Below are 144,179 nucleotides of genomic sequence, written 5' to 3' on the forward strand. Positions count from 1 at the left end.
TTTGGTGGTGTTTTATGCTACGGCTGTATTTATGATATAGTTGATGCTCTTATCTGTTATTCTTTCATTCAGAACATTTTGCAGTCTGGTGGCACTGGACTCCGGCATTAGAAGAGATTTTAATTACGGGGGCAACGTTATACCAGAGACTTCTCTAAACACTAATGTACATGTATTTTTCTTGCCATAGAGATGCTTATAACATCTTTTTATGTATCATTGCAATTTTCTTGGTATTTTCGTTTAAACCATGTTGAAATTGTTAATCTTGCAAAATGCTAATTTGGATGGCCGTGTTCTTGAATATAGCTGGACTTTAGAACATTATATTAAACTTTTAATTATAGCATGTTAGAAGTTTGCACCCTTCTATTGCATGCAACATTTTAGGTTTTTAATGTTAAGGGTATTTGATGCAATTTAGCATCGAAGTACATTTTTTATTTTGAACGTCTACTAGCCTGCAGCTTAGCTCGTGCAATTTCTGTGTATTTCTTGTTAGTCCAGTCTGTAGATACATTGTACTTTGCAAATGGTGGGGTAAATGATTTTAAAGTTTTTATTTTTTTATATTGATGTCAACATGAAAGACCCAAGTTATCTAATGTGGCCAACCACTGGAAAACTTTTTGTACCTGAAAAACCTTAAAATTTAAGACTTTTTAATTTTTCAAAGTTTATCAAAAATTATTTGAGCGACTTTTCTACTGTGTGTACATTCCATTTTCCTGTGTGTTCATGGTCTATATGTCTGAGATTGTTCATGACCCGGTCTGCAGTCCGAAGATGCTTGGTGTATATGTATGGATGGCTTTGTACATGAATATTTTAAAGGTTATTCTAAGTATCAAAAACTAGACTTTCATGTTAGGCTTATCGATAACATATTTAATTCGTTGGTCAGGTATATTGTCTTGAGTGGTTTTTGTAGAGTTAATGATTCATAAACTCTGTGAAAGGTAATGGAAACCAAAATATAAAATTTATTTAATATTTAGTTACACTTGTCACTGTTCAAGTATCGAACCAAGGACAGGAACTGATCGAATCAATTTGTAAATTGACTGTAAATTTTTTTGGTGAATTCTGGAATTTTTCCCACATTTCTAGCTAAATGATTACACAATTCCAAGATGGCATCCAAATTTCAAGATGGCGGGCACCTCAGTAATAATAAATTATTACTGCACTCAAGCGGGTTAGAATAAAACTAGCATGATGGTAATATACTCTAAAAGACGAGTACACACATAAGATGTCCTCCAGCAGACGAAAACAAGATGGTGGCAATGTCCTCTAGCAGGTGGTAGCTTCTGATAGCTGTAGCATGTACTGAACATAAAATATCGGATCCATGGTGGTCAAGGTCAAAGTAAAATGTCGAGGTCAATTTCAAGGTCAAAGTTCAATGCCAACAGTCGAGGTCAAAGGTATGGTGAACAGAAAATTATACTAACATGTTGCCAGCACACTAGCAAACGAAGACAAGGTGTCGGACATGACATACAGCTGACGATATATACCTTGTTATTGGTAGTGGTACGTCAGTCTGTAGGTGGCTTCTGTGGAGGAAGGATCTGTCGATTTTTATTATTTGCTCTTACCAGTTTTGAACCAAGGATGGGAATCGATCTAATCAATCAGTATTCTAATAAGTTAATTTTTTTGGTGAATTTTGAACATTTTTCATTAAAATCGGATAATAAATAAAGATTTTCAAGATGGCGTCTTTAATGATAATTGATACAGGTGGTGACATAATTCAGAATGTCGTGTGCGGTGTAAAACATTTATATTTTTATTTAGAATTTTTTAAATATATTAATAAATTACTGGTTTTCTCTCGCCGGGAATCGAACTGAGGACCGAAAACCATTAAGTAACCAAACATTTGTAATATGCAATTTATTAAATATTGTTTGGAATTTTTTCGGAATTACTAGCATTAAAATTACGGATTTTCAAGATGGCGGTCGTAACAAAATATGCAACAGTTACGTCTTAATACAAGATGGCGGTTCTGTCTCGAACAGGCAGTGCTATTATTACTTAAAATTTAAAAAAAATTACAAGTCCGAATATGCATGTTATTTTTATATACCTTAGTCTGGTAAATGTCTCGATGGCCGTGCTGTTAAAGGCGTATTTTTCCCACCTAGAGATCAGAGCTGCGATGGTTCGAATCACAGCGCTTCCAATGTGTTTTTCATAAAAAATTAAATTTAATATGTCGATAAGGACCATAATAGCTATGGTAGGTAATGGAACATCGGCCTTATGTGATTAGACAGCGATGTTGGCGCTCTCTATGAACAAACAGCAGAAACAAAGTCGATGGTATCCAAGATGGCGGCCTCCAGTGGAACAAAAAAATCAAGAGCGACACGTGCTCTCTAGGAACAAACAGCAGAAACAAAGTCGACTGTATCCAAGATGGCAGCCTCCAGCAGAACAGAAAAAAAATCGATATGGCGGCTGTGACGAAAATTTCAATATTAGTGAGTGGGGCACTTGATTTAAAGATGGCGGATCCAAAATGGCCGCCGGGGTCAAGGTCATCCAAGATGGCCGCCGTGACGTAAGAGCAATCGGCCGGCTCCACACCCTGAACCCTGTCCCCGAAGGAACTTTTACATACTACTCATATGATCGAAAAAAATTTGATGCAGTGTGATATGTTCTCGTCTCATTATTTCGATCTCAACAATATACGTTAGGCTCCAAGAGCTACAAAGCTCATACAGCTCCAAAACGCCTAGAGCTCCAATGCTCCAACAGCTCCAAATGCTCCAACAGCTCCAAATGCTCCAAAAGCTTCAATGCTCCAACAGCTCCAAATGTTCCAAAGCTCCAACAGCTCCAAATGCTCCAACAGCTCCAAAAGCTCCAAAGCTTCAACAGCTCTAACATCTCCAAATGCTACAATGTTCCAACAGCTCCAAATGTTCCAAAGCTCCAAAGCTCTAACAGCTCCAAATTCTCCAACTGATCCAACAGCTCCAAATGTTCCAACAGCTACAAAAGCTCCAACAACTCCAAAAGCTTCAACAGCTTCAAATTCTCCAACAGCTCCAACTGCTCCAAATCTTCAATGCTCCAACTGCTTCAAATGTTCCAAAGCTCCAACAGCTCCAAAAGCTCCAAAGCTTCAACAGCTCCAAATTCTCTGATTATTCCTATATATTTTCTATCTACTGATGAGGTAATTATTTACTTAATATAATAAGTATATTTAACTTCCAATTAAAAAGACTGAATTAAATCAGAGTAAATAATAAATTCAACAACTATAATAGCAATAATAATTTTATTAATTAGAAATATAATAATAATTTTAAAAATAATCATTTCAAAAAAATAAATTATAGATCGAGAAAAAATTCACCATCCAAAGCTCCAGTGCTCCAACAGCTCCAAATACTCCAAAGCTTCAACAGCTCCAATGCTCCAAATGCTTCTAAGCTCCAACAGTTCCAACAGCTCCAAATTCTCCAAAGCTTCAACAGCTCCAACAGCTCCAAATGCTCCAACAGCTCCAAAGTTCCATCAGCTACAAATGCTCCAACTGTCTATGGCTCAAACAATCAATGATGTCATAAGTATTTGACTATAAATAGTCTTAGGCCTTGCGCTATTTGACTACAAGACCAAGAGGCTACGAAGCTACGATACTTCAGAACTGCATGTATACATGAGTACTTGACTACGAAGATCCACGTCTACAAGGCTCCAATTGCCGCATCTGTCTTCGACAGAATTTTCTCTTTGGCTCCAACTGCTCCAACATCATTATGTTAATAGAATACAAGGCTACTTGGTTATGAAGCTACAAGTCTACGAGACTCCAAGGCATCATGACTACGCGACTACGAGCCATGAGGTTATGAGACTACGCGACTACGAGTCTACAAGGTTACGTGATTGCGAGGCTACAGGACTACGCGGCATCCAGGACACACAAGGCTACGTGGCTACGAGACTACTTGACTCTAACAGACTACAATAGCTCCGGTCAGCGGTGAGAGTGAAGTTATCTCATGTAAAAGAACTTGTTCCCGATTATTGGCATGAGATATCGTCACGTGTTGTGTTGAGTCATAATTTATTTATTTTATGTGGGATGCAGGATGCTCACTAACGATCGCAAAAGAAGAATGGCTTCGCTAGACACCAAGGACAGGGAAGTTCGTCCTTCGTGATAGTGTTTCTCATCCGTCTTATCACATATTATCGGACTGAGTAATTATTTTTTTTAATTGCGCCTGATAAAAATATTTTAAGTGCTGATTTAGTAGCAGAAATTCTCAATTTGATTGTAACTCTGGATAAAATGGCATGACTCGTTAAGTAAAAAATCCTTCATGCAGAGATCGATTTCTCAACAATAACCAGAAGCACTTCTAGAAAACCATTAGATGTCTAGCCAGGAATAATCGGAAGCACACGGAGAAAACCATCACACGTTTTCCTTAATAACAGAAAATAACTATAAAGAATTAAAAATAATAAAAATAAAATATTAATAAAAAAATGAAAAGAAAAAAAATTACAAAAACCGGTTCTGTCAGCTTGTATGTTCACAAGCATCGAGGGAAATATGGCTAGAATGGTTATCCATTATGCGTTACACAGGATTTTGAAGTGAAGCATTTGTGTGGGAAGAAAAATGTCTTAGCTATTCTACAAACAACTCAGTGGTTATCCAACAATTTTTCGAGAAATGGTATATTGATCCTGGTGGTCCATTTCTTTGCAGAAGGGGTGACATACGCTTACGTAGAAATATAGATAATGGGGGAATGTATTGCCCTGCTGCATTGAAGCAACAGCAGAATGTTATGTTCTATCCTCTTTCCCAGCTTGTGAGGGAGCTAATCTGTTTAACGCCCTTGGGACCAATAATTTTGTAGGGGTTGTGGACAGTATTTATACCTGTTTCATCAACTTTATATATTATTGTAGGCTGAAATTTGTGTTTAGTAATGATTTCGTCTAAATTACTGTAGAAACGTTCAACAGCTTCTTTGTTGAATGCCATCACCCTCTGGCTTACGTAAACTTAAAACAGGATGATGCTGCATAAACTCGTACAGCCAGTCTTTACCAGTTTGTCTATTTTCTTTGCAGAAATTATGCTTGAATACATTTCTGTCAGCAAAGTCGAATGCAAGTCTTCTCAGCTTGGTCGCTGTTATTCCGAAGAATAACTTTGCAAGTAGCAAAACATGATCTTCAATTTATTTTTCTTGTTGTGGGCTGAACACACATTTCGTCCCTAGTTTTGGCGCCTAACACTTATCTGCATTTATTCTGTCTTTCAAGCTGCTAAATGGGATGTTGAAACGAACAGCAGCTTTCCTCATTGACTCTCCAGATGCAACAGCATTCATTGCTGCTTCCATTGTCTCCATAGACCATGAGGCTTTTTTTTTGTTTGCCTTGGTCGCTGCTTTGGCTTCTGAAAAAATAAACATAGCCTAATAAATATTATTGCTTCTTGTTTCTTCAACATTTAGATTACATACCTACATGAAAAAATGAGAAATTATAGGTCTACGCATAATTTTTTTATATTTAGGTAATTGTTGCTCTATGTTTCGTCGACAGCCCAGGTCATAAGAGGTGGTTGGTTATAGGCCTACACACAACTTAAACAACATTTGGGAACATGGGGAGGAATCTGCCCGGGTCTTTGTTTAGAAACTATCCCAGCATTTGCCTGGAGTGAGTTAGGGAAACCATGAAAAACATAAATCAGAATGCCCAAACAAGGTATCAAACCTGGATCCTTCCAATTGCGAGTCTACCATGTTACCATTGCGCCACCTCGCTTGGCTCTTGCATTTGAAGATAACTAATCAGAAGGAAAAATAATATTTAAATTGTTATAAATTTTCCTTTTAAGTTTTAAGGACACAATACCTACTTCAATTCTTTCCCTAAAATTATTTGCAATTAAATTTTGTTTATTTGTTAAAAGTCCTGCCAGTTATTATTCTTATAGAAATCAAAACAATTTAATTTTAAAATTGAATAATCATTTATCTCTATATTTGCTTAAAGTAACAGGGCTACCCATATATGCAATTTAAAATAATGGTTTTGGTTAAAATGTACATGGGGTAATGGCGCTCAGAGTAGGGTAATACCGCACAGTATTGAGTGGCATTACCCCACTCGGTCATTTTCTCTGAAACCGAGGATGAAAATTTCTAGACATAATATATTTGGTTGATCCATACAGATATCTATTGTTTAAAACCTAACATTCAATACAACATTACATTTCATGTAAAATTGTATTAATAATATATAAACAAATAACTAGGGTTCCAGTTATAACAAAATTAGCAAAAACACCATTTCGTCTAATATTATCTCCACACTTCAACATAGAACCATCGTTTACTGAGAACTTAGTTGCCTGTGCTACCGTTAGAGATCAGTCACATTGTGGTGAAGTAGATATACGTCGAAAAGGTAAATAACGCCATGAGCGCGATTACCCTCTGAGCGCCATTACCCTACTTTCCCCTACACAAAAGTATGAGGAAGTCTGTAAAAGTATGTACTGTAGGCAAAAGTGGCCAAAGTTTTCAATAGAGCACAAAAGCGTGTAAAAGTATAAAACGTATTGGATAATATGCGACAGTAATATATAGTATGCAGTAGTCTGAAATAGTATCCGAAAGAATGTAATAACATATCAAAATATGCGAAAGTACCTATACAATACTTAATGGAAGTGTGTTATTGGAAAGTATATAAAAACTATTGTTAAGTATGATAAAGCATGAAAATACACATAAACATATGGGAAAAATGAAAAAGTGTAGGAATGTATGAGGAAGTATTTAAGGATTAAAAAAAATCTAACTATTAATAAATATGCGTAACATATACGAAAGTGGGCGAAAGTGTAAACAGTTACTGAGCAAAAACTAATTGTTGTAAAGTAATTCTGCGATATTAAGTGTGCGAAAGTAAGTGCACTGCGCAGTTATTCACTTTAACTATAAAATTAAACAATAGATACACAATGGATGTTCACAATTATAACAAACGTGGCGACGATAAACTTGCAAAGAACATGCAAAGAGTTTTACAATTTTGCTCTCTGCTTTGTCACAAGGGTGTAACTTCATGGCTTCGATGGAAGCTATTACTTGATGAACATAAAGTTGTTCCAGCTCTAGCCGCTAGATAGTAGCTAACTATACCTTCTTTTTCTTGGATATTACGAAAAAAAAATATGGTTGTTTGTAAAGTCGGTTTACGGACGATAGTTTAACGTGACAACGTCATAACAAAACATTGATGAAATGATTGCATACTTTTATGAATAAAATTGAATCATTTTTACTGAATTATCACTATTTTGTATGGATACAAAGGAGTGAAATGAAAACTACAATTTCATTGATAAATTTACTTTTATTTGCACTCATTAATTCAAATATGTTTATTACTTTAACGAAGATATTATTTTAACTATAACTTTTATACATGTTTGCTATTTAACTTCTTCCAATCTGTGTTCTTCTGTTAAGGATAGGACGATGATAGGAAAAGTAGGAAACGAATGGGAGTGTTTGAAGTTTAATGTGCCGCGAAAAAGTCAAATCGATGGTTGTTCCAATCGATGGAAGAGAGATAGATGCAGCGCAAGCGTACAATGAGCGTAACGGGACACAGTGTAACGGGACAATGTGTGTAACGGGACACTTTTTCATGCGTGCAGCCGGCGTTCAACGATTTATTAGACGTTGTCACGTCAAAAAAATTATAACTACTCTTGTTAAACCAATATGCAAATATTACTATTAAATCTTTAAAGTATGCATCATTTGCCTTCATTATTGGGAAACGACTCATCAAATGATTTATTTAGTAAAACAAACTCCCACCGGGAAATTTCCAAGATAGTAAGTAGGTACTTATAATTTGTTGCACCAAATTTTCGTAATTAAATGGGCTATCCGTGAAATATTTTTGTTCCACAACAGTGGAATCGTATGATTTGAACTTATTTGAAGTATGCAAGACTCTACATCCGTTTACAGATTACTTCGCTGTCCGTTTAGCTTCGTGCTTCAGATTTTATATGTTCGTTTAAAAAAACGCGTGGTTTGAAATACGGCGCGAGTGAAGTAAAAAACTAGATCAGATGTCAACAAAAACAAAGGTAGGCCTACTAGATAGAGTGGATGAAATAATAAGCTAGTTATTATGATGACCGAAATAATGAAAGTACTGCAGAACTGTGTAGTAAATGAAGAAAAGAAGACAATTTCGGGGTTTGTTGATAGTGAATTAAAGTATCACGACTTTTGTGATATTTTGAAAAGACTAGGCCACACATATTCCGTTCGAAGCAGCAGCAGTAGACCCACAGCAGGTAAGGCGTAGCCTTTGAATGCAATATAATGAGTTGCAAAATAATAAATTTAACCTTTACTAGTTTTATAAGGTCAGGTGGTTCAACAGTAAAAAATTTAATCCTGCATTCGGGAAAACATCGGTTTGAATCCAGATGCATACATCCTGAGTTCGGTTTTCCGAATTCACTCCAAGCCTCTGCTGGCATTGTTCCCAAAAAGTAACCAGGCCTGTTTCTTCTCAGATTTCCCTGACTTGAAATGGATTGTATCACCTATAACGTATATAGGTACTTATAACTTTTGATATTTAAACTTCGACTAGGAAACCAGTTTCATAACGCATCATTCATCCGGGACTTTCACAGTGGGCCGTGTAGCGGCCACGGGGACCTCTGCCCGGACTGCAACTAGGTGTGTGTGGAGAACAATAACCACCGGAACTGTAACTTCTTTCAGCCGTGTAAACCCCGCTGTATTTCGTGGTTTATGCGTTTAGTGTCACCACTTAAACTATAAACCGTGTCTCAACTTCAATATCCCGTATCATATCTGCAGTGCCTTGCCTTGTTTGTGTCACGTCAAGGCGAGGGGGTGTTTCCCGTCCGTAATCACGCCACGCCTGTGGGCCATCAGCCAGTGAGGTGAGTTGCCGCGGGCAGACAGGAGTTGGCGCGCCGGGTCTCGGCTAGGTGTCAGGACAGCACCATGCAACGAGTCTTTTCTTGCCTGTAATGAACATAACGACACACCAGACCGCCTTTTACTCCGCTGAGAAGGCGTCCCAAGTGGCCTACAGCTTGGGGGGGCCTCCTGCTGGGAAGGACCCGCTGTCTCGTGCCACGTGGCGAGTGTGTAAACGCCCTTTCCATTGGATGTGGCCGAATCCTTTCCCCAGCGGGCTCCGAGACTCTTGCTCGGGGCACGCAATCAGCTACAGCTTCACTGCGACGGGACCGCTAGGATCTCCGCGTAACCTAGAACAGTCATAACTTAGTATATTTGAAAAATCCACATAAATTATAACTAGTAAGTTAGGTCGATCATAATTTAGAAATATACAACGCCGAAGCACGCAACTTAGAAAATATAGCTTAGAAACACAGCTTATAACGGTCACAACTTAAAATACGTAACTTAGAAAAACATAACGCTGAAAAACTTAACTTCGAAACGTCATAACAAAAACATTTATACCGTACAACTGACATAACTTAGAAACTTCTCTCTTGTGTTTTTTTAAAGATATGTTTCTAAGTTACGCTAGCACTCCGGACCGCTTCACTAAGCAACTATTCTGAGATGTCGCATGACGGCGGTGTTGAGGTCACCTCGTGGTCATTGATGTTGCATCGCTGAGTTCACCTTGGTGTGCTAGCTGGGGCGATAACAACTGAAACGTGTGGAACAGGCTCTGCGGGCCCATGTGGAAGACGGCTACCGCGGTAAACCCGTGCCTGAGTTCGAACCCAGTTCCGAGGGCTGTAATTCAGCCACGCCGACCCCAACAACGCTGAGGTCACCATTTCGGTTTTTTTTAAAATATATTTTTAAAGGTTTTCTTATGCTCACTGGTTCTGTGTATTAGGAGTCCTCGGTGGTCATGATCGCTAAGGCGTCTCCCCCGTGTGGCGATGAGTCGATTCAAGTGGATCGGAGACAGCTATAATCTTAGATGCACCTGTGCATATTCGTACGACGTAAAACCATATGAAATCAAATCTAAATGTTGGGCATCACACGGGTTTTATTATTTATTTTCACTCAGATCAGATTAGCGGAATATTACCCCTATAGTCCGTCATCTTTGCTCCAGCGCCATCGTTTACAAATTCACCGTATTCCAGTAGCGGATCCAGAGGGGGGGCTAAGGGGCTCAAGCCCCCCCCCCCCCCCCAAAAGCATCAGGGTTCACTATTGTTTTAGTGTTTGCCTTGATAAAGCCTAGCCTCAGCTGGGTCAAGCCCCTCCCAAACCAAAATCCTGGATCCCCCACTGCCGTATTCGTAATAGTTTTCTGTCTATGCAGGCATATGACAAGATAGCTTGGGTAGTCACGGAGAAGTTACAGACGTGACATTAAGGCTCGGACTTAATTTTTCCGTCATTACTGTTATTAAAGGGCTCTTTCTGTAATGCCAGCAGCGTACTTTCCTTGTAGGATGTGTTGTTCTGTCGCCAATATTTTCAACACACATTCGCTAACTGTGGTGTAATAGGTGTAAAGGCGCGCAAGAGTTCGCAATTATTATCGTAATTATTATCTGGAAAAAAGTCTTAAATAGCCCGTAATTGATGGTAACGACGAGAAAATAATAAAAAAAAGGGTGTGGCTGTGTCATGGACACGGCCGTGTGTTATACGTGAATACGTGTACGTAACAAGTCATATTTTCTATAAAAAAAAATATAAAATACGCTATTTTATGTATGTTATAATCATGTTTGAACACTAAGAAGTCCTTCGGGTTTCCATGTTTTGTTTATGATAGCAACTATTTTTTTAACGCCATATATATTCACTGTAACTATTTTACACAAATGTTTTGTAAATGAAATCGCTAGATTTTGACGAGAATTGACGTTTGAATCTCAAACGAACGTCGTAGCTTCTCCGAGTCAAATGTTATACTAAATGGAATTCTTGAAATGCAGCAAAATGACCTCAAAATGGCGGCGCTTCCCCTCCACCGCGCGTGATGCGTCACAATCTTCACTTAACGTGACGAATTCTTCGATCATTTAGCTATGCAGTGGTGTAATTAAATTTTGGATGGAGATGATAGATATGTAGCTGCAACACCAAACTGTATCCCCCGATTTTGTTATCATTCGTTTTTTGAATTGCCTCGCACTGCGGAAGCAATTTTAAAGACGTAGTATTCACGTCAAAAAAAAATTGGGTGGGGCTGCGTCGGAACACACGGTCGGTGTGTCAGCTGCACGCCAGTGGTCCTGTGTCACTTCACTTCGACTTATGTTCATAGCCTTCAGTTCGGAGACGTCTCCGACAGATGTGTGGGCGCTGTCTTCACTAGGTATGTCCACTGTTGCAGGCGCCACAGCGGCAGAGGTGCTAGCAGAGTCGGCGTCCTTCACTGAGCGCGCCTGGCAGCTCTGTACGCTCCAGGGACAGTCTCGCTCGCTCGGCGCCTGTGCGTGGCCCGTAGCCTCCTCTTCCCGACGATAACCGTGATTTATGTCATCGGCCGGCTCTTGCACGGGCTGAGGCTGACAAATATATTTTCATAGGCTTACTTTACATTATATTTACATATAATTATTGTCCGAAACACACTATTGTTGGATAAAAATCGATCGATCTAAATAAACTCTGTAATACGAGCGCACTAATCACCACGCTGTCACGTCTGAGACGTGAGCTGCGCTGAGTAGAAAGGAGCGACAGCATATGTTGTGACCAGGGGCGCAACAACTAAATTTCCAAAGGGGGGCAATATACATTTTTATAAAGAATCATCGATCCCCCCCCCCTATTGAAGCGGGGGGTCCGGGGGTCCTCCCCCGGGAAAATTTGTATTTCAAGGTGGAAAATGGTGCTATTTAAGCAGATTTATTATCCAAAAATTGATTACACAGCACTTTCTTTGCCCCCGTTTGCCCCCACTTCAAGGTTTCAGAGGGGGGTGGGGGGCAAAATACCCTTGCCCCCCCCCCCCCCCTCCCTTGTTGTTGCGCTCCTGGTTGTGACCAATCAGTGCGGTACCCCTTCCCTGCAAACCCGTTCGTCCGCCGGCTGATTATTTATATACGTTAAATAATGACACCGCACTTACGTCTCTAAGACTTAGGGAATTACTAAGGTAGGACGATGGAGAACATTTCGTTTCATTACAAAAAATTCTGTTCTGTAACCCGTATGTTTCCGTGCGATTTCAAAAACGTTTCACGTAAAAAATTGGTTGTCTGTAAAGTCGGTTTACGGACGATAGTTTAACGTGACGTCATAACAAAACAGTGATGAAATGATTGCATAGTTTTATGAATAAAATTGAATATTTTTTATTGAATTATCACTATTTTGTAAGGATACAAAGAAGGAGTGAAATGAAATCTACAATTTAATTGATAAATTTACTTTTATTTTCACTCATTAATTCAAATAGCCTATGTTTATTACTTTAACGAAGAGATTCTTTAACTATAACATTTATACATGTTTGCTATTTAACTTCTTCCAATCTGTGTTATTCTGTTAAGGATAGGACGATGATAGGAAAAGTAGGAAACGAATGGGAGTGTTTCAAGTTTAATGTGCCTCGAAAAAGTCAAACCGATGGTTGTTCCAATCGAGTGGAAGAGAGATAGATGCGGCGCAAGAGTACAATGAGCGTAACGGGACACAGCGTAACGGGATAATGTGCGTAACGGGATACTTTTTCGTGCGTTAAGCCGGCGTTCATCGATTTATTAGACGTTGTCACGTCAAAAAATCAAAATGATGTCAGTAAGGATGGACTGCTGGCTTCCTGGCCGTCCGACCGGAACTAGTGGAAGAGAAGTAAAGACAAGTGCCGGAGCGGGAGTCACGTGACCTGCGCCTGGCGGGCCAGTCGCTCTAACCACCTGTCACCGCGAGGTTAATGGGTGCGTTAAACTCAGCTCTGGTCTGCGGGAACAGTGTGATGAGGTGCCAACACGAACCGTGATCTAGCTCGTTAGCAGCCCTGCCGCGCTAACTAGCGGCCAAATGGGTGGCTTCGAACTGCGGTTGTCAGCTTCGCCAATCTCCCTTCGACCTTCCGTTGCCGTCGTCACTTTGCAAATCCACGCTTTTATAGCTCGAGCCATCTCTTAAGCTATAGTGTCAAATCGAGAGAAATGATACTATTCCTGAAGGCTGATTAGAGCGGCAAGTGGAACTGAGGAGTTGGCAACACTAATGACTAATTATATTTTAAAAAAATCAGATGTTAAGTAAATAAACCAATAATTATGGGTGGATCCACTATTTTCTTCACCCAGGGAATACGTTGTGAAAAATTCTCCCCCCCCCCCCCCCAAAAAAAAAAATCCTTTAGCATTGATAAACATACCAGGTATTAGTTTAGCATCCTTGTAAACTGTAAGTAAACACTCACTACAAACTGCGTAATAAAGATTTCCATTTAAAACATGGTTATTGATGATGGGTCAAACCAAATATTAGTGGATATTTCACACGTTTAGTAGTCTACAAAAGAAAGTCCACACAACCTGAGACCCCACTAGTTCGGCGCCTTGTAGGCTAATCATGAGATATTTTTTTAGGCTGTTATTCAGTTTTGCATACATTTATCGGACGAATTATGTTATTCATAAATACGATTATACAATGAAAACAAATGATACTTAACCAATTTTTATTTTATTTTTATATTGCAATCTATAAATTTTCTACGAAGTAGGTGAGAGCTGTTTAGTGGTTTTTAGCTGGTCATCAAATTCTAATTAAAAAAAGAGAGAGATGATTGAAGCAATGAACTCTAAATTTAAATCCACACAAAAATTAATCCATAAAATAAAAATATAAAAATTTGGAAATCAATATATTTCTTAATTATTTTTTTTTTAAGAGCAGTGTACTTGAGAGGCATGCAAGTAATGACCCACATGAAGGCAGCATTGATGGTTAGCTCACTGAGTAGGTCAGCATGCGGGTCTATCCCACGCATCTGGTCGTCAGAACACTCTCACACGCAACAACTGACATTTAAAGTTAAAGTATGTTTGGACTGTCTTCCTAATAACTTGTTATTAGTTAAGCGCATTTGTCAAAACAGTTACGTGAGCATGTTTTCACTGACCGCACGGCTGGACACTGCTCTCTCAAATCTCCCACGGTGCCGGAGGTGGTATCGGTAGCTCGGTAATCGGTTGCTTGTGTGTTTGTGCATGTTTGTTTATTGTTATTTATAAATTTTGTTAAAGTTCTTCCGTTTTACGCGAGTTACGCATTTACTGTGTGCGTTTCCTGCGTTTGGGTGCTGAACGTAAATGCTGTTCAGTTATTACTGGCCATAGCATTCAGAGAAATCAGCAAACGTATTTGTGGCGTGTGTGTGTGTGTTTGCAAAGGTGTAAGATGCCCTTGAACTGTGTAACCTTGGCGCGGCCGTGAACGACCGCCCGGGGGCCGGCGCTGGCCGAGCCAAGTGGAGCGAGGACCACCGCTGAGAAGTGGTTCTTCTTGGGGCAGGTCGTTCTCTTCCTGCGACCGCAAGACTCCCGCCTTCTGCGAACCCCCTCCCCCGCTGTTTCCTTGCGATTAGGGCCTAAAGGTGGGTTTACGATTGAAAATTAAGAATTAAAAATTAAGACTTAGTCGTGTACTTACCATATGACTCTATGTAAACTAGTGGAATGTTTTATGATTGTCGTGTGTGAATTTTGACGGGTCGTGTGCGAAACATATGATGACTTAAGACTTAACAGAAATGGTTAAATTTTATATTTTTCGTTAAGACAAGGGAAGCGACCAATCACAACAAACCGGAACCTTTCAGACGGAAGTTTATGTCTTGGTATTGGACCGAGCGAGGCAGTATTTTTGGTTAGAATTCGTATATTTGTAATTACGAATTAATTTAGACATGAGTGAACATTCTAATGAAACAAAATTTGACATTTCAGTAGAAGATGATGTAATGATAGAAGAAAAATAGATATCCCATTTGTCAATAACCTATTTCAAACCTGCTTATCCATTTCGAACAATGGCCGACCATGTGTTTTGTGCTGTGATTGGTTAGAATTAACGACTTCTATGTCAATCATAAACTGGAAAATGTAGTTTTGACTTAATCGTGTGCTCGATGTTAAGTTATAATTCTTAAGTAAATCAATCGTAAACCCAGCTTAAGGCCCCGCCCACCCGGACACGCACACGGCGTGCAGAGCTTCGGAAGAAACAACGTGATTTGAAAACTGCTCAACATATCAGAGTTCTGTCTGTTTACAAAAAGAGTTTAAAGAATACGTGGAGGGTGGATGAGTAGTTCTATTTCCGTATTCCGTTTTTAAACTGTATTTCTAGAAGAGTGTTTTTTTTTTTTTTTTTCAAAATAATCTTTATGCATGAAACATCCTGTACAGATTCTTCGAAGCACTTGCATTACACCTTCATATTAATTTCTCAGCTATATAATTTTATGGTCACCGCTCAATTCCCATAGTTGCCCCATGCACGACGAGAAGACTGCGCGTCAGTTCACTGCCTTGCGCTTAGAGGCGATACCGCGCTAGAAGCACCAGCGAGCGTCGCACTTAACATCCCGCCTCGCTTAGACAAACACACCCGTCTCGTCACATCGGGACATGATTGGACTCGATGAGGGGCGATGCGATGAGAATGGAGCACTGATGGGATGCGTGGGTGGGAGCACTTCGAGTAAACCCGCTGGCTCACAGCAACGTCCGCCACGTCTTCCACTCGCGAGAAGACCAGCGAGGCCCGGCTGGGCATCGGACCACTTGAACCCTTGGAACAACGATCAGGCGACTAGGGATGATCACTGCTTTTAGTTTTCAGTTTTATGTTCTCTTTTGAGGTCACTGGAGTCTGTTGGATACATACAACACAAGTGGTGGAAACTGTGGGAGGTATCGACCATGCCCCATGGCGAGGAACCTCCCATCATTCACCTGGACAAGTTTCGAGGATCCATGGGGAAATCGGTCGGAGACTGTAACCAAGTGTAACGTTGCGGACAGCTCTAACACTCCGTGGCAGACCTCAGCCTCTACCACAGCCCCAGGGGCGAAGCAGACTTGAGGCTTGGCGCTCGGAACCTCTGCCATGAGTCCAGCGGGCAGCAGACTCCTGCCTTTAAGGCCCTGCCACACCCGCGCCTTCGCGCTTCTCTGATCCATCTGGTTCACGTGACCATACTAGAGGGCAGATCGGTTGATTGCTTTAGATATTTAGCTTTGCTTTACTTGAGAGCGGTTTACAATAGAGAGATCAATGTAAATTTATATTAATGAAATTTCAAAACATTTTAAATTTAACTAAGAGTTGGACCAAACCTGATTTCGTTTTCCGTTTCAAAGCAACACAACGGAAAATCATCAAACAAAATGGTGTCCATTGCTTCTTCTAGATTGCTCGAGGTGAAGCTTTTGTTTTAAAGTCAGTTTAAAGTTTCAAAGGAAAAAAATTGGTTGTCTGTAAAGTCGGTTTACGGACGATAGTTTAACGTGACGTCATAAAACATTGATGAAATGATTGCATACTTTTAAGAATAACATTGAATCATTTTTATTGAATTATCACTATTTTGTATGGATACAAAGAAGGAGTGAAATGAAATCTACAATTTAATTGAAAAGTTTACTTTTATTTGCACTCATTAATTCAAATATGTTTATTACTCTAACGAAGAGATTATTTTAACTGTGTATAATTTTTATACATGTTTGCTATTTAACTTCTTCCAATCTGTGTTTTGCTGTTAAGGATAGGACGATGATAGGAAAAGTAGGAAACGAATGGGAGTGTTTCAAGGATGATGTGAAGGAAAATGGCTTACCCAACACCAAGATGCAGTCAAAAATAATATATTTGTGCCACGGACTCTGCAGCAATGCTAGGAGGAACGGGTTAGCAAAGAACAATAAAAATGTTACATTGAAATGCATGAAAACAGAATTATGCCACGGAGTCGGTCGCAATGCTAGGAGGTTCAGGTTAGCAAAGAGCAATATAAAATGAGCGTATCGGGACACAGCGTAACGGGACAATTTGTGTAACGGAACACTTTTTCGTGCGTGCAGCCGGCGTTCATAGATTTATTAGACGTCACGTCAAAAACTACTGTACAGTTCGAATACATTTCTTCACTAAGCTTTAGGACAATCGCCGAGTACTCGAGGCTAATGCGCGACCACATACACGAGGGGTGATAAAAGTATAGCCTCGCTATGTGCTGATGAATTTGTGCTTTTGGACAATGCTGATTTGTTTGCTCGATAACCTCTCGAGGTTCAACCTATACTTTTTTTTTTCGGCGACCTCGCCTTGTGCTTTGCCCCTTTCCTCCACCCACGGAAACACGTCCGCAATACAGCCACTCGACTGCAACCGCCCTTACCGAGTCGTTCTGTCAGCACTCAGTTTATTACGTGCTCGAGCGTCCACTAATGTGCCTCATGCACTTAAATGATTTTGCAATCACACGTAGAAATTTTTTGGAAAACGGTTGGCAAAATATTTTTCTGTGAATTTAAAAAAATTGAAAAGTGTTGGCTGTACATTACAGTGGAATAATTAAAACCAATGGTTTACCTAAACAAGTAAGCATTAAGGTCTCATAACTCATGATAAACATGAAGTTGAGTGGTCCTTGTAGCATTCAGGAACGTAACTAGATTAGTTTCCACCCGGGGCAAAAACTTATCTTGGCACCCTCCCCCCCCCCCCCCCCTACCCCTTTTTTTTAAACCAACCAAACCAAAACCTTACCCCAACATCCAGATCGCTACCACATGTTAATTCCACTATTCCATATATTTTTTTTTACTAAACTTAGATAGTTAATAAATTGATTTATTTGCAGTCATTTAATTTTTAACACATCGCAAGTTGGATAGTACCTACGCGAAAAATGCCAGTTTTAAGTATTTGACGATATACGCGCATACATTTTTCAATAACAATAATTCAGTTCATCTGCCCTCAAACATTTTTTTTGTGTTCACACATTACGATATACAAGTAAATATCTATAGTATACAGAACTCTGGAAGTTTTGCCCCCCCCCCCCCCCCCCACCAATGATGTGCCCGGGGCTCATTAAGCCTGGTCTGAACTCCTCTAGTTACGTCCCTGGTAGCATGACAGTAAAAAAAATTTGTGGCAAATAGTTACCGAGATAATTCTCTTGTTAAAAGACCGGAATGTGTACCTGAGTACCTGGCCGAGCAGCAGGCAACTGGGCCGACGAGCGGATGTGAGGCAGAGTGGCCCCGCGTGTTTGCCGCGGGACGAGAAATGCGAGCAATTTGCTTCCCAACAACCACTTGCCGGCAGTGTGCGTGCGCGGGGCTCCCGGCGCGGCCTTACAGGAAGGTCGCTAACGGTTAAAATGGCGTAAAAAAATATTCTAATTTACAAACTGGGAAGAAATGCTGAGCTGGTAATGAGGTGTTCAACAACACGATCTCTAGAGTATAAGGCCGGTGTCACACAGTGCGTTTCTGCCAACGGCTAAAACTTCCGCTGCGTTATTTTTTTTGTATACATATTATTTCTACCATTTTTCTTAGCGTGCACAATGAAGGTCTCTCAAGAATAAAGCACTAAGCAAACTTATCAAACTCGAACACGTAAACAATTTCTCCAGAATAAATCCCCGGAGTAATAAATCGCAACCGCTTCGATTCAACGCCGGCCTAAGACCGCCCGACAGAGGACATGCGGCAGTGTGTTCGGGACTAGGACATTGGGACGCAGGACGCTGGTGCGCTGGCCTGCTGCCCCAAGGTGTCACGTGACCCTGTCAGCTAGGGTTCCGAACCGGGGAATCCCGGTACTCTTGTTACAGTACACTAACCGGGAATTTAAAACCAATTCCCAATTCCCGGTTCTTTCGGTACTTTCGGGACTCAACATCTCTCGCTAAGGTTGCTTTCATTTTCCACTCGAACCGAGCACCCCCCCCCCCCTCCACAGTCATCGGTCGGTGTTCTTGAAACTGTCCTTGTCCTTTCAAAACGAGAACTGTGACGTTATGGACACTCTGTGGGCGGTCTTAAACAATTGGCAGAAATTAGAAAAATATTCACTTGTAACTCGCGCAGAAAACCAACTCGACCCAAACAACACCATCCACGATCCAGGTGCCGGGTCAATAGACAATATTAGCATGGATTTCAAAAAACACAATTAAATGTGAACGCAATGTGTTCACTAAACACGACAAGCAAACCATAAGTAGAGGCTGGCTTAATACTGAAATAATTTACATGTTAAATGTAACAGACTTTATATCTGTTTGGAAAGTTTACAAAACATTGACAAAAAAACCTGAGCATTTTCTTAAATATAAAACTTCTTTTTACGCAACTTTATGCCACACATTAAAAATACTATATTTAATTAAATATTTAACAAAAAAATTATCTGCATAAATACCCTTTATTACTACTATAAAAATTATTGGCCATAATAAAGTTCACTTCTGCAGTCCATAACGTTAATACAATTCCTAAAGAAAAAAAAAGTCTCGCATTGATTTGTAGAAAGCAGCTACGCAGATATTTGTCCCGACGAGTGTCTGCAGCACAAACAGTGACGTGCACTACGGCATGGTTAAATGGGAGCGGTTGCTCGCACACCTCGGCGTAACGCCTTTTGCCGCGACTTTGAGCAGAAACTTGTTAAACAAATAACTCATGTCCTCCGGCTCAATTACGCAACATACCTTCGATGGATGCCGTCTATACATAATACGTGAATAGAAGTAATCGCCGACATGACTAATCGAAAAAAGGGCCTGATGCTGTAGGCATTTAATTTTATCACTGACGGTATTCGGCTTAGCTATTTCAAAATCAATTGCCAGTGATTTCAAGACAGCTAGCTATATAAAAAAAGAAGTAATCTCTAAAGCAGGTGAGGACAAAAAAAATAAATCTCGGTCAAAAACACAAGTAGCGATAGCAAAGTTAAAAACACTCGCACTGCACTAGCTGGTAAATGTCGCAATCCATCATTGGGTCTCACTGGACAAAGCTTTTCAGATGTTCTCTTTAGCTTGTTTCCCGTAGCCGAGGTTCCGCGGTGCTGTACAGTGCACTGCCCGCGACGTTGCCGTTCTCACGAGCCGCCAGCTCTCTCTCTCTATCTCTCTCTCTATCTCTCTCTATCTCTCTTTTGTCACACTGTCCGCGCCGGCCGACCACAAGCAGCACTGTCACATATGACGTCACTCGCCTCGACGCGGCAAGCCTCCCAAGCGGCAGGTGTATAAACCAAAAATATAAAATAATGGATTCAAATAAAATTTTATTAAACAAAATTATTACTAAAAACTATATTAAAGAAGGTGTTAATGGGGTATAAACCTGTGTGAAGTTAGCAGCAAAAAAAAAAAGCATCGATAAGGCCGCATTCGGAATGTTGTGTGTGTGTCTGTGGCCGTTGCGTCAATATTCTTTCAATAAGGATTTTTTTCTTTAAAGTATGTTATGTTAAGTTAATAATTCTGTGATTTTGCATGCGTTAAAACGATTATTGGTTTAATTTTTTTCTCATATTTTAAGTTTAATATTAAGGCTGAGTTAGTAGATACATTTTGCAATAAAATATTCTAACATATATGTTTGTATTTTTACTTTTGCTCACTACAGCTTTTTAATCTTTCAAAACTTACTATTACTAGTCAATCACCAACTGCTGGACCATTAATTGAAAAAAAACCTAGTCTCGAGAGTACCGGGAATTCTCTATTCCGTTGAAGACCAGTACCGGAAATCCAGGTTCTGTAAATCGTTTACGGTTCCGAATAGCCTACTGCCGGCGTCGTGTCGCGGCTGCTGATAGGCCTCAGCTGCGAAGTCGGTGGTTGGTTGATTTCGGGGTTCGTCCTTCGACGCGCGAAGACGGTCGCGCGCTATCACCCGGCTGATAACCGGCCTCGACTCGCACGCCGACTGCGAACAGCTGGCGAGGTGCGAGTGCCAGGCACGAACAGTCTGCTCTCGACTTGGCGAACAGCTGGCAAGATGCGAGTGCCAGGCACGAACAGTCTGCTCTCGACTTGGCGAACAGCTGGCAAGATGCGAGTGCCAGGCACGAACAGTCTGCTCTCGACTTGGCGAACAGCTGGCGAGGTGCGAGTGCCAGGCACGAACAGTCTGCTCTCGACTTGGCGAACAGCTGGCGAGGTGCGAGTGCCAGGCACGAACAGTCTGCTCTCGACTTGGCGAACAGCTGGCAAGATGCGAGTGCCAGGCACGAACAGTCTGCTCTCGACTTGGCGAACAGCTGGCGAGGTGCGAGTGCCAGGCACGAACAGTCTGCTCTCGACTTGGCGAACAGCTGGCAAGATGCGAGTGCCAGGCACGAACAGTCTGCTCTCGACTTGGCGAACAGCTGGCGAGGTGCCAGTGCCAGGCACGAACAGTCTGCTCTCGACTTGGCGAACAGCTGGCGAGGTGCCAGTGCCAGGCACGAACAGTCTGCTCTCGACTTGGCGAAACGCTGGCGAGATGCGAGTGCCAGGCACGAACAGTCTGCTCTCGACTTGGCGAACAGCTGGCGAGGTGCGAGTGCCAGGCACGAACAGTCTGCTCTCGACTTGGCGAACAGCTGGCGAGGTGCCAGTGCCAGGCAAGAACAGTCTGCTCTCGACTTGGCGAACAGCTGGCAAGATGCGAGTGCCAGGCACGAACAGTATGCTCTCGACTTGGCGAACAGCTGGCGAGGTGCCAGTGCCAGGCACGAACAGTCTGCTCTCGACTTGGCGAACAGCTGGCGAGGTGCCAGTGCCAGGCACGAACAGTCTGCTCTCGACTTGGCGAAACGCTGGCGAGATGCGAGTGCCAGGCACGAACAGTCTGCTCTCGACTTGGCGAACAGCTGGCGAGGTGCGAGTGCCAGGCACGAACAGTCTGCTCTCGACTTGGCGAACAGCTGGCGAGGTGCGAGTGGCAGGCACGAACAGTCTGCTCTCGACTTGGCGAACAGCTGGCGAGGTGCGAGTGGCAGGCACGAACAGTCTGCTCTCGACTTGGCGAACAGCTGGCGAGGTGCGAGTGGCAGGCACGAACAGTCTGCTCTCGACTTGGCGAACAGCTGGCGAGGTGCGAGTGCCAGGCACGAACAGTCTGCTCTCGACTTGGCGAACAGCTGGCGAGGTGCGAGTGCCAGGCACGAACAGTCTGCTCTCGACTTGGCGAACAGCTGGCGAGGTGCGAGTGCCAGGCACGAACAGTCTGCTCTCGACTTGGCGAACAGCTGGCGAGGTGCGAGTGCCAGGCACGAACAGTCTGCTCTCGACTTGGCGAACAGCTGGCGAGGTGCGAGTGGCAGGCACGAAAAGTTTGCTCTCGACTTGGCGAACAGCTGGCGAGGTGCGAGTGCCAGGCACGAACAGTCTGCTCTCGACTTGGCGAACAGCTGGCGAGGTGCGAGTGCCAGGCACGAACAGTCTGCTCTCGACTTGGCGAACAGCTGGCGAGGTGCGAGTGCCAGGCACGAACAGTCTGCTCTCGACTTGGCGAACAGCTGGCGAGGTGCGAGTGCGAGGCACGAACAGTCTGCTCTCAGCTTGGCGAACAGCTGTCTGATTCGCTGTAATCTCGTCGAAGAGAGAATTTTCTAAACAGTTTTATTTTGGACTGTCAAAAGCAGGGGCGTACGCAAGGAAGGGTGGAAAGGTGGGAGGAAATAACATCCCCCCCGCCCTAAAAATACTTAGAAAATTTTTTAATTCCTATCAACAATTTGAAAGAATTTGAAAGCAAATAACGAGTAATCTGATTCGCCCCCGTCCCCCTTTTTCCAGGAAATGAAATTAGGCACATTCTCCAGGTCAAAAGCCCTTAGTGTTTTGTCTATGTTTTCAACTGCAATAGTGCACTTACAAGGGTGGTTCAGTCACGGTAGAGGCCCTACATTTTCGGGGCCCTGGGCTAGTTACTTTTTTGGAGGCCCTCCCCCAGAAAATTTTAAAGAATGTACTCTTTCAAACATTTTAAACGCAACCTGAAACTTAAAATTCGACAATGGTTGTGAAAACTATCTCATGATATTTTGATAATCTTTCCTGATTAATTATCTTTGGGCCAGTTTTATAAATGCTTAAAATTAAATTTCCGGCATAATCACACCAATGCACGTGGCAGTAAAATCTTTGGAAGGGATAAAAAAAACACGAGAGAGATATTGACCTGCACATAAAGTTACAAGCTTATAAAAATTAAATTTTCCTTTGCCCATTAACGTCTATATTAGGTGGATTTCAAAGGAATACTACCTATTGTAGTCGTTACCATGTTTCGACTTTAGGAAAATGTTCATATAGATTTTCGTTTCATGGCCCATAGACCCCAAAACCATCGTCAACTCAAAAGTTTATATATATATAAATTTTTTGTGAACACGATGATTGTCACCATTTTAAACAAATCACATCCAAACTGATACATAAAATCTAGTAGTGGAAAATCTCGGTCGAGTTCGTTAATGAAAATTATCCGACCAAATGGGGAAGGTTATCTGAAAAACATACGTGCACAACCTATAATCTGGGAAATATCACATCCATTGAAAGTATTATAATCTGTAGTAGTAATGCCAAAATATTTTGTGTGAATAAGTTTTGATACCACCAACCATAACTGCGAAGGGTTGAATAAACAAAGGTTGGAGGACAAAAAAATCATACCTCCCTTCGTAGGCAAAACATAGAATTCGTACAAATTTTGTATTAATATTATAATTTTTATCTAAAACTTTGGCTGAAACATTTTTCGATTAGGGCTATACGAAACCTTGCTGCAAGGAATTGAAAAAAAAAATAGAGGTAAAAAAAACATAACTCCCTTAGTAGGTACACTATCAAATCCGTTCCAATTGTTTGTAAATTTTATCATATTAACCTAAAATTTTTTTCTGAAACAATTTTTGATGAAACGATTTACTACCGTAAAAAGAGGGGTTGAAATAAAAAATTAAAACTTTTTAGTATAAATTTTTCAGAATTTATTAATAACCATAAACCTTTGTCCAAAAAAATGTATAAGACCACGTATTAGTGCAAGAGACGAAACACAGTGTTGGCAGATCCAAAATAATTGCATAACTAGCTTAGTAGGCATATTATGAAATTCGTTAAGACATTCAATGCTGGGTGCATTAAGTTAAATACATTCAAAATATTTTCGCTGCATGGAATATGAGAAAATGTAAATATATTTTTTTAAATTTTAATTTTGGCGAGCATATAGGATGTTATGCAGGCTACGTCAAGTTCCTAAAATGTTCCAGTAGTTTATATATGTTTCCAAAATATTTCCAGAAGAAATGGGTATTTAGAAATCTACCTACGCCTGTAAGTTGTGCCAAAATTGATTTTTTTATCATATTTTATTTTAGTGTTGACTTTTTGTCACTCTGTGTACTATTATGTGTGTGCTATGTATTATTTTATGTAATATTTGTTAAATGCCTGCCTATTAAAAGTGATGACTGTTCATGCACTCAAATAAACATAATAAGTAATAACAAATAATAAAATAACAAATAATAAATATTAAATACAGTGAAATGACGACGGAGAGATGCATGGAGGAAGGAGATGGATTAGGATACCAAAATTTCCCCCAGAAAAAAAGTTTATTCAGCCAGTGTAAGGTTTTTGATCAGAAGGGAAAATGCCCTTCAAGCCTTTGGATTCGTCGTTGCTCGAGTATAAGACTTGCATGTAAACTGCCAATAATTTTTTCACCTGAAATTTACAGAACAACGCTGGTTACAAACTGCCCAGCAATCTTCGTGAAATGTATCGTTATCTTCGTAAATTTGCGGGTACTTTAATCTACTTAATAATCTTAGTGTATAAGCAAAACATTAAAAAAAAACTGGTTTACATCTATAACTAGAACTCTAAAGTCGATGTACGGCGTTGTTTATACCCGGTTGAGGTAAATTCTTGGTTGAAATGTTCTTAAATTGACTGTGGTTGGTAAGAGTGGGGCTATAAATAAGTTTGCCGTCCTCTCTTCCCGACTCTCCGTTTCCGACGACCTCGCTGGCGGCTGAACGACGCTGCAGGCTCCTTGCAGCAGCGCCGCACCTGGGAGGGGAAGCCTTCATTTCACAGACGAGAGAGCCATACCCGAAGTTCCCCGAAGTTCATGCTCGCTTCTTTTTTTTTTTTTCCTCGTACCACAACAGGTGTATTTATTTGGGATGTAGCTTACTCATACGTCATACGCCGTTCTATCTCATTGTATAAACCGGTGTGGCATTAAATTTTGCGGTCGATTAGGATAGGTTAGCTACATTATAAATACTTTAAAACATTGTGGACGGTTGGTTATATTAGGTAAGCATGGCTACATTAAAAATACTGTAAAATCATTTTATGGTTCCTTAACAAATAACTTTTTTAATATGTAGCTATCCAGCGCCAGGAAACCGTTTACATGATTTCACACTATCTTTAATGTAGCTATCCTAACCAAATCAACCGTCGCTCAATGTTTTTAAAGTATTTATAATGTAGCTAACCTAACCTAATTTACCTTTATAGTTATCATGGGTTGTCCAAAATAAACATTCACGGACACACGGCAAACGAAAAAATATGGCGGCGTACAAATAAATACCGTTGCCTTGTTTATGGTCTTTCCTTTTATCAACACCGCCATATTTGTTTACAATAAACAAAAAAAAAAGCCCCGGAGATGCACGATCGGGCGTTTGGCTCTCTCGTCTGTGAAAAGAAGGCTTCCCCACCTGGGAGGCCATACCACGTGGTCGGCCGTGGCCAGTCCGCTTGGAGGGGGGACCTCCGTGCTGGGTGCTTCCCCGTCACGCAGTGTCTCGCGAGCACCGCTGGCGCGCTGTTCGACAACCGCCTCTCCACGTGAGTACCGACAGCAGAGCCGCCCAGCAACTCGCACTAGCTGTCTGTCACGTCGGGAATACCTCTTCGAACAGCTGAGCCATCCCGAGACCCACATGCCTCACAACTGCACGCAGAAAACAGTTAAAAGTATAAGCCGTGAAACATTTTTTGTTGGTACATTTTACAAGGAAAATACTCGGAAACCCAGTCGCCAACGATATCACTTGTAAAACTGCAAGGCAGTGCTTCGTAAAAACTGCGAATTGTACAAAGCTCTGCCTTGCAATTTTTCAAGTTACGTATATCGTTGGCAACTGAGTTTCCAAGGACTATCCTTGTAAAAGTGCAAAATAATTTTTACAGTGTAGTGCACAGAAATGAACTGAACTTATTTCCTACGATTATAGCCTAACCATCTGTGTCACAAATTTTTTTTTTAGTATAAAGTTTTATTTAGATAATTAATAAAGAATACGAATTCAAACGTTAATATATCTAGGAAGATAGGTTACGTATTCACCTGCAGGCGGCTGCAATAGTCGCGTAGTATCCATGATTTGCTTCTAATATTTCGAATTTTTGCACGTGATTTTCAATAAATTCATAATATAACCATAAATAAATGATCATAAAACAATTTTACCACTGAAACAAGTCCTTATTTAATGATTTTTATGAACTTATAGGTAAATATTTGTCAGTTCTAGCATGAACTGAAAGTGTGGTGATAGTTTTGGATTCGCCGTTTGTATCTTGTGTGTAGACTACGTCTTCAAACACTTTATTTTTAACTCAAGATGTTATTTTTGATATACGCCATTGATTGATACACTGTATTGTCGTAAGAAACCTCAATAACGGACAAAATAGGTATAAAAATTACAAAAAAGTATGAACATGCAAACACACAGAAAACAGACGAAATGAGGCGATGTAAAAAAAAAAAAAAGCAGCACAGAAAATTCCGTGGAAGTTTGAAAATTGTAATAATCCATATTTTAACATACTTTAAAACTGTTGGTTAATGACTCGATTCTCAAAAATTACAAGCAATCGCAGCGTAATCCTTCCCTGGTTCCAAACCTTACCACCTATTTCCGCCGCACTGCAGTGGTTTTTGCAACTCGACAATGAACTTCACTCCGGCAAGCACAGTAGTTCTACCGTGCCGATCAGAATACCGTTATGCCATTGCTATGCACGACAATTTGTACTGTGTTGTGATTGTTGCTTATAGAAATACTTTTTCACCGGATGCGTGCAATTTTTAACACACGGCCTTTTTGCAATAAGATCTCGATAATAAAGCTTAAATTTCATCGAATTCTAACTTTTTTTTGACCCACGTTAATCTCAGTGGTTGCAAAATACCTGGATATGTTAACTATGTAATTTTGAAATAGCTTCTCCTAAAAGGGACTTTCTACAGTCATCTATCTGACTGGACTAACAACACACTCTGCGACAGATTATCATGCGTGAACTGTACTTTCCATGCACTGTCATCACCAAATTGTGGGTTCGACAAAAAATGAAAGTGGAGTGAACGTCATACATGAGAAACTTTCATGTGAAATTTGTAATTTGTTCACACGAGAAGATCCTAGCTTAAAAAAAAAAAAAAAAAAAAAAACAGACGCGGAATCAAGAACGCAACAGGACTTGCATCATGTCTCTTTGTTAATACTACTCCATAAAATCTTTGTGTCGCTACTAAAAGTGTCGATGGAAATACCAGCTCAGTGTATTGCGCTTCTAGCTCACGAACACTAAAGACTGCGTAGGTCTGCTCACTAACGTTATCTGGAAGTAACAGCCAGTAGTTATGCTACTCACGCTACTGAAGTTAAATATTTCACGAGCAGCTACCCCGGTCACGTCCGTGACTAATGCGCGGGTGTGCGGCGGACGACACGTGACCTCGACAAGACGAAGTTGGCCCCCAGCGGACGGAAACTCAAGTAGCCCGATATGTAGGTACTCAAGAAGTGTTTAAAATCGACACGATAGATAGCGCTACTGAACCTAGCTAGTTCTTTTGTAAATTCATGGAGAGCGTAAATACTCATAAATAAATGTTGATTGCAATGTTTATGACGGAATTAAATGTATCAATGAAATAATATATAGGAGTAAACACCGTGAGTTATTATTTACCTAATATTATTGTTTGTTAAATGTGTTACAATATAAAAATAATAAATATTTAAAATTATTAAACTTTGCAGGTATGTAACTTCTTTTCTGCATACACAGCATTCTTATCTAGATTTGTTTAAAAAATGTGTAGACACCTTATTTTATTCACATTTAGAAGAAAGTAAGATTCATCTATTTGAAACGTCAGTTGTACAACACTTCACCAAGAAGTAACGAAATTCTGTTTTAAGGGGTGGGGACGGGTTATGGAGGTGTTTTGTAGGAATCTTATGTAGACAGCGACATTCCTTTTGTTTTAAAGTTCGAGTGTGCAAAATTTCATCACGCTCTGAATAATACTTTAAATCTGTTTAAAGAAATGCAAACAAACAAATATACACTCTTCTTTATATGTTCATTTCTTTACATATTCACGTATACTCAATCATTTTGAATAGTATATTTATGATATTTATTTTTGTCAGTAAAAAATAAATGTTAGCCTACTAGACTAAAATAACCAATCCAACGGATTGAGCTGTGTATTTAAAAGTATTATCATACCACTTACTTAAACAAATAACAAGTAATAATGTGATTTTCTTTAACTCTGGCGTTAAAATGTAATAATGGGTAATATAAGAAAATGCCAGAAAGAAAGTTTGAGGCAGGCAGGATTCAATCCAATGAATTCCCCAATTAGCAGCCACGCATGATGCCGCAATGCTAAATACACAATTCTAGAATGTATATATATTATAATCTGAAAATTATAATGTATTTTTATCCTAATCTGAAGGACGTCACATTGTCCGATATCCGAATATCTGTGTTTAAAAAGTAAATGTTATTCGATTATTTTTTTTGTTATTGTTTTCATGAATGTTTATCAAACCGGAACTGGAAACTGAAATATCGTGAGTGTTTTGTTTTTGTTCTATGCTACCAAAGGACACAGATTAGGACCAGGGGGATTCAGACCATCGCATGAGGTCAGAGGGTCACGTGAGCCAATCAGTGTGTCCGTCGGACACAGTTTACGACATTGCAGTTGTAGACGGGTCTTGATAGTTATCTATTGCCTCCGTTCGAGTGCAAATAAACCGTTGACGATCTATTTTTTAAATGCATTCTATCGTCACACACTTTCGATAACGTTACTTCATTTTTAGATTCTTGGATGGTAGTGTAGTCTGTGACAGTATGCGGGCGCAGAAAAAACAACGTTTAGTTTCCACAAATACTGTAATCACGATGTTTGTTATCCAGTCTTACAGACTTGACCAGCTCTGTGACGGAGTGTGTACACCTCGTTCAAGACAGGGCCTCCCTCTTCGGACGAATGCCCGAGCGGACATTCAGACTTTTGACAGATGAATATAGTAACCCAATAGTTTTGCTCAGTTTATTTTTGTTTATAGTGCGAGGCTCGCGCATCGAACACTCCGCCGCCATGTTGATTCACAACTGCTACCAGCATGCAACTTGCAAAACACAGTCTGCTCCCAAAAAAAAGTCAAGTACAGTCGGCACAAATAAAAATTTACCGCACTTAAGAAAATAAATTGCGGAGGTACACACATCAACAAGATGTGAAAAGTAATTAAAAAACAAAACAACAAACACATATTAATGTAGCACCAGACTAGCTCATAATGTATCAATAAATATTTTGTTAATTTTATAAGAACATTCAGCTTTCATAGCCTGATTGTATATCGAATATCGAATCACCTGTAAAAACGTGAAACTTTATTTGAACAAAGGAATAAGCAGTTCGCCGCACTTCGGTCGGTTAAAAGGTGCTTGCTGCGAATTTTAATAAAGATAGATAAAGAGAGATAGAAAGAAGGAAGAATTTGGAAGAGGAAAAAGAAGACATATGAAGAAGGAAACGCTAATTTCCCCGTGCCGTCATCTCATCACCAGACCTTTACATCTGCATTCCGTTACCTTTACTCGTGCGTACTGTGCGTTGCAGAGGAAGCTCAGTGCATTCAACAGGACATGACGTCGAGCGGGACTCAGTGCTCACGTACTGAGTGAGGCTAGGGTGCAGGGTTCGAACCCACGACCCCTCCACGCGAGAGCGACGCCTCAGAGAGCACGGCTACCACAAAGTTTCCGGCGTGCAGGATTATAAAGTGCACAGCTCACCAAAAAAAAATTACTGTTAGCCGTTCTTTTGTTTATGCCATCTTGAGTTATTAAAAAAAAACATTCAGCCATCGCTCGCTGTAGATCGGGGCAGGCGCCAGAAGTGATGACAACTCCGGAGGGCTAAGGGAGCATCCAACTTTCTTGTAAGCCGAGTGGGGTAGGGGGCCGATGGTGGTACACATGCTGGGATGGGTAGCCACAGCCACTGTGTATAGCCGAAGCTCTAACGCCCTTCCTGGTTGCGAATGCGGCGTGATCCGCATCCATGCCCATGGGGGCCCCGGGGCGGTAGGGCTTTCGCTAAGAGCGCCGGGTTATAAAAGAAAAGAAAAAGGGGGGGGGGGGGGGAAACCCCTGATGACTTGTACGTACTTGTAAGAACTCTGTATGGAATCATATGGCACAAAAAGAAATGGGATCTAGTTTTGAGTAATTTTTTTAATTCTATTTTTATGGCCTATATAATTTTCAGCCTCCAACGGAAAGAAATAAGTTACTATTATTTTCCTTCTTGAACCTCAAGAAGTGGTTGTTTGAACGACTAGTCGCTGGTGTATATTGGCGAAGCAGAGGTGTCAAGATTTGACGCAGCAGCCTGTAAGTTCGATGGAATGAGCATTCGATGTGTTAAAAAAAAATGGGTGCGGGTAATTACGTACGCGCGTCAGAAGTTATTCTTACTTGGCGTTGTAAAAAATAATTAAAAGAAACGAAAATAATAAAAAGACTGGAGTGATATTATAAATACGGTTGGTAAAGTATAAATTTAATCAAATTAAAAACTTTAATAAGTACTTTGTATTCAATATGAATATAAACACGAGCATAATATTAAGTATTTAATTGAGTAAAATAATATCGATAAATTTAATTAATGATGAAAATCAATAAATATGTTAAATGTTTGTTCTAATTTATTAGTTTTAGTTATTTATTAAAAAATAATGTAATAATTATTTATAATGAATATAAATTATACATACGGGAACATCAATTAACTTATATAAATACACTTGATAAAGTTTATAAACACAATTTCTATCACTAATGTTCACAATAATTAAATGTTTTGATTCCATGAACCAGTATTCAATACAAATCACTAAAGTATAGGATTAGAAACACACATAATTTTTATTTGTATGTTTTTTTTTCATCCAGTGAAAATTGCGTTGCATAGTGCGCGTGCATCGTAAAAATTCACTCACGTCATTTCATACCGCGCCTAAAGAAGTATATCTTCAAAATCTAGAACACTCAGGCGTACCCACAACGACGTGTTAGATTCGTTAAGTTTCAAAGTGGTCAAAGAAGACGCATCTCAAACAAGCAAAAAAAAACAAAAAAAAATAAAAAGAGCTACTTAAATGTCCATGTCTTGACATGCACTCCTGCATACTTACAATGATAACGTTTGTGAGGTAAGCTATGCAGCCTTGTCTTTACCAGCAAATGCAGCGGCCTGACTCTCAAAAGAAGACAAAGGAGGCATGGCCAATCCTGGGAAGACGTGACTTATACGTACGCGTGAGGATGTGCGGGCGAGGCACCGACTGAAAAGTTCGTTATGCATTATGCTGGTCGCGCTCCTGCCTGCACGAGCTGATTTCAGCGCGAGCCGTGCATTCGCTGACGGCGGTGACGTCACCGCCCTCCCCCCTCTAGCTCCGGGCCCCATCACCACGAGCCAACACCGCCTCTCGGACAACGAGGTCTCGCCCGGGGAACAGCGAGCCCAGAACAAACCTTCTGAACCCACGCCTTTCTCTGACAGTTGAGGCTTGTTCTCTTACGCCACGTTCTTTTTTTAAAATATCCTAGTCGTTAATATTACGAGGGCTATTCTTATAGTAAGCGCCGTTTGGTCATTAAAAACCCAAATAAACACCTGAGAAAAGTTTTTTTATGGACAGCTTTAGTTTACTGCATAATTATTTCCCAGTTTTACACACTCCCCACTCAGTTCCATACACTTTTCGCAACGCTCTACCAGTTTCTTTAATCCCTCTGCGTAGAAGTTCGCCGCCTGGGAATGGAACGGACGCCTCGGCCTTAGGCATCATGGACTTCGAATACGCAATGCGTGTAGCCTGAGTAAAGGCGCTCAGTAAACATCCCTGGAAAACGGTGAGATATTTGTACATGTATTATGGATCAATATTATATACATAATAAAAGTACAAATATCTTCAGTAATTACTGTTACCACTCGGGAAACGGTAATGGACGCGAAACTTAATTCCGATTAAGTGTTGTAGTAGTCCTACTCGCCGCAGCGTGCGCTACTGCCTCGCACACCCACAAGCCCTGCTGACCTCTCGTGACTGTTAGGTCAACTACTTGAATAGCGCCCCAAAATCATACATATTCAATGCTACTGGGAAAACATTTCCTTTTACAAAATATTAAACACAATTGACACATACGTAAAATATCGTAAAAATAGATCATGCCAAAAATGTACTATTTTCGACAATGTTTAACTATTTGTGTACACATAAATCGTGCATCCGACATGATTTCAACTGGCTGCTAATTCCCGATCAGCAAAGGTTTTTCGACAGCAATTGTATAGTCGAAACATACCGATCGTTAGCTTCCGAGAATCGAAAGGTTCCGAGTTGATGAAAGTAACTTAGAATACCATATTGTAGAAAGCTTCCGATAATCGTGGCATCACGATCGGGAATTTTTTTCCGAGAAACTTAGAATAAACCCCTAGCTCTCCTTGCCCGAGGTCACATGACCCCCCTGGTTCGACGCGAGGCGGTGCATGAAGCAGATAATTGATGCATTAATAGCTCAACTAACAATTTTATTGCACCGCAAATAATGTGAACCGATAATTAAGTTATTTTATTGATAACTACTCTCTACACTCTTTATAGTTATGTTTGCATGTGCCCCATGTTTTTCGTTTCCACTCTTACAAGTATTTTAATAGCTATCAAAAGTTGCCAGGATATTCAGGATAATTTAGAAAAAGTTGGAAATCTGTATATGGTTTTACCCTTTATAAGGAATTAGAGAAATTATTTTATATGTTTTAGTCCGTTATAAAAACATGGTACATTAAACAAATATTTTATTATTATTTTCTGCTTTTTAGGGTTATGTGAATGAAATTTTGTAATTGATTTTAAATACTTTGATGACGTTATTACAGACACATGCTATAAATTTCAGATTTATTTCAGTATTTTTTTCTTCTGGTTATTTCTTAATTAGAAAAATGTCATATCTACTTACCAATAATACATCAAACTTAACAATTCTTACTTTAGAAATAAAATTACGAAGCAAGCGAAAATATTTTTTTTATAAAACTTATATTCAAATATGAAAAAAAAATTAGTTGTCTGTAAAGTCGGTTTACGGACGATAGTTTAACGTGACAACGTAATAAACATTGATGAAATGATTGCATACTTTTATGAATAAAATTGAATAATTTTTATTGAATTATCACTATTTTGTATGGATACAAAGAAGGATTGAAATGAAATCTACAATTTAATTGATAAATTTACTTTTATTTTCACTCGTTAATTCTATTATGTTTATTACTTTAACGAAGAGATTATTTTAACTATGTATAACTTTTATACATGTTTGCTATTTAACTTCTATCAATCTGTGTTATTCTGTTAAGGATAGGACGATGATAGGAAAAGTAGGAAACGAATGGGAGTGTTTCAAGGATGATGTAAAGGAAAATGGCTTACCCAGCACCAAGATGCAGTCAAAAATAATATATTTGCGCCATGGACTCTGCAGCAATGCTAGGAGGAACGGGTTAGCAAAGAGCAATGAAAATGTTACATTAAAATGCATGAAAACAGAATTACGCCACGGACTCGGTCGCAATGCTAGGAGGTTCAGGTTAGCAAAGAGCAATATAAAATGACCGTAACGGGACACAGCTAAACGGGACAATGTGCGCAACGGGACACTTTTTCGTGCGTGCAGCCGGCGTTCATCGATTTATTAGACGTCACGTCAAAAACAATCAATGTCAAATCCGTTTGTCAAAATTTTAAATATATGACTCTATTCACGATGCTTGAGGTCTTAATTGCCGCATACGTTCCATTTCCTTCATTGCATTTTTATTGCACGGTGTATTGCCTGTGAGTTTCGAGCAACCACTATTCTCAATCCATCCAATGATCTGACACGGCTTAACGCGACATATGCCTGTCCTTTAGCAAATAGTGCAGGTACGAGGTATACAACAACGTGGTCCACTGTACATCCTTGCATTTTATGAACTGTGCAGGCCCAGCATAATATTAGTGGAAGTTGTGTTCGCTCGATTGTTCCATAGTTTCGAAGTGCTGAGATTTGTATTGATTTTGGCTTGATCAAATGAATTCCATCTTTACCAAAGTCGATACGAACAGATTGAATGTCAGTATCGTGGATCTGATCACGGCGAAATAACGGCCAAACAAATCGAAAAAACAAACAATTCAATACAAAAACGAGTCAGAGCTACATTGTATCGGATAAAAAATTAAATCGTATTGTGAACGTATTCTTCTTCTTCATTTTTTTAATTCTACTGTTTTGTTCTCTTTTTTGTTTCCGTATTTTTAGTTTTCTTCATCTTTATCTCCTCCTTTTAGTTTTTCTTCTTCTTTCACATTTTCATGCATTGTCATCCACTTCTGAGCTATGGTCCAAATTTCAAGTATCTAGCTCATCTGGAAGTTAGTTTAAAATCAATTACAAAATTGTACCCGGATGACAAACAAGAAAGCGAGTTAATAAAAACCTGGTAATAACGCTCGATCTTATTTTCTTTGGAAATCATCGAACTATGCACTATTCAACGGCAACCGAACAACTTAAAAGTCGTTAAATTTCTAAAGAAAATGTTGCCTACGTTGATTTTTTTTTTTGTCCTTCGTTGCTGGTATTATTCACCATAAATGTTTCAGATTATCTATTTTCCAATGCGGATCAACCAAAACACTATGTTTAGAGTGCTTTATCGTTTGTTTCAAAACTTAAAAAATTGAATAGCCGCAAAGTATTTGTGTTGAAAATCATAACTTCAGTTTCAATTGCAAAATAAAATACACACGTGCACACGGCTGCGCAGGTGCACATGTGCTTATTTTATAGCTACCAACATAATTAAACATTGTCAAAAATTATCGCAAGTATAATATTGTGCAATTATACTAAATTGCCACTCCATTAAAACAATAATGCTATACATTTTGAACTAACAATGTTTGTAAAATTTTTTTTTTTATTAAAGTCATTCTGTTTAAGAAACTTCTATGTTCTTTTAATATTTAAAAATTAATTTTTTGATGTTGGCAGTGCTCGACCGCACAGTTTTTTAGTGTGCCTATTCCACCTGCTCACCTGGCCGCCTGCCCGTCGCAGGCAGAGCGGGAGTGCAGAGCGCGCCACGTGCGACTCGTCGCGGCAGACAGTTGTCGGCCTGACAGTCGCTGTCCAGACCACTGCTGCGCTCGGGGGAAACCAACACCAGTTCGTTTAATAACCACTCGAAGGAAGAAAAGAAAAAAATCACACGCGCGTAATTTTCAGGAGCTCTTGAACACAAGGAAGGTCGGAATTGGAATCCCCAATTTATTCCAAAAACGTCATATTATCCGGTTTGAGCTGTGGTCAAATGGATCCGCCACACGTGGCCATGTCGCAAGAAGTTTCTTTTGCAAGACGGACGCAAAGCCAAATTCAAATAAGAACTCCCGCCTTATCATCTCTCGTTTTGAAAATAGCTCCATTTGAGGTCCAAGAATTTCGGGTATCCATTTAGTGGCATGGAATGGGTTCCGTAGTTCCGTGAAACCCGAGCGGCCAAGACCCAAATATACGCCTCTGGTCGCGTTTTTCGTAGTTTCTGATGGATGGTGACACGAATATGTCTAGGATGATGAAGTACACTCAATTATTAAAAAAACACATAATTATAAACAATGAATCATCGCATTTTTTGGCGGTAAAATAGTCTTTGAAGCACCATTTTTGGTTTTGGTAGGATACATTTTTATATGATGAAGTAATTTTTTCTGTGAGTGACGATTTTATTAATGTCAAAACAATATAGAATACTTCAAGTAATTATTAAAAATAAATATCCCTAGTTCTGCAATCATGTGATAATCACCAACCGCGAAAATAATCAATGTTAGACTTGTGCGATGAACGTAAATTCTGAACTGCCAGCAGACTGCTGAACACTGAGTATATTCTGGCCAATGCTATTATTCCCTTTTGCTACTCTTAAATTAATTTTAAAATGTGTTAAAATAAGTTTGTTCCTTCGATAAAAAGTGTTCCTTTTAATAGGAACTTTTAAAGTCCGTTTACTTTTCTGACTGCAGTTGAGATGATATATTTGTCCTCTGGTCACAATTTTCTGACATCCTTGATACCTCGATCGGTGAAAAAAAAAAAAAAACTTGGGAGTGTTTTGTTAAGCCTCGAAGCTTCAGTACTTCAACGCTGAACTTTTTTTTGAAGGTTGCGTTGTGTGTGCTGTGAATGGGTTTTCCACTCTACTGCGGACTAACATTGTTTCAGAATCACAGAGTGCACGACGAAAGAGCCGTGTCTACTAGCACTTTAATCAAACTAATCCACGAATCATGTATGAACTTTAACTTAAGTAAGATGACATTTTGCTGAGATAATAATTATGATTTGTTTATAGGAAATTTTGTGAATTCCAGCTCAGTACCAGAAAATAAACACAAATAACCTGTCTCTAGTTTATTACTATAACACAAGTCAAAGACGACCTAGATGTAAAACTGTATAAGGAAAATGGGATATTACTTGTTTAAAGTCTGGAGAATTAAGGGCCGAACGGTTTTCAAGCCACAAGTCAAGTGCTCTACAGTTCACTGAATCTTTAGAGTTTCAGGTCCTCGAACAAATATTAATATCTGGAATATTTTACATGTATAGTATTTCACGAAGTCAGAGTTCGCTTATAAAATCGTATTTTACGTAAAATAATTCGGGCGTTGATATTATTTATAATTTGGCCTATTGCATACATCAGTTTCCTAGATAAAAAAAAGTTTGCTGTTGCCTGAAAAATGTACATATAATGTAAATGACGGTGTAGCTAAACGTTATTAATTGTGTTTTCATCTTTCTAGAATGAACGTCTCCAATCACACCGTCGACGAGTTGGACTATTTGAAGAAAAACATCGACGATGTCTTCCTGTTGACGAATGGCATCATTGTCAGTTGTAAGTAGCACTAACATGATTCATTAAGTTTGTACCAAACTGATATTGCTGACCACCAAGGAACATTAAATAAAATAACATGTCTAAAATTTACAAATTACAATCTCTAAGATCGTTTTATACAAGTGTATAATTGAAATGTTTCGTAAATAAGTCAGTGGGATTGTAACATCATTTTTATGCAGATGAATCCGAACGAGAAAATGAGACGAAAACATAGATACAATTATTTTCATAAAGTTGTTATTTTGTGCCCCTTTTAAATAAGTATTGAAAAAAAATGTATCTGAGCAACTATTTGGCGAATAATGTTTATTATAGCAAAATTTCCGACACTAGTATGATTTGCAGTATCACTCCCCTTCAGTGGACGCCACTCTATTTTCACATGCAATTATATAAAATTATGTATTAATAAAAAATTTTGTGTAATAAAACCAGGAACAAGAGATAGAAACAAACAACAATTACCATCGTATCGAAACACTCTCCGGTAAGCCGTTTCCGCGGAATGAGCACGTACGTGATAAGACACTACATTTGCATTGCCTGGGAAATAGGCTTCATGAAATACTCCCGTTGCGCTAGTATAGCGGCTCAATAAGGTGGTGTTGTTGTAAATATGTAAGAATGCCATAGTTGCAAGGAACACACACGAAGCAACTATACACTAGCGGATATGCTCGGCGAGCATGCTCGGCGCATGGCCGCTACCACACACTACTCGAGCATGCTCGTCTCTTTCTCTATAAAGACAGTCGGTGTTGTTCTTGCACAATGGCTGCACGCAGCATTGCACTGTTTGGCGGATTATTTTGTTTGGATGAGTAGGTGTATTTGGTTCATCCTGGGACAGGGGTGTGGGGTGGGGGATCCGGGGATCCACGGCGGTCATCTTGGAATACGTCACTTCCAGCGGCCATCTTGTAATACGTCACTTCCGGCGGCCATCTTGGATTACGCCACTTCCGGCGGCCATCTTGTATTTGACCTTGACCTTTGACCCCGACGACCATTTTGTTTTTCTAGAACATTCCGCCATTTTGTTTTCTAGATCATTCCGCCATTTTGAGTTTCGTACACCATCTTGAAAATCTTTATGTATTATCCGATTTTAATGGGAAAAAAATTAAAATTTATAAAAAATTAAATAATCAAAATTTTAAAATAAAATTTAAAAATATATTATTTAATACAATTTTAATTAAATACCTGCGCATCGAACACCCAATTCCTCTATATTACGTATATACCATCTAGCACCCCACTCCTATGTTACAATGATATCGCTATCGAACACCCCACTCACCCCTGTTACAATTTTTCGTTACACCGCATTCTTTAAAATAAATTTATTATCAAAATAAAAAATATATACCATCGTTGTCTGTCGGAGGCAGCCATCTTATTTATTAGAGACCGCCATCTTGATTTCATCTGATGGATGTAATCATCGGGTGTAGGTTTCTAAAGTACATTAGTGTATGTAAGGTCGATTTCCTATCCCGTACCAGCATTATTATGACCCTTATAGACGAAAACCACAAAATCCACAGTCATTTTGCTGTTGTAACCACCATTTTTTCTTAAAGTCTTATCATTTATAGGTTTTAACTAAAATATATGTTATCGATACTATCTTTGTGGATGCGTTAGTTAAAGTAATGATAATTTAAAAAAAAAAATTATTAACCCATCATAGCGGACCAGAAATTTTTCAGAGTTCTAACTCACAAGTAATATTCTCTTCTCTTGTTTGCGTACTCGTATTTAAAAAGCTGCATGGTAGCAGATATTTTTAATGTCTGTGTATAATTACATTCCTAAACAAGTCCGTGTTTGCGTACTCGTGTTTAAAAGCTGCATGGAAGCAGATATTTTAATGTTTGTGAATAATTACATTTCACCATTCTGTAAGATATTTATAAGTATCAGTATCTCGTGGGATATAGGTTCTATATTAAAAATAATAAACAATATGTAGGTCAAATTGTATTTATTAAATTAAGAACATATTTTACACAACAAAAATGGAGCAAAACAGAAACTATACATCAAAAAACTTAAACTTTACAACAAAAATGGAAACTATACAGCAAAAACACAAACTGTACAACAAAATGAAAACTATAAAACAAAAAACAAAAAAACTATACAACAAATGGAAACAACTACCAAACTGCCAAACTATTTAAATCAAAAACTATTTACAGGAAAAAAAATTATTCGTCACCTCATACATATCCGTGGGGGACTGTGTGGATACCATCTTCGCAGATCAGCCGTTTGTCGTCCTCCCACGTTATGGCCAGCTTATTGCTGTACTCAGTATAGAGTATGTGCTGACGGGAGCGAATTGCTCTAACGCCTGCCCTCATTGTGCGGTGGTCTTGCAGGGCATCCAGGTAGTCGTCGAATGTTATGTGTTTTTTGACCACACATCGCTGGATGCCCTTGGCCTTTTTCTCGCTCTTACCACCACACCTGTAAGCGTAGAGTTTGGCCCGTAGGCTTACAAACTCCTCCATCACTTCTCCCCCACATTCATCTTTGAATTTACCGACAACTTTCTTGTTGATGGGGGAGAAGCATGGGTGGTCGGAAGGGTAGCAGCTGGTGTCGAATTTGGCCATCAGTGTAGGGTCAGCTTTGAGGTCTGAGTAAAAGTCTGTTGTCTGGATCTCATACACAAAACTGTCTGTATCCATATACATCAGGTGAATATTGTCATGGTAACGGGGTTTCATGGTATTGTAGTGGAAGTCGTACATGAGAGTCTTTGAAAGATCTAGTACGGCCAGTCCGGCATAGATCGGCTTGTCGAAAATGATGGTCTCGTGATTAAGGTGGACTAGAGACAAATTCGGTTCGTACATTGTACGGTCCTTGAAGGACGGACGACACACCAACTTCTTGAACCTCTTCTCGGAGCACACCAACTCCATTTTGAGCCTCCGCCTTTTATTTTCCATCAGTTTACCAAATGTCGAGTTCACAGCGAGCTTAAAGAACTCCTTCTCGAACTCGTTGGCTGCTGCTTTCCGCTTGTTGGTATTCAGCCGAATATAGGGCTCCAACCATGCCGACTGCTCAAACTGTAGGACTCGGTGTATCTTAGTCACTCTCAGCCCATGAGATACTGCTTGCTGTAGATTTTTGTAGTGGACAATGTAGTGCTCTTTATTTTCAAGAGTTGTCATCAGCTTTGATTGCTTTGAGCCGGGCGGGCACTGATTTACGGGGAGAAATGGCAGGTCTTTATGACTTTCGTGGAGCTCGGGAGGGTACTCCACATCACACTCAATAATGTAGCCTGTAGGAGAATCATCTGGGACAGACACGACATCAATTGATGTGTCTGCCCATTGGAAATGCCGAATTGGAAGCGGCAGAGACATCGCCCACCCGTACAAATTATTTGCATCAATGTACTCCAGGAATGTGGATGGCTTGGATGCATCATATGTCTCAGGTATGTAGGAGTTATTGGCTACGCAATGACGTTTAATGCTTTGCGCTACTCCTCCCCTAATACCAGCCTCCACAAACATATACATGTCGTAATCTGTGAGAAGCTCTAGCTGTACACCTGTGGTTCGAAGCATCGCATCGAAAGCGAATCCAGGACAAGAAATATAGTGAGACGGATCTAAACTATATGTCTCCAAACATATGGAACGGAAATTCTCGAATACGTCCGCCAAAATCAGAACATCCGTCTTTAGGTACAAGTCAGCGTACTCCCCCAAAGTAGCACACTGAAACTTATCCCAGACTTTCACTGCATGAGCGTACTCCATCTCTGAAATCATGGAATCAGTCAGACTATTGTAGAAATCGCCGATAGGTGGAAGACTAGTATCATATAGTCGAGCAAAAGAATCGACAAAATCATACGGGAAGACACCCTTGCGGGTAACCAACTCCAACTCATCAGGCGCGAAAAACTCAGCAGTACTGACAAACTTGTCTGCCGGCAAGAACTCAGCGAGCGAAGCAAGACCCCGACTCATGAAACGGAACGTATCGACAAACTGAATGCTGAACTTATCATGCAACTTCTTGGAAAAAGTTATCAGCTTCTCCTCTGAATTCGGGATTATGAAGATGTCTTTACTGTCGTACCCCAACTTCCTGATAATGAAGTTCTGGTCGTACGCCAGGTTGTGGAAGAACACAATTAACTTCTTTGGTCTGCGCCTGAGAAGGTTGCAGTCATTACATGCAGGTCCCAGATATTCACCGGTAAAGTGATTGTGATCACGAACTTTCATTGCAGTTCTTCCGAACTTTCCTCCACAGTAGCAACACACACCTGCTTGCAGAAAAGCAGTGTTCTGTGCATGTGTGAGCAGAGTCATAGGAACAGATGTAAAAAATATTTTTTGTACATCATGACCAATCTCCACAATGCGAGAAATGAATTTATCTTCTGCGTCACAACCGCGATACAATTCAGGCTCTGATAGAAGTGCTGAAGTGAGGTGTGCTGGAATGACTGTATTATCTGCTTTCACATAAATGCAGTAGCTGTATGCTTTATGCTTTTGGTACTGCAGCGTGTATGCTTCATCAGGATTCGGGTGACACATATGGATTTTCTCCAGAATTGCTTCAAAGTCGCAATAAACCACGATGGGCATCTTATCAGCATGGTGGAAGTTTTTGAACTGCAGAACAGGAGGCTGGCCATTTTCATCAAGCTGAGGCATCTCCATCCGAACAGAAGCATGCTGTTTGCAGAGCTCACGGTGTTTTTCCAAACACTGAAAACCAGTGAGCCCGCTAACCCTATCCCGATCATCATAATGCTTGAAGCATCTTTTGCAAACATGAATAGCATCATGATGTGTAGTTATTTGGGACCGAACAAGGGCAGAAAATTTTTTAATGTAGGTGAAATGGGATGAATTGTCATTGACCAAGAGCAGAAGGTCGAAATGATGTTCTTTTTCTTCAGGAGCGACTCGTGCAGGTACAACATTCAGATTCTCGTCGATGCTGTAGATGTTGATGGAGACTCCAGGGTTCTGTTTTTCGAACAGCGGTATTTGTCTGATTGGAGTAGGAAACTCGATGTTCGTGAAGTTGAATTTCTCTTCCAAGTCATGGTATCGCTGGTTGACACGCTCTGGATGCTCTCCTTCCACGTACTTCACAAGAATAGACCACTTAAAACACATGTGGTCTTCGAAGTTTTGTGGATTTATCACCGCATGTCTTGACTCGATGGTGGTAGGCAGTTCGATGTAGGAGCTGGCACGGAGTGGATCGAGCTTGTTTATGCGAAGTTGAAGTTGCTTAACGGCCGACAAAGTCCATCCGGACCCTTTCCCCATGTAGTCTTCCTCCTCCTTGCAGATCTTAGAGATGGATTCAGTTACTGCTTCCTCCACCTCATGAACTGCGTAGAGGGGCACATTAATGGTTTTGAATGCTCTCTTGTCTTCGCTGACATCCACAGGTTTTTCGTAATCACACTCAAGCACGATGTTGAATTTGAGTGGACCGTTCTCCTCTATCTCCTCTACAAGTTGGCTCATTATTTTTGCCTTGATGGAGTTCAGATACGAGCAGATATCCTTGGCAGTACTTGACGTGTTTTCTGCCACATACGTCTTCAAGTTGCCCTTGAATCCTACTTCAGCGATGATGAAGCCATGGAAATTGGCCAAACCAGCCCCAGTCACCACCTTTGTTCGGCTGGTCGAAGGCTTGGGCGTAACTGCAGGCTTAACTGCTACCATCCTCTGCTTCTTTGTCGGAGGTGGAGCAGGCCCCTTGCATATCTTGATGTGGGCTTTTAACTTATCAGCCCTGGCGAACTCCTTAGCGCAGTTCTCGCAGGAATTCACTATGTGGTTTGGGTTAAGACCGCAAGCCGACTTCTCATGTAGTCTGGCGACATCAGCACGGGCGAAGGCCTTGTAGCAGAAGCTACACCGGGTGCCTGATTTGTGGCGACAGCTCCAGTACATGATGCAAGGTGCTGCTGCATCTTATCGCTGCGTGCGACCATCTTTCCACATAGGTGGCACTGCTGGTGGTTACGATGCTGGTTCTCAGCACACTGACGCTCGTGCCGGTAGCGGTTGTTGCCTGCCGTGAATGTAGCAGAGCAGAAACGGCATTTCTGGACGGTAGACGCCATCACGACAATCGGTAGACTGGTCTCAACGTACGGAACACGCGAAGGAAGCTCGACGTACGGAGAACTATAAAAAAAGAATTAAGAATACAATGTAGCTAGATGTTACATAAAAACAAACATAACCTCAAAACTCTAGCCCTCAAGCTTACTAACCTAAACTGATAGCAATGTTACTAAATAAAAAAAGTTGCAAACATAACCTCAAAACTCTAGACCTCAAGCTACTAACCTAAAGTGTTAGCAATGTTACTAAATAAAAAAGTTACAAACATAATCTCAAAGCTGCTCCTTCATGTACAATCCTAAAAATGGTAGAATTTTTAAAGTACTGATAAAAGTTAAAGCTGAAAAAGTATTCAATGTTAACTAAAAATGATTGATTACATAACCTCAAAACTACTCTAATGCACAACCCAAAAATGCTACAATATTTAAAGTACTGTTAAAAGTTTAAGCTAAACAATTCCTGGCTACCCACACATAAGTGTACAGAGAAAAAACTAGCTAGCTGATAACCTACGAAAAAGCTGAGAAACATTCAATGTTAACGAAACATGTAGCATACCTCAGAAAATAATGAAGTGGAGTTGTAGAACACGAAGTAGCGTTGGTGGTAGAAATCGTGGTAGCAGCGAAACACACACGAACTAGCTCTCTCAAACTCCAAGAACACAATGAAGCTCCGACAGCTAATCCCGGCCTTTTATAGCCGCGGACCTGCTTGTTCTTGGAAAAAAACAATTAGGAACATAGTATTTTTACCGAACCTACCAATAGGAATGTAGTATGTGGAGGGGAAGTACCATTGTCTTCGGAAAAACCCAGCATGACTCATGCGCAGGTCGTAGCAGGTATGTGAGGGGTGGGAGGTAGAAATGTAGGTAATAACTTAACATAGGAAACCACTCTCGGGTAAAACCACTAATAGCCTAGGTGATTAGAGATTAGGTCGCGAGGCACTGCATACATCGTGACTCATCACTCAGGAATGTCGTCTCGCAGTGCCGAGGGGACCCGAACAATAGACTTGACCATGCATGTCACAACAGATCCATTAGTCGCCCGACTTTGTGGCGCCATGAGGCGCTCAGGTAGCAGTCATGGCCTACGGCAATAGACTCGTTAAAGTGTCATTACGAAGCACTCAAGCTGCGTTCGAGGAACATACAGCTAAATATTCATTATAGATATGTAAGGAAATAAATAAAAATAAATAGGGTAAGTTTAATACATTTATTAAAAGTAAGAACACATTACAAAACTATAACATTAAAAATTTATTCTACATTAGTTATGACCAACATTCGTTTAAAATTTTTTAGCATTTCATTGCGAACAATCAGTTGAACATCCATAGTATGACACATTTTGCTGATGTTCCAGGAACCACCCCGTTTCACAACCATTTAAGGAGACTTTCCTTAAGCTCTCTTTTCATTGGTCAAATAAAACATCTCCCTCTCTTCCCCTCATACAATGATGCTGCTTCACCATCATGCTAAAATTCTACAAGACCAAAAAAATTTGCTTCCCTTAAACCTTACGGTAGAAATTTCATCCTAGGATGCTGTTACTGCATCTAGAAATTAAAAATTATATTATCTCATACAGGTTTTATTTACATGTTAGACTTAACCATCCTACCACACACATGCACACACATGCACACACTTACACACACATGCATACGCATGCATGCACTGAGATGAAATACATACTCGCCCACATAATGTACTTATTTTTACAAAGGCAACATATTAAAACACATAATATTTAAATTTTGTGTAGATTGTATGGTACCAGAAACCATACTGCAAAACGAGCGGACAACACTAGAGTCTTTACTAGGATTGGGCTGATGGATTACCTCTGGAACGCCCTTGTTGCCTTCAACGACTCAGAATTAATACTTTTATCCATCAAAAAACAACGACAGTTTAACTAAGCAAACATACACCCCACACCCCTCAAAAAATTGTTATTACACAAGGCATTATTTACATGCCAGGAGACCGCACATACGAAGTGCGCAGCTTCAGGTTAGAAATATTGATTAAAATAACCGCTAAAGATGCTAATTTGTTTATGAAAAAATTGCACATGACATACAGACACTTGGTTATTTACACACACACACATACATACATACATACATACACCCTGCATGACTTCAGAAGGAAACAATATTTTGAAAACCACTCAAGACTTACATCTGTTTATGAAAAGGAGCTAAAAATTAATATTTTTTCAAAGTTAATTTTAGAGATGAAACCTCATGTGCAAGTCCTTGCATGCGAGAACATTTTATTACACAATTATCTTCATTTTTTCCAAACCATAGGTCTGATGTCTGGATACCACACAAATATCATACTTAACATATGAACTACGAGATGACTGCATGCCAGTCCAAGCCCCCTACGCTTAGAGACGAAACTGCACTAGAAGCGTTAGCAAGCATTGCAATTATCTCTTTTCACTAATGCAGTTTCACCTCTGACTAGGTGGACCTCCTGAAACAGCAAACATAGGACAGTGAAACACATTAAAATAATGCATTTCAAAATAATTGAATCATATAAAACACTGCATATTTCTCGAAAAATCACCACGCAACTGACAGCCCTTTCAATCACAATTCTGCGAATGCTATCACAGAATGTTAGATTTAGAAAGAAAGGATCATTCATTCCTTAATTATGGAACACAGTAATACATCACATGAAGAGAAACAAAAAAGGCACACACTTCGTTCTTAGACTCGTGCCGCCTCCTTGACAGAGAGAAAAGATTTTACACATAAAATAGTATATATTTCTTTTCCAGCGATGAAGCTGTACTAATATAACCTTGTCAAGCTTAGATGATCTAGGGAGAGACAAAGTAAATAAATATATTAACAAAAAAAGTCGGCTAAAAATCATTTACAAACAAAATACTTAATGTTCCTTCGATTACATATTTTTCTCAATTTAATAAATGAGAGAACACAAACATTTGCTTAAATCACTATTCATCAATTTTAAACTCTCGTGTACATTAGGAAAAAATTTATATTATCATTCATTATTAGCTGTAATGTAAAAAATTCAAAACAGTTTCTTTGTGGGATGTAGAATGCTCACTCACGATCGAAAAAAGGAGGGGTCTTCGCTGTAACTCAAGGGGAGTGGGAAACCATCTTGAAAGTTGACGTTTCTCATATATTTGGATATATTAGTAATCAAGCAAGTAATAACATTTGGTGGTATAATCTCCGTCTGATTAAAGTTTATTTGCTAACATGAATTCACAAATTAAACGAATCTGTGAGTACATTTGCATATATTTTATAGAAAAAAATGCACAGATTGTTTTATCATGAATAACCAGGAGCACACTAAAAAAAACCAACGAAATTCTCGCCAATAATAACCAACAGCACACGAAAAACAGAAAAAAAAAAAAAAACGATTTGTCAGTAATAACATGCAGCATGCGGAGAAAATCACCAAAATATTGTCAAGAATAAAACATCAGTACATGTAGAATACCAATAAGTTCTTGACATGAAAAAGGCTGAAGTGCACGGAGAAAATCATCAAATTGTTGTCAGGTAAAAAAAAGCAGAAGCACATAAAAAAACCAACAAAATTCTAACACAGTAAAGTTGAAGCACATGTAGAAATCTATCGAAATTTCACATGAAAAAATAGAAGCACTCAGAAAAAACCACCAGGGAGAAGACGTCGTTTAAAAACATCATAAATCATCAACTTTTTAAAAAAAAGTTCAAATTTTTTCATGCTAGAACTCTCATGTTAAGCAAAAACAGAGTTCTAGCACAAGTCAGCTTGTGAACTCTTTGCTTAAGCAAAAACAGAGTTCTAGCACAAGTCAGCTTGTGAACTCTTTGCTTAAGCAACATGAGAGTTCTAGCACAAGTCAGCTTGTGCTAGAACTCTGTTTTTGCTTAACATGAGAGTTCTAGCATGAAAAAATTTGAACTTTTTTTTAAAAAGTTGATAATTTATGATGTTTTTAAACGACGTCTTCTCCCTGGTAGTTTTTTCTGAGTGCTCCTATTTTTTCACGTGAAATTTCGATAGATTTCTACATGTGCTTCAACTTTACTGTGTTAGAATTTTGTTGGTTTTTTTATGTGCTTCTGCTTTTTTTTACCTGACAACAATTTGATGATTTTCTCCGTGCACTTCAGCCTTTGTTGTCAAGAACTTATTGGTATTCTACATGTACTGATGTTTTATTCTTGACAATATTTTGGTGATTTTCTCCGCATGCTGCATGTTATTACTGACAAATCGTTTTTTTTTTTTTCTGTTTTTCGTGTGCTGTTGGTTATTATTGGCGAGAATTTCGTTGGCTTTTTTTAGTGTGCTCCTGGTTATTCATGATAAAACAATCTGTGCATTTTTTTTCTATAAAATATATGCAAATGTACTCACAGATTCGTTTAATTTGTGAATTCATGTTAGCAAATAAACTTTAATCAGACGGAGATTATACCACCAAATGTTATTACTTGCTTGATTACTAATATATCCAAATATATGAGAAACGTCAACTTTCAAGATGGTTTCCCACTCCCCTTGAGTTACAGCGAAGACCCCTCCTTTTTTCGATCGTGAGTGAGCATTCTACATCCCACAAAGAAACTGTTTTGAATTTTTTACATTACAGCTAATAATGAATGATAATATAAATTTTTTCCTAATGTACACGAGAGTTTAAAATTGATAAATAGTGATTTAAGCAAATGTTTGTGTTCTCTCATTTATTAAATTGAGAAAAATATGTAATCGAAGGAACATTAAGTATTTTGTTTGTAAATGATTTTTAGCCGACTTTTTTTGTTAATATATTTATTTACTTTGTCTCTCCCTAGATCATCTAAGCTTGACAAGGTTATATTAGTACAGCTTCATCGCTGGAAAAGAAATATATACTATTTTATGTGTAAAATCTTTTCTCTCTGTCAAGGAGGCGGCACGAGTCTAAGAACGAAGTGTGTGCCTTTTTTGTTTCTCTTCATGTGATGTATTACTGTGTTCCATAATTAAGGAATGAATGATCCTTTCTTTCTAAATCTAACATTCTGTGATAGCATTCGCAGAATTGTGATTGAAAGGGCTGTCAGTTGCGTGGTGATTTTTCGAGAAATATGCAGTGTTTTATATGATTCAATTATTTTGAAATGCATTATTTTAATGTGTTTCACTGTTCTATGTTTGCTGTTTCAGGAGGTCCACCTAGTCAGAGGTGAAACTGCATTAGTGAAAAGAGATGATTGCAATGCTTGCTAACGCTTCTAGTGCAGTTTCGTCTCTAAGCGTAGGGGGCTTGGACTGGCATGCAGTCATCTCGTAGTTCATATGTTAAGTATGATATTTGTGTGGTATCCAGACATCAGACCTATGGTTTGGAAAAAATGAAGATAATTGTGTAATAAAATGTTCTCGCATGCAAGGACTTGCACATGAGGTTTCATCTCTAAAATTAACTTTGAAAAAATATTAATTTTTAGCTCCTTTTCATAAACAGATGTAAGTCTTGAGTGGTTTTCAAAATATTGTTTCCTTCTGAAGTCATGCAGGGTGTATGTATGTATGTATGTATGTGTGTGTGTGTAAATAACCAAGTGTCTGTATGTCATGTGCAATTTTTTCATAAACAAATTAGCATCTTTAGCGGTTATTTTAATCAATATTTCTAACCTGAAGCTGCGCACTTCGTATGTGCGGTCTCCTGGCATGTAAATAATGCCTTGTGTAATAACAATTTTTTGAGGGGTGTGGGGTGTATGTTTGCTTAGTTAAACTGTCGTTGTTTTTTGATGGATAAAAGTATTAATTCTGAGTCGTTGAAGGCAACAAGGGCGTTCCAGAGGTAATCCATCAGCCCAATCCTAGTAAAGACTCTAGTGTTGTCCGCTCGTTTTGCAGTATGGTTTCTGGTACCATACAATCTACACAAAATTTAAATATTATGTGTTTTAATATGTTGCCTTTGTAAAAATAAGTACATTATGTGGGCGAGTATGTATTTCATCTCAGTGCATGCATGCGTATGCATGTGTGTAAGTGTGTGCATGTGTGTGCATGTGTGTGGTAGGATGGTTAAGTCTAACATGTAAATAAAACCTGTATGAGATAATATAATTTTTAATTTCTAGATGCAGTAACAGCATCCTAGGATGAAATTTCTACCGTAAGGTTTAAGGGAAGCAAATTTTTTTGGTCTTGTAGAATTTTAGCATGATGGTGAAGCAGCATCATTGTATGAGGGGAAGAGAGGGAGATGTTTTATTTGACCAATGAAAAGAGAGCTTAAGGAAAGTCTCCTTAAATGGTTGTGAAACGGGGTGGTTCCTGGAACATCAGCAAAATGTGTCATACTATGGATGTTCAACTGATTGTTCGCAATGAAATGCTAAAAAATTTTAAACGAATGTTGGTCATAACTAATGTAGAATAAATTTTTAATGTTATAGTTTTGTAATGTGTTCTTACTTTTAATAAATGTATTAAACTTACCCTATTTATTTTTATTTATTTCCTTACATATCTATAATGAATATTTAGCTGTATGTTCCTCGAACGCAGCTTGAGTGCTTCGTAATGACACTTTAACGAGTCTATTGCCGTAGGCCATGACTGCTACCTGAGCGCCTCATGGCGCCACAAAGTCGGGCGACTAATGGATCTGTTGTGACATGCATGGTCAAGTCTATTGTTCGGGTCCCCTCGGCACTGCGAGACGACATTCCTGAGTGATGAGTCACGATGCATGCAGTGCCTCGCGACCTAATCTCTAATCACCTAGGCTATTAGTGGTTTTACCCGAGAGTGGTTTCCTATGTTAAGTTATTACCTACATTTCTACCTCCCACCCCTCACATACCTGCTACGACCTGCGCATGAGTCATGCTGGGTTTTTCCGAAGACAATGGTACTTCCCCTCCACATACTACATTCCTATTGGTAGGTTCGGTAAAAATACTATGTTCCTAATTGTTTTTTTCCAAGAACAAGCAGGTCCGCGGCTATAAAAGGCCGGGATTAGCTGTCGGAGCTTCATTGTGTTCTTGGAGTTTGAGAGAGCTAGTTCGTGTGTGTTTCGCTGCTACCACGATTTCTACCACCAACGCTACTTCGTGTTCTACAACTCCACTTCATTATTTTCTGAGGTATGCTACATGTTTCGTTAACATTGAATGTTTCTCAGCTTTTTCGTAGGTTATCAGCTAGCTAGTTTTTTCTCTGTACACTTATGTGTGGGTAGCCAGGAATTGTTTAGCTTAAACTTTTAACAGTACTTTAAATATTGTAGCATTTTTGGGTTGTGCATTAGAGTAGTTTTGAGGTTATGTAATCAATCATTTTTAGTTAACATTGAATACTTTTTCAGCTTTAACTTTTATCAGTACTTTAAAAATTCTACCATTTTTAGGATTGTACATGAAGGAGCAGCTTTGAGATTATGTTTGTAACTTTTTTATTTAGTAACATTGCTAACACTTTAGGTTAGTAGCTTGAGGTCTAGAGTTTTGAGGTTATGTTTGCAACTTTTTTTATTTAGTAACATTGCTATCAGTTTAGGTTAGTAAGCTTGAGGGCTAGAGTTTTGAGGTTATGTTTGTTTTTATGTAACATCTAGCTACATTGTATTCTTAATTCTTTTTTTATAGTTCTCCGTACGTCGAGCTTCCTTCGCGTGTTCCGTACGTTGAGACCAGTCTACCGATTGTCGTGATGGCGTCTACCGTCCAGAAATGCCGTTTCTGCTCTGCTACATTCACGGCAGGCAACAACCGCTACCGGCACGAGCGTCAGTGTGCTGAGAACCAGCATCGTAACCACCAGCAGTGCCACCTATGTGGAAAGATGGTCGCACGCAGCGATAAGATGCAGCAGCACCTTGCATCATGTACTGGAGCTGTCGCCACAAATCAGGCACCCGGTGTAGCTTCTGCTACAAGGCCTTCGCCCGTGCTGATGTCGCCAGACTACATGAGAAGTCGGCTTGCGGTCTTAACCCAAACCACATAGTGAATTCCTGCGAGAACTGCGCTAAGGAGTTCGCCAGGGCTGATAAGTTAAAAGCCCACATCAAGATATGCAAGGGGCCTGCTCCACCTCCGACAAAGAAGCAGAGGATGGTAGCAGTTAAGCCTGCAGTTACGCCCAAGCCTTCGACCAGCCGAACAAAGGTGGTGACTGGGGCTGGTTTGGCCAATTTCCATGGCTTCATCATCGCTGAAGTAGGATTCAAGGGCAACTTGAAGACGTATGTGGCAGAAAACACGTCAAGTACTGCCAAGGATATCTGCTCGTATCTGAACTCCATCAAGGCAAAAATAATGAGCCAACTTGTAGAGGAGATAGAGGAGAATGGTCCACTCAAATTCAACATCGTGCTTGAGTGTGATTACGAAAAACCTGTGGATGTCAGCGAAGACAAGAGAGCATTCAAAACCATTAATGTGCCCCTCTACGCAGTTCATGAGGTGGAGGAAGCAGTAACTGAATCCATCTCTAAGATCTGCAAGGAGGAGGAAGACTACATGGGGAAAGGGTCCGGATGGACTTTGTCGGCCATTAAGCGACTTCAACTTCGCATAAACAAGCTCGATCCACTCCGTGCCAGCTCCTACATCGAACTGCCTACCACCATCGAGTCAAGACATGCGGTGATAAATCCACAAAACTTCGAAGACCACATGTGTTTTAAGTGGTCTATTCTTGTGAAGTACGTGGAAGGAGAGCATCCAGAGCGTGTCAACCAGCGATACCATGACTTGGAAGAGAAATTCAACTTCACGAACATCGAGTTTCCTACTCCAATCAGACAAATACCGCTGTTCGAAAAACAGAACCCTGGAGTCTCCATCAACATCTACAGCATCGACGAGAATCTGAATGTTGTACCTGCACGAGTCGCTCCTGAAGAAAAAGAACATCATTTCGACCTTCTGCTCTTGGTCAATGACAATTCATCCCATTTCACCTACATTAAAAAATTTTCTGCCCTTGTTCGGTCCCAAATAACTACACATCATGATGCTATTCATGTTTGCAAAAGATGCTTCAAGCATTATGATGATCGGGATAGGGTTAGCGGGCTCACTGGTTTTCAGTGTTTGGAAAAACACCGTGAGCTCTGCAAACAGCATGCTTCTGTTCGGATGGAGATGCCTCAGCTTGATGAAAATGGCCAGCCTCCTGTTCTGCAGTTCAAAAACTTCCACCATGCTGATAAGATGCCCATCGTGGTTTATTGCGACTTTGAAGCAATTCTGGAGAAAATCCATATGTGTCACCCGAATCCTGATGAAGCATACACGCTGCAGTACCAAAAGCATAAAGCATACAGCTACTGCATTTTTGTGAAAGCAGATAATACAGTCATTCCAGCACACCTCACTTCAGCACTTCCATCAGAGCCTGAATTGTATCGCGGTTGTGACGCAGAAGATAAATTCATTTCTCGCATTGTGGAGATTGGTCATGATGTACAAAAAATATTTTTTACATCTGTTCCTATGACTCTGCTCACACATGCACAGAACACTGCTTTTCTGCAAGCAGGTGTGTGTTGCTACTGTGGAGGAAAGTTCGGAAGAACTGCAATGAAAGTTCGTGATCACAATCACTTTACCGGTGAATATCTGGGACCTGCATGTAATGACTGCAACCTTCTCAGGCGCAGACCAAAGAAGTTAATTGTGTTCTTCCACAACCTGGCGTACGACCAGAACTTCATTATCAGGAAGTTGGGGTACGACAGTAAAGACATCTTCATAATCCCGAATTCAGAGGAGAAGCTGATAACTTTTTCCAAGAAGTTGCATGATAAGTTCAGCATTCAGTTTGTCGATACGTTCCGTTTCATGAGTCGGGGTCTTGCTTCGCTCGCTGAGTTCTTGCCGGCAGACAAGTTTGTCAGTACTGCTGAGTTTTTCGCGCCTGATGAGTTGGAGTTGGTTACCCGCAAGGGTGTCTTCCCGTATGATTTTGTCGATTCTTTTGCTCGACTAGATGATACTAGTCTTCCACCTATCGGCGATTTCTACAATAGTCTGACTGATTCCATGATTTCAGAGATGGAGTACGCTCATGCAGTGAAAGTCTGGGATAAGTTTCAGTGTGCTACTTTGGGGGAGTACGCTGACTTGTACCTAAAGACGGATGTTCTGATTTTGGCGGACGTATTCGAGAATTTCCGTTCCATATGTTTGGAGACATATAGTTTAGATCCGTCTCACTATATTTCTTGTCCTGGATTCGCTTTCGATGCGATGCTTCGAACCACAGGTGTACAGCTAGAGCTTCTCACAGATAACGACATGTATATGTTTGTGGAGGCTGGTATTAGGGGAGGAGTAGCGCAAAGCATTAAACGTCATTGCGTAGCCAATAACTCCTACATACCTGAGACATATGATGCATCCAAGCCATCCACATTCCTGGAGTACATTGATGCAAATAATTTGTACGGGTGGGCGATGTCTCTGCCGCTTCCAATTCGGCATTTCCAATGGGCAGACACATCAATTGATGTCGTGTCTGTCCCAGATGATTCTCCTACAGGCTACATTATTGAGTGTGATGTGGAGTACCCTCCCGAGCTCCACGAAAGTCATAAAGACCTGCCATTTCTCCCCGTAAATCAGTGCCCGCCCGGCTCAAAGCAATCAAAGCTGATGACAACTCTTGAAAATAAAGAGCACTACATTGTCCACTACAAAAATCTACAGCAAGCAGTATCTCATGGGCTGAGAGTGACTAAGATACACCGAGTCCTACAGTTTGAGCAGTCGGCATGGTTGGAGCCCTATATTCGGCTGAATACCAACAAGCGGAAAGCAGCAGCCAACGAGTTCGAGAAGGAGTTCTTTAAGCTCGCTGTGAACTCGACATTTGGTAAACTGATGGAAAATAAAAGGCGGAGGCTCAAAATGGAGTTGGTGTGCTCCGAGAAGAGGTTCAAGAAGTTGGTGTGTCGTCCGTCCTTCAAGGACCGTACAATGTACGAACCGAATTTGTCTCTAGTCCACCTTAATCACGAGACCATCATTTTCGACAAGCCGATCTATGCCGGACTGGCCGTACTAGATCTTTCAAAGACTCTCATGTACGACTTCCACTACAATACCATGAAACCCCGTTACCATGACAATATTCACCTGATGTATATGGATACAGACAGTTTTGTGTATGAGATCCAGACAACAGACTTTTACTCAGACCTCAAAGCTGACCCTACACTGATGGCCAAATTCGACACCAGCTGCTACCCTTCCGACCACCCATGCTTCTCCCCCATCAACAAGAAAGTTGTCGGTAAATTCAAAGATGAATGTGGGGGAGAAGTGATGGAGGAGTTTGTAAGCCTACGGGCCAAACTCTACGCTTACAGGTGTGGTGGTAAGAGCGAGAAAAAGGCCAAGGGCATCCAGCGATGTGTGGTCAAAAAACACATAACATTCGACGACTACCTGGATGCCCTGCAAGACCACCGCACAATGAGGGCAGGCGTTAGAGCAATTCGCTCCCGTCAGCACATACTCTATACTGAGTACAGCAATAAGCTGGCCATAACGTGGGAGGACGACAAACGGCTGATCTGCGAAGATGGTATCCACACAGTCCCCCACGGATATGTATGAGGTGACGAATAATTTTTTTTCCTGTAAATAGTTTTTGATTTAAATAGTTTGGCAGTTTGGTAGTTGTTTCCATTTGTTGTATAGTTTTTTTGTTTTTTGTTTTATAGTTTTCATTTTGTTGTACAGTTTGTGTTTTTGCTGTATAGTTTCCATTTTTGTTGTAAAGTTTAAGTTTTTTGATGTATAGTTTCTGTTTTGCTCCATTTTTGTTGTGTAAAATATGTTCTTAATTTAATAAATACAATTTGACCTACATATTGTTTATTATTTTTAATATAGAACCTATATCCCACGAGGTACTGATACTTATAAATATCTTACAGAATGGTGAAATGTAATTATTCACAAACATTAAAATATCTGCTTCCATGCAGCTTTTAAACACGAGTACGCAAACACGGACTTGTTTAGGAATGTAATTATACACAGACATTAAAAATATCTGCTACCATGCAGCTTTTTAAATACGAGTACGCAAACAAGAGAAGAGAATATTACTTGTGAGTTAGAACTCTGAAAAATTTCTGGTCCGCTATGATGGGTTAATAATTTTTTTTTTTAAATTATCATTACTTTAACTAACGCATCCACAAAGATAGTATCGATAACATATATTTTAGTTAAAACCTATAAATGATAAGACTTTAAGAAAAAATGGTGGTTACAACAGCAAAATGACTGTGGATTTTGTGGTTTTCGTCTATAAGGGTCATAATAATGCTGGTACGGGATAGGAAATCGACCTTACATACACTAATGTACTTTAGAAACCTACACCCGATGATTACATCCATCAGATGAAATCAAGATGGCGGTCTCCAATAAATAAGATGGCTGCCTCCGACAGACAACGATGGTATATATTTTTTATTTTGATAATAAATTTATTTTAAAGAATGCGGTGTAACGAAAAATTGTAACAGGGGTGAGTGGGGTGTTCGATAGCGATATCATTGTAACATAGGAGTGGGGTGCTAGATGGTATATACGTAATATAGAGGAATTGGGTGTTCGATGCGCAGGTATTTAATTAAAATTGTATTAAATAATATATTTTTAAATTTTATTTTAAAATTTTGATTATTTAATTTTTTATAAATTTTAATTTTTTTCCCATTAAAATCGGATAATACATAAAGATTTTCAAGATGGTGTACGAAACTCAAAATGGCGGAATGATCTAGAAAAAAAAATGGCGGAATGTTCTAGAAAAACAAAATGGTCGTCGGGGTCAAAGGTCAAGGTCAAATACAAGATAGCCGCCGTAAGTGGCGTAATCCAAGATGGCCGCCGGAAGTGACGTATTACAAGATGGCCGCTGGAAGTGACGTATTCCAAGATGACCGCCGCGGATCCCCGGATCCCCCACCCCACACCCCTGTCCCAGGATGAACCAAATACACCTACTTGGATGTTTTAATTTTTCGCAGTTCACGACGAAATTGTGCACGTAAATTGTCAATTTTTTTTTCTTAACAAAGTCGACGTCGGCTTCTGGAAACATTTCTCTCGTACCGGTATAATCGAATGCACGAACACATTTCTCAAAGAGATTACCTGATCATTCGAAGATGTCCGGTATTCGCCACGGTATCCGGGTTCAGCACGACGGCGCACCTGCACATTTCAGAGTGCGTCTGATTGGTCAAGGAGTTCCTGCAACGTCTCCTGCGATGCCGCCCCCTCCCTCCATAACCACCCACAGGTCGCCTCTCGACGCTGTCTCCTGTGAGCCTCGCCGGCCGACTCTCGAGACATCAGCCTGCGTCGCGGCGGCGCTACGTCAGACCTGACAACAGTTATTGCAAATGGCGTTGTGATTAGTATTTTTTTTCTAAAAAAAAGTTTGATAACATAACTACTTTTGCCTACACATTACCATTGAATATATATAATGTAAGTTATATATATTCAATGACATTACTTTTCTGACGCCTTGATAACGCCACCGCCATGTCGTTCGAGTGTAATGCGTGTTAACCTACTTGTCAGGCGATTTAAATTTGGAATTTTTGTCACTGAACGTACGCATTCCGCGAAAACAATGCTTGCCCGTTACGACAAGACGATTTTTATTTTGTCAATTCAGATGTTCTTGTTGTTAGTATTCCACTTAAAATCGACGATTACAGCCCCGTGATATAGAATTACATGCGAAAATAGGGTGGCCACCCCTTTTTTTTTTGACGTGACAACGTCTAATAAATCGTTGAACGCCGGCTGCACGCACGAAAAAGTGTCCCGTTATGCACATTGTCCCATTACGCTGTGTTCCGTTACGCTCATTGTACGCTTGCGCCGCATCTATCTCTCTTCCACTCGATTGGAACAACCATCGATTTGACTTTTTCGATACACATTAAACTTGAAACACTCCCTTTCGTTTCTTACTTTTCCTATCATCGTCCTATCCTTAACAGAAGAACACAGATTGGAAGAAGTTAAAGAGCAAACATGTATAAATGTTATAGTTAAAGAATCTCTTCGTTAAAGTAATAAACATATTTGAATTAATAAGTGCAAATAAAAGTAAATTTATCAATGAAATTGTAGATTTAATTTCACTCCTTCTTTGTATCCATACAAAATAGTGATAATTCAATAAAAATGATTCAATTTTATTCATAAAAGTATGCAATCATTTCATCAATGTTTTGTTACGACGCTGTCCCGTTAAACTATCGTCCGTAAACCGACTTTACAGACGACCAATTTTTTTTTATAGAAAGGGAGTTATATAGTCAACCTCGCGACGGACAACTTGTTGCAGTGTCGAGGGAACGAAAACACTCCGAGAAAACCTGAGGGTAAACTGGTAATTCATTAAATAAAAAGAGAGTCCTTGCCAACAATTACCAGCATTGCACACGAAACACCTGTTTTATACAGACGTATTTGCATTTCAATGAAATTTTATCCACCAAGCTGATGAATCCCAACGAATATTGCAATAAGAGTGAACTGTTTCCAGGCACTAGAAACTGCTGTAGCGAAGTTGAGGGTTAGGAAACATATCACTGCTCTGAACCACGTTATTGCCTCCGCACGACGGCTGCCAGGGATTCCCCTTTGCGGTTTTCCTGTCACGTGAGAACCCCGAGTTCAAGGCCGCCGACAATCTGCCGGGTCGTGAGCACCGCAGGCCTCAGGAGAAAACACACGTCATTACTGCGCTGGAAAGTGTGTCAAGATTCCGATACGTTAGTTGATCATATGTCTTCGCAAATATATACTTAGCTACGATAATCCAGGAACAGATTATTAAAAAAAAAAGTATACACTGTAAAAAATGGAAAAAATTACATTTGTAAAGGTTTTGTATTGTAGTGTAACTTAAAAAAATAATAATAATCTAGCACAGTTCGTTGATGCAAGCTTTTGGACATACGCCATTCCTAAGCACATGTATCTATGTAGAAGAAAACTACAAAAAACACAAAAGACAAAAACACAAATTAAGCAAATAATTGCTGTTGTCAACAGGACATCAAGTCATGCACTCCCATTGCACAAATCATTCAAAGATAATAGTTCGTGTAACATTGCACAAATATTTCTAGAAACAGTCTTTTGTAAAAATTCACGAAAGTACTTTTTTGTTTCAATAACTAACGTGTTGAATTACATACGTGTTTAGCAACAAGTGTGTTGATTAATCATAGTCATAGTTTCGGCCAGTAAAGTTTTCGTTATATATAGACACTTACGTCATTGTAGATGTGCATAATACTTATCATATTAAATTTACAGCATTCCGTGAACTACAAAATAATTACAACATGTTTTACAATCAATACTGAGATAAACTCATTTAATATACATTAGGTTACGGAAGCGGTATTCCCATTTTTTCATAATGTATTGTTGCGTTCGGTGGTTGAAACGTTGGGAGGCTAATTCAGTCAGATTATGAGTAGAGACCCGTGAATTTCGCGGATTCATTTCGTGTTATGCTAAAATTCAAATAATTATACCTTAGTGCTGCTTCTGTCATTGGTTCTCTGTTAATCTGGAGGACTGAAGGCCAATTAGAGACCCTCACTCATAGAAGTGTCGAATCACAGGCCACCCAGTCGAGACGACTCACAAGTCAACAGCCAATGAACAGTTGGCATTTGCCCAAGTGTGTAGAGGATATTGTAGTCTATCCTGGAGGTCATTGAATCCGCGAAATTCACGGGTCTCTAATTATAAGTAGTGTTAACTTGATCATTGAAAGGTGATAAAATCAAAAATCTCTAAAGTACACAGCTAAAAACTACAAAAACAAATTTGGAAGTAGTACAAATTTACATGTTCATTGTTAGTGTAAATTTAGTTGAGACTTGAAAACTTGCGTTTGAAGACAGTCTCAAATGAATACCACTATACATTTGAATAACATTTCCATTGGAGCGTGTTTTTTAGACGCGTCTTGAAATACCTGAAGATAATAACAAAATAACAAAAATACTTATTACCCAATCATATGAAACGAACCCGCACAGGAAGTAAAAAAATGGCAGGAGCGTATGAAAAAAAAAAAAACACACAGGCGTGTGTTTACCTGCTCATTGGTACTACAAAATAAAGCGAATTCCGCAGGTTAACAGGTCTTACTTTAAATAAGTTATTGTTGACGCGTGATTCTCAACCAGATATGTAGTACTGATACACGTAACAATAATAAATTTTATATCCTCTTTTTTTACATATTGATTACAATTCACTAAATCAAACAGGAAAATTTACCCCTCACAAAAGCAAGATTGCAAGTAATTGCATCTAGTCATTTTAATATGCGTGCGGTATGTTGACCGATGTAAACATTTTAAAAATTGTAACAATTGACAAATCATTAAATAAAAACAACTTAAGAAATTTTACATAAGTTTTCATAAAGTTTAAAGTTAAGAAGAGCAATTAATTCAAATCCAAGATAAAGTATAACATTGTTTCAGAAAAAAAAACTGTAGTAAAAAAGACAAAAATTAATATTTATATGAAAAGTACAAGCAGGCCTACGTAATTTACTACAGTATATATAAAACCTTATTTAAATATTACGGAAGTCTCTTCATCAGTTAAATATTCAGCCAATGATGGACTTTTTTTTTTTATTAATTTGGATATAATTTTTAATCGTCAGTCAATTTGTCGGCGGGAAGCTGTGATTGAGTGCGTGTGGTGTTGTCCGCAGTGATGCAGTGTGGCTTCGCGTGTCTGGAGGCTGGCTCCGTCAGGTCCAAGAATGCCACCAACATCATCATGAAGAACGTCTTCGACATGCGTGAGTCCTCCCGCCGATACAACACCGGCATATTCTCTACTACTGCGCCCGAAGTCGTCATTGGCTTAATCTTACCAACTGCACGCAGAAATGCCAGATTCAGCCCATGTTCAACAAAACCACGCTGTTTTTTTTTACCAACCGCCAAGTCTGGGCCACGTAACTTGAATCAGATTTTAACGGTTCCAAAAAAAATGGTACCGCTGGTACCCATTCCCAAAATGTCACATGCATGTCTAAGAACACTGGCCACCACGTGAAGTTGTTTACAAACAATGTTGGCAAAGCAACAGTGGCATGCAGACCATTGGCACTACTTTAAACAAATATCAGTTTTGAGACAATTAACATGACACATACTATACAACTGTACACCTGTTTTATTTTTATTTTTGAAAATTTAAAATACAGGTGTACATAAAAGAATGTTCCAGTTTAAATGGTATATTATAACAGTTTAATTTAGACTAATTACAACAAATCATACATTATATTGAAAGTAAACTAACCTAGTATTTTTTTGTTACAGATATTTAATATGCACCTTTAGTTACGCGGCACACATCCAACCTAAAGTCCAATTCTTCCCACACTTTGGTTAACAAGTTCGGAATAATGGAAGCAATAGCCTCTTCAATTCTGTGTTTCAACTCTGGGGCAAATGATTAGTTAGCAGCGGAACGAAGACACGATCTTATATAAAGCTCCAAAAAATCGCATGGCGTTATGTCAGGTGAACGTGAAGGCCAGCGAAAAATAGCTCCGTCGTCTCGACCATTACGACCAATCCAGCGTCAGGGACGTCGACGTTCAACCACTCTCGTACAATGCAATTACTTTAGGAATGGGCTCCATCCTGTTGCCAAATAAAGTTTACAGGTTCACATTCTACTATTTGGGGAAAGAGGCATTCTTTCAACTTAGGGCCTGCCTCTGTCTTTTATTTTGTAATTTTTGTACTCATATTCTGTTTATTTTAGTAACACTAGTTTTATTTAACTAAATCTCTAGTTTAGTTTATTTGTTAATGATTTAATTTTAATTACTTGAGGTGAATTTTGTTCGTAAGATATCAAGTTGGCAACTGTTGGAATAAGCTGGTAGCTCAGAGAAACAGACGCCTATTTTAGCTTAAGTTTATAATGAACTTTTTATCTAACTTTTAAATGGTGGTGTTATTTATATTTAATTTTTTACGGGGTGGAGCATAGACACTTTAAGCATTTATTCTTATTTAATTTTGTACATGGCTCCCACATTCGATTACGGGCCCTGGACCCAGGATCGAAGACGCAGGCTTCCCCCCCCCCCCCCCCCCCCTCTTTTTTTTTCAATTTTACAGTCACGTGCTACATTATAATTTCATGGTTATTTCTTACCTACACTTGTTTTAGAATGTTATTTAACCTAAAAATACAGGGTATAATTATGGTTACTATTTCATAAGTCTAAACTAAGCTTTTTTTAAAAATATATTTTACCTTAAAATAACCACAGCGAGTATTATGTATGTTTACCTTCACAGACTGAGTTAAAAATAAACGTGGCTGGGCCCAGGGGTCCACCCAGCCCCCCCCTTGTGGGGGCCATGTGTTTTGTATCTGTGTGTGCGTGTATAAAACTCTCGAATGCGCGAGTACTGGCGCGCGCAACAGTGGAACGAGGCGCGGCCAGTGCGCGCGCGGGCAGACACCAGACAACTCTAGCCGAGACGGGCGATTGAGGCAGGTCGCGACAGCGGGTTCCCGAAGCTGTGTGTGCGACGCGGCGCCGCGAGCGGGAACTTCAAAATAAACCCCGAACGCGTCCACGAGGATGCGTGTGACGCCGGTAGCGTTTCCGTGTTGGAAACGTGAAGTGCATTTTCGACCGTAGAAACACCACGTTAGGCTGCTGCTGAACCGGACTGTGGAACACGTCCTTCAGCAACTTGGGGCGTGAGTTGTCTAGGCAGACACGAGTACTGTTCCAAACTGGACTTTGTAACTACAAGTATGTGTCTTCTTGTTCTACGAGTTGCAAGCCATGCGAATCCATGCAAGACCGTGCGCGTGTTCCAAAAAGAAACACACGGCTCTCACCCTTTGCGGAAGCAACAGTAACTGTGAAATTTATGACGGTTTTTGCACACAAAATACATACGTCACGCACGAGTCGCGATGGACTTTTAAGTTGATTATGCCGGCATTACTTTTAAATAAACATTTTGTAAGACTTTTTCTTGTAACAAAAATTTTAATAATTAATTATTTTTAGCTCCGCAAAAATACGTTGTATCTACGAACTTTAAAAAAAAATTTTTTTGTTGAATTTTTCAAGGTACTTTTAAGTGTCTAAATAATCTCTACGTATTAGAGTTATGGCAATTTTTTTGTTATAATTGCCAGAATATTTTTAGTTTGCCTATTTGCAGAAAGGTAAACAAATAATTTTATAATTGTATTATTTATTTGCGTCTTGCGCGTGCGAATTTAAATGTTACTTGGTAATTATTTTGGTAAATAGGTACAGTGTAAAGTAATATTAACTTGTTGCCATTGGATGGTTTATTTTTGCTTCATTTGTTTGTATCGTATATTTTCTATTAATAGTTTTGCTACCTTTTTAATGAGTTTAAAATTTTTTTGCCACCATCACGCATCGTAAACGTCTTGCTTTCTCTTGTCTTATTGACCAGTCATCTGCTTGTGTGTTTGCTGTGGGCCCAGACCATGTCGCGGTCGGGGTCGCGGTAAGTGGTCGGGCGGTGTTCTCAGAGATATCTAAAGTTAAATGTTAAATGTTAAATGTTAAATGAAACCGCCGAGAGACGCAGTCCCAACCCGGGGATGGGGACGGAAGTTGTTCGCTGAAAGATACAGCACTTACTTTCAGGTGGCGCTCCAAGCGAGAAAACAACAAAGCAGTATTCGCGCATGCGCTTATCTGAAACTAGGTTACTCTTTAATTGTGACCTCGAACCAACAATCTACAGTGATTACAGTTGGTTCTATTAAAATGCATAACTGGGACAATCTGTATAAAGTGGTGTTTACACGCAGAACGTATTTAAATGCACTTATAATGAACTAACTGCAGTTCCCGGCGTTGCCCGGGCTGAGCACAGGGTGAAGGGGATATTTTTCGAAATCAGATGTAGTTAGTAATTGTCTTCTTAATTTGAATGTCAAGTGTGCAAAATAATTTATATCACTTTCAGATCCCGACAGACGTTGTTCTGCCAGTGTATAGTTATTTACCTGTATATATCGAAAAATTGGTGGTCTGTATGTAATCAAGACTCTATAAAGCACTATAGAAAAAAGCTGAAAAATAAGAGATTACTAATATTGAAAAGATTCCATTATATAGCTAATGCTCGGCATACATTGCAATGCCTCATTCAGTTTTGTTTTGTAATATGTTTTAAGTAGTTACACCAACGACCTAGGTCGTTGAGTTACACATATACATCTCACTAAATATATATTTATCTCTATCTACATCTATATATATCTATGTATCTCTCTTTCTCTATTTATCTCTTTATATCTGCATATATACATATATACCTCCCACTATCTCTATCTCTTCTATATAAATCTCTATATAGCTCTATACATCTATATATTTCTTTATATGACCCATTTCATTCTCTATACCTCGCTCCATCTCAATTATCTCTCTGTCTCTCTCTATCTCACTATATATATATATATATATATATATATATATATATATAATATAAAAATGAATCGCAAAATGTGTTGGTAAGCGCATAAATCAACAACGCCTGGACCAATTTGGCCAATTTTTTTTTAAATGTTCGTTGAAGTTCAAAGATGGTTTTTACGACGAGAAAAATTCGAATAATTGGTCGGAAAAACCCTAAAACCAGCCCTTTTCTTTTTCCCATACAAACGTTTTCTAACTAAAGCGAGCACTCATTGATGTTTAAACAATGTAGGTATGTTCCAAACGTCAAAGAGTCAATTTGCACTTTATTACCTCTGTACAACGTTCAATCATATCTATCAAAACAGTGTGCGTTGGAGCACAGATAAATAAAAAAAAAAAACCGAAATCGAATAGTTCAATTTGGTCGGCTTCGCGATATTATTTCATTTGTTTTACTTTAAATTGCATCAGTTTTCAAGTCATTACATCAGTCAAACAAAACCAGCTTTACCAAAATTATTTCATAAGTTTAAGTTTTTCTTATTTCTTTTCCCTATTTTAAATACGGCTTGAAGGATTTGACTCCAAGTCATATCAAATTAAAAAAAAGTTGAAACAACAACAAACTGTCAATGTCAGTGTTTTTTTCCCTTGGATTTTAGGTTACCTACCCTAATGAGTTTGCTTTTGTCAACTTATACACGAAACAAATTCTTACCTATATAGTGTTTTGTGCAGTGTTTATTTACGTATGATCGCTAATTATTGCATGTGACAAAATAATCTATAATATAGATATGCCTCCTATTAGACGAATCAATTTAAGTAGAAGAACCCGAAATGCTACAAACCAAGCTAATTACCGATCTAATCATGCACTACAATGAAAATAAAAATTATTATGTTTCACATGATTAACAATAAAGAGATTACTTATTTTTTATCTTTATATTTATATGTTTTATTTAATTATATTTCTTATTCACAACACCCTATCACCAGGGTGACAGTTCTGTTCAGGAGAATTTTTCGCCCCGACTATAAAATATGTAGGAACAAAAAAATGTCACATTACAAATCATTTTGACAGGACTTTATTGCAATTTAATCAGGCAGTACGAAGTCTGCCGGGTCAGCTAGTATATATATATATATATATATATATATATATATATATATATATATATATATATATATATATATCACTCTAGCTCTGTCTCTCTTTTATATTTAAATAAATTGTGTCATGCGTGCGCACTTATACAACAAAAACAGACGAAGTGCCGCTATATAATATGAAATAAACACATTTTTTGAAACTATTCGTGCCCCAACTATTGCACAAACAAACGAAAATTAAAGACATGACAAACGCATCAAACGCTGGCGCGTTTAAAATTCAAGGCAACAAACTATATATATTGACGAAGTTAAGAACAAAACTGTTATTAGCGCCTTTATTTTGCTAGCTGCTGCGAGCTCCACTAAGCGGGCTGGTCTCACCAAGGAGAAAAATATGAATTTGCCAGACCTTACTATGTGTATGATTGTGTGGCAGACATAGAGAATGACACTCACTCACAATTTGTATGTCTATGACCTATGATTTTTTCTGTTATAAAATGAAATTATCACTTTTTCACTCCCTTAGGGATGGAATTTAATATTAATATGTGGTCTATGTGTTAATCCAGGTTATGAGCTCGCTGTAGGCCAAATTAAATCCAGATCCGTTCAGCCGTTCTGGCGTGATTGAGTAACATCCATTCATCCATCCATCCATCCATCCAAACTTTCACATTTATAATATTAATGGGATGTTAAACACTTATGTCAAGGACGCACCAACAGTCGTCTGCCAGGACCGATATATCTATGTTGGCGAATAAGTCGTTCAATGATGGACTAAACAAATTATTGCGCATCTTACGCGCGTGGTCTATATCAGTGTTTGGTCTATAATCCCTCTGATTTGCACTAACGCCAAGTCAGACCTTTGTCATACTAACCTCTGAAAATAAAACAACCTTGCACTTAAACGCATTTAAATGTAACTTTAGCTGAGACTGGTACATATGTTGGCTGACAGACCAGAAGTTGATATACCAACATATTTCAGAGAACTCGCTACTCTTAAGCGAGTTCTCATTAAAAAGTAGACAAGCGAGGACGTGTTTCAGTTCCGCTGGTACAGGGCCGCCTAGTCGATCACAGATACTAGTTCCTGAGTTATGTGAGGCCTTATATAAGTACTTTGTAGGTACAAATGTAGCGTGATCAAGACCGGCTGAGAGTCGCAAAGTCGTCTAAGTGGAATTCCTTAGAGAATACGGGAGGGGGAGGATGTTTTATAACTTGCCTCACCTTTTTTTCCAGCTCTGAAGGCGAGTTAAATTATATGTTTTATTAAATAATATAACTGTGTTTAACATTTTAAAATTAATTACTCGAATTACCAGGATACTAAACACACACCAATACCTATGGTAACGGATGCATGAATATAGACGTCACACATAAGCTGCATTCATACAGGCTCATTAGATATACAAATGGATGGGAAAATGGCTGCATATGCACCTTGGAGCTCATTGACTGTGGGAAAAACATACAGTATGTGTAATTTAACTTGACTCAAATGTGCGAGAGTTCTCAAAATCAGTACCAGTGGTACACACGTAAGTCTACCGCTGTTGTTCTGCCAACCACTTCACGTAGTCGTCAAAGTTCTTAAATAAACATCATGTGATGTTTTGTAAGTGACCTGAAAATAGTCGTCGTTAGTACTACTTTCGAGAACTGTGAAACCTGAGACAGGTAATAGGACACAGATTGTACTCATAGCAAACTTTATGCTCACCGCAACAAAATTCCATGGTGGTCTACCGCATTTATTTACAATGGCAGATCACAAAATGCCCTAAATGGTTGTGACAGGAAAACTGGGTACATCGTGGCCGCTGTTCCATTGTCCACGTGCTCACGACAGCCGTTTCGGCCCCCGGTCCAGCGAGCAGCGTAAGTGACGAGCTGCAAGAGTGGCCAAGGTCGCGTTACGAGCACGCGAGGCACTGCTCGCGGCCACCACAGCCCGCGAACAAAACTGCCCGGAGAAATTCACGCTGGCTTTACTACCAGAGACTATACTACAATATCGTACTTGCATGACATAAACTTTTATCACGCGATGATATGGTTGGTTCTCGATTAATATTTAAACTTACCAAGCAGAGAATGCAGTTGTACGAGGAATAAATCGTCCTAGAAAGTTAAAACGATTGAGAAGTCCCGTCCGAACATTGAAAAGGTACGCCACGAAATGATAGTTCTGGCTATAGTCGAGCTAGGGACTCATAAATTTCTTAGGTTACCTAAAGATGACGAACCAAGCTCAGCTTCCTTTAGGGAGTGTCAAATTAAGTGTACCTAATTATGAAAGCAACAAAAACAAGGAAGCATTTTGAACTTAAGTCAGTTTACAATGAGTTTTCTTTCCATCCACGTCTTTAATTGTTTGACTATTTGTCTCAATGATTAGGACTATTGGCTGATGAACAAAAAAGTCTAGTTTTGATTTCCGTTTGGATCTGGGAATTTTATTCTCTTGTGGGAAATTTCCCACCTGGTTCAGGACTGAGTGATTTGGTATTTTATGGCAGGAATGGCTAAGAATGTTCTGAGATCTGATTTGGCCACCCATTCTGCTCTTGATTCCGTTGTCCACGGTGTGCCTTCTTGGAGTTTGTCTACACATTGCATCAGTGATGATTAGATTAGAAGGAATTATCGATTGAATTTATCCCAGTGAGTGGACAGGAGTGTCATTATAAAATCCACCAGCCCATGGAGAAATCCATCATGTTTCTCACGTGGCAAGAATCAGGGTTCAACCCCGCTAGGAAGCAAGTTATCTGATCACTCAAGCACCATGGCTGTGTGGTGTGACATCCCTTCACCCCATACTGCAAATAATAGGTGAAATCACCTCAGATGTGACTTCTACCACTGTGGTGTTACTACCAAACTCAGAAAATGAGCAAAAAAGAATCTGCGAGTTGAGAGACTTCTCCACCTTGTCTGCCGGCAGTGATCAGCGCAGTGGCGTACTGGCTGGTGGGCTACGCCATCGCGTACGGGGACGGCAACGCCGTGCTGGGACTCACGCACTGGGCGGGAGCCGGGCTGCGGCCGCACATGATGGCGCACTGGTTCTTCCAGTTCGTGTTCGCGGCCACCGCCGCCACCATCATGTCGGGAGCCGTGGCCGAGCGCTGCAACTACGTCGCCTACATCGCCTACAGCGCCGTCGTGTCCGGTCAGTGGGCACACCGTCCTCAGCTACATGAGTCCAGTATCTGTCCCGAGAAACATACACTCATCCGAGGTCTTTGATGGTCGCAATGCTGGTGCTTACAATGTTCTTTGTGAGACATGGAAGGAATAGTAGTTCTCCTCTGAATGTTATGACTCCCGTTAAAATATTTCAAAATATTGTTATTTAATGGTTACTTTAATTGACCAAGTAAATAGTAATCTTCCATTAAAGCGGGAGCTATCTTAGATGTCATGCCAAGTGCAGCAGCACGCCTGGTAACTCCCGCACAGAGACTGACCGCAGGTGACTACCCAGTGCCCTGCGCCACACTTGTGACAAGCACGGCGGTGCTGTGACTGCTGGGACGGGCGTGTGCAGGGCTCGTGTACCCGATGGTGTCCCACTGGGTGTGGTCGCCCCAGGGCTGGCTGCTGCAGCTCGGCTACAAGGACTTCGCCGGCAGCGGGGCGGTGCACCTGCTGGGAGGGACCTGCTCGCTGGTGGCCGCCGTGTTCCTGGGGCCCCGCATCGGCCGCTTCGACGGCAAGCTGGGTCCGGAGCTGTTCCTCGGACACTCCACGCCGGTAATATCACTGGGCACTGGCTTGCAAATGCTAGCTAAAAAAATACATGTTTTTTTCTTGATATTTTGTCAGTAGATATTGCAAAGCTATCAGTACCATAGTTACCTATTTCAGTCTTTCTTCCCCATGTCATTCACTCCCGATGATCCTTGCTGGACAATCCAGATCACTGATGCTTCGGCCTCGTGATATATAATGGGTTTCAATTTTACAGTGGTTTCGAGCCCAGAATTATCTTGGAGGTACCGTCGTCCTAATTATATATGCACAACCTTGTAGTATTACCCTTTCTACTTAAGTACACATACTTTATTTCAAGTGTTTTGCATCATGAAACGACTGGATGCTAAGCTGAATAGCTAATACTTTAAGATTTGTAGTACAGCTTCTTTGCTTATTGGTGATCTGCTGTGCTAACGCTTCGGGCCAGACGCAGCAGATACACAACACGGATGTCAACAATAGCATGTACAGTACCTAAATTATCAAAACATCTTTAAAATGAAATAAAATCACGTTTTGTTTCTCCTTCTTTCACTTAATTTCTCATTAATAGTAGATACAATTTTTCTTACTTAAACAATTGTATTTCTTCGTCATATTTTATTTGTGTATAAAATATGGAAATATTTTATACACAGCACAATTAAATGTGTCCACCCTTTGCTTCTTACGCGTCTTGCCACGAGCTTTTTGGACCCTGAGACGACCTGTCTCCTCTCCATAAATTTTCTTTCTTTTTAAAATATGCTTCAATATGGTTAACTCTATTAAAATGTCGTAAAATAATTTGTTCAAGCCAGATAATCGCAATTTTATAAGATAGCACTAGAGAGCCGTCACGAATGCGGACTTTACTTCCATGCTATCGATTTTTTGTCACAGACACTTCATAACCAGTGTGGATTACATTTATAAGACAATATCCTGATAACTGACTATTGTCGACCTTGTGCTGTGACATGCAGCATTTGAGATGTAAAAAGGCGAGTAGTTAGTGAAGTTAGGAAACAAAGATGTGGTAAATGACATTTAAGATACAGTTTCAATGCGGAAGCATCTTTAATTATATTTCCTCATTCCCGACACAGATGCAGCATATGCACTGCTCAGTCAACATCGATTCTAGCAATTTAAGCAAAATATATACACGCAGGTTCCATCGAGGTCAAGATATCTCTTGGAACTGAGTCTCTCTGTGAACAAGCGAAGACAATAAAACAATAGTTGTACAAGGAGGAAGCCTAGGAGTGCGGGTAGTGATGGTCGCGCCCTGGCGCAGCTGGTGGGCGTGGGCGGCCTACTGCTGTTCAGCGGCTTCCTGGCCTTCAACGGTGGCTCGCTGGGCTCCATGGCGGGCCGCGGGGACGGCGGCGTCATCTCCACGGTGGTCGCCAACACGGTGATGGGCGGCAGCGGCGGCGGGCTGCTGGTGCTGGCCGGCAGCAGGCTGGGGCTGTTCGGCGACCCCGCCTGGAGCTTCGCCATCACGCTCAACGCCGCGCTCGCCGGCATGGTGAGCCTGACAGTCCTCCACAGCAGCGCTCGCCGGCATGGTGAGCCTGACAGTCCTTCATAGTCGCGCTCGCCGGCATGGTGAGCCCGACAGTCCTTCACAGTCGCGCTCGCCGGCATGGTGAGCCTGACAGTCCTTCATAGTCGCGCTCGCCGGCATGGTGAGCCTGACAGTTCTCCACCGCCGCGCTCGCCGGCATGGTGAGCCTGACAGTCCTTCACAGCCGCGCTCGCCGGCATGGTGAGCCTGACAGTCCTTCATAGTCGCGCTCGCCGGCATGGTGAGCCTGACAGTTCTCCACCGCCGCGCTCGCCGGCATGGTGAGCCTGACAGTTCTCCACAGCCGCGCTCGCCGGCATGGTGAGCCTGAAAGTCCTTCATAGTCGCGCTCGCCGGCATGGTGAGCCTGACAGTCCTTCATAGTCGCGCTCGCCGGCATGGTGAGCCTGACAGTCCTTCATAGTCGCGCTCGCCGGCATGGTGAGCCTGACAGTTCTCCACCGCCGCGCTCGCCGGCATGGTGAGCCTGACAGTCCTTCATAGTCGCGCTCGCCGGCATGGTGAGCCTGACAGTCCTCCACAGCCGCGCTCGCCGGCATGGTGAGCCTGACAGTCCTTCACAGTCGCGCTCGCCGGCATGGTGAGCCTGACAGTCCTTCATAGTCGCGCTCGCCGGCATGGTGAGCCTGACAGTCCTTCACCGCCGCGCTCGCCGGCATGGTGAGCCTGACAGTCCTTCATAGTCGCGCTCGCCGGCATGGTGAGCCTGACAGTCCTTCACCGCCGCGCTCGCCGGCATGGTGAGCCTGACAGTCCTTCATAGTCGCGCTCGCCGGCATGGTGAGCCTGACAGTCCTTCACAGCCGCGCTCGCCGGCATGGTGAGCCTGACAGTCCTCCACAGCCGCGCTCGCCGGCATGGTGAGCCTGACAGTCCTTCATAGTCGCGCTCACCGGCATGGTGAGCCTGACAGTCCTTCATAGTCGCGCTCGCCGGCATGGTGAGCCTGATAGTCCTCCACAGCCGCGCTCGCCGGCATGGTGAGCCTGACAGTCCTTCACCGCCGCGCTCGCCGGCATGGTGAGCCTGACAGTCCTTCACCGCCGCGCTCGCCGGCATGGTGAGCCTGACAGTCCTTCACAGCCGCGCTCGCCGGCATGGTGAGCCTGACAGTCCTCCACAGCCGCGCTCGCCGGCATGGTGAGCCTGACAGTCCTTCACCGCCGCGCTCGCCGGCATGGTGAGCCTGACAGTCCTTCACCGCCGCGCTCGCCGGCATGGTGAGCCTGACAGTCCTTCATAGTCGCGCTCGCCGGCATGATGAGCCTGACAGTCCTTCACCGCCGCGCTCGCCGGCATGGTGAGCCTGACAGTCCTTCATAGTCGCGCTCGCCGGCATGGTGAGCCTGACAGTCCTTCATAGTCGCGCTCGCTGGCATGGTGAGCCTGACAGTCCTTCATAGTCGCGCTCGCCGGCATGGTGAGCCTGACAGTCCTTCACAGCCGCGCTCGCCGGCATGGTGAGCCTGACAGTCCTCCACAGCCGCGCTCGCCGGCATGGTGAGCCTGACAGTCCTTCATAGTCGCGCTCGCCGGCATGGTGAGCCTGACAGTCCTTCATAGTCGCGCTCGCCGGCATGGTGAGCCTGACAGTCCTCCACAGCCGCGCTCGCCGGCATGGTGAGCCTGACAGTCCTTCACAGCCGCGCTCGCCGGCATGGTGAGCCTGACAGTCCTTCATAGTCGCGCTCGCCGGCATGATGAGCCTGACAGTCCTTCACAGCCGCGCTCGCCGGCATGGTGAGCCTGACAGTCCTCCACAGCCGCGCTCGCCGGCATGGTGAGCCTGACAGTCCTTCATAGTCGCGCTCACCGGCATGGTGAGCCTGACAGTCGTTCATAGTCGCGCTCGCCGGCATGGTGAGCCTGACAGTCCTTCATAGTCGCGCTCGCCGGCATGGTGAGCCTGACAGTCCTTCATAGTCGCGCTCGCCGGCATGGTGAGCCTGACAGTCCTTCACAGCCGCGCTCGCCGGCATGGTGAGCCTGACAGTCCTTCACAGCCGCGCTCGCCGGCATGATGAGCCTGACAGTCCTTCACAGCCGCGCTCGCCGGCATGATGAGCCTGACAGTCCTTCACAGCCGCGCTCGCCGGCATGGTGAGCCTGACAGTCCTTCACAGCCGCGCTCGCCGGCATGATGAGCCTGACAGTCCTTCACAGCCGCGCTCGCCGGCATGGTGAGCCTGACAGTCCTTCACAGCCGCGCTCGCCGGCATGATGAGCCTGACAGTCCTTCACAGCCGCGCTCGCCGGCATGGTGAGCCTGACAGTCCTCCACAGCCGCGCTCGCCGGCATGGTGAGCCTGACAGTCCTCCACAGCCGCGCTCGCCGGCATGGTGAGCCTGACAGTCCTTCATAGTCGCGCTCACCGGCATGGTGAGCCTGACAGTCCTTCATAGTCGCGCTCGCCGGCATGGTGAGCCTGACAGTCCTTCATAGTCGCGCTCGCCGGCATGGTGAGCCTGACAGTCCTTCACCGCCGCGCTCGCCGGCATGGTGAGCCTGACAGTCCTTCATAGTCGTGCTCGCCCGCATGGTGAGCTGACAGTCCTCCACAGCCGCGCTCGCCGGCATGGTGAGCCTGACAGTCCTTCATAGTCGCGCTCGCCGGCATGGTGAGCCTGACAGTCCTTCATAGTCGCGCTCGTCGGCATGGTGAGCCTGACAGTCCACAGTCGCGCTCGCCGGCATGGTGAGCCTGACAGTCCTTCATAGTCGCGCTCGCCCGCATGGTGAGCTAACAGTCCTCCACAGCCGCACTCGCCGGCATGGTGAGCCTGACAGTCCTTCACCGCCGCGCTCGCCGGCATGGTGAGCCTGACAGTCCTTCATAGTCGCGCTCGCCGGCATGGTGAGCCTGACAGTCCTTCATAGTCGCGCTCGCCGGCATGGTGAGCCTGACCGTCCTTCATAGTCGCGCTCGCCGGCATGGTGAGCCTGACGGTCCTTCACAGTCGCGCTCGCCCGCATGGTGAGCCTGACAGTCCTTCACAGTCGCGCTCGCCGGCATGGTGAGCCTGACATTCCTTCACCGCCGCGCTCGCCGGCATGGTGAGCCTGACAGTCCTTCATAGTCGCGCTCGCCGGCATGGTGAGCCTGACAGTCCTTCACCGCCGCGCTCGCCGGCATGGTGAGCCTGACAGTCTTTCATAGTCGCGCTCGCCGGCATGGTGAGCCTGACAGTCCTTCACCGCCGCGCTCGCCGGCATGGTGAGCCTGACAGTCCTTCACAGTCGCGCTCGCCAGCATTTTGAGCCTGACAGTCCTTCACCGGCCTTCTTGAAATTAATTAATTTTAAAAAAAGAACATTTTAGTTTTAATTCCATAAGCGATTTTATGACTACCAAATATTCTCGTGTACCAGTAGGGTGACTGGAAGGAAGATAGGTTAGTTCACTACACAACATCTTCAACTAAAAAATGTGTGCGTATAGTCCACGCGTGACAGAAGTGAAACTTCTTACTTGTACGGTCTCGATAGAGAAAAATTATTTGAATTGTTTTATTAAACAAGAGATAATAACTGAGTATAATAAAGTACTATTATGATCGCAAATGAAAAATTGCCATTTTCCACATCCTGTACTCTCGCATCCATTCACTGGAACTTTTTGGCGCCTCTTTTGAAGGTTTATTCCCACGTTGCATTTAATAATACATCTTATCTGCTTCTGCCCTTTTATTATTTTCAGGCATGATGTTAAATCACGAATAAAATGAAATAACATAAAACACTCCATTCGAACATAAATTACACTTATAAAGTTTATTTCACAAGTCTATACGTCCTTTTGACATTCACAATGTTCACATACTAAAAATAAATAACACTTATAAAGCTAAGTCTATATGTTATTTTTTACATTTCCAATCACACAATTCACGTAAAAAAAATTGGTTGTCTGTAAAGTCGGTTTACGGACGATAGTTTAACGTGACAACGTCATAACAAAACATTGATGAAATTATTGCATACTTTTATGAATAAAATTGAATCATTTTTATTGAATTATCGCTATTTTGTATGGATAAAAAGGAGTGAAATGAAATCTACAATTTAATTGATAAATTTACTTTTAATTGCACTCATTAATTCAAATATGTTTATTACTTTAACGAACAGATTATTTTAACTATAACTTTTATACATGTTTGCTATTTAACTTCTTCCAATCTGTGTTATTCTGTTAAGGATAGGACGATGATAGGAAAAGTAGGAAACGAATGGAAGTGTTTCAAGTTTAATGTGCCTCGAAAAAGTCAAATCGATGGTTGTTCCAATCGAGTGGAAGATAGATAGATGCGGCGCAAGCGTACAATGAGCGTAACGAGACAATGTGCGTAACGGGACAATGAGTCATCCTTTTATTGCGTGCAGCAGGCGTTCATGGATTTATTAGTCGTTGTCACGTAAAAATGAATGATACGTATAATGTTAATTGTACCAATCAATAACTCTTTTCGAAACGAATAAAATAATTGTAAATACTTTAAATTAAATAAAAGGGATATGGCAGCTTCAATCGTTAGCCGTGACGAAAACTGAGGTGTAGACAAACACAAGCAGCGTTACGAGAATTCCGTAGCATCACTGCTGAGTCATTTCTACCTCTCACCTGCCGTCTCCCTTTCCGGCCGTTACAACTAACTTATAGCATGTTACGCTACGTACATATTCCACCCCCGTCCCCTCCTTTACCATCATCCAATTCGACCGCTAGCGCATGTGTTGGAGTTTCGTCGCCGCTGACGCACTCTCCTCCTTTAACTGTCCCCACCACCACTTACCTAACTATTCCCCTCGTGCGATCGGAATTTTCGTAACGCTCGCAAGTTGTAGCCTCCTCAGCAAAGAAGTTTCACTTGAAAACCCACGCACGTCCACGGCTCAACTGCGTCCGGATCACGACACGCTCTTCTGTGCAGGTGTCTGTCTGCGGCGCACCTGACGAACTGCTGTTGTGGTCCAGCTTCGTCACTGGGGCGATCGCTGGCCTGGTGTACATAGCACTGCACTACGTGGTTCTGAAGCTCAGGAGTGAGTATCTACTTGAAATAGGACTCAAATGTGTGCCTAGTACTTGCACGCATAGGGGGCTGTCACTAGACAGGGCCTACGATGCGCTTATTGTGCCTACACTAATGATTCCGTCCGTACCAACACCAGAGTGTCGTTCACATTCAGAGCTGAATTATAAATAACTTTTAATTAGGTATGTAACTTGTGCAGAAACTGTGATTTTACATTATTAATGTAATTATTTTGACTCGTACAACATATCGATGTTAAGAAAACCCCTTAATTTTTTTTAAAAATAAATTTGTGATTAAAAAAATGTTACCATACACTTAATTTTATTTATTGAAAGAAATACAGAAATGTTTTTCTTCGTCATTTCATTGCTTGTATTCTTAAACATTTTTTATTGAGTTTGTATTTCATTGGTTTATTAAATTGTTGTTAAAGCTTATGTTTTAGAGTGACATGATGTCTGTTCTTTATCTTCACCCTTTTTTTTATTATTTTCTTGTTTTAACTGTATTTCGTAATATTCTAATCACGTTACTGAAGTCTGAATATGTTTTATCGACGATTACGCGAAAGTTTCTGACACAGTTCCATCAATGTAATACAATAGTTGGCGCGAGTAGTATCATATATATGTGTGAGTGTGTATATATACATATATATACATATATACATAAATATACTGGCAAACGACCCGGTTCTGCATGGATACCAGCTACTAATGTGGCGTCATTTAGATTTAGTAAGTAAGTACTTATAAGTATCACGATATTTTAAGTGTACTGTGTAAGTCAGCGTAAGCAATATGAGCGCCCTAAAAAGCGTCTTTTTCCACTTGATTAGAAAGCATCGAGAAATCTCTTATATCTTTAAAACGTATTTTACACATGAGTTTCCCGGTAGAGGTTTAAATTCAGTTTGTGTCCGAGATACATTATTTCAGTAATCAATAATCGACAGTAACATTTATTATGGGAACTTCAATTTTTTTCCCCAAGATTCAATCAAGTTTTTGAAGTGTTTATGTATGTGTAATCTACACAAATTCAGAGTTAGCTGGAGGTATGGAATGTCACAAGTTTCATTGATGTATGGTCCTGAGCACGGCTAGCGAATATTACGTGTTGTCATCTCTGCTGACGGGAGGATGCGAGTGGTTTGACCTGTGACGTGTTGCAGTCGACGACCCTCTGGATGCCGTGGCAGTGCACCTGGGGGGAGGGTTTTGGGGTCTGATGGCTGCGTCCATCTTCTCCCGCAGTGGACTGGTGTACGGGGCCACGACCAGATCAGCCATGGTGAGGAGACCCATCAGCAGGGGCGTGCATTTTTCGCGCAAAGATCTGAACACTTATTAGACTGCAACAAGGTATACCCGCACCTGTGGTTTCTTCCTTTTGCTGATTGGCGACGGTCTGCGAGAGAAGTCGTTGCCTTATTTGACCGAGCCACTCTGGACGCTCACTTCCGCACTGGATTATCGTGATTGGTTGTGTTACAAAATATGTGTACCTGAAAGAAACTCACCCAATCACGAAACACAGACGATGCTACAGTGTTTTAACTGTCAGCTAGTCTCGAAATCTTTTCGAGAAATCTGCATGCCTCTACCCACCAGTCTCGAGTATGATCCTTGTCAATTTTTGACAGCTACATGTCTATTAAACTCTCCCATTAACTTATTATATTGTAATATTACTGGTGTATTATCGATGAGAAAAGCAAAAGTGTTCGAAACACGGTTGCAAAACATTATATATTTTAAAAATAGTAATTTATTCATGCAAAATTACAGTTTTTTTTGGACGAGGTTCGCATCTTTGAAGGAATTTTAAACATTTTTGATTCTTAGTGAAAGAAACAGCAATAAATAAATATTCAATTACTTTGTTGTAGGTATATTTGCGCCTATTGGGCATCTTTCAACTGGGACAGTTTTCACCCAGGCTTGCCTGGATTAAAGACAACATCTTTAGTTTCCCCATAATTTACCATGCTCCCGTGTCTCCTTTCTTACAACACTCTGTTCACCCATCCGTCTTTTGGTCTTATTCGAGCACTTCTTCCTTCGGTTTCAATACGATCATAGTCCTCTTTGATAGCCAACCAATATGATTTCAATCCTCCCTTGTTTTACGTACGCCAATCATAATCTCTCGTTTTTAATATTGTTTCAATTTTATTTTGCCTATCCGATCATGAGCATATGCAGAATTTCCTTTCGTTGGGGTAGGGGGGGTGGTGGTTGGGTAAAGATTTATGAAATATAACCACTTTTTCCGCTGTTTGCTTACAAATTCTTTACATTTTTGGTGGGAATAATGGATATATTTAAGGATTTAGGGGGTGGGGTGGGAGCACATAACCCCCTTGTTCCCACCTCCTTGCGTACAACCCCACAACCTATTACTAAGAAAGCCCATCTTGCATGCCTTCGCCTTTGCATACAATGTTAACGGCCTCTGGCCGCTGTGCTCAATGTTTTGCAGCAAGGACGTAGCCAGGGCCAGGTCCGTATGGTCCGGACCCCTCCCTTCTACAATTTAAAAACTAACAAGCGAAGACATATTAAGACAAATACAGCAAACTTAGCTACATAAGGTAACAGAGGTATTACTTCAAAAGGATTGTTGTTACCAACAGCGGGCTAATATTGATGTATTTCCTCCCCATTATAGCCGGACCTGCATTAGGAATTGTATTTTTAAATAGTCTATATATAATGCTGGTTTGCACATGTGTTAATTTATCACTTTATATGTGTAATCATGTAATATATAACATTAATATATGATATGTTTAAAAGAACTCATCAAACAATTGACATAATAACAAATTATTTAAACAATTAAAAACTAAATATGATATAATCAGATTTCTTTTCTAAAGCAAAATAATTACTCAAATGTTTATGTGTAAACGTTTAAGTTCTAAAAGTGTTACATTCCCTGAGGTTTATATTTAAAGATTCAAATTTATAGAAAAATAACTCATACAAAATATGACGGTTATTCCGGACCGCCTACTTCACTGTCTCCTGGCTACGGCTGTGTCTGCAGCTGCTGGTGTACAGACTCGTGGGCGCCGCGGCCATCTTCCTGTGGTCCGGCGCTGCCTGCTGCGTCATGTTCTGGATCCTCAGCGCCTTCGACGTGCTGCGCGTCAGCGAGGACCACGAGTTGCAAGGTATCCTCCAGCCGCCGCAGTCTTAGCTTACAGCAAGGATCCTTCAGCTACAGCAGTCTTAGCAAGCAGCAATGTATCCTACTGCCACAGCAATCTTAGCGAGATGCAAGGTATCCTCCAGCCACCGCAGTCTTAGCTAGCAGCGAGTATCCTCCAGCCGCCGCAGTCTTAGCGAGCAGCGATTATCCTTCAGCTACCGCAGTATTAGCGAGATGCAAGGTATCCTCCAGCCACCGCAGTCTTAGCTAGCAGCAAGTATCCTTCAGCTACCGCAGTCTTAGCGAGATGCAAGGTATCCTCCAGCCACCGCAGTCTTAGCTAGCAGCGAGTATCCTCCAGCCGCCGCAGTCTTAGCGAGCAGCGATTATCCTTCAGCTACCGCAGTATTAGCGAGATGCAAGGTATCCTCCAGCCACCGCAGTCTTAGCTAGCAGCAAGTATCCTTCAGCTACCGCAGTCTTAGCGAGATGCAAGGTATCCTCCAGCCACCGCAGTCTTAGCTAGCAGCAAGTATCCTTCAGCTACCGCAGTCTTAGCGAGATGCAAGGTATCCTCCAGCCACCGCAGTCTTAGCTAGCAGCAAGTATCCTTCAGCTACCGCAGTCTTAGCGAGATGCAAGGTATCCTCCAGCCACCGCGGTCTTAGCTAGCAGCAAGTATCCTTCAGCTACCGCAGTATTAGCGAGATGCAAGGTATCCTCCAGCCACCGCAGTCTTAGCTAGCAGCAAGTATCCTTCAGCTACCGCAGTCTTAGCGAGCAGCGATTATCCTTCAGCTACCGCAGTATTAGCGAGATGCAAGGTATCCTCCAGCCACCGCAGTCTTAGCTAGCAGCAAGTATCCTTCAGCTACCGCAGTCTTAGCGAGATGCAAGGTATCCTCCAGCCACCGCAGTCTTAGCTAGCAGCAAGTATCCTTCAGCTACCGCAGTCTTAGCGAGATGCAAGGTATCCTCCAGCCACCGCAGTCTTAGCTAGCAGCAAGTATCCTTCAGCTACCGCAGTCTTAGCGAGATGCAAGGTATCCTCCAGCCACCGCGGTCTTAGCTAGCAGCAAGTATCCTTCAGCTACCGCAGTATTAGCGAGATGCAAGGTATCCTCCAGCCACCGCAGTCTTAGCTAGCAGCAAGTATCCTTCAGCTACCGCAGTCTTAGCGAGATGCAAGGTATCCTCCAGCCACCGCGGTCTTAGCTAGCCGCAAGGTACCTGCTGTATCTCCTCTTAGCGCAAGGCTATCTGAATTGGCGCGCAGTCTTCTTGCCGTGCATAGGGCAACTATGACATTTGAGCTGTGACTGTAACATTAGAAGGCTTAGAAATGTAGATAAATGTGTAATGCATGCAGGTACCTTAAAGTGCTTTCAAGTATCTGTACTGGTAGTTTTATGCCTAAACATTTATCTGAAAACACGCCTTTTAGCCATTTTAACTATGTATTCTAAAAATACAGTTAAAAAACTTAATCTGGAAACAAAACTACGTATCGGATCTCAGCGAATTCTGAAATGCTTATCGTCTTGAGTAGTTTTCAAAATACGTTTTTTTTCCTGAAGCTCTGCACACTGCGTGTGTCCGAGTAGGCGGGGCCCTTACTGAGTTACAGCTGTTACATGTGTACTTGCACACATGGTACACTGTGTTTGTGAGGTAGCAAGGATATGGACTGAAAGGGCGCAAATGCGTGGTGTGGCAGGTCTGGACGTGGCCATGCACGGAGAGGTCGCCTACCCGCCGACGTCCTGGGAGCCGGACTTCAGGGTCGCGCAGCCAGCGGCTGCGACAGTCGCGGCGCCCGACAAGACGCGGGAGCGCGCAGCGGACAACACGCGCCAGGGTGAGTGCTGCCACTGACTCGGCAGCGTCGTAGGGTTCAGAGCCGGGGAAACCCGGGCCCGAAACTACCGGGAATTACCGGGAATTTTGATGCAGTAAAAGAACCGGGAAATTAAATTCGATTCCCAGGTCTTTCGGGACTTTCGGGACTCGACATCGGGAACATAATTTTTGTTTTTGCGCTCCACCGTCGCCACTTGGTGTTCGAACTGCTCTCTCTCTCTCTCTCTCTCTCTCTCTCTCTCTCTCTCTCTCTCTCTCTCTCTCTCTCTCTCTCTCTCTCTCTCTCTCTCTCTCTCTCTCTCTCCCTCTCCCCCTCTGTGTGTGTGTACGTGTGTCACAAGTAAAATGATTTAATTGAAATAATTTACGGTAACACCCTTATTTCCCATATTTTTTTGTGACGAAGAAGAAAACTGTGATACTTAAAGGGTAATTTTTAATGTACACATGCACTCCTTCCCTTTTAACAAATAGCTAAACCTGCTCCTGAATCCAGAGCAAAATAAATGATTCAAGGAAAGGAATGAAGGAGAAAGGGAGCAAGAGAGCGCTGTGCAAATACTTTAACCAAAAAACCCTGACACAAAATAATATTACAAAAATAGGTTAAAAATTTGAATAAAAAAAATTGAAAAGTGTTGCTCTCCACACCAGCTTCGCGTCCTCTGCTCTATGGCATGAAACTCTCCACTACGTAGATTGTCTTGACTTTCTTACCATGCTTCACAGCCTTAAAGGGCAGTCATCTGTTAATGAGAACAAAAGAGGCATAACGAGCCTACCAGAGGATTTTGTAATTAAACACATCTTTAACATGTCCATAATTTATACACTAAGCATATATTAGGTAGGTATAGGTAAGTAAATAATATCAGTTTTTCTAATATCATGTTTCTGGTCCATTGTGTACCTACTATTATTAATTTTACTAAATGGTAGATTATTTACATTTAATTAGAAGGTATGCAAAAATGTGTATCGAAGTGTGTGTGATTGCATGTGGTGTTGTGTCTGAACTGCATGCCTGGACAAAGAGCACGGAAAAGCGCTGTGTAATGTAAAAGTGCTGCACCTCCCGTGTTGCAGAGAAGTTCACAAGCCGAAGCAGTAAGTCGTTGCCGCCAGTCGCTGAGTACCACAACGCCGCTTTCGTCATCATGGAACACTGCTGACACACGTCACGTCTCGAGCGCCCACAACTGTGCTTCTGTGAAGCAACAACTGGGACGAGTGTGCAGCGGAGAGCGACAACGCCAAATAGACTTCCATTTTTGCTTCTTTCCAATTAACCAGTGTTATCAACGCACGGATACCCATTACAAGAAAAAAATACGGGTCCCCTATAATTTGTTTGGGGTCTCTTTACACTATGCTATAAGCATGGTAATCTTCGGGATCGTCAAATAACTTTTAAAACTAAAATTCACGATCGTAATGTTTTCCAATATGACTCAAGCACATCCTAGTAGGACACTCAATCTAGCTGAAAGAATGGAAAATCTATGGGGGGGAAAAGGTGCCTTGATTTCAGAGTGTTTTTTTAAAAACTTGTAATATTTATTCCACGTGTGGCTGGTCTCGTGAATACTACATCATATTAAACGAATTCATGTTCCTGCCGTAACTGTCCCGCTACCCCGCGGTCACTGCTGGGGCGATGTCAGTTCACGCGAAGATGCAGGATCATCTTCAGAAGAACGCATGTCGTGTGGTTTTCAGAGTTCAAGTCTATCGTGAAGGTGAAAAGGGAGTTTCGTCATTTCATCGGAAAACAGCACCCAACGTAAAGAAGAATCACTCATAGCCGAACAAAAGTCATTTTTCCAGACGTCTTGGAAACTACACAATCCACGATCAGCAGTTCGTAGTGCTCTGAAAGTAGTTGCGTCTTTATGCTTGCAGATTCTACAGGATGTGAAACCAGGGGACAAAATGGTTGCCTGGATGATGACCGAGAACTTTATGATAAAGCAGCTTTTAGCGTAACTGGTAGGTACAGTAAATAGACATAATGTTCTGATTTAGGTATCCAAGCAACACACATGAGACAGCATTTGTATAGATGGACAATCCTCGTAAAATTTTACTAATTTAATATGGGAGTCGTTTTAAATATAAATGAATAGAATTACATCACATGCAAACAACTCTTTTTATTTAAATATCTAATTTTTTTGTTTTTGTTTTTATGTTTGTATGTATAAACAGCAATAACAAAAACGTTGGAAAAGATTTTCGGCCGTTACCAGTACATTAATTAAATACTTTAAAACAACTTGTATTTAACTGCTTAAATAGGAGAAATGCATTTCCAATTCTGAAAGTCTCCACGCCACAAAAGACAGCAGCTAGAAACTGGATGTTCCATTTACAGCCCAAACACGTAGTCGACATGTATCACAGCAATGATATGCACTAACAAGTTCTGTTTACTTTGATGTAAAGGTGTGGACAGTTAATAACACGTGCTGCTCAACTTCTATATTAAAAATGCAATCTTCAGATTTCAAGTGCTACATTTTGTGAACTGTGGTACGGGAAGTAAAACTTTTTTTACTATCAAGTTATTTTTTATGAGAAAATATTTCCTTACGAATTTACACAATTTTTTCCCCACTTGTAGTGTTTGATGGCACATGGTTTGTTCAGCATTCATATTTATGTGCTAAGTTACATCTCCAATTGTTTTAGTTTGATTATTAGTTCATTGGCGTGAATTGTAATGTCTCTGCCGCCATCTTGAATGAACTTAACCCCGGCCGCCATTTTGGATAATCTTAACACCTACCATTTGGAATTCAGTCTTTTTTTTTTTTCCGTAAAAATTTCTGCCAAATTGGATTTTGGAACTTTACGCCATGTTTGATTCCACCATTTATTGATTATGATGTCACATCTTCCATATTTAAAATACAAAATATTTGTGAAAAATCTAAAATTTCATAAAAAATATTTAATCACGATTATAATAAAAAACACATTTATGTCATATACCTGGGACATATATGACATACCAAAGAGATCAATCGGTTAAAAATATCAACAGGCCCTTCCTCTATGGGGACTAGCAGCATACTGACCCCCACGACTATTAGGTACCAAGGCATATATTATTTACACATTATGATATAATGGCAGCTATATTGGATATGCCATCTTTTGTGTGTCTGCTAGTGTGTGCACCCACCACCTTGGTTTATTTTTTACACTCTAGAGTGTAGTACCTACTATCAATCACCATTCAACTATTGTCATGGCCACCATTTTGTTTTCTACAAATTTCAGCCACCTTGTATTTTAGATTTTGGATTACATTTAGAATTCCACCAATTATCACTTTGTCCAAACTGAAAGCTGCACTTCTCACAACTTGGCATTTTCTGTAAAGTGTTATTTGCAATTTGCAGAAATACTAAATTGTGAAAAGTGGCGCTTTCAGTTTGGACAAAGTGATGATTAAAAAAACAAACTTAAAGGTCTGCGAAGGAACAATTTTTTTGTCTGCTGAGAAAAAATTAGTGCTTGGGTGGAATGTAAGTGGATTTGGTGAAAATTATCGCATCGCCTACATTTAAAGTTAATGAGATTCTGCCATCAAAGAAATGGAAACAAGATCTCATTCAACAGGAAGAAAATGTTGATGAGTTTCATAAGATGAGACATAAAGGAATTGACCTTCCTACAGAATTCACTGATGTATTTTTTTCCTACACAAGTTGAAGGATTGAGTGTATTACTGGATAACATGACAACAGCTTTATAGAAAATGAGATTAATAAAAAAGATTTTGAAGCTAGCAAGGCAGAAGACTGTGATGAAGCTCAGAGGTAGGAGGTATATCGCCATTTACAAACTGAGTTTGAAAAAAAAAATAGCAAGGTTGCTGTCTACATACTTCTAAAAACAATCCCCATTATCCTTTCCCACTCCATAAAGCAGAATGTTGGTACTTCTTGATTACATGTTGCACACACAAAGTTCAAAATAAGAAGAAAATTAATACTAACAGTGGGTTTCTGAAAAAACTACCCCTACCTCCCTGTCTCATGAGATAAAAAAAAAAAATCCCTTTACCACATCTTAAAACCGAATTTAATAGTTCTTCATGAAATTTTGCATACTTGATTTTCAAAATAAGTGAAAAATTAAGCCTAAACTAATTTCTGGAAAGGGGATGGGGGGGCGGAAGGAGAAAGAGCACGTGAGCTTGGTCCACGTGATAGAAGTGAAACTACTATGGCAATTCAAACCTCAACTCATAAGTACATATATAGTAAGGGGTAAAACAGGAGAGAGAACAGGAGAGAGAAAAGGAGAGAGAAAGAAACAATTTTATAAATGAATATTACTTACTGTTGAAATACACCATACAGAAAAACTGTGCATGTTACTGTTTTCCCAAACAATTTTCCATTTGAAACATGCTAAATGTCTGAACAAAATATGAAATTCATAACAAGTATCTATGCGGGAACTGCAGGGACTGTCTCAACAGCGCGCTCTACACTGCTGGTTGAACAAGGAGGAACGTGAGCGTGCTGTAGCAACTATAAAATTCAAGACATTCACAGCTTACTGTATAGTATACCTATATCTATTCCCTGAAACAAGCACATGCGTGTGCACACACACTGTCTTTTTCTTTCGTTCATCTATCTCTTTCGGTTCTTTTTTTTTAGGCGGGGGATGAATCATTGCACCAAGAGGAGAACTAAATTGAGCTCAACGTATATAGTATAGTGCGCGCTCTCTCTCTCTCTGATCAAGTACTTATTCTTGTGATTTTCGCGTCAGAAACGTTGCATTAAAATTTGGCCTTGAAATTTTATTAACATCATGCCCAATAAGTTTCACTTCAAAAACAACTCCCTTTCCAAACTCTTAATCCTTTTGTGCCAGAGAGCATAAAGGCCATCATTATCAATGGGAATGTTGCAGGTGAAGACATATTAATTTCTTGCAATAATACCCAGTGATGCAAATACACCCTTCAATTTCAAGTGATTGCAGCTTACCTTCGTTACGAGTATCAACAAGGCACAAGGGCAATCACTCTTTGTGGAAATTATTAACCTGGAAAAACCATGTTTTTCACATGGCCAATTATACGTAACTGGCTCAAAAGTTGACACTTAAAATTGTTTGTGCTATGGACTGATAGATAAAATAAAATAAAAATTAAAATTAAAAAAAAAGTGTGTACCATCAAGCTTTGTAAAAAATAGGTTCGAAATATACAGACAAGAATATTTGGGTGTTGGTTTTCTATGTAAGTAAAATACACAGTTTTATTGACCAAAATAAGAGGAAAATCACCATCAACCTAAGATTTTGGAAAATGAGTCCCTAACACCCCAAATGAAGCCTCTTTACTATGTGTAAAGCCGGTGTTATGGCAAGTTACTTAAACTATTGCTAATACAAAAACAGATAAATAGCAAGTGACTATGATAATGTGTCTATATTTAAGGTATGTAAAAGCAGCCAAATTAAAATTGCATTTACAATTGCTCCGCCATTAAAACTTTCAAAAAATCAGTCTCTCTCTTTACATATGCAAACTCCCTAGTAAATCCAGACAAAAATATATATGAGGAAAAGTAGATCCTATCTTCATATGCATAAATGATTGAAACCTAATCAAGTTTTATTTCCCCTTGTTATTTTATAAATTACTAGCTTAGCACCCACAGCTTCAGTTAAGTAAATTTAAGTGCTGTGTTAATATTGCAATGTTGTAGGAAGATAATGTAACAAACACCAAAATTTCTAATTACAGCAATATATTCAATGGAATATCATTTTTATGTGGGTTTCAGTCAATACAAAATCATTCAGGGATGGAATTTAGAAAATGGTAATTATATAAGCCTGCTCATTTGTAATGTATACTACACGTGCCCAAATCTTGTTTCTCATTAAATTGTATTTGGAGTTACATTTAATGTTAATAAAATCCCACTCACTTCTTTTCAACTTCATTAAAAATAAATTTTGTAAAATGGCAAACCTTACACAATTATCATTAATTTTGATTAGGTATGTTAACTAACACATTTGTTGTTTCATTACATTTGGCTACAATAATACACTTAATAAAATCAAACTCTTTTTCTCAGCTTATTAAGAATAAAAATATTAAAAATTTGTGAACATGCTCACTTTTATAGTTTAAATGAATATTTCAGAAATCAAATTTCTCATCTTGCACATAATGAATTTATGCAGTTATGCAGAACTTATGTATGAACTTATGCAGTTCTCAACACCTGGACAAAATCATCAAGAATATGTAGGTACTTCCCGGAAATTTGTCAGCACTTAGTTAAGTCCAGAAAAAATTACAGATCTCTTCTCAAATAGGTAAGCTGACAATTTGATCAAACCACTAGGCAGGAGCATGCAGCATTAAATTGAGATTTACAACCAGTAGCAAAAGAATGCAAAGAGAGACTCCCCATAAGTCAACGTTAAGCAGTGCTTAACTCAAGAGTGAAGATGCAGTTAATAACACAAACTATATTATTTATAGCTCTACTTGGGGAACACTTTGACAGGTGTGAACTTTCTACAAAGCATTTATTATTCATAAAAATGCAATTTTTTGAAGTAATAACAACGCAAATAAACACATAAAAAAATTTAATCTGTAAAAGAGATAAAAACATTAAGACCTCTGAATGTGATTGAAAAATTCATTCATGACTGACATAATGTTTTTCAATAATTAATTCATACCTAATATACAAATGGAAAGACTCTGACATATGGAATCAACATCACTAAATGTTCCGATACATGAAATTCATAAATACATTCTATACACAAAATCTGTTGAATACAACTAATATAAATTATAAAAAGAATTAAATTCTACAGAAATATTTTCAAATGCAACATGAAGTAAAATGCAATAATACAAACAATAATAACTGTTTTAGTTTGAAATACCACAGGAGTGAAAACATTATGAATAAACAATTTACATTTCCTAAAATCAATATTTATAATCATTATGACTGAGAGAACTTGAAGAAAAACTAAATTATTTGTAAGAATCAACAATGCATTATTGACATTAATGTATAAATAATTACAGCACAGATTCAAAATTCATAATTCAAAAAGCAGTACACACCACTATTTCTAACTAAGCATACAAAATGCTATTCAACAAAGTGTGCCACAAATTGGAGGCAAGCATGGAAAGGAACATCAATGAACACATACACATACTGCAGACTACCCTACAAACACAGCTAAACACAAGCTGAAGAAAAAATGTAATAAAAACTACCAATCCACTTACGATATATCAAACTAACTTACACGTATCTGTCCAAGTTAAGTGAATAAATAATTAAATGTTTTGCAAGGATTAGGTCAAGACTTCGGTGAATCATCACTTGGACAGAAAAAGTAACAAAACCAGTGGCAAATCATAACATGGGGGAGGGGGTGTAGGAGATCGGGAGCAACTTCCTCCTAGTTGCCAATTGTACTTAATAAAATTAAATATTCTAAGAAAAACAATAGTTTTTTTATATGTGAGCCCCCTTACCTAGATCTGCCACTGTATACAACCACTTTATAAAATATTTTTTTTCTTGGTTTTTGAACACTTCTGAACACTGGTTTTCAATGATGTATTAAATAACATACATAAATGTCTGTAAAAACCCCAATTTATATTACTGCAAGACTAACATTTTTTAGAAAAAGCTTTACAAATATTTTAATTACACATTTTTATGCATGTAAACTCTAAAGTACATTTTTACAATAACTTACTTATTGCTCTACCATGATAAAAGCTGCCTAACTAATGTTACAACTTGATATGTTAAATTATTTTGCCATTTCATTTAAACAGCCTTAGAAATCATTTTTACTAGTGCAAGTGTAGAATATTTTATGCAGATGGTAAAAAAGTAATATTTCTGTTATCAGTCAAGTATGTGGTCCAGATAAGGTCAGAAATTAATCAGCACCAAAGAAATGCTCCAAAAAACAGAAACTAAAATAAAAGAGTAGACAAAGCCAATTGGAAGAAAGTGAGGAAGACCAACATGTAAATAACAGCATAGTAATAAAATTACTGGAAGAAAGTGGTTTGGAAGACGAAAAACAAACTGGGCTATGTAATACTATGTCTTACAGCATATACACAAATGTATGCCACAAATGTAATGACATGAGGAGACTAATGAATGCAGCTAAGCTCTCTCACAAAAATTATCATGATATAACATAAAATAGGAACAAACCACAAATGAACGTACAGACATCCAAATGAAATTATGACTGTAACTCTGCCACATACACACAACACACCTGTGCTATTCTTTTAAAAAACTTATTTTCTAAGCAGCCCCAGCAGTTCAATGTCCATCAGGGTATATGGAAGACTTTTGATACAAATAAAAATGCTGTATTTGCTTTTAAGATGAAAACAAAAAAATTAAAAAGATCAGGGAGTGCAAATTTTGGTCATGCGCCACAGCAATTGTTAAAAATTCGTGAAATAAGTTTTTTTTTAATTTGGCTACAGTCTAGATTGTAAAGGAACTTGAGTGTTCCTCATTATTGGATTACTTGTAATTCTATACCCAGTGAAGAACTAAAATGCTATGAGAAAACACACAAAAATTATCCGAGAATCAAGCGCAGCTTGAAGAGAAATTCAAGTATGCAACAGCCAACAAACAAATGACATTGACTTAACTATACACACTCGGGATAGGCATGTCGATTCTGGTGCTTCGATTCCACCGATTCTACCTGGAATCATAACCGTAGATTCTCAAGCTGTAAATAAATTTAAGGTTAAATCACAACGCAATCACCTATGCTCATATATAACACTGTACCTACTAACCAAAGTTAGATTTCTATGCTTGCGGTGAAAACATTGTTAACTCATTTCAATATAACAGCTTTATTTCGTAGATACAACATTAATGTAACTTTGCTCTCCACTTGTTGAAATACTATATTTCACTGCCAACATTGAACAGCAATCATTATACCATGTTGAAGTAAATAATTTAACACAGGCTGGCCAACCATGTTTTTTTTTAAATCTTTTGTTTACTAAAGTTAATTTCACGTTATATTTTTGATAATTTTATCTATATATTTTTCGCTTGGAAGAAATTAGTTAAAAATTGGATTTACACATATATAAAGTCATTAAATTGAATGCTATTTATTTTTGATCACAAGTTGCTTTTCATGTGTTAACCAATTTTTTAACAAAATGCACTATTTTCAGTTTGTGTTAATGTTTTATTTGCCATTACCACAATAGCTTGCGTTGTTATTAAATCTATTGTGCATTTGAATCACGATAAACACAAAATATCTCATCAGTTAAGTGTTTTAATTTCAATGTAAACTTTCACGTTTGTAAATCAATTGAAATAAAACAAATAGGACAAAAAAGATCATGGCAGGAGAGAGGAATTTCACAAGAACACAAAATCACGGATTTTGAGCAGTTTTAATTATGTATTTCGCAATACTTGCAAGATTTTAAAATGTAAATTTTCAGAAAACGTATGTATATTTAGACTTCTTAAGTGTTAATCTTCTTCTTGAATTTCAATAATCCAGAATTGAGGGAAATTGTGGAATTGGAATCAAAGAAATGTAGAATCGATCCAACCCTAATACACACATTTGTGAAGTCTAACCTGGCTTTAGAAAATAATGCAGATTTTGGTCCCAGAAAGCTCATGTTTTGAATCAAGTACATGTTTTAAAACTCCAGCAGATGTGCAATGGTTTCTGTCTAAAAGATTTTTCACTCAGTCACTTACCTCTACTGCAAGAGAACATTACAACAGTCATGAGATCAGTCTGACTACTTAAATATTATTTAAAACATACTTAATAAATTAAGAAACAATGAATTTCTATCAGATCTAAATAGATGACACCTTTGTTATTTGTGTTCGTTGTTTGTCGCTTGGTAAAAGCTCTTCAGTTCCTATGAAAATATTACCATAGTTAGTTGTAAAATAGTTGAAAATAGCACCTGTTGAATTACTAACAATTCCAAACAGAATACAGTACATACATATAAGTATATCTACAACATTGAGAAATCTCTGATGATTTGTTCATTTTCTGTTAATTCACTGTGTGTTTAGATTACTACAAATAATCTATTTGACTATCAATTGTATTAAACATTTTAATGCAGAAAAAATGCTGTGCGCTTTTGCAAGATCAATAATGCCAGTTGTTGAGAAGTTGAGCTCCACTGATTAATGAATGCATAAATATTTATTTACATTAAAATTTTAGTTTTTTAGGCTATACTTATGCAGATACACTTATGTAAACTCATTTTAAATTACAAAACAAATTAATAGCTATAAAAATTTGTTAAAAAAATAACCATGTACTATAAATGACAAAAATTGTTCTCTACAAATGTAAGCATAAACTAGTAAATATTATAACTTTAAACTTTGTATATCACAATTTAACACAACAAAATGTGAAATGTATGTTGTAAAGAACTAGCAATGATATCCCTGTATTCATTTATCTATTTACTACAATTTTTTTTTTGTTTTCGGTTTTAATTTTGCAGACGTTTATGTCATATTTTAAACAGTAGGATGCTTCAGAAGCTTTTAATTAACATCAGTAATTTGATATCAGGAGGAAAGAATTTTAAGCAAGCAAAAAATAAATGAATCAGTTCGGTTTAGTGTGTCACTTGTGAGCTATCCACCGCTTAATATCCGACTCCAGTGCATGCTCGCATTTATGAAGAAAATAATAACTTACAAAACTATTACTATGATGTTTAGTTTGAAAATGTTTTCAATTCCTTCCTTCTCTACACATTTCACACTTTTGTCGGCCATATATATGTAAAAACAAAAAGTTTGGCCAAAAGTATTTTTCAATGTGTACCTTCATAAATATAACCTCCTCAGGCATGAAAATAATTAATTACTTTGTAAAAAGCAAAAAGTTAAGATTAAGCATACTTCTGTAACATCCAAAAATATAGATCTACTTGCCTTAAACATTTCAATAAAATTTGGTCATATTTGAGCAGTTGTGATTTGATGTGTTTCGATATGCATCAATATTTAAGTTTTAAATGTTTTGCACCCTTAAAATGACCTTAGAGACAGAATTTCAATATGCTGCTTCCAACTACAAAACTAAAATGTATTTCTGAAATTCTCAATTAAAATTTTTAGGCTATATTGCAACAGAGAAAGTATGAACATGGAGAGCACTAACAGCAGAAATTGTGTATAGGAAAGAAAGAGTAAATGCCTATTAAACTATAAATTGCAATCTAAGGATCAGATGTAATAATTAAGCAAAGAGCTTTATCACCTCTGTGTGATCTACATTCAGAAGCTAGCAGTAACACACTACTTTATTTGCCAGTGTGAAAAGCCAGTTTCGTTACCCTACATATTTAAGGCTTAAATAGCTTGTACTTCTGCAGACCATACACCACACTTCTAAGCTTGAAGTGGCTCACTAAAATAAAATAAAATATTGCTCTTTCCTGCAGAGTGCCAATAAATAAGCACAAGTGAACAATCTCAAGTTTCCTAATGTGTACTGGTACAGACATATAAATACTAATTTTGTTATTTATGCATTCTGACTATGCATGTATAATAAACAAACAGTTCAAGAAATTACAAACTACAATGATATAAAATTAAAACTGTGAAATTAACCAAAAACTAAAATAAATAAATTTATACATTTAATATAAAATAATACTATGTACCCAATCTGAAACTTCTATTAAAAAATCAACAGCTATAAACAAGTTGATTAAAAATGTTTTAATTTCATATATGAATATTTAAAAATAAACTCTTAAAAATTAGGATGAACAAAAATTCAAAGCTCAAACAAGATTATAAAATTATTTATATGTATTATACCTCTAAACACATGCAACTATATGTTTGATAATAGCCAGTCTTTACTCATTTGCTGTGACATTTAAAAATGCCCACACATAATTTGAAGCTAAGGTAAAAACAGATAAATTTCAGTACAAAATGGGACTAGCATTACCTTAAGCCTGAACATATAAAATGCTACATACAACACATTCATACACCCAGCAAATGTAAAATGCTTTCCTAAAAACACATTTCTTCTGCATGCTTAATTTCTTCAATGTCTGTTATATTTTACACAAATTAAAAAAAAAAAACCGCACACAGCACTTAAAAGCAACTAACCTGCTCACTAAAAAAAATTATTAAAAATTAAAAAACTACTAAAGAAAGGGTTTAAAAATTGAAAGAAAAAAAAACTACCTATATCCTAGAATACTATTAAAATATAGGCCTATATTTATGCACATTAAAGCTTACCACAATACACATAACTACACATAGAGTAATATTTCGAAAGAATAATTTCATTAAACAGCAAAAGTGACTTAAATGTGCACAGTAACATGAACAAAAACTGTCTTACCAGCTACCGATGACCTCAACACTGAACAAGAAAGAACATGTACCAGCATTAGTTCTCAATTCATCAAAAACACAAAAAGGTTTTGTAATATGTATATGTATGAAAATATCAACCATTGCCTTCCAAAAATGTTATTTCATATTTTTCTTTGTACAATTTTGTTTTATCTTACTCTAGAAGTGTGCCTGAACTACGCCTTCCTTGAATAGGAAGTCCTACACGCCTCTGTAGTACCTTCTACAAACACTCCGTGGGATTCGTGTGCCAGCCACCTCGCTCAGCCGTGCTCCAGCGGCCGTGTCAGCTCGCGCATCTCCACGGCCTCTGGCTCCCCCGTCGGGGACTGCAGGTAGCCGTTGCCACCGCCCCCGGCCGTCTGCGCCGTCTTCCTGGTTCTCTGGATGATCTCACCGATGTCGGGGCACAAGCTGCGCAGCGCTCCGATTATTCCGAAGGTATTCTTCACCACGAACACGGAGGCATCCTTGTGGTAGTAGTACCAGATGTAGATACGCAGCACCAGGAACGGCACATCAAGGAACAGAAGGTGGCAAATATCGTATACCACCTGAAAGGAAGAGGAAAAGATATCTCACACAAACAAATTCTCAAAATAGTGCTGCATGAAATAAAAGAAAAAATGCAGTTTTACATTTTTTTAATCAAACAAAAGTAAATTTAACAGTTTCACAAGAGAACCTAGGGGATTGAGCAGTCAAATTATCACAGTTCATCAGAGCAAATTTGATTCAAATCTTGTAAGTGGAAAATACTAGGCTATTTATTCAATCATTTAGTCCAGTTTTAAACTTTGTGCACAGTTATAGGTGTTTGAAAGTATGGTAAGAGTTGAGACTTTATTATTATAAATATGTGAGAGGACTGAATGACCAACATCTGAAAGAAAACATTTCTAAGGATACCTTGAGTGGCACCGCGGTGCGCTCCGCCACTTCGTCCGAGAGGCTGAGGCGGTACAGCGCCAGCGCCGGGAACAGGAACGTGAACGAGCAGAGGAACAGCACCGCGTTCTCCAGCTCGAACGTGAGCACCATGAGCGTCTCGTTGACCAACAGCAGCTGCAGCAGGTCCACGGAGTCGAGGATCTCGATGCCGGTCTTGGTGCAGGTGGAGGTGACGTAGGCGTGCTGGAGCGTGTGGCGCTTGGCGGGGCTGTGCCCCTCCGCCAGCAGCAGGAAGATCACGCCGGAGGCCGCGATGGCTATCTGGAGCAGCTTCGGGCCGAACAGCTCCGTGGTCTTCAGGTCGTCCGGGATGTCCGACTTGAAGATCACTATGACCTTGGCCACCATGAGACCCGAGTAGAGCAGCCAGGACACGTAGCTGAGCGGCAGGATCCCCAGCTTGGACGAGGGGTAGTACGTGCACATGATCTTGGGGGTGAGACTGAAGCTGCTTCCTCGGTCATTGCTCTCCAGGTAGGAGATGTACTGGTAAGAGATGGTGAGGGCCGCCGCAAAGATGAACAGCGCCGTGAAGTCCCCGATGAACCAGAAGTACCCCGACACGTTGGTCTTGTAGTAGGAGATGATGTAGAAGTTGAGGATGCTGCCCTGGATGATGAGGACGACCGCTAGGCTGGTCGCGTCCAGAACGTGAAGCACCATCCGCCGGGAGACGGCGCAGTGGGGTTCCAAGTCAGACGACATTGCAGCGTCTGACAGCTGCCAAGGGTTTACTGGCTACGTACCTCTTCTGCCCTCATTTTCTATAGAAAAGCACAAACACACACATTTCAAGCAAATGGAAAAAAGACACTTGCTGGCATGCTGCAAATATTGAACTGTCATGCAAATGCGGAAGATGTACTCGCAGCTGCCCAAACAGCACAACGATACACACTCAAACAATAATACTGATGGTACGGCAACACTCACCCATATGCTGCAAGAAAACGCTTTTACTTCCTGTTGCAGTTATTTCAATGAAAAATATTTACACTAACGTAAACCTGTTCTATAAAAATTGTTTTTACAGAAATCACAGAAATTTTTTTTACATTGTTAATTACAGTTAGTATTTTCTATAACACTCAACATTCCCTTCAGGCAAGTGCAAACAAAATTCACACTACGTACTTAGCGTTTAAATGCTGAAGGTAGATTATTAATAACACAGGTGTTATTGGTAAAAGAATGGAAACAATAACTGGTTATGTTTGTGTGAGTTATAGAGGAAGGAGGGGCAGTAACTAAAAACACTACAACATTAACCTTGTGGTTTTTTTTTATGTCTTTACAGTGTTTTGTCAGTTCTCAGTGTTGTTTTGAGTCTGGCAGGTGGCAACATGTCACATATGCAGTACACACCTAGTTCAGCACACACTAATTCCAGATAAGAATCCATCAAGTCTTCTACCAGAAGACAATTATGTTTCCAAGCAGCTCTATTATCTTTATTTTTACAGGGACAGTCTGTTCCCAAGAGAAGGTAAATACTGCCTAAAATATTATATTAAATAATATTTCATCCAGATTTCATATGATACAGCAAGTCCAACATGGTAATGTATTAAAATATCATATTTAATCATTCAAGTGGAAAAATTTGGGAGTAATTAGGATGCATTTTTTGATAACCTTTTAATGAAAAAGTATGATATGTACAGATTTTTTTAGTTTATTAGATTTCTAATCCTACAATTAAAAACAGCACATATACCTATATTGGGATTTGAACCAAGAATCACTGGCACTGCAATAGTTAGCACTTTAACCAAATGTGTCATAGAGATTGGCTGATATGTACAGAACACTAAATTTCACAATTACTAAGGTATCACACAATGTTATTTGAATACACTTTTGTTAGTTGCAACTTTTGACAACACTGTCTACAAGTAGCATTGGTTTGATCATGCTCAATAGCAATCAGAATCACACAAGTAATTTTCAAAGTAAAAAACATAAATGTAATTCACTCTTACAGTTGCAAGGTAGTTTTTGTTCTGCTGTTTACTAGTGTGCCATACACAGCGTGAACTGCCAGTAAACATGACCTTTGCAAAGGTCAACACCAGCTATGTGCAGTGTTGCATGGTGTGGTTGGATGTACAAGAAGCTACAAAAACACTCTGCCTCAACAAACATATGACAAAACAAAAGAAACAATAAAAACCAAAAAAGTTAAGCCAGGTGTACATACCCACAATAGCATCACTTTGTAATACATTCCTAATAATTTGATGTCTTAGTTCTTACGTTAAGCTTTCTGAATCTGGAACTAGATTAAAATAATTTTTTTCTCACAAATTTCAAAGGAGAATCTATTTGTTTACTATGTTATTTTTTATTTAACCCTTTCCTGCCTGGCGGGACTTGTGAGTCCCACAATGTTTGAAGCCCCATAGAAATAGTTGTGTGCATGTTTGAAACCACATGCTGCCTGTCGGGACCTCTGGGTCCCCTGTACAGCTCCGCTCTGCCAGTTGTCGAAGAAGTTCAATTGACAGCCGAGAGGTTGCAGCACTAATACGGCAGCGCTGCACCAGTCTGGAGCGCCTTTTTTTTCGTTCCTTGAGCTGGACACATGATAAATGCCTGTCAGGACTTAAAAGTCCCATTATTAAAAAATATATTAAATATAAATTTAAAAAAATTTGGAAAAAATTATGGTCTCCTTTCATGCCTACTTAAATATAAAAATTAAATAAAATTTACAAAATTCAATTTTTTTACATTTCTAGGCAGGAAAGGGTTAAAAAAGAAAAAGAGTAATTTTTTTTATCCAAGGGAGTAACGTGTGTGTGTGTGTGTTTTGATTTTGTTTTACATTGCCAAAGGTTGTTATTTTCAGGAACGGTAGTTTTTTTAAAAATGCTGTGTTTGGAGGTCTAGGTGGTCGTAACTAAAGTCAAAGGTTTATTAGGTTAAGTCAGACATTTCAGATAGGTACTTTTGATGTCTGGGCAGCTGCATGCTAATATCAAGCGCCACATTAAGGGTGACAATCGATGTCTCTGGGGCTTTGCACGTCCGTAACTGCCTATAGATGTGTTGCATGGCCACCACTGTATGTTGATCACACGGACCTAGCATCGGAAGAATTTCTCTCACTGCACGACATGGCCCTTGAGGAGACGAGACTCGAACTACCCCCAAACAGCTACCCCAATCCTCCTGACCTGGCCCGCTCTGAGCGTCAGGCACACTAACTGAAAGAACCTACCCAATGAGGTCTCAAAGGTCCCACATGCCTGGTACTAGTACCTGTAGACACGTGGTAAAACACTTAAAGCTTTTTTTGATTAACACGTTTTATTAGTCAGAATAAACTGCACAGCGCTCATACATTTGATAGTTAACCATTGAAACACATTATGGCAAGAATTAGGAGTCCCGCTAATCCAAACTAATTGGGACTGAGACCTGTTCGGATTACCATGTTAGTTAAATTTGATTAGTCAAATAATTGTCATAATGCAACAATGTGTAGTAATAAACATCTATGTAAGTATTAAGTTTTCACGTAACACAACTTATAACACTTTTAAAAGTATGACATCACTAAACATGTTGATAATTTGGTTAACACACAAAAAGTAATTTTTAAAATACAAAACATTTATAGTATTTATTTTTCACCCTAAACTCTTTTGGATTAGCCAAATTTTCGGATAAGTGAGGTTTGGATTAGTCGGACTACACAGTATTGTACCTAGTCAGTCACCCTCGTGGCTGACATAGTTCTTCTTCGCGGTGATGAAAAAGTCCCTTATAAGAGTTAAAAAATAATTATTTAAGCAGTTTGCCTTCCGAGACAGGCCCCAAGGATATAATTAAAGCAACTGAAATTAATTACACGTCGAAAACAGAATTATCTATCAATGACAACAAGCAAGTCCTAGGGGTGCAAGCACATCGTGCCTTGGGCGATAGTAGCCTCGACTCGGCAGGACATCAGAAAATGCCCACTGCCACTGTTATACTGGGTTCGTGACGCATTTATTTAAAAAACTAGCTGTGCCCCCTACTTTGTACGTGCACAATTTATTTTTGACACAACGTTCTTTGTACACAATGTTTGAGGTAGTATGATTGGGAACATAAACAAAGAGCTTGTTTGCTTCACTAACACGGGAAAGAGCCACTTAGAGCTGGCCGTGCGAAAACCAACTGACACTAAGGTCCAAGCCCGCAACATGCAGCATCTGGCCTTGTGCTTAGTTTAGGGTATGGCATAACACAAGGTCACCGGAATTGTACATGATTAAGGTGAAATGGGAAATCGTTAGGAATAAGCGAGATTCAGGGTATAAAATCTTGCTCGCCTGCAGAACTTCCCGTCGAAATTTCCGCCTCTATGATGTTACTTTGGAGAGAACGTAATAAGTAGCCACTCAAAATAACAAGTAGGCACCCAAATCCCAAAGCAAACTCAATAAATTACTGTAGTTTATCTGCTGCAGTATATCCTAGCCAAGTAAATTCAATGTTTGTATAAGCATAAATAAGATTGTGGTGCTTGATTCTGACTTCTGAAAATACTTTTGTCACTGAGGTAATTATCCAAAAACCATCTGAAGGGTGCAGGGGAAAAACCAACAGGGTCCATAAAACTAAATTGTGCAGGAGAGAGAAAAGAAAGTTTGAAACGTTATAAGTGATATAATGTAGTGTCCATGTTTGTATCAATTATTTAAAAAATTAGTTTAGACCTCGTTGTGTTCCCCTTGAAAATACAGTAATATTCTGTTTTTATTTTATTGCACAATTAATTATTTACTGAAACAGTGACTGGACTCTGTTGGTTATTCCCCTGGATTTTGTAATAGGCTCAATATATTTCTGGAAATATTGTTTATTATTGAATGTTTTATTAGACTATTAAGTCTGAAAACAACAAGAAACAATCTACAGAGTATATACCTTCGTTAAATTATTTGAGGTCAATGGTTTCTTTTTATGTTCAACTAACATTAAAACAATATAAGATATAAAATTCTGATAGCAAAAAAAAAAGATGATTTTCTATTTAATTGTGTGACAGTATCTTTCCACAGATATCTTTATAATATTGAAATTATCAGCACACATCTAGATATCACTTTCCTCATCAGGGATGTCATTATCATGGCTGTGCTGATGAATAGCAAGAAGTTGTCTGTAGTATTCCTTGGATCCCTCATCTTCACAGAACTTTGACAGGATTTCCAGGTCTCGACACTTCTCATTGGGCAGAGGAATAGGTGCAAGGTAGAGCTGGGCAGGTTCTTGAAGATTTGGCAGTGTGGATTTTTTCTGCCGCTTCTTCAATTGATCCTTTACAAGTGCAGAGAAGAACACTCCATTGTACATTTCTCTGTGATCTACGGTTTTTGGATCTGATTGAACGAATCTTAGCTGTTTTACTGGCCTTATAGCAAAAGGAAGCTTCTTCTTGTACAATTTTGAAGAAAGAAATCCACCCCAGGCTTTGAACATTGTTTGGCCACATGATACAACAACAAACGGATTCGGCTTGGCTCTGGCCCCTTCGATAACTTCTCTCCAGGCATTAGGAGTTTCAGCCTTTGCATGCTTAAGGATTAATCCCATATTTTTATCAGGTTCCATGAAAGAATGGCCACGCACCGGGTATGTAACAGTAACCATCTCAAAACGCCTTAATTCTGTAGTTACATAGTGCAGGAACTGAATGATATTATGATTTTTGTTTTGTCCTGCACATGAGTCGGCGAAGATATGAAGCTTTTGAATGCCAGTGTCCAGATAGGTGTAGAAAAAATGATACAGCATTGAGCAAACATCATCTGACCCCTTTTTTGCCACTGTCTGGTGATAGGTATACATTATTGAGGAGCCACTTGATAAAACATGTACATTGAAGATGTAAAACGCAAGCTGTCTTCTAAAGTACACCTCACTTGAGGTTATGTTTGGCGTAGGAAGATTTGCCCCGAAATCAATAGCAATGGCCTCAACAGTTGGAGACTGCATAGCTTCCTTTTTGGCACTTCTTTTCTTTTTGTATAACCAGTCAGCTTTCTTGAGGTGAAGTGTTCTCTCATCTTCTAGCCTCCTATGATCCTCCTGCAACTTCACTAGATCCTCATTACTTGTAGCACTGGCAATTTTTCTAGCGGTATCGGTGAGTTTGGCTTTATGTTCATCACACCAACAGCATGTTTCGGTTCGAGGATAGCCGAAAGCAATGTTGAACTCAGACACGAAAATTTTTCGGAATGTTTCATAAGAGATGTCAATATTGAGATGTTTAGTCAAAAATAGCCCAAGAAGTTTTTTGACATTCAATTCCTCTGGAAGATACACTTTTTGAGAGTCTTTCAAGCTGTAGTGTGCTTTACGTCCCTTTAAACTACCAAAAAACTGCATCACAGCTTCACGGGTCTGTTCAGTGAGCTTATGAGGGCGATTAGCGTGTTTGCCTCGTCCATCAATAGGTGACGTGCCTGTTGTTCTCAAAGATGTTTTGATTGTGTGTAACCGGGAGGGTTTAATTCCAAACAGTGACTGGAACCCTTTAAAGAATACTGGTACTTATACTGTACAGCCACTCCTTACCACACGAACTTTGTAGCTATAGGAACTATCATTTAACCTAGCATCTTCTACATTCTTCCTTGGTCTTCGCCGTGCCACAGGATGTGTTGAAATAAGGCCTGAGAGATAACTGTTCTGTGCATTAGTACCACCTTCATGTCCAATGTTGTTGAATGTTCTTATTAATTCATTTCGTTCAGCCAAAGAAATATTCTGAAAACATTCAAACCGTTTACACTGACAGTCAACTCCAGTTTCAAATGTCGTTGCCCGCAGCTGCTTGGTAACATCTTTGAGGCGACCAAATTTCATGCGTTTTTTCGTTGTTGTTTCATCACGTGCATGTACATTTTCATCACTCACTTCACTTTCAAGTAATTGAAATTCGTCGTCAATCATTGTTTGCACACAAGTTACTACAGAAATTGAAGAATTATTTCATTCACCATGAAACATTGATTGTAAGAATCTTTTATAACTGGTATAACACAATACAATCTGCATCAATAAACACAAACACACAAACAACATAAAACAATAAAAACCGTCTGGGCCAAAGATAATATAACACACAGCAGTGCAATACCCTACAAGAATCACATAAGTCAGAACTAGGACTGTGTTGGTTATTCCCCTGTTTCAGATGGACTCTGTTGGTTTTTCCCCTGCACTATAAAAATAAAAGCTGCAATACCTTTGGACTGCATCGTTTTTTCCATTTTATCAACTTGCAATGTTACAATAAAGCATGACAGCACTGAATTACAATCATAACCTCAATTTTAACTTTTTTGGACTCTGTTGGATTTTCCCCTGCACCCTTCATCTGTGAGGACCTTTTAAAAGGCAACTAAAAAAGCGCTATTTTTTGATTTTTCTATGAACTGTACTAAGCTGAGTAGACACCTAAATTTTTTAATTAAGATATCTTTTTTTCCATGAACTGATTTTTTGAAATAAAGCCTATATGTTGCCCTAAGCTACGCTGAAGTTACCTGTGAAAACCCCATGAAAATTCATCTAGTAGTTTTAGAGATTAACATGTTTAAACACAGAAACAGACAAAAAGAAAAGTTTTTAAAAATAGCCTTATTGTATTCTGTTACACTCCATCACCCTCAATCAGTTTTTTGCAAATATTTTCAATGTACAGACACAACAGTTCTACAGTTTTATTATAGTATAGAATATAAGACATAATAAAACCATTCACATAACTGAAACATATAAAGTTAAAAAAAAAAAAAAAAAACCTTTAAAATGACAGTACTCAAATATATAAAGTTTAAACACAGTATTGCCGTACCGGAGTACGTTCAGGAATGTTTGAGTCTGCCTGGAGACGATAGGATCAGCGAAGTTATTTAAATAGTGGTCGATGAATGTGGCTATAAATGCAGAACCCTTGGGAAATAAAACTAAAGCAAGTTATTGTTTAAGGGAACGTCACACTGCATCTAAATGCATTCTCTCGCACCCTCTTCTGGGTTGGTGGCACGCTATTTACAGGGTTTGTCTGTACAGTAATGAGACTGGCCGCTCCATGGAGCTCCTGTCGCCCGGTGGGAGGATTTGTGGTGGGGGTCTAAACTAAGCAAAGGACCTGGAGGCAGTCGCGTCCGAGCTCTGACGCAGAGTGGATTACGCATGGCACACAAGCTGTATTTGAGTTTTTGTCACAGCAGAAAACATCCAATTTGAGCGTTTGCTGGAGCAGCGCTACGCGATTAAATTTGCTTTCGCCTGGGCAAAACCGCTTCTTAGACACTTGCCCTGGTTAAGGAGGCTTACAAAGATGTCGCCCTGTCAAGGCCTCAGGTTTTCCGGTGGTTCAGTGAGTTCAAGAATGGACGGGAGACAGTTAAAGACATCGAGCGATATGGACACCCTTCAACGAGTGGTTTGAACGAAAATGTGGCCAAGGTAAAAAATATCTTGGACTCCAATCGTCGTTTGAGCAGAAGATTAATCACCGAAGACCTAAACATGTGCAAAACAATAGTTAACAAAATTATTTCTGAAAATTTGAACATGCGGAAGGTTTATGCGAAATTGGTGCCAACAATGTTGACTCATGAACAAAAAAGAGTTGTTTCCCGTGAGATGTTGGAGAAGTTAGAAAGTGAACCGCACGGTAAATATGTATTGTACGGATTAGCGCCAAAAAAAATCGTAAAAATATGAAATAACTTTCATTATATGCTCTTTTACGTCCTCTTTTCAAAACCGCCTGCGGAGATTAAAAATTCCAATTACTTTTGGAGATATCGCCGTTCTTATTTTGCAATACAAGCCCTATGTAATCATTCAACAGACGCCATTTTATATTTTGCCGTGTGTGCGTGAATGCCTACATAACAGAAATTTTCCATTAGGTAAGGTTAGTTACATGATAAATACTTCAAAATAAACGGAAATTAAAAATAATATCAATTAATTTTACTTGTATAGTTTTAAGTATTTATAATGTAACTGACCTGACCTAACAAAACGGGACAAAGGTAGATTAGGTCAGGTCAGCTACAGTATAAATACTTTGAAACTGAATGGACATTAAAAATAATAAAAATTAATTTTAATGGTTGTTTAGTTTTAAAGTATTTATAATGTAGCTGACCTGACCTAACAAACCGGGAAAAAGGATGAACAGTAGGAACTCACGTAATTTTCTTTTTACGTGATGTAGTCGTTCAACTACGTCGTGAAAAAAAAAAAAAAAAAACATAATAATACTTGTAAACAAGCAACAATGGTGAACGCGGGAAGCCTACGCATCAGTGCACAACATGAAAATTAAAAAATTCCATATCTCCTAAAGTATTTGGAATTTATGATCTCCGCCGGGTTTAATGAAAGAGGAAGTTAAAGAGCACAGAATAAAGGTATTTTCGGATTTTTAAAATTTTTTTTTAAAAAAATCGCCAAAAAATGAATATTAAAAAATTCGATATCTCCAAAAGTAATTGGAATTTTTTATCTCCGCAGGCGGTTCTGAAAAGAGGACGTAAGATAGCATATAATGAAAGTTATTTCATATTTGTACGATTTTTTTTGGCGCTAATCCGTACAATACATATTTACCAACCGCACTTTCTAGACAATGTAATAACATACAATAAATCATGTGTTTTCCAGTACAACCCTGAAACCATACGCCAAAGTTTGGAGTGGCACACCTCGAACTACCCGCGCCCCAAGAAAGCGAGAATGTTGAATATTGCTGTGTCATGTATCCCACACTGTCACAGCATATTTCATAATCGGGCACACCATGGTGTACACCTTCGGGTAAATATGTATTGTACGGATTAGCGCCAAAAAAAATCGTACAAATATGAAATAACTTTCATTATATTGTTACGATTTACCGCGGGGGTTCGTAAAGGATAGCCCAATTAATAGATTTTATTTCACCACACAGTTTTATTTATTTCCACTACTTATCATTTACAATTAATCTTCTAAGATGGCAAATAATTTACTACACTTAAATAAATGTCAATTCCCCAGTCACTCGTTTCACACACCTCGCTGGGCCGCACTTCCGGCGCAACTCTCGCCGCAGCACCCCTCGTGGGTCTCCGCCGCGGGACTCCGTCGCCGCACTCCGCCGCCGCCGTCACACCCTTCGCCGAGATCCCACACGACGACTCGCTCGCAACTTCACTCGGGACTCCGCCACGCCCGCGACTCTATCGCCCGGAACCTCCCGACTCCACTGAACTCACTCACTCCCTGCCCTGGAACCTTCGTCCAGGGACTTCGCCACTCTACCGCACCCGCGGCACTATCGCCCGGAAACTCCGCCGCGGGAGAACTCCCGACTCCACTCACTCACTCAGACTCTCTGCCCTGGAACCTTCGTCCAGGGACTTCGCCACTCTGCCGCACCCGCGGCACTATCGCCCGGAAACTCCGCCGCGGGAGAACTCCCCACTGAACTCTCTGCCCTGGAACCTTCGTCCAAGGACTTCGCCACTCTGCCGCACCCGCGGCACTATCGCCCGGAAACTCCGCCGCGGGAGAACTCCCCACTGAACTGCTTACTGAACTCCACTCGAAGGTCGGCCCAACCTCCTTATATAACCCTTGGGTTCCCGTCCAGAACAATCGGGCATGTCTCCGAGATATCGCACAACCTTCGTCGTCGAAATGCCCAGAAACGCGTCGTGAGTCCTCGAAGGACGCGGCGGCTGCTCAAAGAACGCCGATAAACTCAACAAGCATCGGGTTCCCACAAAACACACCGATAAACATGTCTGAGTCCCTCCATTCCGCAGTGCGGCCTCCCTTAAGTAACTCGATCTGAGGCAGGTGCGCGCCGCGACAGTCAGGATGTCGCGTGATAGTATGACACGAGATACCAGGGAGAGGATGCGGGTGGAAGGGGGCGCAGACAGGCCGAACGAGCGCGGCGACGCCAAGCACTGCAGCCAAGCGCGATCGTAACAATATGCTATCTTACGTCCTCTTTTCAGAACCGCCTGCGGAGATAAAAAATTCCAATTACTTTTGGAGATATCGAATTTTTTAATATTCATTTTTTGGCTATTTTTTTAAAAACAATTTTTAAAATTCCGAAAATACCTTTATTCTGTGCTCTTTAACTTCCTCTTTTCATTAAACCCGGCGGAGATCAGAAATTCCAAATACTTTAGGAGATATGGAATTTTTTAATTTTCATTCTGTGCACTGATGCCGCGTGAGCGGGAAGCCTACGATTCACACATCCTTCTGGACATACCCGAATACTCACGTTGGCAAGCCTTCTTTTCTTAAAATTAGCAAGAAGTAATTAAAAATACTTTAAAACATTGTGGATGGTTGGTTATATTAGGTAAGTATAGCTACATTAAAAAAAACTGTAAAATCATTTTAGGGTTGCTTAGCAAATAACTTTTTAATATGTAGCTATCCAGCGCTAGGAAACCGTTTACATGATTTTACAGTATTTTTAATGTAGCTATCCTAACCAAATCAACCATCCACAATGTTTTGAAGTATTTATAATGTAGCTAACAAAACCTAATTGACCATTAGTTTTCATGAGTTGCATATTTATTTACAATAAACAAAAAAAAAAAACAACCGAAGATGCACGATCGGGCGTTTGCCTCTCGTCTGTTGAAAGAAGGCTTGCCAACGTGAGTATTCGGGTATGTCCAGAAGGATGAGTGAATCGTAGGCTTCCCGCGTTCACCATTGTTGCTTGTTTACAAGTATGATTTTTTTTTTTTCGCGACGTAGTTGAACGACTACATCACGTAAAAAGAAAATTACGTGAGTTCCTACTGTTCATCCTTTTTCCCGGTTTGTTAGGTCAGGTCAGCTACATTATAAATACTTTAAAACTAAAAAACTATTAAAATTAATTTTTATTATTTTTAATGTCCGTTCAGTTTCAAAGTATTTACACTGTAGCTGACCTGACCTAATCTACCTTTGTCCCGTTTTGTTAGGTCAGGTCAGTTGCATTATAAATACTTAAAACTATACAAGTAAAATTAATTGATATTATTTTTAATTTCCGTTTATTTTGAAGTATTTATCATGTAACTAACCTTACATAATGGAAAAATTCTGGTATTTAGGCATTCACGTTTCACGCACACACGGCAAAATATAAAATGGCGTCTGTTGAATGATTACATAGGGCTTGTATTGCAAAATAAGAACGGAGATATCTCCAAAAGTAATTGGAATTTTTAATCTCCGCAGGCGGTTTTGAAAAGAGGACGTAAAAGAGCATTTAATGAAAGTTATTTCATATTTGTACGATTTTTTTTGGCGCTAATCCGTACAATACATATTTACCCACCTTCGCCTTCAGTAAACTGCTTCCTCCCAACTGCTTCCTTTAACCACAAACATAAAGCCTGCCTGCACTTCTTCACAACTTCCTGCACTGCTTACCCCCCCCCCCCCTCCCCTCCTAAAAAAAAATATTCCTATAACTATTCCTAGGTATTTCTAGCTGTTGGTCTCCCCTATTCTCCCTTCAGTGGTAGACCCTCTAATTCACTGGTTACTTTTCTTGTAAATTTGACTACCGACTACCTTTGTCTTGCCCATATTATCCTAATATAATTTTTTCCAATCCACTTTTTTATTTTCTAAATTCTCTTGTTAACTCCCACCTCTGCATTTCTATTCAAAAAACAGTCGCATGGTTCCATTAATCAATTTTTGTATATTGTTTACCTGTTTACCATGATGGTAAAGAGCAATAAACCCAATACACTGCCCTGTGACACCTCTGATGTGACTCCGCCCTGTATAAACAACCTTGTTCTGTGGACAAGTGGCTTTGTCGGCTAATTAAAATAACTTACGTTAAAAACCTTCCACCTTCTCGTCAAACAGGTGACAAACACAAATACACTTCGTTGACGTCGGTGTTTACTATTTGACTGTTTTTACTGTCCTTCTTTAGTGTTCAGTATTGGCAACGATAATGAGAAATTGGTATATCTTCTTTGTTTCCTTTTAGGGAATTTTACTTTCTGCTATACTAAACAAATATGTTTATGAATGTGTGAACAAATTTTAAATGTGTTAAAAAATTATTTTCACTCAAATTAGCCCTTTTATTCAAGTAAAAGACGAAAAAATAACTATTAAGGAGATAAAAAACACTTATTTAAATTTCTTTTAAATGGATCATATTATAGTGTTACTGAATATATGAATATGGAATAATTATGTTAAATTGTTGTGTATCTATCCATTGTAATATAAAAGTAGATGTATGTATAATGTAATATTTGTACCTTTTTTTAAAATATTTATATATATGTGTATAATTTTTTTTACACAGATGTGACGAGTTATATAGCATGTATTTTTGCTCTTTTATAAAAATAAAAATAAAATGATAAAATTAAAACTTTTAAAAAAAATATGTTTCTTTCTTCAATGGCAATTTAACTTGAGGATATTTTATTTTTTTAGTTTTGTCAAACTGCGTAAGCTGTCCAGCTGTTTGTTGTTTATAAAAATATAGCCCTTGGCTTGCTGCACATTAATGAATCAGAATAATGTCTTTGGAAACTATTCCGAAAGATCTAAGAGGATTAAGAGCTTGTTTGGTTTGTTCTTTAATCAAAGTAAGTAAATTTGTAATGTATATAATTAATTTTTTTAGCCTTCTCAATTTTCTAAGCTAAAATAATAAATGTATACGAATTAATCTTTTTATGTGTTGCAAATATTGCGTTTTTGTGTCCTAAAAGCGGGTATTTGGATTCCGTCTGTGTTACAGCTCACTCTGTAGTTGAGTTTTGATAATTCGTGATATTTTGAAGTATGTATTTTCTTAGGTAAAAGTTCGTATCACACATCGAATTTGGTCACTTGAACTGTATTAGGTCCTGAATCCATAACACTATTGATGACGTCACCAAGTTGGCATATCTTACGTCATTACCACCCCATCATTCTTAGTGTACAGGTGTGAGAAAATGGAGGTTTTGGACAGGGAACAATATAAGCACTATTTTTAACGTTTTTGAATAGTATGCTTATTTAGTATCATTAACTGGACTATAACTCCCCCCCCCCCCCCCCCCATAACACTAGTCTGTATTGCAATACCAATATTTTGACATTGAACCAAGTGCCTACCTAGCTCCATACAGGCCGTTATGACGAGGCAACGCCCCTCCTGCCAGTTATGCGTGTGTGGTGCAGTGTAGCTAAGGCAGGGAAGGGGGGGGGGGGTAGGGTCCAGCGAGGCGCTGTGGTACCAACAAGTACGACAGTACTTCCCGGCGACGAGACAATTTATGTATCGCAGAAGAGACTGAATTTGTATATATTTTTACTTTTATTTGAAGGGTCTTTATGTTTTGATTGTGCACTAGGCGACTTAGTTCCCGTCCCGCCTGCGACATGTCACAAGCTCTGTGGGAGACGGTGAGGGGAGGGGGAGACGCGACAGGAGGGGTAGCGCCGTGCACGGATAGGAGTCAGTCGTGAGCGAGTCACGGGCACGGCTGGTCACGAGAGTGGAGGGGGCGCGGTTTCCCAGTGCTGGTAAGCATAGTCACTCAGCGTCGCTGGTCAGGACGAGGGTAGGCTTTTTGCTAGACGCGCTGAACCACGTAGCATTGCCAGTGGAGTCTAAGCCGACGAGACATTCCGTGAGGCCGCCACTCAGGCGGGCGCAGGACGCAACTGAGAGACTTGACGAGTAATTCTGTGACAGTTTAGCCACGACGACAGCTTGGATTGCAATCAGCCTCGCATGTGTAACGCGGCAACCTATCGAGTGCGAGGTACCAACTTTCCGTGCTCTTAGCCACTAGTCAGGTTTAACTGCACCATCCTGGAGTTGTATCATAGAGACATTGTCTCTGAGCGTGCGAGTGTATATAGTGTGTTAAAATCTAGGCTGTCGTAAATAATTTTGTGTATATATATGTTGTGAGAACCGCGAGTAGGCCTCGCGGCGCGGGCGCCCCTACAGACAGAGTCACGAGTCAGACACGAGAGACACATCTCGCAACCCACAGTGACTTGGAGTATATCCTGAACGTCGTGTGGCCAGTAGACCTCGTGTCAGTGCCCGACCGAGGGACTTTTCAGACCACAGGACAGAGCACAGTCGGGTCACTGGACCATAAGGACAATCGTCATTATAAGTGTCAGAGCCAGTATCTCATTGACTTGCAGTGCGGCACAGATCGGCGTGGCACAGCTCACGGAGCGACGGCATGAGGCACATCGGGATTAGGGAAGGCGTAGGCCCGGTCGACGTCAGTTTAAGACCAAATATCACAGACTACAAAACCATAAAAAATGATCGCTGGAAAGAACAGCAGAGTAATTTTTTTTATTACTATTTTAATTTTATTTCATCGTGCACTACCATAGGATCACCATGACTTGTGACTTAATTTCACAAACATACTGTATATACCTACATATAGTTTGAGTGCACAGAAAAAGATACCATTTAATGTATTTAAAACCTTTTTGTGTTTTAGAATAAAGTACTTTAAAGCTTGGTTTTTTTTTTTTTCCCACAGACATTTGAGCAGTTTGAGTATGATGGTTGCGACAATTGTGATGAATTCCTTCGTATGAAAAATAATAAGGATAATGTATACGACTGTACAAGTTCTAACTTTGACGGGTAAGTCGACATACTGGTTTATTGTTTTGTTACTTAAGGTGACAATTTTATTTTTATACCTTTACCAACATTTTTACTTAAATACTCATAAACTGACAAAAATGACTCATACATTTGATTGGTTCAATGCACAGAATGTTTGAAAATGCTTTCATGAAGTATATACAGCAACCCAAAAATGATTTAATTTAGCAGAAAGTATATATGTTTTGTATCCAGCAGGTGATTACAAACTAACTCTGCCAAAACATTAAGTTGGAGTCTTAGTGAAATACAAATGAATGAGCAAAAGTGTGCCTACTTGGTTGTGTTGCATGCAACTCCTGGTTGTCTAAAAACAAATGATTCACCACACAAGGCTAAGTATGTACACCCGTCCCTCGAAGTAACACCCTAATTTGTTCCAGAAAAACTGTGTGCTAATCATATATATATATATATATATATATATATATATATATATATATCCAATAAGAGTATATGCTAGTGAAAGTAATTTGTTTTCCAATAAGGTAAGTGTGCTTGCTGATTACCATTTTAATCTGAACACTACTCCCGCTAAAATTAATTTAAAGTACTAATGTATGCCTAGATACATTTGATGTACATTTAATAAATGTTGAACAACATTTTGAGATTAAAAACCGAAAATTTAATTTAAATAATTCACATAACTTACTGCATTGTTTACATAATATGGCTTGGTCATAACATTCCTAAGTAGGTTCTAACAACATTTCTGAGTTATGAAATAATTATATTATTAATTTAGGAGATATATTTCAGTCTTAATAAAACTTAAAAAAAGCACAAGCTTAACATTTTCTATTATTAGAAAGATTATTTAACCTGTCAATGTAATTCCCAACTCAGTTGTTTACTCAATGCCACAAATGCATTCTAGGTAAACTAGCCTTGAAAGCTTCTGGCTTTTCTCTCCAGAGATGCTGCTGAGTGCTGACATAATGGCTGAACACTCGGGCGTAAATAAATACGCAATGAAGGAAGGGAATAGTTATAAAAGGAAAGAGCATAATTATGTTTGTTGCATTGTGTTTAATGCTACACAAGTGCTGTTGCCATTGTGCGTGCACAGAAAACAAAATTCATGTAAAAGAGAAAAAAAAGCACTACTACGAATCTCTGACAGTGCTACTTAAAATCATGCCATAATTTATTGGCGTTGTTACTTCAAAACCTTGCAAATGGAACAGCGTTACTTCGAGGGGCTGTTGTAATATTCCAGCTAATCTAAACATTTTGGTTTCTGCCACCGACAGATATTCCTGTAAACATAAGTACAAATTTCATCTTAAATACGCCCTATCTCACACTTGTTCCAACTGACATCATGTAAGGAAGGACAGAGACATTTTTATATTATAACACCTTGACTGAAATTAAGCACTTAGCAAGAATTCCAAGTTGTTCAGATTAGCTGTTCTGCACTGCACTTCACTTATTTGTTTAACTACCTTATCACTTAGCCTCGCTGGCCCAAGTGTGCATGTAGCTAGGCAGGCATCTGAACATAGTCAGGCTGGTAAAATACTTATTCCAGGGTGTTCACATGTTGGAAAGTCAGGGCAGTTAGAATTGGTCAGAGAAAGTTAGGGAGTTTACCTGAAATCCTGGAAAAGTCATGAAATTTCCCCAGTGATAGTAATTAGAGGGGGAAATGTCATGCTCCAATCTGCCATCACACAAGACTATGAGAGCAATTATTTTTTTTTTACAGATGGTGTTTCATTGCCTAGTCATTCACACTGTAAAATGGCATGTGCATTGTTCTCTTTGAAATAAATGAAGCTTAGAGAGAATTAAGCCAACTGTAGGGATGTTGGAGACTGGGCTTTCTTTATTTAGTTTAGAAAATTCCAAAAATTTCTTAAACTTTTTTTTTAAAAATAGTAGGGGGAATTTGAAGTTTCTGTCAGGGAAAATTCAGGCAAATTTTATTAAAGGTTTGTTTGAATACTCTTTTGTATCTAGGTAATAATGAAATAGGGTGCAAACAAAGGCCTGGAGTGAGTGAGTGAGTGAGTGAGTGAGTGAGTGAGTGAGTGAGTGAGTGAGTGAGTGAGTGAGGAAGGATGCTAGCTAGCCAGCCAGCCAGCTGCGTGCTGTGACACCTCGGCAGGTCATGTGATACTTGACATATCAAGAACTGAATGTATTTTTGTTCATGTGCTCAGAATGAGATAATTGAGTAAGTCTTACGGGAAAATACTTTTGGTAGCTCAACCATTGTGGCAGTTTTCGGTGGTTGGTAAGTTTTATGGCTAGAGTTTATCTGTATGAAAGTTGAAAATTAAAATTTTTACTAAGCATGAGTATGTGTGTGTGTGCGTATATGTATGTATATGTCTGTATATATATTTGTGTGTGTATACATATATATATACTTTATTATTATTTTTTTTTTTCAGAATGATAGCAGCAATGAGTCCAGAAGACAGTTGGGTGTGCAAGTGGCAAAGAATAAGTAAGTTTAGTGATACGTTTTTGTTTGTATTGTAGAATTGTCATTACTTCACTGCCGTATTCAGCCTGTTAAGTATTTGTAGCTCATGTGTGTATCTAGATGTTTGAATGGAATGTATTTCTTAACTATTTATATGTACATAAATTCTTATTGGCAGTGATGGTTTGTAATGTTTTACGAGTGTTTACAATACCAGTAACAATTACTTTATGATTGATTTTCACTTTAATATCATTAGATTTCATAAAAATTAAATGCTTGCTGATAATCTGCTTGTAGTGAAAGAGAAGTGATCATTACATATAAGTAATTGTTAATTTTTTTCTTTGCATGATTGTTTAAATAATAAACAGCAATTAGAATGACTTTGATAATAATTTGAACTATGTATGCAAATATTTTGCGTAGTACTTTGCATAGTTATCTTTGGTGTGTCATAGAACATATAAGTTTGCTGTATTGAGGTTTCTGATGAAGGAAACAACTAATTTCTCAGTGGAAAATGTGTTGTTTTTATTTATTTCATCTTTGTTTCGGTAAACTACACCAGCTACATAGATAATTAAATCTATTTTAATAAAATTTATTAAACCTGACTATGTTGTGAAAACAAAAAAAAAGAAGAAAATAATGCCTTATGACTATGTCAGACAACATGACAAATGAATTTAATGATAAGGAACAAGTGTTTGCCTAGGTATATATTTGCAAAATTATTTCAAACTTCAAGGCAAGGAGGCGGAAAAATTTCTGTCATAAAAAAATTCATATTGTAGTTGATGTAGCACTGAAAATGTAATTCTTTGTTTATGTATGTACAAATAATAAAAGTAATTATGTAGAATTACAAATTTTCAAATTAATTCAAAGTAACATATCAGTTTTGAGATGAATACTTTTATACATTTAGACATGCAAACAATTTTTAATCCTACATTATTAGTTTAGGTATCTAATTTGCTAATAAAATGGGAAATATATAATTCGTCACCTGATTGGCAAAAGGGCGAATGTTACATATTTTACGATTTTTAGTTTTATGTTGGTAAAATTCTTTAAAATTCAATACACATCTTGGCAAAGGGACTACCTACATAAAAAGTAAACTGGTGTTTTTATTCCAATGTCTCTTTTATTGCCTTTATTGTATTTGTTAATATTTTAACAGTTTTTTGTTCCTCCTGTAAAATTACGATTTTGTAACATTCGTCCTTTTGCCAATCAGGTGAGGTATCATTTGTAGTGTAATTTAAAAATCACAAATATTTTGGTTTTATTAATCCTATTTAGTAAATTTGGGTGCATTCGACAGTTTGTGCACTTAATTGGCCTTGTACATTTTATCAGGAAAACAATTGACAAGTAAACCATAAAATTGCTTACATGATTTTACCAATTTACATTTCTGATGTTTCTTTAATACGACATGCTGAACAGTTTTGTGCTTTTTCACAGACAGGTTCACAAAAGGAGTTTACGCCATCTCGGTGTCTGGCAGACTACCTCAGCTGGTTGTACGTGAGATGAAAAGCCGGGGTCTTGTGTACAGACCTCGAGACACAAGCCAGCGATGAGTTGCTTCAAATGTTTGGGTTTAACCCACTTCAACTTCCTTTGGAATGTTTAAAATCCAATTGGGAATTACATATTTAAGCATTGAAGTATTGTGAAGCTTGTTAATCGGTTCTGAGCAAGTGCAGATACTGATTTAATAAATTTTTTTATCTACATAAAAAGAAGAGGTAATAAAGGTTTTCATTTAAGAACTTTATTTTATTCCGAATATAATATTATATATCCTTTTTATAAATGATTTAATATTGTGTAAACATTCCAATAATATCCATGTTTGTAAACTCCTATGTATGGTAATTTAATGACGCTGTCTGAGTAAGGGGAATGAATTATGTGATGCTTTTCTTCCAAGTAAGGTGTTTTTTTTTGGCATTACGACTCTTTAGTCATACAGCTTGTACTTTTTTGTGTGCTGTTTTGGAAATGGTGAACGCCTTTCCTCATGAGAACACACTTCAGTCCCTCTCCCTTCCCTCCTCCAGCACACAGTGTGCATAAGGATGTGAGGCACGTGGGATGCTATGTCTATGTTTTAAAAACCTCTGGAGGTACACACCAGTGAAAAATTTTTCATCCCTGAATTCTTGTTTAGTTCAATAGTTTAACGCTTGTTAGGTTTAATGTGCCCGTTGAAAAATTATGAATTAAACAAACACTTTAATTTAATGTACACAAAATATGTATCAGAAATTCAATTTATATTGATATTGTGTGAATGATAATTATTTATGATGTATGTATGTGTGTGTGTGTGTGTGTGTGTGTGTGTGTGTGTGTATGTATGTATATATATATATATATATATATATATATATATATATATATATATATATATATATTTAAAATTATTAAAAAAAAACATTTTGCCAAAAAAATTGTTTTTAATGAAAAACCTCTTGAAAAATTATCTTTTGCATGTTAATTGTCTCCAATCATTCGATAATCTTCCTTGCTGTGTATTCGATTCAATATACACCAGAATGGTAACTATATTGGCAGTGCGATTTGTATGAAGGTGCTCAGTTGAATAGAGTTCGCAACAACATTAGCGTGCTTAATTCAAATGTGCCTTAACATCTATTCACGAACAATTTAATCCTATCATTAGCACTGGAAAATTGACAGAACTGTAGTTAGTAAATTCATATTTACAAATGGAGGCCAACAACTAGAATTATATTAAACAGATATATGCTTCCAAAATGTGGCAAACTAAGCCACGTGTTGCTACTTTATCACTGAAAAATGATGAAACTATATGCCTCATGAAAATATGACGCTATGCCCTCATGCATATTATCTTTGCGCCATGGACTTTGCAGCAATACGAGGGGAAACTAGTTAGCAAAGAGCAATGAAATGTTACACTGTAAGTGCATGAAAACAGAATTCATACAGCGTTCCAAAGTCAGTGAGTCAATGATGAGCATATTTATATTTTAACATGGTTATTAATACATCAAAACTAATTAGCCAAAGATTTTCTGCCTTAGAGTAAAACTGCTAGCTGTTAGTTGCCTGGCGTACAGTCGTAGATGGGAGTGGCGAGAGAATTCTGAACCTATCACCAAAGTAATGCTAAGGTATGTATTTTTGCAGTGTAAATGAGGACCACAAGAATCCACAAAATTTCCTGGTCTCTATGGCTGTTGGAATGCACGTGTATTTGTTGGGTTGCCTAGCATTCACAATTCTTCCTTGGGTATCTTATGTCTCATCCTTGTTGATGTGTGGCATTGTGTTGGAAAAAAAAGGGCAGATCCAGAATGATGGTCAGGAGTCAGCAAAATTAAATTTTCTAACACAATTTTAGTACATTTAGAATTGAAAAATTTAGTACATTTTATTTGTGGTTTAAAAAGTTCTAATATCTATGGCACTGCAGTAAAATATTACTTTAGTAAGTTTGGTAAATTATAATAAGGAATAAGGAAAAAATCTGAAGATTATTGAGGGTTCGGAGGGAATGAGGTATGCTGCTATGCCCCCCCCCCCCCCTCTTCCCCCTGCTCCTGTATCTGCCAGTGGTCCAGGCAGTTAGTTAAATAAAGTTTAATGGCTGAAGGGTGTAAGCTATTGGAGATTTTTTAAGAGAATAGATGCTGTGTATACAGAAATGCACATGTTGATTAGATTTAGTTGTTCATGGATGTCCTGCAAGGGTATGGCCATGCACATTGTCATGATAGATAGTCTGAGGACATTAACGGGTCGATTAATGATGACATGCCTGACTTAACAGGTGAATAACATAGTTATTGGTACTGTACACAACATTGTTTCCTATAACGTGCAGTACCAGGTGTCTGCCAGAGGGTGCCCAACATGTTGACTGGACATCACAAGGAAACATCAAATGAAATAGAAATTTAGGTCTACATTTTATTGGTTCAACCTGTTAGCTCAGTGATTTCTAGGTAAGACCCAAACGTTCTATGTTAAATTGCTCGGTAGGGTCCGAGATTTGTCACTTGCGAAAAATTTCTTTCCATGGTCCAGATCTGGATGTTTTATTGTCTCTTCAATTCCATACTGTAGAATGCAATAGTGAACCACTGTAAAATCATCTTGTCTAGTCCTCCCCATTCTGGCCATTAGCCTTCTCCCTGTGCTATTGGTTGGAGATGAAACCAGCCAATGAAACCTTCATCATATTCTCTTGAAATAAATATTTAATCAAACAAAATACCTACATTTATATCAGGAAATGTGTAAGTTTTTTGAGATATTGTAAAGTAATTTAACAGAAATATACAGTAAATAAATTACATTTAGGTATATTCCACTCCATTGGATGTGAGGGGCAATGGGAACCCCCTTATTTGCTTGAGTTGCCGAGACTGAAAATTAATTCACTTTATTTTGGTAGCCACATATTTTGTGGTGTGGCATACCAAAAATACTGCATCTCATACTTATTTATATAGGACTTTTTTGTAATAAAGCAGTATTAAGTGTTTTTTTTTTTGCAGTTTGAATTTCTTTTACTAAGCAATTAGTCGTCAAGTAGATGAATCATCATTATAAAGCTAACCCTTTGGATTTTTTTTTTGCTAGTAGTTATGGACCCACCCAACAGATAGCGTTACATGTCATATTTTCTTTGAAAGATTTGTGCAATGGGAGTTAATGACTTGATGTAAGCTTTTGGACATACTCCATTGCTAACAACATGTATGTCTGTAGAAGGAAAATACAAAAAAACACAAAATAAGCAAAAAATTGCTGTTGTCAGGATATGAACACCACACAATACTCCACAACGGGAATATGGTCAACAAACATAGAAAAACAAAGAAAAATGGACTAACAGAACGAAAAAAAAACCACAAATGATGACAGCACAAAAATACCGAACCCAAAAAAATTCAGCACAACAGTTGGAAAGAGACAAAAACACAGTAAAACGAAAAAAAACCTACAAATGATGACAGCACATTAAAAATGAACCCCAAAAAATTTAGCACAACATTCAAAACTAGACAAAAACACGACAAAACGAAAAAACTAAAAGACGAAACAAACACAACAGTTTTCTAAAACAGAAACAAGCGACGTTTCGGGAACTGCTATCTGCTCCCGTCCTCAGGCAGAGACGCACATGGTACGAAAACATAGGTGCTTGCTTATTTTGTATTTTTTTTTTTTTTTCAAGTTTTCTTCTACAGACATTTGTGTGGTTAGCAATGGCGTATGTCCAAAAGCTTACATTAAGTCGTTACATGCCGTGCAAAACATGGTTTCAGTTTCACACTTTCCTCCCTCATTGTTGTAAGGTGTGTTGTGGAGGTGGGGGGAAGAAGGCTGGGTTTATGTTTCGGAAGTAATGTTTTTCATAAGTTTATCTAGTTTTATCTAGTGTGAGTTACGATCAAATAAAAAAAAAAGGTGGTGGGATGTTTTTGAGTCCTTCAAGCACTCCGCTTCTCACTCCTCGCAGCTGTCTCGGAGGGGCGCTCGCTATTCATAGACCGTGCTCCCAGAATCATCAGCGCTTCTAAGTGGAGCATGTCGGAAAGGAAAAGCCCTCGAAGGCGGCTCGTAAACTTAACAGCGCCTGGGATGGCTCTTCGCCCCATGAAGAACGTAGATGTCACTTGTTCCGTGGCCCCTATTTACGGGGCGGAAACTGGGCCAGTGAGTTGGATGAAACCCGAGCACGATACTCCTCGACTAGGGTTTCCCTTTACAGCTTTGCCACAGTAAACTGTAAACAAGCTCTCTCGCAACATGAGAGGCCCTCGATTCCCTCGGACCCGCCCGGATCATACAGCTTTTACGTGGAGGCGCCTTTGTTGAAAAGTGTTGCAATTAGAAAAGATACACAGGCTGTTTCAAAATTGTTATTATTACATACGTTAGGCGATCAGGGGCGTAGCCAGGGGGGGGGGGGGGGGGAGTTAGGGGTTGACCCCCCCCCCCCCTTAGCACCAAATCTTTAATTAATTTCTTATTCATCACTCAAACAAATTTCATATTAAAATTAATAAAAATTTTACCATTATAAATATTTAAATTTAATAACCGAAAGCTGCTAAAATAGCACTATTTTACACCTTAAAATCCAAATTTTCCCGGTGGAGGACCCCCGGTCCCCCCGCTTTAATACGGGAGGGGGGGGGGGCATGCTTCTTAACACCCCCCATACACAAATCCTGGCTACGCCACTGCATAGAACTTAACAAGACGAGCACTAGTCACCGTACAATGTATGCAGGGGAACCAAATGGTGAAGCAAACGTCATTGGTACAGTGGTCGACATGCATCACATGCACGGGCTTGCTGACGGCAATGCAAGGGAAGCAGAAGGTGTTTCGAAAAACGCGTGTGAAGCTTGCATCACTGTTGGCGGCCTCAATTTTGAGCTGTCGTGGTGCGGGATTTAAGTGGTTGGAAAGAAAAAAATAATAATAATTTTCCTTCAATTCCTTGTGTCCTATCATTCAACACCTGCCGTCTTGCTTCTCACAATTTCGTTACCTGTCACGCACCGCCCTCTACCGCTTCACCGGTTGATTCCCGAGCATACTTTGTACTAGTTTTGTTTTATCACTTCCTAACGTGCATATCACATATTTTGAAACACTTTGTATTACCCACAGGTGTAGCTGTATGTAATAACATTGACGCTTTGTACGAGAAGCCATTTTCTTGCGTGGATGCACTCTTATGGATCAGCCTGCGTCATAATGATTTTAAAGTATCGTATTGCGAAATTTCGTCGCCATTTTTTACTGTCCGTCTGAGGGAGGGGGGGGGGGGGAAGAAACCGGCCGTAACTACGGACCACGCATTCCCTCCCTCGCTCGTAAAACCACGAAGTTCGGCCGCACATTCGGCGAGCAGGAACGACTTGGACGAAAGCGAGGGCGGAATCGTCTCCTTGGCGTATCGCCGCTTAAATGTTCCGGCCCCTCCCGTCCCGATGGCTCCGTTTAACAGCCTCCGGACAGCGCGACGCGACTGTAAAAAAAAAAAAGTTGAATGACCCAGCGGCGCGGGGACATCTCCCTTCGCCGCGAAGTCGACGACACCGCAGAAACAGGAGAGAGGTTGATTTTTTTTTGCCCGTGAACTCATCCCGTCCCTTGGACCGAGTCCCTGCCGCTGGTATGGCAAGCCGACGGGTGTGTTGATGCGATACGTTCAGATCCCCGAGGATTGGCGCGAGCCGTGTTTACTGCTGGGCGTGTTCCGAGGAGAGGTTTTACACCCGCGCTCTCGTGACATTAAAGCCGCGTACGAGAGGGGGAGCTGGCAGTAGGATTTATCGTCGCCGCGGTGTCTGGTTCCGGGTTTGCCGACCTGAGCCAGTGGCGGCCCTAGCCCTGCCGGGGCCCGGGAAGGCGGAAGGAACAGCCCTCGGAGAAAGGACGTTCGCGGGTCTCTCTACCCTGGAAAATTTGAAATATTAAAACTCTTCGAGAAACAACTTTCTTAAGGCAACCTGGAACTTAAATTTCGATTATGGATATGCTAATCTGGCTTAGGAATTTTAAAATATTCTTTCCTGATATATATTATATCTCTGCTGAAATTGCGCCATTAAACAAGACAAATAATGTTTGAAAGTATTTTCTAATGCGAAATCATGGAAACCCAATTGAAATCGACGAGCACTTAAAATTTTCATGCTAGTTACGATTTAATTTTTCCTTTTCCCATTAATTTTCATTATTTTTAACGGAAAACTAGACAAACAAGGAAAATTAAAATAAATAAAAAAAGGATCGCCTGGGGCCCCGGGCAGTTGCCTCTGACCCGAGGCAGTGGCCGAGCCCCACCCGGGGTCGCGAGCTGTGTACTCGCAAGCGGGAAATAACTCGGTGGACGTGGCCGTCAGCTGGAGGGCTTCCTCGGTCTGCTCCTGCTTCTTCATTCTCTCGCCGCTTAAAAAATATTTTTCGTTTGACATATAATCGGATAGCTACAAACACTACACTGAACGATGTTTCTTAATGATATTTGTCCTTTTTTTTTCCCCGCATATTGTTTATATTCCTGGTGAAGCGTGGATGTGAAATAGGTTTGTATGCATGCAAAGCAGCCCCACGACTAGCCTACTGTTATGAAAGATGAAAGTCTAGGGCGTTATTGGGCAAAGAAAAATTTCAATTTGGACACGCTTCAAATTTATGAGCACCGAGCTTGCAGATGCTTCGGAGCTCCTTTAAAATCTGAAGACAGTCTGTGCGCATAACCATGGTATGTAAATTCCTGCGTTTCCTAATATCTTTATACAAACCGACCCGATTTGTGTCATCAATTAGCAGCTGAAGTCTTTTTAAGTCGCGTGAACAATAATGTCCACACCAGCGAGTGCATTGGCGGCGTAAAAGAAGGAGACTGGGCCGTCGGAACTAAGCATAGCTCTTGAAGTAATTTTGTTCAGGCTTTGTCACATCGTCAAACTTTGGCTTCCAACACCTTCAAATACAGTTGGACAAAAATATTTTAAGGAATCATGTCGACTCCGGAAACGACACTAGCGCAGTCATGTTTATTTGACAATTTGGATGGCTTTATTTCCTATCAATGTGTTGTACACAAATTTTGTATGAAATAAGTTGGATGCAATCTTGCCCAGCAAAGACTGAATGGCTTGCTTTTTCCCGTGTTGAATTTTTGAAATTGTGTGAAAAACACAAAGGGCATTTAAAAAGGTCATTAAAGTAACATACCTAAAGTAATGTTAATATGTGTTTCGTAGGTAAAGTAATTTATCTTTATGGATCAGATTATGTGTTTAATACTTTTAGATGTGGCAGAACATTAATTTTATCGTACGTGTCAAATGTCATTTAAATTTACAGATGTTTCAAAAGTTAAGAAACGTACAAATATCATAGGATAAGAATTTTCATCCAGCATTGTCATGCATTATTTTAATTTTAAAGCATGATACAAATTTTAAACGCCTGTAATAGCAAAGTCCAATAATATACGTTGACAGAGTGGCACTATTTAAAAGAGTTTAGGATATCAAAAAAAAAATTTTGTGAGAAATTGGTAAGTATATTTCGTCTCATATTATACGGCCAACCTTTTTTTTTCCTTCGGATATATTTAAAGGGCCCGCCTGGTCAGGGGTGTGTTAGTGTTGGTGAGGCGGGACGATAAGCGCGACGCTCGCTGGTGTTTCTCGCGCGGCATCGCCTCTTGGCGCTAGGCTGTGGACTGGTGCGCACTCTTGTGAAATTTGAGCGGTGACCGTAACATTATATGGCGGAGAAATGAGGAGAATGGTGTAATGCAAGTCCCTTAAGTGCTTTCAAGAATCTGTACCGGTCTTTTTATGCAACAACAAAAAAAAAATACTCTGAAAAGACGCCTTTTAGAAATTTCAACTCTTCTAAAAATTTCGTTTTAAAAACTTAATCTGGAAACAAAACTACTTATCGGCCCTCGGCGAATTCTTAAATGCTTTTCGTAAACGGACCTTTACTCGCATGTCTCGAGCAGTTTTGAAATCGCGTGGTTTTTCCTGAAGCTCTGCGCACCGTGTGTGCGCGGTGGGGGAAGGAAAGGGCGGACCCCTTAACAGACGGAAATTTGACTTGTGTTGTAGGCGCGATGGTACTGCAGCCGCACGCCTGCTCCTCTACCTCTGCTTCGCCCACTTCGATCCGTCAATTGTTTTTCTTTTTCCCTTCTCTTTCCCCGGAAGAAGCTTCGCGACAGCGCAGCAACGTGCCGAGGATTGCTTCCGCTTGTATAGCCTCGTTGTCTCTCGTCGGGGAGGGTGTAGAGTGCACACGTCACGAGTCTCACAGCGAAGGCCGTGGAGAAAAACTGAAAATAAATTTCATCTTTCCAGTCTTTGGAAGAAAAAAAAAAAAATTCTGTCCAAAATTAATTCTGAACAAGCAAATGCTAAAATTTTTAACTAGTACAGACATGAGGACAGTAAATATGTGTCCAAGAAATATAAGCGTATTTAGGTGTTAAACACTGTAATAAACAAACACGAAAAGAACAATCATTGTTTGCTATTTTTTTAAATTATTTTTATTTTATTTTTTCGTTGTTAGTATCTTGACGAGTGTCAAGCAATCAGTAGCAGTGCTTGCTGTGGTGGAAAAAAAAATGCCATGCTTATTGGGTGAGACAGTCGATGGTTCGATGTCACCCCATCACGACTCTAGCATTTATTTATAAAGACATAGTCGAAGCCTGTTATAATCGTGTATGCCCTGTTGTCTTGCGTGCATCATCTTGTGACGTAAAAATCCCACCAGCGCCTAAACTGGGAGAGGTGGGTTGGGCCGGGGGGAGGGGGGGGGGGGTCAGGGAGAGACTCCTTACCCCTGAAAATCTCTTCCCCTCCCCTAGCATTCCGTGGCAATTAACCTTGGCTGCAATTTTTTGTACACACACACACACACACACACACACACACACACATATATATATATATATATATATATATATATATATATATATATATATATATCTTAATATAAATATAAATCTCGTGTCACAATGTTTGTCCTCAATGGACTCCTAAACCACTTAACCGATTTCGATGAAAATTGGCATTTATGTGTAATTGTTTCCAACTTGAGAGATAGGGTAGTTTTTATTTCGATTAATGGTCTTAATAATTTATAATTAATAATAAACTGATTATCAATGTTGATTGGTGTTTAAGCCCGGGAAACAGTGGGTACTTCGTCTCCATGACAACGTTGCGTACTTGAGAGTCGGGAAACCATCGGTGCTATTCGTTTTTTCTTCGGTACATTACAAAGCATTGTATTAAGTTTTTGTCAAAATTAATTAATTTTCATTTTATTTCATTTATTATAACTGTAAATAGGAGATTTGGTCTCATTTTTTTCCCATTAATACAACCGTGCGAAGCCGGGTCGGGCAGCTAGTATATATTTATGAACAATCATTTGCAGTTAATATTACTAACTTAGGGAACTCTTTTGTGTTTGTAATAATAGATACAGATATGATTTTAATTTGTTCTCTCCCGATATTTGCGTGTTTAGTTAGCATTTCCTCCTGCTTGTACCCCTTCAGAGTTAAGCTGACTACATCCCTGAACCTTGCTATCATATTTATATGATTATTAGTGTGAAATATTTGGTATTGGGCTATTGTAATTCAGGATTTCGGGGGTGGGGGTGGGGGTGGGGGGTTGAAAGTGGACGTTCAGCAGCGCGCAGTGCGAGCGGCTCTCCCAGGGCCGCGGCAAGGGGAGAGGTCCTGGGGTCCTGACCCCTCCTTTCCGGAATTCAAAAGAAAGAAAAAAAACATGCGAAAACATAATTAGAGTATAACAGAGATTTAGCGACAAAATGTGGAAACATTGCACTCCTTCAGTGGACAACAAGAGTGCCTTTTTCCCATGCGAGCATCACAGTCCTCATACACAGAAACGGCAGTACACACCGTGTTTCCAAGTACAGTCTATATTTCATGCCAGTTTGAACACGTGTAAGTACGTATATTCATACAAACTTGACATGTGTGTTTCGTGTATTTATTAACATTTATAGATATGCATTTATGACTTGTCTTAACGAAAACAAAGGGTTGAAACAATTGAATATAAAGGGGGAGCTTGTCTGTAATGTCGGTTTACGGACGATCATAAGAAAACATTCACGAAAAATTGCATACTTTTTAATTTTCCAATATTATTTACAGTTTTTGCAAATTCAATTTAAATAATTTGTTTGAATATAATCACGAACAATTAGTTACAGAAATAAACTGAAATCAAATCAACGTCAATAAATTGTTAATTTGAAATGACGAGATTGGACGAATAAATCAAATTTTTTAAATTGCTGCTTTTAAAAAGCCCGCCTTAACCTGTTTGATATTATAGAAGATTTTCTCGCACGGTGGTTGGCCGGTGCTTGCACGCTCGGCTCAGGCGGAACGTGACAATGAGTCATGCTTTTTCGTGCGTGCAGCCGGCGTTCATCGATTTATAAGACGTTATCGCGTCAATAAACACAATGTCCAGTTTTCTTTTCGCAAGCAAAATAATTACTTCAATATTCTGTGTGCAAAATTTAGTGAACTAAAATTCTAATTATAATAATAATTAAATATGAAACATTCCTATTTAAAGAATACTTCCTGTTAAGAAAATGATGTGTGGGTGTACAGGACCCCCTCAGTCATACGATACTGGCCACGACCCTGGCTCTCAGCAAACAACTGTCGCGTGCTCTTGGAGGCGCGCGCCACGCGCTTGTTTGTGTAGCACCTGGCGTCTTCGCCCCCCGGGCGTACCGAGGCCGGAGGTGTTGAAGCCCTCCTTACACCATCCAACTTGGTCGGACGGCAGACCGCGTTGGGCTGGGGTCTGATAGCGTCTAGCAGTGGCCCGTGACGCATCTCGGCGCTAAGTGATTTGTGTTTGCTCCAGTAGCGTAGCCAGGATTTGTGAATTGGGGGGGGGGGGGGGGGGGGAGGGGGTTAAGAAGCATGGCCTCCCCTTATTAAAGCGGGGGGTGGGGAGGGGGTCCTCCCACGGAAAAATTTGGATTTTAAGGTGTAAAATAGTACTATTTGAGAAGTTTCGGTACTTAACTTTAAATATTGTAATGGTAAAAATATTATTATTTTTTTAATAAAAAAATTGTTTGAGCGATGAAGTAATAAAATTAATTAAATATATTTTAATCATTCCAAGTGCCTTGTCCACGTCCACTCAAAATCATAAATCTTGCTCGAAGCTCGACAGTACAAAAAAAAAAAAAAAAGGAATTAACATGGTTGGGTTTCGGCAGAACTGGCCTATTCCTGGAAACAATTAGCTTTAGCTTGAAGAATTACTCAGTTACCACCTGCTTATAATTACCGCGCTGGTTAAATACAATAGGTGTAAGATATTTGAAAACTTGGGACCCGTCACGGCGTCACAACCTTATAGCTTCTGCTCGTGACATGGGTAGGGGAAGGGAAGGAGAATCGGTAGGGTTCTCTTACTCTTCCCCTCCAGTGCAGTGACCGGTGATAGCAGTAAGACACCCAGGCTTTTAGCTAACCTGCTTTCAGATAAGAAAAAAAATAATGGCTAAGGGGAGGGGGGGTTAGAACCCCTAACCCCCCCCCCCCCCCCCGGCTACGTCCATGGTTTGCACTTATTTAGTTGTTTTGTGAAAACTGCACTGTGTACTAAAAACCGCGATTGAACGAATAAACGCCGCAAGATAATAGTGAGTAAATAAAATAAATCGAAGAAAATGATGGAATAAAAACTCCGTCTTCATCTAATGACAATGTTTCAGTGGCCAAACGTTTCCTACCGTCCATTATTTCAGTTCACTTCACAAATCATTAGCAATTATTAAAATAATTGACCACACACATATTAAAACAGACATAATGATGAGCTGAACGTGTCGCTAGAAAGGTTGGTACGATCGATACTGGTTCGAAAGTGTGTAGGGACGTAATACATCTGACTTTTGTCCTCCAAATATCTCACGTGCCGGCTCGGGAGCTTGAACGGCGGACAAGGTTTTTTATTATTTTTTTATTTTCAAAAATGTATTTTATTGCGGAAAGAGATTACATATGGCGGCGAAGACAAGAAGTACATAAATATTAACAAACAATAAAGTTTTTACACACACTAGTTGCAAAGGGATACCATAGCATACGTGACAAACAATGCATGACATAGTAAACATGGGGAGACAAGGTTCGATAGTGCATGGAGAACCGCTGTCTGAACATTTGTGCGGCTCGACTTGAAGGCAGGCTGGTACGGCCTGGTTCGTCGGACCGAGTTGGATCGTGTAAGGAGGGCTTCAGCCACGCGACTCGCGGTAGCGCTTGGTCACATTTTATGGGTGGGGAGGGGCGGGGAGCGAACAACACGTCTACTCCCCGCAGTGGCGGGAGGAGGAGTGGGGATCGTTACCCCTTCCCCCCTACCGCATTAATAAAAAAAATGGGCGTGTGTACTCATGTACGCGCGTTAGAACTTATACTTGGTGTGTTAGAAAAATTTCTTTAATTTTGCATGCATATAATTTATAGAAATAAAATAATAAAAGGGCTGGAGTGATATAAACACGGTTGGAAAAGTATAAATTCAATAAAATCAAAAGTTTTAAAATTAATAATCAGTATTTATAATTAATATCAGCATATGTATAAAATTAAATTTTTAATTTAGTAAAATAATATATTTAAAATATAATTGCAAATGAAAATAAATAAATGTAGGTACTTAATGTTTATTCTAATTTATTTTTAATTATTTATTAAACATAATTTATATTGTATATAAATTATACATACGGGAGAATAACCTCACTTACACAAATACACTTGCAAAAGTTCATAAACAGAATTTATATCCATAATTTTTTACAATAAAAATGCTTTTAATATTCAACATTAATCACTAAATTATATGATTTGAAAGCACATATAAATTTTATTTGTATGTAGCCTTTTTTTCATCCTGTCAATTTTTGTTACATGCTGCGCGCGCATCGTAAAAACTCACTCTCAACAATTTTTTTATAAAGCGCCTAAATAACTTCTTCGATTCAAAATGTTAACCTACATTTTCATTTAATCTACTACTAATTAATTTGGCCATATTATTGTACGAATATTATATATTAATTGTACTCATTCAAAACTATAGTAATAATCAGGCATATGATTTATACATGTATATAAAAAATATGTTATCCGCTCACAGCCCCCGCCCTTTTTTTTCTACTCTACCACTATAACCCAGAACAGGAACAAAACGTTCTTGGTGAATAGCCGCCATGGTTATCGTGTTTCTCTGAGCCCTCTTTACGATTATTTAACTATGATGATGTGTGTCTTTGGTAGCGAGATCGTTAGAGACAAAGCCACACGCAACACAATTTAGGGTTGGTGAGGAAGGAACCGGCCGTGACTTACAGTAAAGAGCCATGAGTAGTATACGAATGTATGTTCTGGCACTGGCTTCTGGCTGTGGTGCCTGTGGTGCCGACCGCCATCTTGGATTGTGACGTCACGGCGGCCATCTTGGATGACCTTGACCTTGACCTTTGACCTTGACCTTGACCCCGGCGGCCATTTTGGATCCGCCATCTTGGATCCGCCATTTTGGATGACGTCATTTTGTTTTCTCGAACTTTCCGCCATTTTGTTTTCTGCCATTTTGAATTATGACGTCACCGTTGCAATTTTCGTTACGTCCGCCATCTTTAACTTTTTTATTTATTAACCGATTTTAATGAAATTTTTTTTAAAATTTATAAAAAAATTAAATTAATAAAATTTTAATATATTTTTTTTAAAAATTGGACTTTTTAGACACGGAGTTCGGAGTCCTCGGTTCGAACCCGACGAGGTCAAAAAATAAAATAAAAATGGCGACAGGCTCCTTCCTCAATGGTGGCTGCTGGCAGACTGACTTACCCCCACCACTTTTTTTCATAGCACATATATCTTCAACCCCCCCCCCCCTCCGCCCAATTTTTTTTTTATCGTAAAAAAACCACCAACCACCACTACTACTGTTGCTGTTCTCCCACCCCGCAACCATATTGAATTTGTAACTTCCCCCCCCCCTCCCACCCGAATATGTTTTAAACGCTATAAATACCACCTTCAGTGGCCAGGGAACCCTTCAGTTTGACGCAGCTCACCGACCAGTACCGGCCCTGGGAGGAGAGTGTCACGAGTTTGTACCTTTCGAGTCGAAAAAAAAAATCATGTGCAAGTCTCCGGAAATGCTGAAAGCCACGGATCGGTTCGGGGAGACGCCAGTTTTGCAGATTAATCCTCAAGATGCAATCAACGAGATCGTGGTAGGATACGACGGCTTCGAAATGGACAGTGTTCGACATAGCGTGGCAGCAATCAACGCCGAGGTAAATGCATTGTTCCCGGACCCGACAGATGTACTTGTTTGCAACTTTATATCCGCAACAATAATTTCATTATGCGAGGAAAGAAGAGCGATGTACTAGCATATAAAAAATTATACATCTCTGCTACTGCGGAAGGTGGACCGCCTGAACCGACTACGGTCGTCCATCGAGTGCTGCAGACGACAGGTACGTCGCTGGTCGCGAGACGAGCCATGGGGTCGATCCCCCGAACGTGACCCCTCACTAGTAGAGTCTGCGCGTCAAGTGTTTGGAGAGGCGGCCTCTCACCAGTTCGTGAACCATGGACCATCACGTGTGGCGACATCGTCCCACACATCCATTGCTGGTGCTGCCCGAGAGCCTGATACATCTCGTGACGGATCTCCATCTTTGTCATCTCCCACACCGTCGAGACCATTAACGCCACTATCATCAATCGCATCACGCCGAATGTCAAGTTCTGCATTGTCTACACCGCCGTCATCGCTACCTCAGCATCATCCCGTGTCGAAGTGTACGGATAGCCATCGCTCCATACCAGAGTCCACAGAAGAACAGTGATCTGCGTGACGACAAGTATAGCGTGAAATATTTACAGTGTTCAAGTTTTGTCACTCCTGTTGCGTCAGTTATTGGTCCGTAGCTATATCAAAACTTTTTATTTGAATCAAGTGTGAACCAACTAACCATAATCATCATTAGTGATTTAAAACTACGTGTTATATTTTTTATCGCCCATAAAAATTTATATGTGGTGTGAGAGATTATAAAGAAAATATGTAATCAGAACTATATGTAATTAACTACACTTCAACATTGTAATGTGTCCTCTGTAATCATCAGATACCGGTCTGGGAATTGTTGGAAATAAAATAAATCCAATTTATGTCTGTATGTTATATTAATCCCCCATCACTATACTAAATTAAAGTTTAAAAAAAAATTAAATATCCTTAGTTCACATTAAATACTATTAGTTATAAAAAAAGTAGCAGGGAAAAATTTACAACTTAAAAGTTATTTACATTTATAAAAAAAAAAAGCTCATACTTGAAATATCAATAATGTGTTGCATTTATAAAAAAGTTGATATTTAAAATAATAAGGCGTTACATGTATAAAAAAGTTCATATTTAAAATAATAAAGAGTTACACGTATAAAAAAAAAATTGATATTTAAAATAATTAGGTGTACATTTATAAAAAAGGGATATATATAAAACAAATTTTTTCTACATTTATAAAAACATCTACATGAATACAGTTCAGCAGTGCTAGGAGAGGAAACGAATGTATACCACGCATACGGCGGGTGATGACCACAAAGCACGTGCGTGTGCGTCTTAGGCGGAAGGAGTAGAAATTCGTAAGAGCATTTCCGCTCACCGACGGAAGCGATAGCCCCGCCTGCCCCTCCAGGACCGCATGGAGGGGGAAGCTACTATCATTTCTCCGTTGGACGCGCCAAGAAACACTGCGCGGAGGACACCGCTCTGACCATGCACACAATTTACAGCAATTAAAAAATTTTACTATGTACATGAAACGAACGATCGACACACACATTCAACCATAACAAAAACCACAGGGAAAAAACACGCAATACACACAGGAAACGGAATGTACACACAGGAAAACGGAACGTACACACAGTACACACAGGAAACGGGACGTACACACAGGAAAACGAAATGTACACACAGGAAAACGAAATGTACAAACAGGAAAACGAAATGTACAAACAGGAAAACGAAACGTACACACAGGAAAACGAAATGTACACACAGGAAAACGAAATGTACACACAGGAAAACGAAATGTACAAACAGGAAAACGAAATGTACAAACAGGAAAACGAAATGTACAAACAGGAAAACGAAATGTACAAACAGGAAAACGAAATGTACAAACAGGAAAACGAAATGTACAAACAGGAAAACGAAATGCACAAACAGGAAAACGAAATGTACAAACAGGAAAACGATATGTACAAACAGGAAAACGAAATGTACAAACAGGAAAACGAAATGTACAAACAGGAAAACGAAATGTACACACAGGAAAACGAAATGTACACACAGGAAAACGAAATGTACAAACAGGAAAACGAAATGTACACACAGGAAAACGAAATGTACACACAGGAAAACGAAATGTACAAACAGGAAAACGAAAGTACACACAGGAAATCGGAACGTACACACAGTACACACAGGAAACGGAACGACCACACATACAGTAGCGGAAACACAGACTTATTTGGAAATCAGGATACAAGAAATAAAACATACTTTTTTAAATTATAAATAAATCATTTTATTTTTCATTAGTACACACATGACAGTTAATCAAATGATTAATGTATGGAGCCAGCGTTCCGAAGTTCTTTAAGTATGATCGATACTTCCACGATATGCGAGTAGTTTCCTCTACGAACAGATGCCACCATCAGTCTTAGCCGGTCAACCAATATGTTTGGATCTTTCCATGATGTGGAATCAATCTCTTCTGCCACCATCATCCTTGCACGTTTATTATAAATATTCTGATCTCTGCTGTCCTCCGTTTTAACACCAACTTCAGGGTTACTTTCATCATCGAGCCAGTGATCATCACAAGCTTGATCAGATTTATTTATTATATCACGACGTTTCTATCGCTTCGGTCTCAGGACACCACCACATTCTTCGGTCTTGTCAGCTTTAGGTTCTGCATCACAGTCCTCGATCACGTCGCCAGCTTCAGAGTCACTGTAGCAATCACCGTAGAAGGCATCGTCTTCACCCAGATTACCGTATAAGAACTCGTTATCGTCGATGTCGAAGTGTCTGCATCGCCTTCATGCTTCCTTTTTAGGAGTCCATTATTTTTACAAAGTATGGAGTATCTGCTAAATATAGGCTTGAGTGTATTTTCACATTTCAAGGCGTTGATACTTCCAATAGTTTCAGTCTTCCCGAAACCATCAGCATCCTTCAATATTTGTTTCTCGTCACGATCGGCGTGCTACGGCTTACATCATTTCTATATTAATAATATTATATGTCTTAAAATCTCCACGTCCGTGTCACTATCACAGATGTAAATCATCATCATAGCTGTCATCAATATTACCATGAGCTGCATCAATATCACTCATTTTATGATATCGTTTCCACATTTCAGTTGTCAGTGATTTACCCGCAATCTATGATCTTGTGAGCTCCATTCTCATTTTCTGTAAAAGCTAGTGTGTACAGTTATATTATTTAATCCGTCAACCCATCATCCCAAACCCAATTAAATTATTTAATTATATAGAACAAAAATCATCAAAGTTCCTTTCATTTAATCATAGGAACCGCTTCATCCTTTCCACCTATAGTAGATATAGTTTCTTGAGCCCAAGAGTCTTTCATTATATATACCATGCAGTGTTCTTCAAGAGATGTAGTATACCACCATTTCTACATACAAATCCATCCTATCATTAATTTGTTTACACATTATAAAAACCTTCACGCTATTTTTACATGTCTTATTAAATTATTACTTCGACTAAAATAATTACCACACATAGTAATTTCTACAAAGGACACTTTGTCCAAGGCATTTTAACCAGCATCTGTCTGAAAACAACCATGTCCCATCTATATCACAAAGTAAACGAGGGTTAGTGGAGATAGGTCAAACAAGTGCTAGTCACTCATAGGGTAAGAACCATGTGTTCGATACCTATCTCAGTCATTGAAGCATCTATGTATTTTTCTTACCTCATGTAGAAAATATGTTCCAATGCATACGAATTTAAACTTATTCACGTGCGACTAGTCAAAAGTACATAAATTCAAGCACGTCAACCGCAAAAAAAAAATTCTCAAGGATAGAGGCAGAGACTTCTCGATCGAGACACGCCTACCATCACCTGCAAATGAACATTGACCCCTCGCGCGGGAGTTGCAAGCTTGCAGAATGCTGCGTCACTCATATGTTTTGTTCAAGACATGCATACATCACACCACTAGCCTTCCAACTCAGTACACGTAAAACTCCAGTGAAATCATAATCCAGCATACGTAAAGTACTAGCCGGAACCACTTCAAAGTATACATCACCGAACCAGAGCAGAAAATCAGCCTACGAATGTATATCTTGCTACCTACAAAAATAAATGTGTAGCACATATACGAGAGAAGTCGAACTCCACATACCATACTCAATACTCTGATAATTATAAGCGTCAAAATATTTATAATCAAGACCTTAGCCAGTATACAATTTTTTTTCCATGTTGTAAAAATTCATGTTAGTAATCAGCAACGAAGGAGTGAGTAACCTGGACGAAGAACCGCTTACCAAGTATCCAGAATCTTACAGATACAGCCCATCCAGTGCACCAGCTTACACCGAAGTATGGTCAATTGATTAACACTCATTAATTTTTTAATATCACCACAATAGTATACACCAATATATGACAGGTTACAATTTAAGACCATAAATTTCCCACAAGTCTGTTAGTTTTATTTCGGGAAGTAATAAATTATTTCCCAAAAATAATAAATCAAGTTCCTAGTCAGATTTGCTCTAATGTTGCGGCATTACCTGCACCAGCACTTTACCAAAACATCTCCCATAAAAAAAAAAATCTTAAGAATGCAGATGACATACTCAGACAAAAATAATTTTAGCAAAAAAACTGTCTTCATCATTATTGGTAAAACAAAATAATACACACAAACAAGACAAAACGGACATTACAAACCCGACCTAAATTACGTGTCACATGTAGTTTATTACATTAAGATAAACGATGTAGGTTAGGGAAAAATAAATAAAAAATTCTTTAATTCTATAATTTATTTAAAATTGTACATTTATACACAATAAAATTTGACACTGTATATATTTTTTACATTTCTCAGTCCGCGCGACATTCAATATTATTAAAATAAATTATTATAGTTCGTATTAAGAGTGACAAAATACAAATAATTCATACAGATCACGATACATCAGTTCAGGAGTGTAACACCTTATAGGGCCAGAAATTATGCTGGAGACCTTCCTTTACAAAATTTATAATGTTTTTTCAAGTAAAATTTTCGTGTAACCTGTATACCGCACTTCTCACACAGAAATTTTACACGGTCAAGATTTCTTCTGCAGCCATGCTTTTCATGGACGCGTGTACTTCGTAGTCGTTCAAATCGTTTACCACAGTAGCAGCACTGATACAGATACTCATCGCAATTACCATTGCTTCCCCGATGTACAACCTGCAAATGAACTTTGCTTTTACAATGCCTAATCAAATTACTTTTGTTTGTGAAATGTACACCACACGGGTCACACGGAAATGTCTCACGATTAGCGTTTCTTCTACAGACATGATTTTCATGTCTTCTTGCATGTTGACGATATTTAAAACTTTTGTCACAGTACGTACACAGATGTCTCATCGTTAGACCTTGAGTCACCGACGGCTCGGAAAGTATCTTACTTTCAATGTGCACTGCTGTTGTAGGCGACGAAGTCCCATATGTTGCACGAGCTGGAGATTTCCCAGTCGACATTGACAGATCATCTGTACTGGATGCCAAAGAATCTGATGTATACACAACTGATGCAGAAGCTGGGAATTGCTCACAAAATGTTTTATTTACCAAATGCGGAGTAGTTACAGGTATTGTAATCTCCTCTTCGTTCGTTAATGCACACATTGAAGTCTCTTGGAGTGAAGAGACAGTAGATACAGCCATCATTGAGATCTCTAGAGATGGTAGGCTCGTTACCATCGGAATCTCTGGAGCTGCCCTCATCGTTGTCATAGTGATCTGCTTCATCATCATCACCTCCGTCGTCAGGGACCCCGGTGAAGACGCGAGACCCTCCGTCAAGATCTCTGTAGTCGGTGACCCCGTCACCATTGGGATTTGTACCGATTTCGACGTTGCTACCATTGAGTTCGGATACACATCAATATGCATGTATCGGACTTATATGCAGACAAGCAAATTCATCAGATCTGCACTGTACCACTACAAGAGGTGGACTGAGGGACCTGCTGTCTAAGACTCGCTTAAATAACAGTGTCCGCTTGTATAATACGCAAGTCAATACATCATCCATTGTTATTACTTAAAAAAATTAGGAATTTCAAGGAATGAGAATTTAAATTATATATACAATCAACTAATCACACATCCTACATACACGGTTAATTTAGACTTAATAGAGGAGCAAGAGTCTGTAATCAATGGAACTTTCACAACCCAAACAAAATTTAAAGTAGGTACCCAAATTTAAATATTATTATGTAGAGCTACACATAACATCCAACTGACTTCAAATGACTACAACACATGACTAAAATAATTTATACGATACCAGGCTAGGTCCAAAGTCAATTTTTTTTGTACCTCTCATCTACAGTTCAGAGGACCTTCAGTGTTGATATAGCTACAGCCAAGTCATGTCCAGTACCATACATTTTCAAAGCCTTCAAATTCGATCCTTGTTAAGCCTTATGACAAAAGTCTCCGAAACAAGAGACCTACTCTACAAGATTACTAGACATTTTAAGCTTGTCATAGCACACATCGATAAAAATCTTCGTAAATAACCCTAAATATTATCAGACCACTAGCATTCGATTTATGCACATACAGTAGGTCACCAACATATTCGACAACACATGACCATTCTACATTAAGCTCCTCACTTACTTATATCAGCCTACTCGACTACACCCAGCACACATAAACTAAAAGAAGTCAAATAACATCCTATTATTTATTTACATTCGAATATTTAACAGCATGCCGACTGCTAATTAAATAAGCCTGACAGTGAACATGTTAGCAAAGTCTACTTTTATATAGGACCAGGAATCCATTGAACCTTCAGAACCTAGAGACACACATACACAGTGCTGGATGCAAGGAATTCTACACTCATTTGTCATCACTGACACTCACATTCCATAATATAATCTCAATTCGGCACTCATTTTCCATCATTAACATTCACACAAATGCAAATTAACCACCATCGACACTCAATTCAACACTCACTTTCCATAATCTAAACCCAATTCGGCACTCGTTTTCCATCATCGACACTCATATTACATCATAGGCACTTGAGTCAACACTCATTTTCCATCATTAACATTCACACAAATGCAAATTAACCACCATCGACACTCAATTCAACACTCACTTTCCATAATCTAAACTCAATTCGGCACTCATTTTCCATAGTCGACACTCAATTCAACCCTCACTTTCCATAATCTAAACTCAATTCGGCACTCATTTTCCATAGTCGATACTCAATTCAACACTCATTTTCCATCATCGACACTCAATTCGACACTCATTTTCCATCATCGTCACTCAATTCCTCACTCATTTTCCATCATCGACACTCAATTCGACACTCAATTTCCATCATCGACACTCAATTCGGCACTCATTTTCCATCGATGACACTCAATTCAACACTCATTTTCCGTCATCGATACTTAATTCTACATACTCTTTCCTTCTTCGACACTCATTTTCCATCATCTACATACAGTAAAATGGAAACTTTCCATCATCCACACACACACACACACACACACACAGATACATATATAAATATATTCATACACAACTCAATTCTTTAAAGTAGCAAACACATGAACTTTATTAGGGCATGAATAACGACACATTTTAATAACAATTTTTAAAATTATATTTATATCAAAAATACAAAAGTATGAAATTTCATCAGTCAATACACATTACTAACTTATTATATATACCCTGAAATTCTAAGTTCATCAAATATAGCCCACGTTTCTTTGATAACTGATAAAATTTCGTCATCTTGCGAAACAAGTAAAAGTCGCAACCTGTTCACCATCACGTTCGGGTCTTTCCACGATATATAATCAATTTCACTTGATGACACCATCTTCTTCGATTGTTTGCTGAACATATTCTGAAAATCTTTGTAATAATGATTATGATAATTTGTATCATCATCATCGCTGCTGCCCACATCTTTATCAAACACACTGACATCTTCATCTTGCATATCCCAGTATTTCGAATTTATTGACATTGGAGTACCGTCATTGGCATCAAGCTTACTTGCTAATTTTCCAAAAAATTATTCCAAAGTCCGTAGAAGTCTACTATAAGACGTCTTGTCACTTTTTCTGGAGATGTTACTTTCATTATCTTCTACCTTACTTATATCTCCAACACCATTTAAGCTATATCCTTTCTTGAGACCTGGAGAGATTTTAACACAATCGCTTTTAAGACTAGGTCGATCAATTTCATTGTAAGACATACTGTCCCCGAGCATATCGTCTCCATCTATGTACTTTATCTCCTGAACGAGCTTGGCTTTACAAGTTTTATAGTGTCTTTTTAAATTCTCTCTTCGTGTCATCCGCCTACCACACTTGCCACAACTTTGTATTTGACGGAATGGACTTTTAACACAATCGTTCTTTTCATGGCTACGAGCATTATAGCTTTTATCAAAGTATTTGCTACAGTATGTACAATGTCCTTCAGATCGAGATCGATATTTGAATATCGTACCTTCACTAGACTGTACGTACTCCATAATGGTTGAATAGCCACTAAAAGTATTATTTAGGTACTTCGTATTTTTATGTATGAACATTCATCAATTATTTACGAAAAAAGATTTTTTTTTCTCATTTTGACTAAAAAACTCATGTTCCGAGTAGTTTTACTACCCACCTTCATATTTCCTCATATGTTATGTTGTAAAAGCAACCAAAGTTGGTTGTAGGTTACGGAATGCTCACTCACGATCTGTTGAAAAAGGTGTGCTTCCCTAGATCTCAAGAGGAAGAACATTGACCTTATTTAAAAATTTGCGAATAATATCATGGCCTAGCAAGAATCACAAGATAATCTATTCTCATATTAGCAACCATCATGTATCAGTTGTCTGTATATGCAGTCTCTGTTGTCTGTATAAGTAGACAATGTTTTGTGTGGGATGCGGGATGCTCCCTAACGATCGCAACAGAAGGAGGGCTTCGCTAGAACTCAAGGGGAAGGGAAATCTTCATGTGTGATAGCTTTTCCCATTTGTTTCAAGACATAGTAATCGTCTGATTAATGAACTTTGGTTTTTGTGTGATTTCCACCTGTTAAAATTCTTTTTTAAGTGTTGATTTGATAATATGACTTCGGAAATTTATACTAAACTCTGAATAAAATTACCTGTCTTAGACACCAAGGACAATGCAGTTTGTCCTTCATGTTAATGCTTCTCAGCTGTCTCAAAGCTTATTATTTGTCTGAATAAAGTTATTATTTTTTAAATCCACCTTGATAAAAATATTGTAAGTGCTGATTTATTGACAGAATTTCACTGATTAAATGTAACTCTGAATAGAAATGACATGACTCATTAAGTAAAAAATTCTTCATGCAGTGCTAGATCTCTCACAAATAATCTGTAGCACTCGGCGAAAACCATCAGATGTCTAGTTAGGTATAATCAGAAACACTTGGAGAAAGCCATCAATATAATAACAAGAATAATCTGAAGCATTTGGAGAAATCCATCAGATGTCTAGTTAGGTATAATCAGAAGCACCCGGAGAAAACCATCATAATATTGTCAAGAATAATCAGGAACACACGGAGAAAACCACCATAATATCGAAAAGAATAATCAGGAGCACACGGAGAAAACCACCATAATATTAACAATAATAATCGGAAGCACACAGAGAAAACCACCATAAGTTTTCTTTGATATCATAAAAATACAGAAAAAAAATTTAAAAATAAAAATAAATTAATAAAAAATTTAAAATGACAAAAAAAAATAAAAAAAAATAATTAAACAGATTCTGCTAGCTTGTGAACTTCTCATTGTTGAGCAAAGATATAGTTCTAGTACAAGCCAGAATTTTATTTATTTTTTTTATTTTTTTTTGTCATTTTAAATTTTTTATTAATTTATTTTTATTTTTAAATTTTTTTTCTGTATTTTTATGATATCAAAGAAAACTTATGGTGGTTTTCTCTGTGTGCTTCCGATTATTATTGTTAATATTATGGTGGTTTTCTCCGTGTGCTCCTGATTATTCTTTTCGATATTATGGTGGTTTTCTCCGTGTGTTCCTGATTATTCTTGACAATATTATGATGGTTTTCTCCGGGTGCTTCTGATTATACCTAACTAGACATCTGATGGATTTCTCCAAATGCTTCAGATTATTCTTGTTATTATATTGATGGCTTTCTCCAAGTGTTTCTGATTATACCTAACTAGACATCTGATGGTTTTCGCCGAGTGCTACAGATTATTTGTGAGAGATCTAGCACTGCATGAAGAATTTTTTACTTAATGAGTCATGTCATTTCTATTCAGAGTTACATTTAATCAGTGAAATTCTGTCAATAAATCAGCACTTACAATATTTTTATCAAGGTGGATTTAAAAAATAATAACTTTATTCAGACAAATAATAAGCTTTGAGACAGCTGAGAAGCATTAACATGAAGGACAAACTGCATTGTCCTTGGTGTCTAAGACAGGTAATTTTATTCAGAGTTTAGTATAAATTTCCGAAGTCATATTATCAAATCAACACTTAAAAAAGAATTTTAACAGGTGGAAATCACACAAAAACCAAAGTTCATTAATCAGACGATTACTATGTCTTGAAACAAATGGGAAAAGCTATCACACATGAAGATTTCCCTTCCCCTTGAGTTCTAGCGAAGCCCTCCTTCTGTTGCGATCGTTAGGGAGCATCCCGCATCCCACACAAAACATTGTCTACTTATACAGACAACAGAGACTGCATATACAGACAACTGATACATGATGGTTGCTAATATGAGAATAGATTATCTTGTGATTCTTGCTAGGCCATGATATTATTCGCAAATTTTTAAATAAGGTCAATGTTCTTCCTCTTGAGATCTAGGGAAGCACACCTTTTTCAACAGATCGTGAGTGAGCATTCCGTAACCTACAACCAACTTTGGTTGCTTTTACAACATAACATATGAGGAAATATGAAGGTGGGTAGTAAAACTACTCGGAACATGAGTTTTTTAGTCAAAATGAGAAAAAAAAATCTTTTTTCGTAAATAATTGATGAATGTTCATACATAAAAATACGAAGTACCTAAATAATACTTTTAGTGGCTATTCAACCATTATGGAGTACGTACAGTCTAGTGAAGGTACGATATTCAAATATCGATCTCGATCTGAAGGACATTGTACATACTGTAGCAAATACTTTGATAAAAGCTATAATGCTCGTAGCCATGAAAAGAACGATTGTGTTAAAAGTCCATTCCGTCAAATACAAAGTTGTGGCAAGTGTGGTAGGCGGATGACACGAAGAGAGAATTTAAAAAGACACTATAAAACTTGTAAAGCCAAGCTCGTTCAGGAGATAAAGTACATAGATGGAGACGATATGCTCGGGGACAGTATGTCTTACAATGAAATTGATCGACCTAGTCTTAAAAGCGATTGTGTTAAAATCTCTCCAGGTCTCAAGAAAGGATATAGCTTAAATGGTGTTGGAGATATAAGTAAGGTAGAAGATAATGAAAGTAACATCTCCAGAAAAAGTGACAAGACGTCTTATAGTAGACTTCTACGGACTTTGGAATAATTTTTTGGAAAATTAGCAAGTAAGCTTGATGCCAATGACGGTACTCCAATGTCAATAAATTCGAAATACTGGGATATGCAAGATGAAGATGTCAGTGTGTTTGATAAAGATGTGGGCAGCAGCGATGATGATGATACAAATTATCATAATCATTATTACAAAGATTTTCAGAATATGTTCAGCAAACAATCGAAGAAGATGGTGTCATCAAGTGAAATTGATTATATATCGTGGAAAGACCCGAACGTGATGGTGAACAGGTTGCGACTTTTACTTGTTTCGCAAGATGACGAAATTTTATCAGTTATCAAAGAAACGTGGGCTATATTTGATGAACTTAGAATTTCAGGGTATATATAATAAGTTAGTAATGTGTATTGACTGATGAAATTTCATACTTTTGTATTTTTGATATAAATATAATTTTAAAAATTGTTATTAAAATGTGTCGTTATTCATGCTCTAATAAAGTTCATGTGTTTGCTACTTTAAAGAATTGAGTTGTGTATGAATATATTTATATATGTATCTGTGTGTGTGTGTGTGTGTGTGTGGATGATGGAAAGTTTCCATTTTACTGTATGTAGATGATGGAAAATGAGTGTCGAAGAAGGAAAGAGTATGTAGAATTAAGTATCGATGACGGAAAATGAGTGTTGAATTGAGTGTCATCGATGGAAAATGAGTGCCGAATTGAGTGTCGATGATGGAAATTGAGTGTCGAATTGAGTGTCGATGATGGAAAATGAGTGAGGAATTGAGTGACGATGATGGAAAATGAGTGTCGAATTGAGTGTCGATGATGGAAAATGAGTGTTGAATTGAGTATCGACTATGGAAAATGAGTGCCGAATTGAGTTTAGATTATGGAAAGTGAGGGTTGAATTGAGTGTCGACTATGGAAAATGAGTGCCGAATTGAGTTTAGATTATGGAAAGTGAGTGTTGAATTGAGTGTCGATGGTGGTTAATTTGCATTTGTGTGAATGTTAATGATGGAAAATGAGTGTTGACTCAAGTGCCTATGATGTAATATGAGTGTCGATGATGGAAAACGAGTGCCGAATTGGGTTTAGATTATGGAAAGTGAGTGTTGAATTGAGTGTCGATGGTGGTTAATTTGCATTTGTGTGAATGTTAATGATGGAAAATGAGTGCCGAATTGAGATTATATTATGGAATGTGAGTGTCAGTGATGACAAATGAGTGTAGAATTCCTTGCATCCAGCACTGTGTATGTGTGTCTCTAGGTTCTGAAGGTTCAATGGATTCCTGGTCCTATATAAAAGTAGACTTTGCTAACATGTTCACTGTCAGGCTTATTTAATTAGCAGTCGGCATGCTGTTAAATATTCGAATGTAAATAAATAATAGGATGTTATTTGACTTCTTTTAGTTTATGTGTGCTGGGTGTAGTCGAGTAGGCTGATATAAGTAAGTGAGGAGCTTAATGTAGAATGGTCATGTGTTGTCGAATATGTTGGTGACCTACTGTATGTGCATAAATCGAATGCTAGTGGTCTGATAATATTTAGGGTTATTTACGAAGATTTTTATCGATGTGTGCTATGACAAGCTTAAAATGTCTAGTAATCTTGTAGAGTAGGTCTCTTGTTTCGGAGACTTTTGTCATAAGGCTTAACAAGGATCGAATTTGAAGGCTTTGAAAATGTATGGTACTGGACATGACTTGGCTGTAGCTATATCAACACTGAAGGTCCTCTGAACTGTAGATGAGAGGTACAAAAAAAATTGACTTTGGACCTAGCCTGGTATCGTATAAATTATTTTAGTCATGTGTTGTAGTCATTTGAAGTCAGTTGGATGTTATGTGTAGCTCTACATAATAATATTTAAATTTGGGTACCTACTTTAAATTTTGTTTGGGTTGTGAAAGTTCCATTGATTACAGACTCTTGCTCCTCTATTAAGTCTAAATTAACCGTGTATGTAGGATGTGTGATTAGTTGATTGTATATATAATTTAAATTCTCATTCCTTGAAATTCCTAATTTTTTTAAGTAATAACAATGGATGATGTATTGACTTGCGTATTATACAAGCGGACACTGTTATTTAAGCGAGTCTTAGACAGCAGGTCCCTCAGTCCACCTCTTGTAGTGGTACAGTGCAGATCTGATGAATTTGCTTGTCTGCATATAAGTCCGATACATGCATATTGATGTGTATCCGAACTCAATGGTAGCAACGTCGAAATCGGTACAAATCCCAATGGTGACGGGGTCACCGACTACAGAGATCTTGACGGAGGGTCTCGCGTCTTCACCGGGGTCCCTGACGACGGAGGTGATGATGATGAAGCAGATCACTATGACAACGATGAGGGCAGCTCCAGAGATTCCGATGGTAACGAGCCTACCATCTCTAGAGATCTCAATGATGGCTGTATCTACTGTCTCTTCACTCCAAGAGACTTCAATGTGTGCATTAACGAACGAAGAGGAGATTACAATACCTGTAACTACTCCGCATTTGGTAAATAAAACATTTTGTGAGCAATTCCCAGCTTCTGCATCAGTTGTGTATACATCAGATTCTTTGGCATCCAGTACAGATGATCTGTCAATGTCGACTGGGAAATCTCCAGCTCGTGCAACATATGGGACTTCGTCGCCTACAACAGCAGTGCACATTGAAAGTAAGATACTTTCCGAGCCGTCGGTGACTCAAGGTCTAACGATGAGACATCTGTGTACGTACTGTGACAAAAGTTTTAAATATCGTCAACATGCAAGAAGACATGAAAATCATGTCTGTAGAAGAAACGCTAATCGTGAGACATTTCCGTGTGACCCGTGTGGTGTACATTTCACAAACAAAAGTAATTTGATTAGGCATTGTAAAAGCAAAGTTCATTTGCAGGTTGTACATCGGGGAAGCAATGGTAATTGCGATGAGTATCTGTATCAGTGCTGCTACTGTGGTAAACGATTTGAACGACTACGAAGTACACGCGTCCATGAAAAGCATGGCTGCAGAAGAAATCTTGACCGTGTAAAATTTCTGTGTGAGAAGTGCGGTATACAGGTTACACGAAAATTTTACTTGAAAAAACATTATAAATTTTGTAAAGGAAGGTCTCCAGCATAATTTCTGGCCCTATAAGGTGTTACACTCCTGAACTGATGTATCGTGATCTGTATGAATTATTTGTATTTTGTCACTCTTAATACGAACTATAATAATTTATTTTAATAATATTGAATGTCGCGCGGACTGAGAAATGTAAAAAATATATACAGTGTCAAATTTTATTGTGTATAAATGTACAATTTTAAATAAATTATAGAATTAAAGAATTTTTTATTTATTTTTCCCTAACCTACATCGTTTATCTTAATGTAATAAACTACATGTGACACGTAATTTAGGTCGGGTTTGTAATGTCCGTTTTGTCTTGTTTGTGTGTATTATTTTGTTTTACCAATAATGATGAAGACAGTTTTTTTGCTAAAATTATTTTTGTCTGAGTATGTCATCTGCATTCTTAAGATTTTTTTTTTTATGGGAGATGTTTTGGTAAAGTGCTGGTGCAGGTAATGCCGCAACATTAGAGCAAATCTGACTAGGAACTTGATTTATTATTTTTGGGAAATAATTTATTACTTCCCGAAATAAAACTAACAGACTTGTGGGAAATTTATGGTCTTAAATTGTAACCTGTCATATATTGGTGTATACTATTGTGGTGATATTAAAAAATTAATGAGTGTTAATCAATTGACCATACTTCGGTGTAAGCTGGTGCACTGGATGGGCTGTATCTGTAAGATTCTGGATACTTGGTAAGCGGTTCTTCGTCCAGGTTACTCACTCCTTCGTTGCTGATTACTAACATGAATTTTTACAACATGGAAAAAAAATTGTATACTGGCTAAGGTCTTGATTAAAAATATTTTGACGCTTATAATTATCAGAGTATTGAGTATGGTATGTGGAGTTCGACTTCTCTCGTATATGTGCTACACATTTATTTTTGTAGGTAGCAAGATATACATTCGTAGGCTGATTTTCTGCTCTGGTTCGGTGATGTATACTTTGAAGTGGTTCCGGCTAGTACTTTACGTATGCTGGATTATGATTTCACTGGAGTTTTACGTGTACTGAGTTGGAAGGCTAGTGGTGTGATGTATGCATGT

At 39.3% G+C, this 144,179-nt stretch overlaps 2 protein-coding genes across 3 annotated transcripts; one reads left to right on the plus strand and one right to left on the minus strand.

Annotated features, from left to right (window-relative positions):
• Window positions 1-25,902: 25,902 nt before the first annotated feature.
• LOC134530524 (putative ammonium transporter 1) lies at window positions 25,903-83,343 on the plus strand. Its single transcript, XM_063365418.1, has 11 exons — window positions 25,903-25,974; window positions 37,407-37,501; window positions 60,500-60,589; window positions 68,334-68,561; window positions 68,940-69,145; window positions 70,428-70,661; window positions 75,654-75,765; window positions 76,936-77,054; window positions 78,816-78,942; window positions 80,638-80,778; window positions 81,867-83,343. The coding sequence occupies exons 2-11, from the start codon at window positions 37,408-37,410 to the stop codon at window positions 81,950-81,952; spliced, it is 1,437 nt and encodes a 478-aa protein (XP_063221488.1). The 5' UTR covers window positions 25,903-25,974; window position 37,407; the 3' UTR covers window positions 81,953-83,343.
• Window positions 83,344-84,206: 863 nt separating this feature from the next.
• On the minus strand, window positions 84,207-107,245 carry LOC134530525 (uncharacterized). Of its 2 annotated transcripts, none has more exons than XM_063365419.1 (3): window positions 107,122-107,245; window positions 94,190-94,995; window positions 84,207-93,834 (listed from the first exon to the last, which is right to left on the minus strand). In XM_063365419.1, exons 2-3 carry the CDS (start codon window positions 94,934-94,936, stop codon window positions 93,544-93,546), a joined length of 1,038 nt encoding a protein of 345 aa, XP_063221489.1. In that variant the 5' UTR covers window positions 94,937-94,995; window positions 107,122-107,245; the 3' UTR covers window positions 84,207-93,543. The 2 variants fall into 2 exon arrangements, with proteins under 2 accessions (XP_063221489.1, XP_063221490.1); XM_063365420.1 differs by lacking the exon at window positions 107,122-107,245 and adding an exon at window positions 106,991-107,108.
• Window positions 107,246-144,179: the final 36,934 nt, after the last annotated feature.

The sequence above is a fragment of the Bacillus rossius genome, chromosome 3 (assembly GCF_032445375.1).
Source record: "Bacillus rossius redtenbacheri isolate Brsri chromosome 3, Brsri_v3, whole genome shotgun sequence".
NCBI classification, from domain to species: Eukaryota; Metazoa; Arthropoda; class Insecta; order Phasmatodea; family Bacillidae; genus Bacillus; species Bacillus rossius.

Excerpts from the sequence above, each read along its gene's own strand:
- LOC134530525 (XM_063365419.1), bottom strand. The coding sequence starts at position 94,936 with ATGTCGTCTGACTTGGAACCCCACTGCGCCGTCTCCCGGCGGATGGTG. Across the intron at positions 93,835-94,189 it reads GCACCGCGGTGCCACTCAAG|GTGGTATACGATATTTGCCA; the intron begins GTATCCTTAGAA and ends TCTTCCTTTCAG.
- LOC134530524 (XM_063365418.1), top strand. The coding sequence starts at position 37,408 with ATGAACGTCTCCAATCACACCGTCGACGAGTTGGACTATTTGAAGAAA. Across the intron at positions 60,590-68,333 it reads GAAGAACGTCTTCGACATGC|TGATCAGCGCAGTGGCGTAC; the intron begins GTGAGTCCTCCC and ends GTCTGCCGGCAG. Across the intron at positions 77,055-78,815 it reads CCACGACCAGATCAGCCATG|CTGCTGGTGTACAGACTCGT; the intron begins GTGAGGAGACCC and ends CTGTGTCTGCAG.